This window comes from Malaya genurostris, chromosome 2, assembly GCF_030247185.1.
Source record: "Malaya genurostris strain Urasoe2022 chromosome 2, Malgen_1.1, whole genome shotgun sequence".
NCBI classification, from domain to species: Eukaryota; Metazoa; Arthropoda; class Insecta; order Diptera; family Culicidae; genus Malaya; species Malaya genurostris.
In genome coordinates, this window is record NC_080571.1 from 229,874,551 (window position 1) to 230,016,271 (window position 141,721).

Here is a 141,721-nt window from a genome sequence, read left to right on the forward strand (position 1 = left end):
ATCGAACCATGCATTAATTCCAAAAGTAGTCATAAAGGAGCAGCATCCAGAAACCAGCATGGCACGAATCGCAATCCTTATCGGACTGATATTTTGTGCTGTTGTGGCTCAAATCGAGGGAGCCGTTACTATCCGAAAACCAGGTGATAAAGGAAGCACAAGTAGAAGAACGGATCCGAATACTTTGATTGTTTCGGTTCTTCCAAGTGGCGACAAATTTCCTAGAAAACGTGATAGTCCAGATGACGTTGCTGCTGCACTACCGTCGGAAGCTGGAGAGAGTGACCGCGTTAACAAGAGGCGGAACACCTTTTCGATCAATCAACGTCGGCCCTGCACTTTCTGTAAGTTCTTCACAACCGTGACACCGGCGCCGAAGCGGAGAATGCATTTCACATTTGTTTAAACCTGTGAAGGATGTCGCAGAAACCTGAAAACTTGAACCTAATAGTGAGAAAGCAGTATTTATGTTCCTAACTTCCAGGAACTGCATTTATTAGCGTTAAGTCTTGTGTTTTTATATATACACAATTGTTAATCAACTAAATAATGATAATAAAAGCATTTTCGAATAAAACGTGGTATTTGATAAAAGTCAAAATATTTTGGTGTATGCAAATTAGATTTGGTTGCTATATGCGATTGTTCTGCTATGATTTCGATGACCCCTATTCACATAAATTATTTTGAAAGCTATAATCGAATTGGCTTCCCGATAAGCAAGCAATAACAAAGCAGAAACCAATTTTAGTAGCAAATTCTGTTGTAAATTATTTCTCGTTAGTATTTGGAATAACAAAAATTTCAATCAAATTTCTATTTCAAATTTTTTCTATTGATATTTACGATGGAGATCAAATTCAACAGTTTAGTGACCCAATTATTTGCTCACCCACCTTGTTCACCTGATTTGGCCTTCTTGAACTGCTATCTCTTCCCAAAACTCAAGACATCTCTGAGAAATGGATGTTAGTTTCGTTTTGGAATTTTCGACCGCTATTTCCGGAACCTGATACCGAAACCTGTATAGCTAAAGTAAATTTGTATGGCCATCAACTAATATGACCTACAAATTTAAAAGATGCTTTCTCGGACCACTTCTCACAATTCATCACAAGTCTTGTGGATTTTTGTGCTCTAGAAATGGATATTTAGAAGGCCTTAAACATGTGGGATTGAAATGGCATGACAGTAAACGTTAAGAAATGTAATACAATAACCTTCTCTCGGTCATAGTTACAAAATTTATTTAAATACCCAATAATGATAGCTCCAGTGTAAAAGTTTAAGGTTGAAAACGTCGGTAAATGGTGCACCGGAAATTATCTACCTAAGCAATCTTCAGTACCATTATTTTTCATTATGGGCCCCTCCCGAAACCAAATCCCGGGTACGGGCCTGATTATATGAGACCTTAAACCTTTCATTTAAGTCTAAAAAATGTAAAAAATTACTCAGCCGTCTCTGAGAAAAAGATCCGTTTTTGTGTTCTTGAACACTATTTCCATACTTCCGGAACCAGGAACTGGGAACCAGCATAGAATAATTCGTATGGCCAACAATTTACACAACTTTTAAATTAGAACAGATTTGAGTCCAATTTAGAAGAATTTTTCCCTATTTTACATTGTCGCTCTACACGACGACTGCGAAATTGAAACTCTCATCACACTGTAATTTGGGAACCGGAAGTCATATCCGGAAAACATTCAAGAATTTCGTTCAAATCTAAGTTCGAGAAAATCGGTTTAGTCATCTCGGAGAAAAGTGAGTAAATTCCGCTCTGGAACCTTACTTACCTTACCTTACCTAACAGCTATAGTCCTGGGTGTCCTTTGCTGTATCAAGTATACGTCGCCTTATCTCTACGCATTCTATTGAATTTGAAGTTTTTTCAAGTCGTAACCCTGTAATTCTGAAACCGAAAGTCAGATCCATCCGAAATTTAAAATTTTCACCCGAAATTAAGTGGCGGCAGACCAGAAGTAAGTAAATATTGTAACAAAACGGGTTCGATTTTGTATTGCGTTGAAGGATGAGAAGTAGGCACAATTCTGTATATAGTTTTGGTAATATGTATTAAATCTGTATTGACGACACGACCCAGAGATGCCAGGTCTGCAGATTTGTCTGTAAATCTGCAGATTTGGGGTATAGTGCTGCAGACATTTTTTGTTGTGCAGACTTTTGCAGACTTTTGAAATTCTCGCAGATTTTTGCAGACTTGGGAAATTCTCGCAGACTTTCGTCTATATTTACAGACTTTTGTAATTTCCGAGACCTTTTTTTTTTTTTTTTGGTCGCTCTAAGTTAGTTTTGCGTGTCATACTTTATAAAGAAATTGCGGCCAGCAAGACATACTTGCTAACTGCAGATTTTTTTTCAGATTTACAGACCCTGTCTGCAGATATTTGAAATTTTTACCTGGCATCTCTGACACGACCTGCCACTCGCTTTTAAAACTGTATCGTAAATCGAGCTACCCCTCAGTAACTGGTACTGTCAAAATGGAATCGCTTGAAAAAATGTTGGAACTGGCAACACAAGTTGGAAAATTATTGATTTTGAAAAACAGTTACCAGTAGCCTTGGTAACCACAAAAAAAAATGTAAACAAAAACAAGAGATTCTCACATAAAACGAAACCACTGAGTGTAGTTGGCCGCTGGCAGGTATTAAATTTATTCTTTCAGAGATCTGCCATAGCTGCATAATCTGCAGCTTGGCAGCTGCATAATCTTCAGCTTTGCAGCTGGCGCGTTGTATTCTCGACACTTTTCGAATATGTAATTCATAGTGGCGTACCGTACCGGCAACGCGAATTATTCACTACTAAAAATTTGATTTTGGTTTTTTAAGGCAATAAAAAACTTCTCGTGTGTTATCTTCAGGGGGAATATATTCATTTAACTAAGCAAAAAAACTAAAACTAGTCCACCAAGCCGATTGAATGTAGATTTTTTGATAACTCGCTCCAGGCGACTTGTAACTTCACTAGTAATGATACTAACCGAATAATCATAATCCATCATAATTCCTTGGTGTGAGGGCAGTTTTGAACGCCGTTAATAAGGCGTCGACTTGCACTATAAGGAATTGTATAAATGTTTCCCCAGCTTCATACGATGCCAACTCTTCCTCAGCGAGGTTGTGATTGTGATTGATATATTGGTCAACCCACGGATGCAAACGAGGTTTAAAAAAAATTTGCACGTGTCTGTTCAACATCCTTAGTTTGTAATCGCCCTTGCTGGATTGAACTTTGAAGTGCCGATTGGGTTAGATCTATGTAACCAGTAGGGTAACCAGATTTCAAAGGTGATTTCAAAGCATTTATGAAGTCTATTTCCAATCAACTAGCAGCGTTATTAACAACAGCACACACTCCGTCTAGCGATTGCGTTCCACGTTCCACGTCGAATGCACTTCCGAATAATGAAAAATACATCATCCAACATGCTGGAGCATTGCTGCCCCGTTCCAATGCTGTACATCGCTTTCAGGACGCTTTCTTCCATGAAATAACGCTCTAAAAGTAAATATGTCCCAAGAATTTCCTGCATTTGCGTACTCAATGGGGACTTTTCAATCAACTCATTTAAAGTTTTTAGCTTTGCTTCCTAAGTATTTGGTTCCAGAGAACTTTTTTCGAGATCGAACTAAAAACACAAAGCGATTAGAAATTCATTTATACGAATTAGAACATCACATTCAGTAAAAACCATTCAAGCGAAGAGGTTGTGTTTCGATTGTACTGGCTCGTGAGTTAACGGCTGCTACCGAGACAATTCTAAGCTTCAGGTAGTTAAACTGCCCATAGCAAACGCAATATTCGGGGCGTTTCCCGACTGGAAAGCTAGCAACGAAGGCCATCCCGTTCATACGCACAGAGGTGTAGAGACACAGAGGTGCGAGAGCATAGAAGTGACGAGTCACAGAGGTGCCATCGCATAAAGGTGCGAAGACGAAGGGGTGCAAAGGCACAGAGGTGCTAAAGCAACCCAGTGCTGATCTACCAGGTACCAGAATTTGTACGCTGCGTAGGATCAAAAGAGACGGCATATATCGCGAGGTGCTACACTGCAAGCATCGCATTTGATCGCCACCAAGAGCAAAAGCACTGTACCTGGGGTCAGGTACAGCAAGTGCAGTGGTGTTCACAACGACGGCAGAGCAACTGAGATAGCAGTAAACGACAGAAGACTGCCAATTGGAAACAGCAAAAGACTGCCAATTGGAAATCGTTGGAAGAGCTTCACGTCGTTCTTCACGATAAAGGAACAGAGACATCAGCTACAAGGTAGATTTAATTTAATTTATTTTTTATTTCTTATATCTGAAATTTTACTAAACATAAGTTTTTATTTTGGTATTATTAATTTACAAAAAAAATTTAATGTAATGGATGATCTCATGGAAGATCATCCGAATCCGATTCCGGATACTAGTAAAAGTTTAAATACTCCGAGGGCTAAACATTATCCACAGGGTACCACTGGGCCATGGATAGTCTATCTTCGAAAAAAAGAAAAGATTTTAAACTTGATGCAAATTACAAAGGATTTGACATCACATTTCTCTGAAGTTAAAGAAATCTGTAAGGTTAATAGAGATAAAATTCGAGTTGTAGTTAACGACTTGAAACAGGCAAACGATATTGTAACCTGTAAATTATTTGCTATTGAATATCGAGTTTACATTCCATCGAAGGAGGTAGAAATTGACGGTGTTGTGACTGAAGCAAGTCTGACAGCAGATGATTTACTTAAAAATGGAGTTGGCCGTTTTAAAAACTCCATGCTTGAGGGAGTTAAGATACTCGAGTGCAAACAATTGTACTCAGCATCTATTGTCGATGGAAAAAAGTCTTATCGTCCCTCAGATTCGTTTCGCGTAACATTTGCCGGATCTGCATTGCCTAGCCATGTCTATATCGATAAAATTCGTCTTCCTGTTCGGCTTTTCGTACCGCATGTTATGAATTGCACGAACTGTAAAAAATTCGGACATACAGCTACTTACTGTAGTAATAAGTCCAAATGTATCAAATGTCAAGGGCCTCATAAGGATAATCTTTGCGATAAAAATGTTGAAAAATGTGTTTATTGTGGGGAAAGCCCTCATGATGATCTTTCAGTGTGCGCTGCATTTAAGCTGCGTAAAGACAAAATGAAGCTTTCTTTAAAAGCACGGTCTAAGCGCACATATGCAGAAATGCTCAAAACGGTCATACATGTCTCCCCTTTGGAAACCGAAAACGGTTTTTCAAATCTTGCGGAGCCAGAGGAATCTGACTCTGACGGAAATAGTGAAGATACCTCGTTTGTCACTCCTCAAGGGTCTGTTAAGAGGAGATTAACAAACCACAAAATACCAAAAAAGACACCTAAAATTATACCTTCAAAAAAAGATCCCCGTGTTAAAGCTAAAAAGCCAAATTTAAAACCAAAAACTGTGCCTCCTGGTTTGTCAAATTCACAAACCAATCCAGGAACTAGCTCAAGAAAAGACAATAATCCAGTGGGCTCCATTTCACATTCACCAACAGGATTACTGAAATTTTCGGAAATTGTAGAATGGATTTTCGCTGCATTCAATATTTCTGAACCTCTAAAGACCATCATAACAGCATTCCTTCCAATAGCTAGAACTTTTTTGAAACAGTTATCAGCTCAATGGCCAGCTCTTACAGGTTTTGTATCATTTGATGGATAATTTATCATCCGCCGCAAATGATTCAATCACTGTCCTGCAGTGGAATTGTCGAAGCATCATGCCAAAACTTGATTCATTTAAAGTTTTGTTGCATAGTCAAAAATGTGATGTATTTGCTTTGTGCGAAACATGGCTTACATCAAACATAGCCTTAAATTTTAATGACTTTAACATTATACGTCTCGACAGAGACTCCCCGTATGGTGGAGTGCTTTTAGGAATTAAGAAATGTTATTCCTTTTATAGATTAAACATTCCTTCGACTTCTAGTATAGAAGTTGTTGCTTGTCAAATAAACATTAAAGGAAAGGACATTTGCATTGCTTCGGTATATATTCCTCCAAGAGCTCAAGTTGGACAACGACAGCTTAATGAAATTGTCGAAGCCCTTCCTGCTCCACGTTTGATTTTAGGAGATTTCAATTCGCACGGAATGATGTGGGGTTCCGTTTACAATGATAGCAGATCATCTCTAATATATAATATTTGCGACAATTTTAGCATGACGGTACTAAATATGGGTAGCATGACACGGATCCCAAGACCTCCTGCACGTCCAAGTGCATTAGATTTATCTCTTTGTTCGACTTCAATTCGACTAGATTGCACCTGGAAAGTATTTCCTGATTTACATGGTAGCGATCATTTACCAATCATCATCTCAATTAGCAGTAACAAAGGCATTGCTAATTCAGTTAATATTCCATATGATTTGACAAAAAATATTGACTGGATTAAATACCAAAGTAATATTTCAAGTGTCTTAACTTCAATGGAAGAGCTTCCCCCACTTGAAGAATATGACTTCCTCGTTTGTTCGATTCTGGAGGCCGCAGAACAAGCCCAAACCAAACGATTTCTTGGTCCATCGTCTAACAGAAGACCTCCAAATCCTTGGTGGGACAAAGAGTGCTCAGATGCTAAACACGCGAAACAAAATGCTTTCAAGACGTTTTTAAAACGAGGAGGAGGAACTCCTCAGAATTTTGAAAAATTCTTGGTTTTAGAAACCAAGTACAAGAACATACTTCGGGTTAAGAAATGCAGCTATTGGAGACATTTTGTGGAAGGTTTGTCAAGAGAAACCTCAATGAGCACTCTTTGGAATACGGCCAGACGAATGAGGAATCGTAACGTAGGAAATGAGAGTGAGGAGTACTCGAATCGATGGATATTTGATTTTGCGAGGAAAGTTTGTCCAGATTCCGTTCCTACGCATAGCATTGTTAGGGAGTCTTCTTCAAATGATGATTCCATTGATAGCCCCTTTTCAATGATGGAATTTTCCATAGCACTCATGTCTTGTAACAATAACGCTCCTGGATTGGACAGAATTAAATTCAACTTGGTGAAGAATCTGCCCGACCTCGCAAAAAGACGTTTGTTGGAATTGTTCAACAAGTTTCTTGAGCAAAATATTGTTCCACCTGACTGGAGACAAGTGAAAGTTATCGCCATTCAAAAGCCGGGGAAACCAGCTTCCAATCACAACTCATATAGACCCATTGCGATGTTGTCCTGCATCAGAAAATTGTTCGAAAAAATTATTCTACGACGTCTCGACACTTGGGTCGAGACGAACGGTTTGTTGTCAGATACTCAGTTTGGCTTCCGTAGAAATAAAGGGACGAATGATTGCCTTGCATTACTTTCGTCTGACATCCAAATTGCCTTCGCTCAAAAGCAACAAATGGCATCTGTATTTTTAGACATTAAAGGAGCATTTGATTCAGTTTCCATTGATGTTCTTTCAGACAAGCTCCACCAACATGGACTCCCAGCGGTTATAAATAATTATTTGCACAACCTTTTGTCAGAGAAACGCATGCATTTTTCACATGGCGATTTGGCAACAATCAGAATTAGCTACATGGGTCTCCCGCAAGGCTCATGCCTCAGTCCGCTCCTCTATAATTTTTACGTGAATGACATTGACAGCTGTCTAGTAACCCCATGTACACTAAGACAATTGGCAGATGATGGCGTGGTTTCAGTTACTGGATCCAAAGCTATTGATCTGCAAAAACCATTGCAAGATACCTTAGATAAATTGTCCGTTTGGGCTGTTCATCTTGGTATCGAATTCTCTGCGGAGAAAACAGAGCTGGTCGTCTTTTCAAAAAAGCATGATCCCGCGCAACTTCAGCTTCATATGATGGGAAGAATAATCGAACAGGTTTTGACTTTCAAATACCTCGGGGTGTGGTTTGATTCCAAATGCACGTGGGGAGGACACATTAGGTATCTGATAACGAAATGCCAACAAAGAGTAAATTTTCTTCGAACAATAACAGGGTCTTGGTGGGGTGCTCATCCGCAAGATCTAATAAAATTGTATCAGACAACGATACTTTCAGTGATGGAATATGGATGCGTTTGTTTTCGTTCCGCTGCAAATTCTCATATTATCAAACTTGAGCGAATTCAGTACCGTTGTTTGCGAATTGCTTTAGGCTGCATGCATTCGACACATACAATGAGTCTTGAAGTTCTGGCGGGAGTTCTTCCATTAAAAGATCGATTTTGGGAGCTTTCATCACGCCTGCTAATAAGATGTGATGTGCTGAATCCCATGGTAATTAATAATTTCGAACGACTAGTCGAGCTTCGATCTCAAACAAAATTCATGACAGTATATTTTAACCATATGTCACAGGAAATCAACCCTTCAAGATATATTCCTATCCGTGTCAGCCTCCTAAATGTACCTGACTCAACTTTATTTTTCGACACATCCATGCAGCGCGAAGTGCGTGGAATCCCGGACCACCTACGCTCTATGGAAATCCCAAAAATATTTTCAAGTAAGTTCAGGCATATTAACTCTGAGAAAATGTTTTACACGGACGGATCGCGAATGGAAGAAGCGACAGGGTTTGGTATGTTCAACAATAATGTTTCGGCCTCATTCAAGCTTCAAGAACCTGCATCTGTTTATATAGCAGAGTTAGCAGCAGTTCATTATAGCTTGAATGTAATCGTCACATTATCTCCAAACCATTATTTCCTCTTCACAGATAGTCTGAGTGCAATTGAAGCCATTCGCTCAAACGCTGCTGGCAAAAATGAACCGTTTTTCTTGGGTAAAATAAAACAGTGTCTGAACGACATATTGAATAATAATTATCTAATCACAATAGTTTGGGTTCCGGCTCATTGCTCCATTCCAGGCAATGAAAGAGCCGATATTTTAGCCAAACGTGGTGCTATTGAGGGTGAAATTTATGAGAGACCGATTGCTTTCAACGAATTCTATAGCGCGTCTCGCCAAAGAACACTTGCCAGCTGGCAAGCTTCTTGGGATAAAGATGATCTGGGTCGGTGGATGCACTCAATTATTCCTAAAATATCGACAAAGGCATGGTTCAGGGGACTGGATGTGAGTAGAGATTTCATTCGTGTGATGTCCAGACTCATGTCCAATCACTACACGTTAGATGCACATCTCCTTCGAATTGGACTTTCCGAGACTAATCATTGTGCTTGCGGCGAAGGTTACCGCGATATTGACCATGTTGTTTGGACATGCGTGGAGTTTCGTGATGTCAGATCTCAACTAATAAATTCCTTGCGTACCCAAGGTAGACTATCCAATGTCCCAGTTCGCGACATTCTTGCTTGTCGTGACCTTCCATACATGAAACTTCTTTATCATTTCATTAAATCCATTGGAGTTCCAATTTAAATTTTATTTTATGTTAAACTGTTTTCTCTTCCATGAGTTCAACCAATAGCCAACTATAGGATATTGAATATAAGTGGTGAACTGATACAAACAATCCTGAAATAGTTATAAGATCATGTACAAAATAAATGTATTTTATTTAATGTAATTTAAAATAGCAACTCGCTTGATAAAAACAGTGTTTAGATTAACTAATGAGTACCAACATACTAATATGATATTCGAAATGTATTAGGTTTAAACTACTATGTATTGTGGATGCCACGGCGAAGAAAAACTTATGTATATTGCCTATGAAATAAACGTATTTATGAAAAAAAAAAAAAAATTAGAACATCATTTACACTCACCAAGCATCGGCGTTTGACAAACTTTATATACAATTCAGCCCTCGAATGAATTATTGCTATTTTTTGTAAGATTTTTAATAACCATGAAATGTGGAATTATTCCACAACTGTTTCAAACTGTTTGTTTATTTATTCTGGTGCTCCTTGGTAACTAGTTCATAGCAACTTAAACAGTGTTGCTCGAATAGTTAGTTTTTGTCATTTTCAAGGGGTCGCTATATTTATGGTAACTGGTGGTAAATCGCTCACGAACACTTTTTATTCCCATTTTTCTTCGGAGTGTCTGGTCGTGTCGTCGTCTGTATCCTGCATGAAATTCGCATGGACGTATACAAATCAACACATTACAGGTAATTCTGTATGAATGGCAACTCTGTTGGTAAATGAAAAAATAAACACAGTCTAGATGACAGACAGGACCCAAGCAACCAGAAGTTCCACAATTACTTAAAAAGTCCACTTTCTTGCTACTTAAACGTACACGCGGAACTTTCGAGAACTTGAAAGTACAGATCAAGTTCCGCGTGAACTTTCTAGCTGCTTAAGAAAACACGTGGCAATTTTTGACAGTTCGAAGTACAGAACAAGTTCCGCGTGTTCTTTCTCGCTGCTTAAGAGTGCACGTGGTACTTTTAACAATTTGAAAGTACAGAACAAGTTCCGCGTGAACTTTTACGCTGCATAGAAGCTGAACAATGTATTCTAGAAGCAGCTTAGAATTTCGTTCCGCTGCGTCGCACGAACTTGTGAATAATTACTTAAAAATGGGCTGCTTAGAATACTATTGATTAACTTTGAGAGCTTCTTAAGCCAAATCAGTCCCTTTTATCCGAACTTTTGGTTAGTTGGGGATGATTTTGATAGGGTAACATGGCGCCATCATGCCATATGCGAGTACTGTCCAAACTAAAGGAATATTCGAAATGACCGTTAAAATGATTAAAGAATCTAATTTGAGTGTCCTGTCTGTTAGTCTGTGGTTGAAGTTCTTCGACCAGAATCAGAAAAGTGTTTTCTATAAATAGTCAACAATAATTTGTAGTTATTGTAGAGTACACAGTACAATTCTCGGTTAATTTTTCAAAAGGGCGTATCAGCAAGTGACAGTTTCTCTTTGTTTACTTTCCACGGTATCACTCAACTCTTTGCATGAACTGATACCCGAAACTTTCGACTTTCAAACTGAATAGTGATATCAGAGAAAATCTTTTTAATCACATCACTATAATCGAAAGAGAGAGTTATTAAAGAGTAACTGTCACTCGCCCTAATGAAAAATCAACCGAGAATTATATTCAACGATACCAGGTTGGATGATGCATGATTAATGAATTGATATCATTAAGATAATTAAAATAAAATACATAATTGATTGCACAGTTAGTGCCACGCCAGATTAAAAATGTACTTTAATAAAAATACCGATAAAACTGATATCACTGTAAATGAAAATTTAGCCTTGCCATGGTGACCGTTAATTTTCCAATAAACAACTATACTTCGTTGATATGGAAACTGATTTATTATGAATTCGTTGGGAAAAGGGGAAACTGAAATTAATACCTAAGAATTATGATCATTCTGTGAACTAAACTTACGTAAATACAGTTTTCTTGCCGAATTTCATATTTCGGCTAACGCAATTGTTGTTTTCGGGATAATTGTTAATAACCGATGATTTCAGCACAAGATTTTGCCAAATCTCATTGAATCTATCAAACGAATCTTGGAAAACATAATATTGATTACTGTGTCTCGGTATTTTACTTTACCGAGCTCGAGAATTGGTTTTAAGTGTGTGGAGGCGAAAGATAGCTCAGATACCGACTGAACCATTTTATTCTTTCGATTATAGTATCAATACTATTCTATATTTCGATTCTACATACTCGTTTTTGTTCAAAATTTCTCTAAAAAACTTATGTGGTTATTAAACCAGATAGATGAAGTATCCGCAATTGATGTACAAGCTACGTTACCTTACCAAATTGCAATACGAATTACATGTTTAGCGACTAAAAATCTAGGTGACAGTTTACTTCAAAGCATCCGCATGTGTTCCAAGTAAAAAATAATCAAAAACGTTTTGAGACAGTTTATGTTAGGGGGTCGGTTTCGTATCTCCCAACCGGAATACTACCGTACAGCTTGACATATTAACTGAGTTTCATCATAAAGTAAATAAATATATAAATCCAAACATTTAATGGTAATGTAACAGAGTGATCAGTGATACCAAAATATGCTCCTAAAATTTATGTATAAAGTCGCTTGCGCATTTCACATAGCCTTAATTTTTTAACTTAGATTTTCCACTGTGAGGAGACGCTGACAGCGCTATGCTTTTGTTTAGGGGTTTACGTTGAATATTTAACTGTCGCTACAAGTTCAACATGAACTGCTAACGCTTGTTTACTGCTGTTCTCGGATTAGACCAGGTTCGATCTAACATAATCATTTCATTGGAAATATAAATTACAGGGGCCACTGAACTGGTGACAGGAATCATATGGTGTTTTAATAAAATTGAATATTTCTAAATCAAATACGATGAAATATATTAAGCTCATATTGAAAATACATTTAGGTTTAACCACTAATCGCTCGATCCAGCATAGCCGACAAAGAAATCGGAGTCCAGTTGACACCGCCATCCAGGCTAACCACACAAACCGATCGATCGATGTAGCAAAATAGCTTTCCCGCTCGATAAACCTGTTTGCCCATCTCTCTTCGACCCGGCATCGGCGCAAATATGATGCCTCTTTCGGCGCACTTTTGGGAAACGAGTTCCTTGAATTCCATCGAAGGTACAGCATCTCCGGAAATATCGATAGTAGATGACTTCGTAGTGGAGGCAACTGGCGTCGTGTCCATTGGTTCGGAAGAAGAAGAAGGTGCCGACGATGATGTCGTTATTCCAATTGAACGCTGCATCAATTCCAGCGCTTTGCGGAAGTTTTCCTTGATGTTTGTCTGGCGGATTATGTCATCGGTGAACTGCGATTTCCAGCCCTGATACCAACGCGTTACTTGATCGAAATTGGGAGACTGGTTTAACCATAGCACCAGTGTTTGTATCCATTTCGGGAAGAAATATTTATCCAGGATGGATGCCATCTGAAGAGTTGAGATGAGTTCGTTCCATTCCCACACTTGATTGAAAATTTCTGAAAACATAAGTCACTGTTGAATATGTGAATTTTGAATAACTTTTTCTCTGCTTACCTAAATCTTGCTGCAGTGGATTGATCACCAGTTCTGTTAATCGTAGCTCTAACTTCGGAATAATGTTCTTTGTTAGGAACGCTTGAAGATCTTCTTCGGCCATGACTCCCTTCCACGGAGTGATCATGGCCCGGGCTGATCGATCTTCGGGATTCCATGCTTTCAATGCCTTGCTGAGTTTCTCTCGAATGGTTGGATAAATACTTTCTTCCATTTTTGATCCGAGAATGCCGGCCCACGGTTGAATCCAAATGTGAATTGGTATCGTGTCCGTCAGTGGATCCCATTCTGTTACTGCAGAAGTCAATTTATTCATCGTAATCTGCTCTAGAACGTTGTCCAAAATCCATGCCGGCAGTAGAGGAGCCCACGCATCGAGTAGTGCTATCATTGGTTGGTGTATTCGTGGGTCCCAGTTCGTGGCGGCTGATCGGATACTTGGAATTACTCCGGACCACACAAGACCAGAATACGGATCCAATAGATTGCGTCTTTCCGTGTCCGATGAACCCAAAATTGAACGCCATCGTTTGAACAGGTCTAGATGAAGTGTTGGCTCAACAAACGGATTCCATTCCTTCAAGCGAGCGGCTATCAACGGAGCAACAACGCCAGGGGCCAAGTCTGCCAGACCGAATTCTTTATATTCAGCTGGAAATTCCGTTTGCATTCGAACAAAAACTCGTTCGCAGTCTTCTAAAGAAACTGATCCACTTTCTGGTTCTACCAAAGCTTTAACCAATTCTAAAGCACCTTCCAGTGTTTGAATATAATCCTCTTCTAATTGAGTAATGCGAATGAGATTATCTTTCTCAATTTCCAGTTGCTCCTCTCGATCTTTAGACGAACATTTTTGTTTGTCAATGGCAATAATATCCTGCTCGCAAAGTTCCACAATTAAATTTAAATTGTGCATCAGTTCTGGAAGCGCAAAATTTGCCGTTTCTTTAGTAGGTTTAGCATCATACAGATCTTCATCAACCATTTTAGCTTGACCCAGAGCATGGTATCCACTTAGCACTCTGCTTTCGGGGCCCGTCATATCAATTACCTTGACATGACTTAGCTTGGAATTCTTGTCAAAAAGCGCAAAAGAACGTTTACCCTTTTCAATTACGTCTTCAACGCTCTTGTAGAAATAACGACCCTTGTGTTTTTCCTTTTTCCATTGCTGACTGATATCTTTTTCTTTAATTTCGCTCGATTCATCTTTGACTGCTTTGTGCTTCTGATCTTTTACAACCGTTTTTTTCTCGGGCCCATACGCACCAATTGCTCCGCGTCCCTTTCTTAGATGAGCCTCAATCGGAGCAGAAATACCTTGAAGATCCTTTCCCAGACCCTTTCCTGGTTGATAACCCATCTGTAGGAGCAGTTTCGCCCCAATACCTTTAGTGTGTTGTTCCCAGTTTCCAACGCCTCTGCCAACATTGGAGGTGCTTTGGGCAGTAAATTTACGAAAGCCAGCCATTGACCTGAAATCATTCGCCTTTGGAGTTGCTTCCGATTCTGATTCGGAGCTAGTTCCGCTATTAACCGTTCCAAAGCGAGGTCTTTTTTCATCTTCTTCCTCAGCATCATCGTCTTTTTTTTCTTCTTTCTTTTTACCAGCTTGCTGAATTCCGCCAGCTACGAATCCAATAGGAGCGGAGTAATCCTTCGATTTTTTACCCGCCCGAATACGTCCTCTACGAGAAGAACCTGCTTCTTCATCCGCCAATTCATTATCTGAATCCTCGTCCGCCCAAATGCCATAAATTTGTTGATGTTTGGTAGGACGCCGGCTGCGACGGTTCGGATTAAACTCATTATCCAAATCATAGTCGGTTATTTCGAAACGTTCGTACTCTTCGTCAGCCATTATGGTTCCAAAATATATCACTAAACAACCATTAAAATAGAAAGAAATAGTTAAAAACTGCGAAACGATAATGCGACAGCTGTGCTAATCCACTTTTTCTATTATTTGTTATGACAGTTACTTTCGAGCAGTTTGACATTTGAACCATATTTCGGAAATCTGACATTGAAATATTTCCCATTCCTTTTCCACACTGAGAAAAACGACCCGATGTCACGCCATCTTGATGAGGTTAAAATCAGAACCTTTAACATTCAGCAGCGAGTAGTAAATTCGATGGATTATTACTCGATTTTTTTTTATTGAAAGTTGATGTACAAATACTTACAAATACTCAATATTTCAATATAATAACATATAATTTACCTGCAGTGTGAAAATGAACTCTTACATCATGAATCGAGTTGAATGGAGACGTCTCCTATATAGATCCGCTTGACCTAGGTTTGAAAGAGTAAGAGTATCTACTACAGATTGAAGTTTACGAGTGTTAGAAGTTTCGGAATGTAAAATATCAAGTTGCTAACTGTTGGATATCAAGTAACGAAATGATTGTCACAGTCTGATCGAATTCGTTCAATAGCTTGTTAATTTTTTATTTTAGCACATATATCAATATCGATGTCAACACCCATTGTTAGGTTTCCTCTTATAGTTTTTCTCTAAGCTTCCATCCCTCTCCTACTTCGCCAACATGCTAACTTTATCATAATCAAACTCATTGTAGTTATTAGGAAACTAATAATTTCAATGAGAGAAAAACCTGTTATATCCAAATAGTGATGTATTGATGTCTTGTCATATCTCTCATATTCTCATATACAAATGTGAGGTATACTTCAAAATAATTTTCTTGGATTTTTGGAAAACAAAAAGATTTGTCCATAAACTAGTGTAACCTACAGAGTGAAACAGTACTCAGGTCGTTTAGGTCAGTTCTGAGAAAACGAAGCGAGTTCCACTATTACAGATACTTACGAAACCGAAATCCGGGAATCGGTATTATAGAAGTCGGTTCGAGTAAAATAACATGGATCCATTTTTCAGTCTATGACTCGATTTTAATAGTTTTATGGCAAGTTTAGAAATTATTTTACGTTTTTACCTATTTTTTACTTCACCACTTGTAGTGACGGTATAAATATTTTAACAATCTTCAATACCTTTCATGTGAACCGAAGTTTCTGAAAATTGGTCTCTGAGAAAAGAGAGTGAGATCCATTTGGGAAAATATGATCGCTATTTCCGGTGCCTCTGGAATTGGAAACTGTCTACTAATAATGACTACTGAATGGAGTAGTTTTGAGGCCAATTTAAAAATATTTTTTTTTGTTTCGCCCCTTCAAGTGGTGGTATAAACTTGTTAACACACTTAACAATATGATTCCGAAACCGGAACTCGGATCCAACTGAAATTGAAAAGTTTTGTATAGAACCATAAGACGATTCATTGAATCTAAATTTGTAAAAATCGGTCATGTCATTTCTGAGAAAAGTGAGTAAGTAATGTTTAATTTAAATTTTTACGCTAAGCAAATCTAACCCGCATAATTAAAAATGGCAACTGGTATAGTTCAAATTATAAACAAACATTTTCTATTGAGATTATTTCATTTGTTATGGCATGTGTTTGATTCAACGATAAACACGGTGTTGTACACAGATGATATGATTTGTTGTTACAATATAGTATATGGTTATTTATATTATGCAGAGAATAAAAATTACAGGTGCTTAAAATAATTCTAAAGAACTTTTGCTGAACCATCTGACATGAATTCACTATGGCTATTATCGTTGTAGTATGTATAATTTTATATGGCTATATTTCATAATGCTCCAACCACCTACTGTAATAAATGAACGAATTCAAAATTATTTCACATTCACATTTAGAGTAGCATTATATTTTATGGAACATAACATGGTTCGAACCAATTTAGATTCTTGGATTACAGCTACACGTTTGGTTTAATAATTGTTAGTTCGTCGAATATATACAATTAATTATAATGTTCCAACTTGGGGGACGGGTATAGCGTGATGGGATAGTCGATGCCTATCACGCAGCCCACCTGGGTTCGATTCCCAACCCCGCACATAGGATCAGAAAGATTTTCTGGTCCGAAGAGGTGAATGACCTTAAGGTGTTAAAACCTCTATAATTGAAACAAAAAAAAAAAAATGTTCCAACTCTACACCATACACGAGGATATTTTTTTACTTGTTACAAACCGAAGTTTGTAGTTTCTTTAAAGTAGCACTGATATAAAGAAGGAAAATCTATGACTTACTCAAATACAGTTATAGCTTAATTGGACAAAGCGGCAGGTCTTCTCTAGGATACAATCAAATCCATTGGATTTTCGTTCGTCGATAGAATCGGAAGCAACAAAAATAATTTATGTTTTTTTCTATCCCTTTTGACATTGTCGAAAAAACAGTTGGATGAGCACGCTCAAGTAATTTTTAACAGTATTTTGCTGAAAAAATAAAACAGAACAATACTACAAAAGGTTCGAGAGGTAATTGTAAATCAGAGTGTAAGCAAACGTGCACATATACCTACTGTGGTATAGAAACTGTGGTTTGTTTCACGGAGCAAGATTAACGCTAACATGAATTATAAGCAAACCATTTCTTTTATCGTTTTCGCTAAAAATTGTTTGAGAAAATTGCCATTTTTGTAAGATAACGTTACTTAACAGCCTTCTTAGTGCATTGAAAAATCGGGCCTGACCATAAGGGAAATAGTTAATAAGATTACCCGAAACGTCAATTGATCGCTTTCTAGACAATAGGAGAAAAGGGCACAGAACAATATTTCATCCTCGAAATACCATTCCTGTGGACGTATGAATTTCGCCTAATTTTGAAATTTCTTATTCTACTAACAATATTTCGCCTGCAGATCCTCTTCAAAGTGGTGATTTAGGGTAACAGAGGTATTTTGGCCATTTCATATATTTTGGCCCACCTAACAAACTTTATCGATTTCATCGGATTTTATCGATGATAAGTAACTCATTTTGCATCAATTTGAAGCTAATCACATTAAATTTCCTATTGCGGAAGGGGTTTTTAAAGATATTACAATATTTGGTGGATATTTTTATAAAGTGGGCCAAAATAACATCAATCCTAAAGTGGGCCAAAATACCTCTGTTACCCTATTGGCCGTTATAAAAACTCGACATTTGCCTTGTGAATGATTCCTGATATACCAATTTCTATCAGTGTACTGAAATATTTCAGATAAGTTCGGTTTGAAGAGGTCCATTGTAATGCAGAGATGCCAAAGTTTCAGAACGCGATGACTCATGAATATCAGTTATAGTTTGTCAAGTTTTTAAAATAGTATCAATATATTTTCAGATCATATTTGTCCAACGGTTATGAAACTCGTCACTGTTACTAACGAGAGCTGATACAAAAAAAGTTTTCAATTTTTTCCTATTCTTGTGAAAATTCTGAATGAATTACTGAAATCTGCACAAAATCTGTATTCTGTAATCTGTATGTGCAAGTAAAAATTTAATATGTGCATAAATCTGTATAAATGGCATCCCTGCTGTAATGTAAAATCCCGTTCATTGCTGTGTCACAAATTCGAGCACTTTTGTTATTATTTATGTTTTCCAGGTGGCAACGTGGTGAGTGTCGTGTGTTCTGTTCGTGGATTCGTTTCATACTTGTAAAGAAAGGACATCGTAATCTATTTGACTGTATAGGAAACGTTCTAGGAATGTGTATGCGTTTTAGATATATCCTTTCGAACAACGTGTGAGTATTGGTACATGTCAGTATTACATTTCGTGTATTTATATCCTATGTGCACAACACACGCCGAGATTCGCTAACATATACTCCGTAGGGGGAACAATCCGTGGCTGGTTTCGTCGGTGGTCTCAATCGTTGTGAACTTCAAGTGGAAGCTAGACGCGATTTTCCGCGATTCCTGCTGTCGCGTTATTTTTTTGTCAATTTTGTAGTCCCAGTTCGAAAGTACGTGGTTTCAACTATAGAAGAAGAAAAATACGGACCCTGGAAGTGACGACAGTTATCCTCGCGTTCTAACAACAAATATATACCGGTGGATGGATTAGGTAGAAGTGGTTGATTGTCCGAAAAAGAAACTGCCAAGTGCGCTGACCATAGATCCCGTACTAGTAAGGGGGAAAGTAAACAAAACGCAACAGAACCGGAGAATATCCGTTTGCTCTGCCACTGCGGAACGCCTGGTAGGGGAAGTGAAAATAAAGCACCGACAAGAAAATGGTACAGGTAAGTAGCAGATTGAAACCGTCTTTCAGTGTTTCATTTCGGTTCAGGCTAGCTGCGGGTTTTAACCCAATGTTATTAATTACGCGTGAGGGATTTCGTAAGCCGGCGAAATGAAGAATAAAAAAAAATATATGTACGTGTACAATGCACGTTCGCTCCGGTTGCGAAAGGTGGAAAGATGGAAGGGTGTTTCGTACTTGGTAGGAACGGGTCTCTTCGGAAAATAAGGGGACACCACAGTAAGATGTGTTCTGGTTTGGAGTTGTTCTCGTTGCTGAATGTTTTGGCAATCTTTTTGATTCAAGGAAAGCTATCTTTGCGTTGATCTCCTTGAATGTGTTCAGTTTGATTGTTTTGAAAACGGGTTCGTTAAGACATTTCAGTTTCATCAATGTCACTATAGTTTTATAGTTGTTATTTCCATTCCATAAATAAAGTTTCATAAAACGATTTAGCTCGCGAAACCCTAAGATTGTAAGCTTGTAAAGGGAAGTAGCAATTAGCATAAATCAACTGAACGGACAAAGCTTTTTAATGAAAACAACGGACTGTAGATTTCTGTCGTTATTCGCTTTTTTAAATCATACAACTGTATTCGGTTTCATAAAATTATAAATATGTATAAAGAAGTGAGTAAAACTTTCCAATCAAATCTAGGTCAGTAGGCTCTAAATCTTTACGCTACTCAAAGTATTATTGTCTATCTTACTGTCGAATTTAGTCGTCGTTTAGGAGGACGAGAAATTTGGTTCATGTTAAAGTGACGGTTTCTTTTCGAACTTGCATAATGAGATGATTTTCGAGCACAATGTACTGCGCAAACAAAGCCCTTCACGTAACAGTTCATCTTAGATGCATCCACTTTCTGAGCAATGGGTAGAAAATTGCCTGCACCGCGAAAATCCCACTTCAGAGGAACACTGCGAACGGTGCACATCCAGTACCACTATTTTTTTTAACAAGCAGAACTGTCCCCCGTTTGTGCTCGCTCCACTTGGTGCCGCCGGTGCGGTGGGTGGGACCTGATAGAATTTTTATTTAAACTCGGGAACACCCTTTCCCCAACCCCACAATTTGCATCGGTAGCGCGGGATACGTTCTGCCTTTTTTTTGTGCCTCTCCAGTTGCTGTTGCTGTTTGGATTTGTCCACCACTGCTCAGCCATCTCCCGGTCGGATATCGTGTAGCTGAACCTACCTACAGCATCAGCATCGCGGATGCGATGGAGGTGAACGCAGCGGAATCATCGAGTACACAGGCCTGCGCCCTCCCCCGTTCCCCACACCACCAGCCCATTCCAGTAGATTTTCCTTTGCAGTGGTATGTTGGTAGGATGAGAGTCGCAAAAAAAAATTGGAAATCGTCAAAGCGACTGGATCCGGCCTCTGACAAGGACACGGCACAGCACATGAGATTGACCGGGGAGAACACGGTTGGTTGCGGAATAATTCTGCTATTAGTGTGCTTTCATTGTACTGCTGGTACGAAGCGGAATTGAACATGTGTGGTGTCACTTTTTGATTATGATGTGTTTCGATTGTACACGTCGTCTAAGTATATTGTGGTTCATTTCATGCGCTCAATATTTTCCTGGTCTTAATCAAAGTATCGTCCATCACTAGTTACTACTTTTACTACATCTCAGGCAATTTGTGAATTCCATCTCGGAAAAATGTCTCGTCTTTTGAGGTGATCCATGTTTGAAACCAATTTTTGATTTTTGCGAAAGAGATAAACCGTAGATCTGCCAGATCGTGCAGCATCCGTCGAAACAACCAATAATCAGAAGGAGCAATATCAGGAGAATACGGCGGCTGTGGTGAAATGTCCCACATGAGAGTTTCCAAATATTTTTTCACGATTTTTGCGACATGAGGCCGAGCGTTGTCATGCAGGAGTATAACTCATCATATAATTTAATAACCAATCGATTCGAAAACATTTAACTCCAAGATGTATGACAACGTCGTTTCCATATTTCAGTAGCATACTATTGAAAAGTTGGTTTGAGTCGAATTTCATGCTAAGTGTCAAACAGATTATATTTTATTTTAATTTTAAAATTTCTGTGAAATATCTAATTTTTTGATTTTCTTTGGTAAATTTGAAACCATTTTTTCCTGTACATTATAGCTGGTATCAAATTCAATCGATTGGTGTACAAAAATGCTTAGCTCTATTTAGCATTCTTCGAATACTTCTAATATTCGAAAATTTCTGTTAAAATATTCCATTTTTTGAGACATTTTCAGTGAAGCTGTAATTGATTTCTTCTAAAACATATAGCTAATGTCAAATGCAATCTATTGGTATATAAAAATGCATATGTCGTCGCTTTGAACTTAAAGATATGTCGAAAATACGAAGTTTTCGATAATTTTTGCTTGGACTTTTGGTTACGTTTTTGATCATAGCTTTCATTACCAAAGTGTAATTGAATAATTTGCTGTTCTATTTATGTTGTGGTAGACGTATATGTCTAATGATAAACAAATTTTCAAAATCGGACTTCTAACAGCTGAGATATGGCCAGCCAAAGTAAGCGTTCCCAATTTTTTCAACAGACTTTAGTTGGAACTTTTTATAATAACTTTGAATGGAATATTCGGTTTTTCATCGTTTTAAATAAATTCTATTCCGAATGAATTTATCTTCATTTAGGGGTAAACCTAAGTTTGTGCTTAGGGCACATAACCGTTTTTACTTTTCTTTACGTTTCGTCTTAGACTCGTCAGTGCAGAGCAGTTCAAATTGAACTGCTTAATGCAAACTTAAGCAGTTCAACTTGAACCGCTAAGCAGACGTAAAGTTAATGCTACTTGCAAAACACTTATTAATTGGCACCGAAGTGCCATGTCTTTGCTGACGTGCCGAACGAAAACGTTATTTTCGGCTAATACTGGCCGATTCAGGTATGGTTATTTAGGGGTAAACCTAAGTTTGTGCTTAGGGCACATAACCGTTTTTACTTTTCTTTACGTTTCGTCTTAGACTCGCCAGTGCAGAGCAGTTCAAATTGAACTGCTTAATGCAAACTTAAATAGCTCACCTTGAACCGCTAAGCAGACGTAAAGTTAATGCTACTTGCAAAACACTTATTAATTGGCACCGAAGTGCCATGTCTTTGCTGACGTGCCGAACGAAAACGTTATTTTCGGCTAATACTGGCCGATTCAGGTATGGTCATTTAGGGGTAAACCGTTTCGTTTTCGTTCGGCACGTCAGCAAAGACATGGCACTTCGGTGCCAATTAATAAGTGTTTTGCAAGTAGCATTAACTTTACGTCTGCTTAGCGGTTCAAGTTGAACTGTTTAAGTTTGCATTAAGCAGTTCAATTTGAACTGCTCTGCACTGACGAGTCTAAGACGAAACGTAAAGAAAAGTGAATTTATCTTTCTAATGGTGAAAAAAGTTTTAAAATCGGTCCAAAAATGGCTAAGATATAAGTCAGTCAAAATTAGCGTTCCCACTTTTCATGGTACCCTTGGTAGTCCGCGTAACTTTTTACCCCCTTGGTATTCGGATAGTTAATCTGTGGTTGTCTTCCAACAAAACACATAGCTTGTCTGGTGAGTGGATGACAAAACTGAGTTACATCCATTCGATCGCGTTTTTGTGCTGTGTGTGGATGCCATTCTCCGTCTGATGCACACCGTGTTCGCTTGAATATATTAAATACCGATCAGCTGTTGATTCTACGGAAACTAGCAGGCCAATTCAGAACTACGGACGATAGATTTCTCGTACCTAATCTAATACGCTTGTACCTCGGAAACTGACTCGAGACCATTTCTTCAATATTGTACGCTTAAAAATGGATTGGTTTGTCGACATGCTGATGTCCATACTGGAATCTTCATTTACGAGTGAAACGGTGGCTTGTAAATGGATTCAGTTCAAAGTTGTGTTACGAAGATAATCATGGATACTTCATTTTCATTAATCGTGGTTGGCCACAATGAACTACCTTTCAGTGTAAGTTCTTAGCTACTATTATTGAACTAAATAATAATCATGTAGCCTAATTAAATGGTTAGAAATTGCTATAGTCTTACGAAGCATAATATCGGCATTAAAAATGGTTGAAATTCGTCACACCATCCACTCGACCGGTTGTCATCTGGTCGGTGTGCAGTGCGGCGCTGCACGTGTTCACTACATTGCAATTCGCTATTAATTTGGTGAGCGATGAGGTTGCAGGATACGCTGTACTTACAGAGTAGTAAATTACCATAATTTTAAACGCTTCTAACTAGGTGATTTAAAAATGACAGAATGACAGATTATTATTCAGTTTTGCAATGACTGAGCGGAAACATATATTGGAGAAGCCAATTGATTGAAAAACTAACAGAAAAGATGATTTATTGGAAAAAGATACGCTCAGAGACAGGACTCGAACCTGCGTTCTTCTGCATTCTGTGCATACGCGCTACCATTTTGCCACTCTGAATCTTGTTTTAGTCTCTCTAAAACGCCAGACAGACATAGTAGAACGTACATCGAACATGGTCTACATCCTGGCCGTCACCCGACCGATACCTTACATCCAAACATCTTCTCTGTCCATCAAACACTAGTCTTCTCGCTTTATACCTATTTCTCCGATCAAGCATTGAGTAGGAGAGTGTATTTATAATCGCTTGTCACCTTCTTTAATGGTGCCAGTCGCTGGCTGTCTTCAACGCTGAAATCTCCATTTTTAAAACGTCGAAATCATTCCCTATATGATTTACCAATTGGAACATTATCACCATAAACATCCTCCAGCATTTGATGACCTTCAGCTGCACTTTTCTTCCAATCAAAACTTCCCGTAAATGCTGTCCAGTTAACATAAAATTGCTCATTATTAACACAGTGAAAAACAAGGTTTAAAAAAAAACTTCGACCAATATGAACCGAATATTACTGACAGATGTCTAACCTCTTGAAACTATCGACATTGGCTGTTACTGGTCAATATTCATAACAAACAGAGGTGATGTATTGTCATCATGCCAAAGATTTTAGCCTGTAACAAAGAATGAACAATCTCGCCATAGGCTAGAAATTTAGTTATAAGAGCATTTGGGTTATACATTAAATGACTAAACTAACCATTGTTAGAGCATGTACTACTAATGAACAAAACGTTTCGAAAACCCACTGCGCTAAATCACTGAAAATATTCCGCATTTCCATGTGTCGGTTTTGCACGATACGCTTTGTGCGATGATTCGTTGAAATCATGCGGATGGAATTTTGTGCACCTTACTTTGGTACTGAATTTCACCTTAATGCTTGTTCTTACCAAACAGTTTAGAAAATTACTGTTCAGAGTTGTCTGTGGTTATCTCATGGAGTAAGTATGGAGTGGTATGGAGAAAAAATTATGTGGCTGTATTAAATACAACAAGAGTTATTCACGATTGAGTTCTGCCCATTCTTGTACAGAGTATATTTTGAAAACACGTCCCATAGTAAAGTAAGGAGTATCTAAAATAAACAGCATGCTGTGCGTTTGGCTGTCAGCTTTCGTTTGTTTACTTATTTGTGCGGTTGACATTCTGTGTTTTCGCGTAATGAAAAGGAAGTAAAAATTAAGGTGGCACATGGCTAAGTGAGAAGGGTATTACTATGCGAAAATTGACGAAGCGGTTTGGAATTCATCATGCCAGTGATAAAACCATCATTGATAAGTTTGGGGAACACTATTCTTTAGATGAGCTACCAGGAAGAGGCAGAAAACCTGGTTCTTCCAACTCGAAACTGAACCAGAAAGTGGTATCTCTAATCATGAAGAACAAATCAATGTCAATACGTGATTTGAACAAAAAGCAGGAACGAGTGTCGGAATGATCCAGTGTATCAAGTGGCGAAATCACCTGAAGACCTACAAGATGCAGAAAATCTCGAAACAAAGTGTAGAACAGAAAAAGCGAGCATCAACAAGGGCCCGGAAATTGGCCCGCGTCTTTTACAGTGTTCGGATGCATGCGTTTTGATGGACGATGAGACTTATGTAAAGTCATCCACCATACTTGAAACCTGCTATCTATTTCGAAGGCACTTCAGTAGCGTTTTCTCCAATGAAGTTCTTAGTAGCGAAGACGTATCAGAGGCAATCGTGAACGTCCCTCTCCGTTTTCCTGTTGGAGTTCATCCTCCTATTACCTCGACCATGAGAATTACGGCGTGCTCAAAACTAAAAAGCTCTACTAACGCAGGACCCGATGCCATTCCTTCGATAATCCTAAAAAATGCTTGAATTCACTCTTAACACCACTGACTATATTGTTCAACTATTCCCTTAATGCGGGGACTTTCCCAGACCCCTGGAAGAAATCATATATTTTTCCGGTTTTTAAGAAAGGTAACAAATCTGATATTACTAACTACCGTGGAATAGCTTCACTATGTGCTGTGTCCAAGTTATTTGAAATAATTATTCTTGATTCCATAACTCACAAATGCAAGGACTACATATCTGAAACTCAACACGGTTTCATGCCTAAGAGGTCAACATCTACAAACCTTGTAGCTTACACATCTTTTATCATCCGATCTCTACAATCGCATCTACAGGTTGATGCTATCTACACAGATTTTTCAGTGGCATTCGATAAAATAAATCATCAAATAACAATTGCTAAACTCGACAGACTGGCCTTTAGTGGCGCTTTACTGGATTGGATGCGTTCATATCTTACTACTCGCGAGATGTCGGTGAAAATAGGAAACTTCACAACAATTCCTTTTACTGTTAGTTCTGGAGTACCTCAAGGAAGCCACTTAGGACCGTTTCTAGTTTTACTCTACCTCAATGATCTCAACTTCTCCGTGAAATGTTTCAAACTATCATTTGCTGACGACTTCAAACTATATCATCGTATAAAGGAACTAGAAGATGCACGTTTTCTGCAAGCTCAGCTTGACACATTCGCCAAATGGTGCCACAATAACAGGATGGTATTAAACGCTTCCAAATGCTCCATTATATCTTTTTCCCGAAAACGCTCAATAATTACATATGACTATCATCTCTTGCAATATGTCCTCAAACGTGAAACCTCGGTTAAAGACTTAGGTGTTATTCTCGATCACAAATTGGACTGGAATCATGTCGATTAAGTAATTTCGAAAGCTTCTAAACTTTTAGGCTTCATATTTCGGATCACTAAGAACTTTACCAATATACACTGCCTGCAGACTCTTTATTGTGCGCTAGTTCGATCAACATTAGAATACGCAGCTATCGTTTGGTCGCCTCATTATCAAATCGACATTGATCGTGTCGAAAGTGTTCAACGCAAATTCGTTAGATTTGCACTCCGCAATCTACCAACCTTCCTAGTTACAAAGATCGCTGTTGGCTTATTGAGCTAGATCCGCTGTCTGTACGTAGGAACGTTTGCAAGGCTGTCTTTATTGCTGATCTAATTCAATCACGTGTTGACAGTCCTGATCTCCTACAATTGATCAATTTTGACATTCATCGTCGAAGTCTTCGTTCTCATCCTTTTATACGAATTCCTCATGCTAGAGCCAATTACGGATATAATTCCAGTATGTGCCGTTTATTCAATAGTTGCTCACAGGAATTTGATTTTCATCTCTTTTGTAATGTGATACAACGATTATTCCATGATTCTTTATTTTTGCAGTTATAATACTAATGTTAATTCTTTCCGTTCGACCACCCCTTCGTTCTCTCCACCATCTCCATTGAAAACTAATAAATTCGCTCGTTGTAACTGATCCTGTTGTATCTCCTTTTCTCCGCTCTTCATTGTTCTTCTCCTATTTTTTCGAACATTAATTAGATCTATATGTCGGTTCTAACCACGTTTGCTCGCCCTCTGTTTTTTATCCGTCTTCCATCTACATGCCGAACCTAACCCCGTTTCGTTCGCCAACTCTCATTCACCACTCCCTTCTTCTACCTCCCATTTTAAAGCATATTTCTTTTCTTCTCTAGTTTTAATGCAAAATCACCATCGTTTGTTTAGTGTCATCTAATTACTATAGAGTTAGTTAGCTAGGGTTAGTTTTAATTGATAGTATTAAGCACATACATGTATCTGTTGGATTGTTGTAATCTGTTGATATAAACGATGAAGAGGTTTTATGCCCGCTGGAGTGAGAGATTATTATTTCAGCTCCATTGGGCTTTTTCCTGCTCCAAATGAATAAATAAATAAATAAATAAAAGCAGGGCTCAAAAACTCTTCCAGGTTCACAGTGAAGTATCTGTCGTCGTTGGGGAGGATGTGAGCGATGCGGACAGGTCGATTCAAGTGGAGAAATTCGGTCGAAAATTATGGTATGGCAAGCAATATGTTCCTGTAGTTTTAAGTCAACCATTTTTTACACTACCGGAACTATAAATGCAGAAATCTATCGATCTGAGTGTCTCCAGAAGAGATTGCTGCCTTTATATAAGAAGCATAGTACACCTCCACTCTCAATTGACTTGCGGAAAAGGGTATACATTTCGTTGTGAAAAATATCAATCCACCAAATTGCCCTCAACTTCGACCCATAGAACGTTACTGGGCAAACGTAAAGAGGGTCTCCAAGAAGACTGATAAGGCAGCTGGGAACAAGCAGGAGTTCAAAAAAATTTGGGCTCAAGCGTCCAAAAAAATGCGATGCAACACTTGTCCGGAACTTGATAAAGAGCGTTCGATCAAAAATTCGAAAAGGAATAACTTAAATTTCATCTGGTTTTCATTATGCTCAAGTTTAACCTCGTACAATAAAGGTTCAATTTTTAGTTTGAATAAAATATCGTTTTTTATTATAATTTGAAAGAAATATTTGTGGATAGCTTATTTTCGATACACTCCTTAAGACGTATGCACGTCAAAAATAACACGTTTTTTTCGGTTGCGTCGCTCATACCATCATCTCTACTGAACCAGAAGTGACAGTCATTTGATCTTCGAACTTGATCACAATACTAAGATATACACACCTAGAAAAAATCGTGTAAATTGATGCTTTCTGAAACTGACATATTCGAGCATCGAAAATGGCTCATTTTTACAGTTGATCGGTCTCATGTTCAATGCATTTTGACGTATTTACGCGTTTACCTAAAATATGGGATATGTTTGATACATTTTGTCATTGTATGAAGTACGTTCCTATGTGGATTTGCGTCACCAGTTAATAAGTTTTTTCTCTTTTCTTTACATTTCGTTTTCGGCTCGTCAGTGCAGAGCAGTTCAAATTGACACAAAAACGGCTTTTAGCCAAACCCCCAAATAACCAAAGACCACAGATTTTGGTTATTTGGGGGTTTGTCAGGGGCCAGTTCAGTCGCCTATTCGTTTCCTTCGGGACGTCAGAAAAGACATTGCGCCTCGGCGCAATATAAATAAGTGTTTCGCAAATAGTGTTAACTTTACATCTGCTTAGCGGTTCAAATTGAACTGTCTAAGTTTTTGCACTAAGCTGTTCAATTTGAACTGCTCTGATCTGACGAGTCGAAGATGAAACGTAAAGAATAGTGAAATTGGCCAAAGCACAAAAACGGCTTTAATCCAAACCCCTGCCAAACCAATCTGTTTTTGCGGTTACACTTGAGATACCAAAGTCCCCCTGAATGACTGCTATATGTTTACCAACATAAAATCGTAGCTATTGTTTCGTCTAAGCCGTCATTCTAAACATTGCACTTCGGTGTAATGTGTTTACTTAACGTCTGCCTAGCGGTTTATGTTGAACGACGAGGTGGCATTAGTAGTTCAACATAACCTGCCAATGCACTCATGAGTCGAAGACGAAACTTAAAACAAATAAAGTAGAACAAACATTTTTGCCTAACCTAACTAAAAAAAGAAACGTGTTAGAATTTTGCGCAACTGGATTTTGACTGTGCCACCCTTCGGGATATTTACAAAACTCAATACCTTTCACCCGAAAACTGTGCCTCCGTTTCGAAAAACGGCCTCCCGAGAGCGAATCAAAAAGAAAAAAACAAGCGAAATTCGATGCTGAACTGATCCTCGCAGTTTGGTTGGTATATAGCGAGCGAAGGATCGAAAATATCACATCAAATGGAAAAGGATTTATTCATCCTCTGAACCATACTACCGAGTTACCAATGCGAACGAACACAAACACATACACACACACACTCACCGTCGCCGGGCATCATCCAGCGACATTTCGTGAAAGAAAAAAAAACACAACCGAAGCGATAGAGAGATGTGAGAGAGAAAGAGAGAGTGGATGATGCTGCTGTCGCTGCTCCTAGCTTTTGGTTGCAGATGATGAAGTTTTTTTTTGCTGTATTCCGCTGATACGGGATGCTACTGCCGTTGTTTTTGCACTCGAATTGAGAGTATTTTTTACTGTCCTTTTTATTCCTTGGTTTATGCTATTCAGTACCTTCCTGCACCCACGCGTTTCAGCTGGTTTTGTTAGCATGCCTACGGCGTCCACGTGGTCCGTTTCGATGCGCGCGGAATCTAGATATAGAGTGTCCCGTCGTTTCCGAAATGGACCAGCAGGATGCAGTTGTCCAGTGGTGCCAGCGATGTCTTTCGATTGATGCTACTGTGTCGGTTGAAAGAACCTCCCGCTTTTGGCACCGCTGTTTTCGTGGTTCCGTTCGATTGCACACGACGGGCGGCGGTGATACGACACTCTTCCAGCAGTACGGTTTCCAGTTTTTGGTCTTTCATACAATTCTACCCGAACTTGTGTCCGGCAACCGTAGGTCGGAAAGCATCGTAGAAGATGATTTCGATTTTATGAATGAAGTGTCTTTAAGAAGTCCCTCGGTGCTACACGGACAGGGACCGGGACCGAATGGGGGTTCGCGCGTTCATGATGAAAGCAATTACCGGTTGCGAGTGCCACGCAAAAGTCAGATCATTGTGCAAGGGTCGTGCATTCGCGAAAACCGCCACTCGCTTGGATGGATGCTGCGTTGTTTTGTTATGCGATCAATATTTATTTTTTTTTTTGCTCCGCACAGTTCACTTATTCCTCGACTGGAGCTCGTCGAATTTATTTCATTTTTGTAGCGCTGCAAACTCGATGCAAAATGGAAAATATGCATATGGCTTCTTTTTTGTTTTTCTTCGCTTGGGGTTTTGTTTTTCATTATATGCTACCGTTGCTGACGCCGATCTGCGAGTGAATGTGTGAGTGTGTCATGCACTCGTACTTTCATTCTATCATTCATCATTCGATATTAATTTATATTCCACTTGTTCCGGCTAGCGGAAATATTCGAGTAGTTCGATAATATATTTTCATGGAATGTTTCATCTCGCAAACATGCAAACAGCGGTACACATTGTTGCAGATTGCATAACGAGTTTTTCGATAGAGTGCTGACAAATTGAAACGAATTTCGATATCTTTCATCATGTATGCTTGACTAATGGAAAAGTTTCGCTTCGATAATCAGCCTCGGGTGGAATTTTTTTTGGTGTCCAACGCACTGAATTAATGGTTTTTTTTTCGACTACCGTTTTTTTACTTTGGTGTTTGCCGTCAAATAAGTATCCTAGGCTTCATTTCCAATCATTTTCATCATCAATCTGTAGCTGAACTTTACGTAGCATTCGATTTCGATTTATATGGAAATTTTGTACAACTGAAGCCTGAGTGAGTCGTTTAATATGACACACACCAAAATGTTTTTCTCTTTCAATTTTACCACGATTCGTTCGGTTTCAAAGAAGATATACTTGATGAAAGCCGCCAGTCGATATTTATATGTGGTCAACCACTTCGAAAATCTGACGTCAAGGTTAGGTTCGAAAATCACGAAGTCGTTGATTATCGGTTGGACTAAGAATCGGAAGCTGTACTTGAATGCGTTGAAAATGACGTTGAAATCAAAAGCACCTTCACCTACCCGATCAACAAGGGATAACAAAATTGTATCTGGGGTTGTTTCGTTTTTTCTATCTAAATTAGTCATAATCTTGGCCTTGTTAATAGTTAAAATAACAAAAATTATAACTCAATTTAACGTAGGTGATAACACAAACCTTGATATGTAAATATCAATATTATATCCAACTTTGCTACAAATTTAGTACGACTTATCAGTAGTTATTACTCATTTTGGGGGGGGGGGAGGCTTTATCGTGCAAATCTAAAAATAGATTTCGCGAAGTAAGATGAAATTGCATACCTTTAGGCGATTTGATTTGCGATAAAAAAACATGTACAGTTAAGCGACTGGTTTCGAACCGGGAAATTTTGAATTGCCAACATACGCTACGATTGCATCGGGGCATGAGAACCAACTGAGGTTGGGAGGATATATTGGCATCATATAATAACTAGTGTAAGTCCATATTGCTACAAAATAATCTATCGCTCTCCACCTCTTTCGTCGTTTCCTTCCAACCGGCATAGGAGTGACAAAGGGGCTATTTTAGAACTATGAGCAAGCTTTTTTTTGGTACTGAAGAATAGTTGTAAATGAACGGAAATGATTATCGTTATTCAAAACCTACTGAACCAATTTTTTCAAATTTTGCACACACTTTCTACATATAAAAAAACAGACCCCAACGTTTTCCTTTTCGTTGTTTGTTACTTTGGGGAGGTTTAACAGTTACAAAATGGCGGAATTTTTCGTGAAAAATCGTAGTTTTCACTTTGAACAACCCAAAAATTAAAAAGAACTAAAAAAAATCAAACAGAAACGTTGGGGTCTAGAAAAAGTTCTACTCTAACTATGCTGCGTTCATTTGTTCACTTATGATTAGTCTGCGCTGAGATACAGTGGACACCGCAAATCATGATTTTTAATAAGCGTTCTCGAAAATACCTCTTCACCGACTTATTTCTCATTACTTTTCCACGAAAAAATGACAAAATATTGTTCGAATGATGCTTTTTATCATGCAAAACATTTGAATTTATTTTGTTGAACGATAATTCTAGTAAAAGTTCGCAAAAATGATGATTCTTTTCATCGTCTAGACCCTACCTCCTTACCCCCCCTCAGACTAAAGTCGCTATTTTCAATCTGCAACCAAAAGACCTATAAATCGAGAAAGTATTGAGTTGACTTTAGATTTTGTTTTTGAGCTCAGTTTAGATTTTGTTTTCCGTTTATTGTAACGTCACTTTTGAAGACGTTTTGAAATTTTTAACACTTATCACTCTGTGTTTTCGGAAACAAAAATCGGCCACCGATAAAATTGAAGAATTTAAGCATTCATTCTACTCCAAGCTCGGAAACATTGCGGATTCAATGAACTGAGTCGAATGCTATATCACAATTTCCAATATTTATTAGTCGAGTTTTAGAGCTTTTGCCCTTACCTTTCTTTGTTCGTAAGAGAAGAGAAAAAGCGCAAAATAATCTTGAAAAATATTTATTTTCAATTTAAAATTAATATTTGAATAAAAACTTTACACAATTTGAGTAGGAATTACTTATGAACGTTTTCAAATTTAAAATTTAGGCTGTCATTTCAAAATCAAATATCAAATTATTGTTTTCAAAAGCATCTTCAGGTATGTGAAATAGGAAAAAATGTTTGTTACTGCTCTTTATTGAAGTATAGAATTTTTCGGGTTGAAATTTTGATAGAATCCTGTTATGCTCTGTTGATCGGGTAAGCACTCGTGAGAAAGAGAACTCTGAAATGAAGGAAACCGGTATAGCGTGATAGGTAAGTCGATGCCTTTCACGCAGTTCATTTAGGTTCGATTCTCAACGTAAAAACACCATTAGAACCGAAACAAAAATGGGACACTTAAACAAAATCTAGTGACCAAAAAATAAGCCCGAAAATTCGATAATGAGGCTCTTATGGAATACGGAGAATACATCCTCTTGAGCTGGGCGACGAAACGTTCCTGAAGATCGGTTGTGGGTAGCTTGATCGAGATGATGTCCCTGGCAAATTTAAATAAACTTTTACCGCCAAAGTCACAGAAAAACGTATGATCTATGATCTGGCAAGGTATTTGCAGCTGCGGACAAAAAACCTAAATTTTCGTGACAGACAAGACTATGGATTCGCAAATGTACAAACAGGTTTGCCTGAAAAAGTGTATTCTTCCAAATTTTAGCATTTTGGCTTGGTTTGACAAGCTGTCACTACAGCGGAGAAATGCTACCCGAGTAGAGTGTGAAATCAAATAGAAAACTCAATTTGATGTTGTGCTTTTTGTATATATCGATTACTTAATTTGCTATCGTTTTGGTCGTTTTAACGGTTAAAAGATCAAAATCGAAAGCAAACAAAATGATGTGTGACATCGATCTGAAAAGTAGTTTTGCTCTCAGTGAAAGCACATTGAAAACTTAATATGATGTAGATTTTCTCGAAATGACACGTCACGAGCATAAGCTAATAATAGACTAGCCGAAAAAGGTCCGGGACAGTATACATTTAGGCGATTTACTCGCAAGCAAAAAAAAAAGATTTTATGCAGCCCACCCACACACACCACGGAGAGAATCCGGCTTCGAACTTAGGTGATTTGGAATGCGAACTTTTTGCGATTGCTATGGACTGTAAGTGCTAGCTATGAGTAGACGGAAAATGTTCGGTTATATGACAAGCAGTGTTGTTTCACAAAGTTGTATGCAGTAAGTGCACACTCGTTGCGTCGCTTCCATCCCGCATCCACCGTGAATAGCAGTGTGGCTATTTGAGCACAGTATGAAAATGTTCTTCTTGTCCTCATATCCAAAGTTGTAGCATTCGAATATTATAACATTAAATTGAGTTATCTACTTGATCTCACACAACTCGCACCTTCAATCACTTTGAAATACGAATATAGAGGCTCTGAAGATCGAACGTTTTACAGTGAAGTCTCCTACAACACAGGGAACGTAAATTAGGAATCCGGTAAAAAGGTATCCCAGATCATTTTTAGTTTAGTAACTGTATGTTACATTGCAATGTTACTGTGCTATTGTTTTGGTGTTGGAAATACCTGAATTAGATATTACTCTGCTCATGCAGGTGACAATCTTGAATGCACATGAGCTTAGCAGGCACCTCTTGCCGATGATATCGCAAATAGAGAAACAATTTGTTGCTAATTAATAACGGTAGTTTTGAATTTGTTGCTTAATTTTTTTTTGAGTACTTCGCTAAGTTCATATGAAATTAACGAAGCACCCCTCCCAAATAAGCTTGAAAACAAGGTTTCGAGTGAATAGTTTGTTACTTATAAGTTACTAATTAGTAACGCAATTTTGAATTTGTTGCTCATTTTGAAAAAAAAATGTTTAGTGCTTCGCTAAATTCACTCGAAGTTATCGAAGAACCCCCTCCACCATCTCCTCCCCTCCCCTAATAAGCTTGAAAACAAATCGAAACCCAGTTGATATTTGTTGCTTATAAGTTGCTGATTATTTGCGGCAATTTTGGATTTGTTGCTGAATTTGTTTTATATATTTTTGAGTACTTCGCTAAGTTCACATGAAGTTAACGAAGCACCCCTCTTAAATAAGCTTGAAAAAAATTTTGCAAAAAAAATGTTGTTCCATTGTTAGTCTCGGGACTTATTGATCCATGTGTTATGTCATATAAAGTTAACAAAGTTTCCCTCAGTTTGTGCTCGCATCTCACCCGTCACAGTCGAAAATCATTTGCGGTCGAAACAACAGAAACAAAGACAATACAGTGCAGTGAACAATAGAGTGTATGGAATGGTCAAATACGATTTAACAAAGCCTGAAACTTGGCCTACAAGACCAAATTCAATTTGTATAGATTTCAAGCGTTGCAAAGTTAGACCAGCAACAAATGAAATTGAAATCTTACTTAAAGAACGAATGCATTTAGATGCTAATAATGTAAGTGAGATTCAATTCAACAAGACGTCTAACTGTGTGTACATTATGTTTAAACGTGAAAGCGATGCAATTGCATTCGCTTCGGTTAACAACAAGGTGCACAGCGTTGAGTGTGACAACATTAAATACAAAATCCCTGTGCACATGGTGGACAATGCCATTGAAGTACGCGTACATGATCTTCTTCCGCAGATCAGCGATCAGTCCTTTCGGGAAAACATGTCGCAGTACCTTGAAGCTCTTTACATCGAAAGAGAAGTATGGCAGAATTTTTTCCCCGGCATCCGGAATGGCGTGCGAGTTGTGCCTATGCAACTACGTAAGGCAATTCCATCTTACATCATTTATGATCATGTCCCACCACCCCATCCGTGTAAAACGCTGATTACCTATGAAAATTAGCTGGTTACATGTCAGTTTTGTGAAAAACCTGCACACTACGGTAAACCTTGCACTGAAACTGCGAAAAGGACATCTTCAACCAAAGACAAGGTCAACCGTTCAACAACGAAAACTAGTGAGCGTAGTACTCCTGTTTCACCATCAAACCAACCCAAAACTGCAACCACTGTACAACAAGGTGCTCAAGATTGCGAACAACAAGGAAATCGAAAAGAAAACGGAAATCAACAACAAAACCACCGATGCGGCAATGGATGATGAGACGAGCCACGAACAAAGTGCCCCTCAACCCACGCAGGAGGGAAATGGAAGCTCTTCTCCTCCTAGAAAAAGAGTGACAACGAGGTCCACTTAAAAAATTTGTTATTTAAAAAATCGGCTAACTCGGCCACGTAAAGCTTATACGCAAATAGGCCTGAATAAAAATATCTTTGAAATAAGAAAACTTTCCCTTCTTAAAAAAGCTTAAAAGTAAATTGAAACCCGACAGATAGCGTGTTTTTGCTAAGTTTTTAATTTGTTGCGGTAGTTTTGGATTTCTTGCTCAATTTATTTTAACTTTTTTGAGCACTTTGCTAAGATCATATGAAGTTAACGAAGCACCCCTACCAAATAAGCTTCAAAACAAACCGAAACCTACTGGATAATTTGTTGCATATTAGTTGCTAATTAGTTACGGTAATTTTGATTTTGTTGCTCTTTTTTTTAATGCTGTGCTAAATTTATATAAAGTTCACGATGCACCTCTCCTAAATAAACTTGAAAGTAAATCGAAACCGAACGGATAGTTTGTTGCTAGTTAGTTATGGTAATTTCGTATTTGCCGCTCATATTTTTCAATTATCTTTTAGTAATGGGTGCTTCGTTAATTTTAAATGAAATTAGCGAAGTACAAAAAGAAAAATGAACAAAAATTGAGCAACAAATTCAAAATTACCGAAACTAATTGGAAAAAAATTAATCATCTATTAGCTAAACCATCCTAAAGAAAGAAATGATAGTTCCTTTGGATTCCAGTATGAACCGTTGCTCACAAAATGATAGAAAAAGTTAAAAAATCAGCTTTTATATCGCTGGAGCAGCACATATTTTATTCTCTGCCTCAGAACGCTGAAATGGATCAAATCAGACAGGTTTTTCAATAGTGTACTATGGAAAAACTTCAATGTTGTTGCAATATACGTCCAATGTGAAAAATTTCAAATCTATTAGTAGTTAGATTAAACAAATCCTTCCACAGATCACTGAGCTATGAGCTTTCAAAATACGAGAAAGGCAGACAAACGTCATGTGTTTTCCTCTTTGATACTCGTTGATACCAAATATTTCAGAAAAGTTTAATTTTGAATTATACGAGATTATGTCACACAATTGAAAATTTTATCATAAAATTGTGATCATATTTCCGATGGCATGTAGCAAAAATTATGTTGATACGTTAGATACAACAAGAGATATTCACGATCAAAAACTCATCATTCTCTCGCAGGGGGTAAATTTTGAAAAGGCGACAAAAAATACAAAATTTTTTTTGGCGACAAAAACATACAGAATTTTGATGTAGATTATATCATTTCGGATTTGCATATTCCAGTAAAAGAAACTATCGAAATACTGTGCGGGACTCATTTCTGGCATTTAAAAGGACCAAATTGTGGAATTCTTTACGATATTAAACACTGTTCGGAGTATTGTATTTGAACGTGAAGCAATCAATTGGCTTTATTTGCACTCGTTTGGTGCGAATTTCGCACTGCGAAAAGTTTACAAAGCTAATCAGTTTATTCTAGATTTGCATTAAACTGATGATTTCTATCTCTGAATTGCAAAGAAGCAATCTTTATAGTTCTTTAGATAACATTTGAAGCCAGTAGAAGAGCTGATTTACCATAATGTTTCCCATCGTTGTCCACTTTTCGTTGTATTTTGCTCCAATGCAAACGACCAGCAGCAGGATGACGTCTTTCTTTGCGAACGTCCCACAATTGATTCAATACTGAACTGAATTCTTGATACTGGAACTGGAACTGAGCTCTGGGAATGCTGCAGTCGCTTTACTTCTTTTTCAGCCAACAGCGCAGACAGGAATGAATGAAATATATCAAGTGTTAACGAGAAAGATGTCATGAGTTTTCTTCTTTGATAATCGTTGATACCAAACATTTAAGAAAACTTCAATTTTGAATTATTTGTGGTTATGTCATACAACTAAACAATTGATGATCAATCGACAAAAACCGACAACTTTTCCTTCTGTTTCTGAATTAATTTGTGGTTAAATGATTGAATTCCAGTTGTTTACCGACATTAAGACGCAGCGCTTCGCATTAGCGGTGTCTTGTTCGATTACTACGATTTTATGTTTTAACTAAAATAGTTTACGGAATGGAAATACGATCAGCCCAAGTTTTGCCTATTCAATTCAGAAAACGAATGCAAATCTTTACTAAATTAACTTCAGTATAGCAGTAGCAGTAGCACTAGTAAAGTGCTATATTTACTTTACCTCCTATGCTGCCCGTAAAATTCGCGGACATTGTCAACCATCAGCATCAGCTTGAGATCTAACGGTGGGACCGTTGGAGTGAGAATACATTGGGTCTCCTCGGCGGGTTTGGTCGGTTCACCCTCATCCTACCTGTGTGGGCTTGTGTTTTTTTGTACTTCTTTCTTCTATGCGCGGAAACGCGAAACCATTCTAGCATTTCATTTTTCTCATTCTCCGGTTGCGAACCATGTGACAGAACATCCCAGCCGTCTGTGGTGTTTCAATGGACAGCCGGTGACAAGTGGTAGGAGTTCTTCGGGGAGACCAGGGAACACGGGAAGGCTTGAAATCGCGACTATAGTGGTGGAACATCGCGGACGATCGTTGTCATTCGCGCGTTCGACGACGCTAGAATCCATCAGCGAAAAGCATTTAATTCACCTCTCCAAACTGGGGGGACAGGAAATGGGTGGCATTGACGGTGGAGAAGGTATTCCGGTTCACTCTCCAGCGCGCCACTAGTTGAGGGGTCCGGGAATGCTAGGTGTTTTGGATGACTGCTCCGCTCTACTCTCGTTTCGGGAGTAGGATGAGTAGGAATTCCATGTCCTGAACTCGCGAAACTGACTGACGGATGGTGAATTTCGCTAGTCGTTGGCACTTTGGCCACGTATGTGGGTGTGTACTGGAACCAGCTCTTCCCGATATGGCCTCGCTGTTGTGTTCTGTATTTCACGTCCACGGGGGTGAGCAAAAAGGGTTGCTCTAAATCAATAACATGATTGGACGGTTCGAATGGTAACTTTGAACTCTCGTCCGTTCAGCTATTCGGCCATACACTCGCAAACATAAACACACACACATACACAAAAGGAACACACGTCACCATCAGAATCGGCTCAACCGTCGGGATCGGCACTCGGCCAGGTAACTACAGCAGAGTACAGCCAGCATTTGCGATAGTTGGGCTCATGTACGCCGCGGAGAGAAAAGTTCTGGCATAAATACTGCGAGCTTGAAACGCTGTTCGGTTGTTCGAGTGCTTTTTTGTCGTTGGTTTCATTTCCGTATCGATCAACATTTACTTTGTTAAGGCAAAATTCGATTCTGAAAAGCTTTCAAGCTTTCAACCAATTACCAATGTAATATAATGATGACTTTCTGGGGGCCTTCCAAACCATTGCATTGATTAATTGAAGCGGTTTCTGCTTTCCTACGGCGCACGTTTTACGTGTTCAATGATTCAAGTAAAAATACCATTAATTATGGCTACCTATTCTCCCATTAGAAACGGAAACGCATCCGAAGATTGTTTGCTTAATTCTTTTGTCCACTTTGCATTTGCGGAGCAGGATCTAATATACTGTTGATTTCCGAGATATTCGATTTAAGGCCGAGGTCGGATTTTATTCACTCTAATACCGTATGCTCCCTTCTCGATTTTACATTTTAGATGAGGAAGAGTTTATATGTTAATTCAACCGGAGTGATTACCCTTGTCCTTTCTCTATAGAAAGATAATAGAATTGCTGAAAAAATACTTTGGAACGGAGCCTCGGATACCCATAGTGTTATATAAATATATAGTGAATTCAAGAAACTTAGGCTCGTTTGAAAGCTATTAAAGGGCAATTGATTCAGTTACTATATCAAATGGCTGTCTCTTTTGGTTCCGGAGATATAATGGTATAAGTGACGTAACCAATAATATGCGGTGGTTTCAGGCCGCTTAATTTTTTGAGTGATGGCTGAACCGATTTTATCAAACTTAGGCTCGTTTGGAAACTACTATTGGTTCATTAAACAGGTTTGAAGTTCAAATGCCTGTCATTTACGGTTCCGGTGATATATTGGCATAAGTGACGTAAACGTCAAAGCTCTTTACCGCTCAATTTTCTTGTACATGCATAGAATCACGTACGCTTTGGAATTCAAGTTTAGAATTCAGCTAAGAACTGAATTCGGAACCTGGATTCTGGATGAGTTCAGTTCCATAATTCTAGAACTAAATGAACAAAAATAAAATTATGACCTGATTGCTTGATCTGGTATCCTAAGCTGAGTTTCGCAAATCAATTCCAATCACGATATGAAGACTATTGAAGAATTCGGCGAAACGGCTTTTGGCAAAATGACATTCGGCGAAATTATATTCGGCGAAATCACTCTTTCGGCGAAATGACTGTAAGCGGAAATGACCCTTTCGACGAAATAACCCTTTCGAGAAATGAACTCTGCGGAGAAACGATATTCTGCGAAATGGCATTCGGTGAAACGGTATTCGTTGAAATGGCATTCGGCGAAATGGCATTCGGCGAAATGGCATTCGGCGAAATGGCATTCGGAGAAACGACTTTCGGCGAAATGGCTTTCGACGAAATGATTCGCTTTCATTATAAACCTGTTTCAGATTTCGAACTTAGTTCATGAATCCAGTTCCAGAATACAAAAATTAAATTAAATGATGACTAAAACGATTCAACAACTTAGAAAATTGGATAAATAAAGCGAATCGTTTCATTTTGGAACCATTCAAATATTCCCGAAGTATTATGAGAAGTTTACATCTACTATCTAAATCAACAAAAAATACTACTTGTTTCGTGTTATTTAATTGTTTGGTAGAACATGTTTGTCGTCAATAAGTATAGATGTCGTATTAGTATAGATGCACCGTAACAATTCTGAAATCGAAGCAATAAAAGTAGTTCAAACAATCTACTAATACAAACGATTATCTATATTCGAAAGTGTGAAAGAAGCATATCAGTTTAATTCGTATTCACGTCCTCTACTAATGTCTCAACTCTGTTATAGCGGTCTTCGACTTCTTGGGCTATTTTGTAGAACATATCTTGTGGAGAATGTCGAACCAGTATGTATTTTTTTCTTCCTAATGTATTTTTTATGTTCCTAAATGATTTTTTCTTGTTAAATAACAATAAGTTATCCACAAAAATTAGTTAGATGATTTTCCTAACTATTTTTAAAAATATAACGTAGGACTACTTTTTGCCTTTCTCATATAGAAAGGTTATGCAATCACTGTGAAAACCGACTTTTGAACCGAGACCCGGAGGGCCGAGTGTCATATACCGTTCGACTCAGTTCGTCGAGTACGCAAAATGTCTGTGTGTGTATGTGTGTATGTAACGTTCTCTTGCACTAACTTTTCTCAGAGATAGCTGAACCGATTCCCACAAACTTAGATTCAAATGAAACGTCTTGTGGTCCCATACAAAATTCCTAAATATTTTTTGGATCCGACTTCCGGTTCCGGAATTATGGGGTAAAATGTGCAAAAAATGTGAAAATAAATGCACTAACTTTTCTCATAGATGGCGCGACCGATTTTCACAAACTTAGATTCAAATGAAACGTCTTGTGGTCCCATAGAAAATTCCTTAATATTATTTGGGTCGGACTTCCGGTTCCGGAATTATGGGGTAAAATGTGCAAAAAAAGAAAATATGTGTTCTAACTTTTCTCAGAGATGGCTGAACCGATTTTCACAAACTTAGGTTCAAATGAAAGGTTCTGAGGTCCCATACGTAATTCCTGAATTTCTTGCGGATCCGACTTCTGGATCCGGAAATATAGGGTAAAGTGGGTTAAAAATTGTTTACCATCACTGAAAATTGGGAAAAACCTTCAAAAATTTTCTAAATCGACCTCAAATCTTTCCCAATTGATAGTTCTATCAGTAGACGGTCAAACAAACCGATTTCGGTTATTTTTTAAAGAAAGAAAATTATTTTGAAGAATACCACAGTATTATATATGATAGTATGATTGATATGAGAAAGGCATCATTACACCACTAGGTGGATTAAAACAGGTTTTCTAGTATTTATTACTGTAAGTAGTTTAAATGAAAATAATTATGAAATTACTTTCAACTTGAAAATGATGCCATCATCTTGTTTACATGTTATATTCGAACGATTATGTTGCCAAAAACGAACCGTGCTAAAATCGGTCCGAAGCAAAATAAAAAAAAATCATTACTTTCTATACAGTTGGTTTAAGGAATGTTTCCGAACATGTGAGGTAAGCGCTGGTGCATACTTTTGTTATCTGCCCGAATAAATCTGAATAAATTTATTGTAAAAATAAGTCCGAATTCGTGTTTGAAACTATCTTAATAAAAGAAATGTTTTAATGAGTGAGTGAATGACAATACATAGGCATTATCACACCACTGGGTGTGATATTTAAGAATATTTATTTGAATGCACATTTTACCCCTTCACTCCATAACCGGAATTTTTGTTGGAGAATATCGGTTCTGCGGTCTCTGAGAAAATCGAATATATTTTTTTTAAAACACATTTTACTTCATTTTTTTATAACTGGAAGTTGGAAACAAATAAAATTCAATAACAAGGTATATGACTATAACAGCATTCATTTAAGTCTAAGTTTATGAAGATTGATTCAGAAAAAATAGGACTCATGAAACAGGATCAGATACAAATGATCCGTTATTGATTTCCCAGGCATCCAGTTTTAGTTCTGAATTTCCGACCGGTTTGCTTTATCAAACGACAGGTTTTTTTTGGTTCAAACTCTTTACGTACTCGGTCTGTCATCATACACTCACGGCTGTCCTTGCGATTACCACTTCCTCGGTCCGCTTGTTGAATATGGATTACACTAGATCTATTCATATACATATTATTAACCGGATTTTTTTTGTTTCATAAAAAAAAAGTAGGCCCTTTCCTTCTGCTCCCCGGCCACTCATCGGAACGGTAACAAAGGATAAAATTGGCGAGTTACTTTTTGTTTGTTGAGTTTTCTCATTCATCTTATCGGTTTCAGGAAACATGCAAACATAAATCGATTCTGTTGCATTCCTGCAGTAATCAGCCAAAATCTGATTTATAGAAACCATCTGCGACTTAGCTGCCAACAGGTTTTTTTTGTTTCTGTCACACTGTGCGTAATGCCTTTTAACTTTTGTGTTATGCCCGACCGTTGAAGAGTTTTCAGGTTAACGACATTGGCAGCCGAAAAGTGGGTCTTCGTTGCAGGGAGGATTTTTTTTTGTTGCTTTTATTCTCGGTTGCTTGTAGTAAGCACGGATCTGCGTTCTTCTTCTCCCGGCTTGACTCATGTACGAACTTTCGTCCCCAATTTTGTTTATCGGCTGTGTTGGGAGACTAGTGTACAGCTTCATTCTTTCGACGTGACTTGAATAGACGTTTGAAGAACACAAGTTCGCCCTGACATGAGGGTAGCATCTACTAGTGGACGTAACCATGACCTTCAGAAACGTTGGAAAAACCTCTTAGCTCCTGAAGAACGTCAAGCAAAATTTTCTTCTCGTGCATGTCAATTTCACTACCGCCACGCCAGCAGACGCGCGCCGGTGTCGTTGGTCAGTTGCAACATGGGTGGGTTGACAGCGTACTAACCGTCCTCGGGGACCCCTTCGTAACCGTTTCATCAACATGCGTACCAACTCTTCGCAAGCGCTCAGGTATGCGGACATGCATGTGTATGAAGGCTGCCTATGCGACCGGCAACCAGGGAAAAATTTTCCTACATACATGCTCTGATGGGGTGTGTTGCGTTGCTTTTCGGCCGACAGCCGAACGAATAGACGGAGAGAGAGCAAGCTACCATCTGCGTACTCGCAGTTCCCGTACCGTTCGTCATTTGCCATCACCTAAATCCATGGCCGGACTCGTTGGGCAGTCTGTCAATACATGATGTGCGGCGTTATGTGTTTATGCATCCTTTCACGCGTGCACTTACTTTTTGTTTGCTTTTATGTATGTAGAGCACCGAACAGCTCGAAGGTTACAGAAACACTAGATGCAACGGGGGGACAGCGGTTACCCAAATCGGAAACGATTTTTCAACATTGGAAAAATCTGGTGCAACATTCCTCGATGGTGAAATTCATGTTTTGTTTGCATCACGAACAACAGTTTCCAGTTTGGAACTTAGAAAGCGGACTTCACTTACTTAAATTTCGATAAAACTTTGCACACGTCTTCAGTATGGCAAACCATTTGTTGTGCTCGGATGGGGAGATTTTTAAACCTGTTTTAATCCACCTAGTGGTGCAATGATGCCTTTCTTGTATTACTCATAACATCATATATATTACTGAGGAATTCGCTAAAACAACTGTTCATTGAATAGAAATAGGAAAGTTTGTTAAAACCTAATCTAACAAACTCTACAAATCCTTTTTACCCTGTAGTTCCAAAACTGGAAGAAGTGTCCACAAGAAATTTAGGAAATCCGTATAAAACTGTAAGATTTTTCCTTTGAACCTATAACTTTATGAAAATCGATTTGGCCATCTTGAAGGAAAGCGAGTTAGATCTTTTTTTGCAGTTTTCAATCACCATTTTCAATTCTTCCGATATCGGAACTGGAACGGTATTACTGCACTACCGGCTGTGAAAATAGCATATTTTTTCAAATAAATTTGAATTCAATGACATTCGTTTACTCTTTCGATCGCACTTACCATAGAATAGTTAAAATTTTTATCAACCGCAGCACCGTCTTTTACCAATATCACACACCAGTAGCAGACATCGTAACCGTTTCTTCATAGCGTGTACGAAATAGAACAAAGCACGCATCATTCGTTTTGTGTTTTCTTTTACTTTCTATGTTGCACATATTTTCAATCTATATGGCGATCCGGATGAGATTTCACATTAGCTTCAAAGATAATATGAGCTTCGATTCAAATCAAGATTTGTGAAAATCGGTTCAAGCATCGCAGAGAAATCGAAGTGAGTTCTATTTTTGGAGTTTTTTTTCACCACTTTCGGTGCTCCCGGTACAGAAAAAGGGGGACCAGTAGTGCCGAATTGAGTATTTATGCCCACAAACTAACAAGCTCTGCAAACTAGAAGAATTTATCAGACAGTTTTATGGGATTTGTACCTGTTTTTGACCATCGTTCGTCGAAAAATACTAATGACATTGGTAAGTTTACACTTATCACGCTTTAGTTCCGGAACCGGAAGTCGGAACCGGATAAAACGTTATAGAAGGAAACTAGACCTTTCATTTGAATCTTAGTTTGTGAAAATCGGTTGCGCCGTCTTAGAGAAAATTGAGTGTACACTTTTTCTCTAATTTTCACATATTACCATGTAACTCCAGAACAGGAAGTTGGATCTAAATGAAATTCAATAGCAGGCTATGGTACCATTGGGCCTTTCATTTGAATCTATGTTTGTGAAAATCGGTTCAGACATCTCTGATAAAAGTGAATGCATATTTTTTCTAGTTTTTTGGTGCATATCATCCTATATTTCCGGAACTGGAAGTCCGATCAGAATAAAATTTAATAGCAGGCTATGGGACCATGAGCCCTTTCATTTGAATCTTAGTTTGTGAAAATCGATTCAGCCATCTCCAAGAAAAATGAGTGCATATTTTTGTTACATACACACACAGACATTTGCTCAGTTCGTCGAGCTGAGTCGAATGGTATATGACATTCGGCCCTCCGGGCCTCGGTTAAAATGTCGGTTTTCACAGTGATTGCATAGCCTTTCTATATGAGAAAGGCAGAAAGAAGTGTGTTGTAACTCGAAAACTATCAATTGTTGAAAAATTGTAGAAAATCGATCAGACTAAAATAAAATAATAATAATCTCAATAATGATAAAAAAACGAAACAGGGGACGGGTATAGCGTGATGGGTTAGTCGATGTCTCACGCAGCCCACCTGAGTTCGATTCCCAAACTCGTATATAGGGTCAGAAAATTTTTCTGGCCCGAAGAGGCGAATGACTTTAAGGTTGAAACCTCGAACATAAAAACTAGGCGAATAAATAAAATAGGAAAAATACGCAGATAGGAAATATTGCTAAATTAATTTACTGGCCTTTGCCAAATTTCAAATTCTCAATCTAAATTACATTTAAACACTCGAATGTCTCTTAAAAATAGTCGACCTCGGGATATTGAGAGGCGAAATTACAAGAATACTGATTTTTCTTGAATTGTGTATATTGAAAACCTTCTTCAGTCCACCTAGTGGTGCAATGGTGTCTTTCTCATATTACTCATACCATACATATTACTATCAAATTCTAAAAACAACTGTTCATTGAATAGAAACAGGAAAGTTTGTTCGAACGTAATCTAGAAAAATCTTCGAATCAAAACACAGTATAGTTCCGGAACTGAAAGTATTATCCCACTACGAATTCGAGGATTCTTTATGAAACCGTAAGTCTTTTCCTTTGAATATCTAAGCTTGTGAAAATCGATTTGGCCATCTAGAAGAAATGTAAGGTAGACCCTTTTTGCAGTTTTTGACCACTATTTCCAATACTTCCGAAACCTAATTTCGAGGACCGGAATAGCCGAAGTTGGTTCGTATCACTAGCAACAAATATTGGAACAGTTTTGAACCTAATAGAAAATAATTTTTCCCTCTTTTGCTTCGTCGCTTTAGGTGGCGGTATAAAACTTTTAACGCCGCACTTAGTAGTTCCGGAATCGGAAGTCGGATCCAGATGAAAATCAGAAATTTTATTTGAAATGCCTTCTACTTAAACCTAAGTTCACGAAAATCGGTCAAACCACGTTTGAGAAAATAGTCTGAGTTTCAGGAGTATTTAAAAATTATTTTTGATGCTTCTGGAATCGGAATTAGTTTGATAGGCCGTCTACTAACAATGACTTCAGCATAGAATTTATCAGTCAGTTTAATTGGGATCATTTATGAATAAAAAACATATGAAATTAAAAACTTATCGTACTCTAGTTCCGAAAAAAAAATTTTTTTTTCAAGAACTTTCGTTTGAATCTCAGTTTGTGAAAGTCGGTCAAGCCATTTTCGAGAATATCGAGTGTATTTTTTATACTTAATTTTCATTTATTACCCTATAACTCCGGAACCAGAAGTCGGATCCAAATGAAATTTAATAGCAAGCTATGGGACTATAGTACCTTTTATTTCAACCATCTAGCATATATTTTCCATATTTTTGTTGCATATCATCCTGTATCTCCGGAACCGGAAGTCGTATCCGCAGGAAATTTGGTAGGATTATATGGGGTTGTAAGACCCTTCGCTTGTGAAAGTTCAACATTTTTAACATTTTACCCCGAACCGAGAGTCGGATCCAGATGAAATTCAAAAGTAATTTATGAGACCATAAACCCTTTAATTTGAATCTTTGTTGAAGAGAACCGGTTGAGGGTTCTCTGAAAAAATCGAGTGCACTTTATCTTAATTTTTTGCATATTTCGTTTCATATACATGCACACACATACAAACACACACACTTACACAAACATATATAGACACATACAGACATTTGTTCAGTTCGTCGAGCTGAGTCGAATGGTATATGACATTCGGCCCACCGAGCCTCGGTTAAAAAGTCGGTTTTCACGGTGATTGCTGCATAGCCTTTTTTCTGAGAAGGGAAAAATCAATATTACCAAAAAAATAAAATTGAAATACGTGTCTAATTGTCATGAAACGTTTTCAGTTCAACACTGTTATCAAAACCAGTATTATATTGTGATTGATGCCTTTTCAAAATTGAAGAAGTAAAAGATTAAGCAATTCAAAGGTAGCGCAATTAATCAAAAACTCGAGTTATTCGAGGAATTTAATTATGACTAAATTTATTTCTTTTGCATCCGCAATGGTTTTAATATCATTTTCAATGCAAAAAGCATAAAAACAAATAGTTCAATAGTGATAGTTTTGTTTTTTTTTCGGTTTTTATTTTCAGTGTATGTAATTGAGAGCGTGTAATCGGTTTCCTGCCATTTTTTCTTGCGAACCATTTTTGTGTACAATTTACAGTTGTCTAGATCTGTTTCACCGGAAATGACTTTATTATTAAATTTAAATTTTGTGTTTTTCGATTAGGCTCAAATTTTGCGTATGCGTTCCTCATGACTAAAAAGGATAACCATCAGTTGGCAATTTTAACTTTAGTCTTATTTTTGGGAACGACTTAAGCAAAAATCCGTAAGAAATTTTCATTTTGTATCTCAAAACTGGTTGCTCCGATTGATTTTGTACCTTCAGTAACGTTTTAAGTAATTACTGTGGCTATATGGAACAATAAGTCCCGAGACTAACAATGGAAACAACATTTTTTTTGCAAATTTTTTTTTATTCATCAACATAATCACTTTTTAGGGTGATACAATGGTTCCAACGTTTTTCCAATTTTTCAATACCATGTTTATAAAAAAAAATATCTTTCGCTTCAAAATAAGCTTCAGTTTCAGCGATGACCTCTTTATTTGAGCCAAATCTTTTTTCCCTGGAGCATTTTTTAAGATCAGTAAAGAGCCAGTAGTCGCTGGGGGCTAAATCTGGCGAGTATGGGGCGTGGGGAAGCAGACCATTGTTTTCATCGACTTATGGCAGAGTGCATTTTTTTCCATCGAAAGCAATCGCGGCACCCACTTGGAAAAAACCTTTTTCATGCTCAATTTTTCATGAAGGATAGTAAATACACTTCCATATGATATCTGTGTCATCTCAGCAATCTCACGGAGCTTCACTTTACGATCTTTCATTATAATTTTTGTCACTTCACTCACATTTTCCGTTGTAACGGCTTCCACAGGTCTACCCGAGCGTTCCGCGTCATTTTTGTCGGTACGGCCACGTTTAAACTCGGCGAACCACCGACAAATCGTTGCTTTTGATGGACAAGAGTCCGGATAACATTTTTCAATCCATTGTTTCGCTTGCACGGTGTTTTTACCCATTAAAAAACAATGTTTTATCAAAACACGAAACTCGGTTTTTTTTTTCATTTTTTAAACAAACTACAAAACGACTTTACTCCAATAACTCAGCTGTTTCTGGTCGGATCGACTTAAAATTTTGACCCGTTTCAAGGAAAGGTTAGTACTCTAGAAAGGCGTGGTTACTGGTTTACTACGAGCGCCATCTCTGCTTTAGTCTCGGGACTTATTGATCCATGTGTTATATACTGTAAAAAGTGAGTGGGTAATAAAAGAGACACAACTGGATGACGTGCATACGATCGAAACTAACACATTGCTTCACGCTTCTGAATATATAAAATCGTTTTCAAAAGTTGATAGATTGTGTGAATTGTGCCAGGTTTCGTTTTTTACCTCCAAACATTTTAACGGTGCACCTTAGTATAGGTGTAGTACTACGAATTAACGATACTTTTTATAACACATATATTAATGAGACAGGAGAGAAAAAAAATATTCGCCTCAAGAAGTACACACGGTACGAATTACAATAATTTCAATGGAAGGCGCAAAAATGCAACGTTGCTCACTGCACCGAAACTGTCGTCCGAGCACGAGAAAGACAAACAAAAGTCATGAGTTTTTCTCTTTGACACTCGTTGATACCAAACATTTTAGAAAACTAATCAGGAACTATAATAAATTTCAAATTGTCAAGATGGTGAAAAAATGGACAGAAATAGATAGTTACAGCCTTGAAAAATAGGTTGATTTTTGGAAATTTTTGAACATATTTTTGTTAAGTAATTTTTGACCAAATTTCATGAAAGTACACAAAATCTATAATTTACTGAAAACTTTGATCATTTAGACTTTGGTACTTCATGGATACTGGTTTGTGCCACAGTGCGCATAGACGTATTTAACTAGAGGCTGGGGTCCACTAGGAGATTGATAGTACCTATTTGCTCTCTCCGGACTGTACCATCCTAGATGCCGTGTGGAATCCGGCGGAAAAAAATGAACCAAGAATAGATCCACTGGGTTCCTGTTTCCATGTCGCAAAAGGCGACAATTGCAGCAGTTTTTTTTCCTTTCAGTTATGAGATATTTTCAATGTTTCACTTCTGATTACTCTGTTTCACTAAATTATCTCTTTATTCAACCTATCAATTTCCGTCTAGCTTCGGAGAAAAGTTTTATTAGGATTGATTTCTTCTTCCATGTAATTGATTGTCTTTCAGGATTATAAAATGAATGATAAAAATCAACCATTGCGCAAATGCGTTTATATTACAAATTTAATAACAGAGATAACATATATCGGTATATTGAATACATAGTAAAAAACACTTGATATTAATATTTCAAACAGAAAATAATATTTTTCTCGGTAGCCGGCTGCCCAGATCAACCAATATAACCAATTGATAATTTTAATAAATAATTAAAATAATAAAGCGGAAATAATAAAGAATCAAGACGCGTGTGAAATCTGTTGACCTTTGTTTGGTGATTTAAAATGATTTTATAATAACTGTTTAGAATATTTCAATGCAATGAATCAACTTTTTTGTCTAAATCCTATTCGCTCGTTTATTTTGTATCACGTAGTTTCATTCATAAAAAATAGGGAAGTTTTTATTCTTTACGCGATAGAATTGCAAATTTTTCTTCAGTTTCCTCGTATAAGAGCTGTGAATCAAGACTTTCCGGGACTTCAATATAGGATATTGTTGAAACGTTCACTCGGGAAGTCAGTGAGTTTAGTGGTGCATCCGACCATCTTGAAACCGGAACATACTGAGTCGCGCGCGAATAATACCAATACTAAAATTTTTACTAACAAATATCCTTCTCCCGTGACACTTGTGGAGTGCGCAGTAGTATATACGACCTCTAGAAACAACAAGTGTTGGACTAACATCCCTTCCCATTCCTTAGACGATCTACGTTCGGGCCTGGCCGGCGCCGGTACTGATCAATGATTTCCGGGATTACCAGAAGATGTACATTGAAGGATGATTTACCTGTCCCAGGTCGGATCATCTAAAAACTCCCTGTACAATTTCAGCTAATTCCGATCAGTAACGGAGTAGCAACCAGGGGTGGTCGCTCAAGCTCAAGCTCAGTGCACGTAGTTGTATTTAACTGTTTTATATTCCTCCTTCGGGTGATCAGTATGTCAACTGGTTATGTTGGACTGCTAATGCCACCTCGTGGGTCAACATAATCAGTCAAGCAGACGTCGAATCATTGCTGTTTGCATCGCAGTGTGTTCGTAGCCACAAAGTCGTAAATTTGTTTACGTCTGGGACATCAGGATCAGAGACGCTTGGTCTGCAGATTTGTCTGTAAATATGCAGATTTGTTAAATAAGCTGCATAAATGTGTTAGTTGCAGATTTTTTAAGATCATTTGTCAAAATTGATAGACTTTTTAAATCGCAACGGTCTTTTTTTTTGCTCACAAAACCAATTCCATGCATCATTCTGTATAGAGAACTTGTAGTCCACATACATTTTCAACTCTGCCTGAAGATATTTGAAATTTTAACCTGACATCTCTGGTCAGAATAGACATTGCACTTCGGTGCAGAATGAGTGCGTTGGAAATAGCGATGACTTTACATCTGCTTGAAAATATATTGATCAGCTAGGTGACATTAGCAGTCAAACATAATCTGCTAATGTACTGATTGAACCAAGGGCGAAACGTTAAGCAATTGAAAACTTATTTTTTTGGTCGATTCCGGGTGCTTTTGAGTTTATTGTATTTAAATTCATTTGTAATATGAGCATTTAAAACTAAATATTCTCACACATTTCAGACCATGTAATATGAATATTCAAGACTAAATCTTTCTCACACCCCAGACCACACGCACTAGACAAAATCCCGTAAAAGCACCATTCCACGAAAACCTAGAAACCTACATAAAATAAATACATTACCTACATGAAGGCAACTAAAATATCAACACTTGCACTTTACGGTGACCCAAAGAAAGAAACAACGTAGACATAAAATTCGACTGCAGAAACAAGGAAGCATCAAGTTTCAAATCGTTATGTCATCAGAACAGAACACACAAAATAAACATAACCGACTGTGTCACTTTCCCCTTCTTGACGCCCCTCATGTCCACAATTGAATACCAACCAGCACGACCTAGAATAACAGTAACTCAAGAGCACACACTAACTCAAACCGATACTCACGAGAATAACCCAACATGCTATCGCCCTCTTCTCTCCGTATCACACCCGCTCACTCTCACCAAGAAGCTTATTTCCTCTCTTACTCACAAAGTATACAATGGCCGACTCGATACAACTAGTCCCATTGGTTAAACCCGACTTACACTGCGCGTTCTAACTCCCCCCCCCCCCCCCCCCCCAAATTCTCACCAATTGTAAAAACTAATTAGCTAGACTAGGAGAGGACAGGATATATAAGTTAACGAACTGATAAAAATAAAGTATTCTTAATCACAACTTAAATCTGCGAAGTTATCATTTTAAACATTTTTCTAGAAGAACTTAAAATTATTATGCAATGAATTGAATTGATTGAATTTGTGACTGAATTTTATCTTTTACCGACTTCCGGTTCCGGAATTATATGTGCAAATCTATGAAAAAATGCGCGCCCCATTTTTATTGGAAATTTCTCAACCGATTTTTACAAACTAAGATGCAAATGAAAGGTCTTGAAATTCTTTAAAAAGGCGAAACGAGGTGCAAATTTTTATAAAATTTATTGGTAAGTTCATCTTGTTGGCAGACCTTGTTAGTTAGTGGATATATAAATCTACTTTGGAACTGCTAGTCCTCAGTTTCCGTTTCCGAGCGCATCGGTAGTAGTGAAGAAAATTCACAAACCATGTTTCAAATTGAAGCTTTCAGCGTTTTGAAAGATACTGTGCAATTTCATCCAGATCCGACTTCCGGTTCCGAAAATATAGGACAATGAGTATTAAAACTTTCAAACTATCATACAAAATGATGCAAAATTGGTACGCAACGGTACGAAAAGGAAAACGCCACCGCCTAGCACACAGCGTGCTTTGTTGAATTTTGTATAGCGTGCAGGGTTGCCACATTTAAAATTATATTAACTTGACATAACTGTTTACAAATTGAAAAGGTGATAATAGTTTATACCAAAGAAAGTTTTTGATTTTATTCAAGTTTGAAAAAAAAAATCTTGACAGAATATTCCGAAAAAAATTTTTACTTTTAACGAAAAAATCGACACTTGCGCACTCACCGACTACTGAGGCTCAACTGAGTGGACGGGAATGTTGAATGAGCATGAGCCAATTGTAGCTAATGCTCGAGCTCACGTACAGATGGTTTTGTCGATAGGATGTGACATTTAGTATTCGAATTATTGCGAGTAACCGTTTTCACCCCGCGGCCATTTTCGCCCCGGTCTTCCTTATCATAAAATGAAATAATTCAAAAATACTTCTTTTATGTCAATTGATTCTTAAGTTTCATTTTCGAAATAGAATTGAAATACAACAGTAACAATGATTTGAAGAAAGTGCATGTAAAGATACATCCGCATTAAAAAATCGCTTTCAATTTCTAATAGACTTGATCTCTCCATCCATGCGAAACAAATGGTTTGGCACGGTTAAAATATGTTTAAAGTTCGTCGAAATCGGAGTCTGATGACTTGCTAGACATTTCTGGAATTGCTCTACTGTTACTATTTCTTTATCACCTGTTATTAATGTCTGACGAAATTTCAGTATAATTTCTAGTTTTCAAGCTGTGAATTCCATCACGTACTCGTTACAAGCGAAAGCAAATTAAAGCAACTTTTTAACAAGTGTTCCTAAGCCGAGAGGCGAGAATGGCCATAAGGTGATTGAAAAAATGTCTTTCAACAATCGTTGATCTAAATTAGACCGTATCTCATGCCGGGAGTGTTTACATGTCAAATGCCAAAATGTGAAACCCTCGAACCAGCAGTGCATGAAATCTCTCTCGTGGAAAATCGTAGTTCGCGAAAGTATGCTATTCATGGTGGATGTTTGGCTGCATACGTTTTTATTACAATTTATTCAAAATGAATTATTTGAGAGAAAAAAAACAATTTATTTTAAATATCCTACCATAAAGCTCATATTATATTCCGGCTCTTGGGAGATATAAAAATCATGATAATTACGTTAGATACTTCCCATTGAGTAACACCACAACCCCCCTCGGTGGTCTCCTTTCTCCACTGCTAGCACCTTATCAAATCACCAACTATAGCACCCGTGCAACGAGCGAATCCGGTTGCCCTGCTTAGGGCTTCGGTCACCATAGAGAGTCATCACCAATTACCATGCGTGCACAGGGCCTCGATCCGTCGTTGCATTCCGATCGATCTCTGGCCAGGCCAGGCAGGTCCGGTCGGTTTTTCGCCCGGTCGAGTTTTATTGCAAACACACATTGTTCAACTTCCGCTCTGCTTCACCGGGCCTTGTTCACGATTCACGAATCAAACGGGAATGCAGATCCCATTCGTTTGCCAGTGGCCTTTGCGGCTGTAGCTACCTAGCAGACACACGCAGATTGGCCGCTACGGTGCGGCATCGAAAGAAAAAAAAACACATAGGCATAGTCCGAAGCCGCATCATCATTGCATCGAATCTGTTCCCACTTTGTGCCACCGCGCTCGCTCCGGCATGACCTGAACCGACACGGCTGCTGTGCCTCTTGATGCCGCTTCCCTTTGGACTACTCGCCCGCACGTAAATCGGCGAAATGGAATTGAGTGAGTTTGCTTTCGCGCTAACAAGGAGCCTTTTTTTTTCTTCCTATATTGGTCCTTACGCTCACGCTGCTGTCAAGGACTGCCTCTCTATGGTGCCGGTACCGATGGGTGGGTTGTTGTATCGTGGAAGGATGAGACATCCGCACATCGCCGGGTCATTGGTGGACGAACTCCCGATAGGCAATGTTGGCTACTCTCGGTGGATTATAGGGGGTAGCTCACGGGTTCGACTTCCTCGCGATGAGCGCGACAGTTTCTTAATTCCTCGCTATATCTTATTTTCTCTAACCCCTCTCTCTCTCTCTCTTACTCTTACCATCTAATCAGCAATGATGAGGTGATTGTTTGATGAATGTAATGCAACAGAACCACCCTATTGATCGCATCGATGGATCCCTTCGAACACCGGAAGAGTTTGGTTGGTCGGTCGGTCGGTCGGTCGGTTGGTGGCCAAGTGAGTGGTGCAAACTGTTGTTGTTCTGCTACGCCATGCCAGTACTGACTGTGATGCTGATGTTTTGTGTTTGTAGATATGTGCACGCTTCTAGCGGGAATACGAGGAACAGTACCTCTGGGAAAAAAATGTGTGCGCGCGCGAGGGAATGCGAGCCAGGGTATGATGCAGGCAGTAGCTCAACGAGAACGTGAAGAAAAAAAACGAAAAATACTAAATGAATGGAAATAAATCAATAAGGCTGGAAATGCGAACTGATTGGCAGAGGGAAAGGGTGGAGGGTTCAGTGTGCGGAAGCGGGTGGGATCAGGACTTTTTTTTTTGGGAGTTCAATTTATATTTTAAAATTGGAATCGTAATATTTTTACTGCCGTTATTTTTTGTTTTGTGTGTGCGGCACTAGCGAGATGAGAGGATTTTAAAGTTTTTGTTTTATTTTGGCATTTTGTGGAGTGGTAGGTTTTATTTTGCCGCCGATGCTTTTCAACCTGATCCAGTACATTCGACAGCTATATGATTGGGTAAGGTTCACTGAATGTGGTTGCCTTTCGCGGAATGATTCGGAATTCGAAATGTGGGCGATTGGTTCGTTGATTTTTCAACCGGAAGAAGAAGTGAGGAGAAGAGTCTCTGCCGATATGTATATGTATATTGTTATTCATGGAAAAACAAAAAAAAAAACTTCAAGTGTTCTGCGAGCGGTAGTTTTTGTTCAACTTGATGAAGAAATATGAAAGTAATCGGATAAATAATTCAAACCTCTCTATCCACCATGCAGTGGTAGTTTAAAATATTTTTATGTACCTTAGAACAGTTATCTTCAATTTGTATCGAAAGTGTTTTTAATTTCTATTTCAAAATATCATCAGTTTCCAGATTTTGTTCTAACAAACCCGATTGCGTAGTTTATCAAAACATCGAAATAGTTTCGATCCAAATTTAAAAGATTTTCTTTTACGTTTAATGCATCGTCGCTCTAAATTATGGTTTTAAATTGTTCGATTCCAGAACTAGATGTCGGATCGAAAAAGACGGGTGGGACCTTTTCTCTACAGTGGGCTAATACTAAAGCTTGCTTCAGATAGAATTGGAACAAAGACAATTGCCTGTATTTCAGTTATTTATTATTGAATTCAAGTTCTTTTTACCTTTTTTTTATAAATATAAAATATAGGTATAGAATTCGCTCAAACTTTAGAAAAATTTTCCGAGGCCCGGAGGGCCGAATGTCATATACCAATCGATTCAGCTCGACGAACTGAGCAAATGTCCGTGTGTGTATGTGTGTGTGTGTCTGTACGTGTGTTGTCAACTAAGAGGTCGAGATCTCAGAGATGGCTGGACCGATTTGGAGATCGGATGTTTACTTTTTGAGTTATACGAAGTTTTATGTCAAAATTTTCAGTTTTTTGACAGTATCTATCCTTAATTTACCTTAAAAACAGAATATATATTCAGACTTAGAATCCCCACGGTAATACCTATCCAACAAGCCATAGATTGTTAAAATCCATCCATTTTAACGGAGATATCGAAATTTTTGTGTAAGCGACTTTTTCCTCTATTCCAGCAGTAGAAGTTTTGAGCGCTGTTTGGCAAAGAAATGCTTGGGAGCAACATAAAACACGATTTTTTATACTGTTACATTTGTTTCTAAGTACCCAAAAGACTGTGTACAGCATGATATTTTGCCTAGGACCGATTTTAGCACGGTTCGTTTTTGGCAACATAATCGTTCGAATGTGACATATGTAAACCAGATGATGGCAGAATTTTCGAGTTGAAAGCAATTCCATAATTATATTGATTTAATCTATTTACAGCAATAAATGCTGGAAGAGCATAACTGCCATATACCATTCGAATCTGTTCGTCGAGATCAGCAAATGCGTGTGTGACAAATAATTTCACTCAATTTTTTTTGGAGATGACTTAACCGTTTTCTACAAACTCAGATTCATATGAAAAGTTGTATACTCCCAAACAAAGTTCCTGAATTATGTTTGGTTCCGACTTCTGGTTGCGGAAATACAGGATGATATGTGAAACGAAATTAAGACTGTGTAACTCATTTTTCTCGTGGATGACTGCACCGATATAAGATTCAAATGAAATCTAAGAATCATCTAAGATTCAAATGAAAAGTTTTAAGATTCTATAAAACATCTTGTTTTTCAGTCAAATCCAACTTCCGGTTTATAAGATACAGGGTAATTAGTATAAAAATGTCTGTTTCATATAAATTTATCAGGTTAGCAGATTTGGATAGTCGATAACCAAATAAACTTATTTCATTTTTGGTTGTATTCAGGTTTCGTTTCGGAAGGCACCCAAAAATTTAATTCGCACTACGATTCCTCAAAGATATCTACATTGATTTTCAAACATTTTGAAACAAATGTAAACTATACAGCTACTCAGGTGAATTTATCTGACTTCGGCCATACCGATTTTAGAATTCCGGTTCCAGTATCAAATCGTTTCTCAAAGCTCCGTCGTTTTCTCAAAAAAACCTAATCGAATTTCAGAAACAAGAGTTCAAATTAAAATAAATCCAATTTTATCCAATTCTGACTTCCGATTCTCGAATTGTAGGATGATGAATTTTTAAAATTTAAAGCGATATAGAAGATGACAATCCCGAAAAGCTTCAAAGTTGGACTCAAAACTATAGCAATTTATTCGTCATATGGCCATACGAATCGGTTTTGGTTGTGCTGATTCCTGAATATGGGCTCTGGAAGTACCTTAAATTATCCTAAACTCTAAATTGGAAATTACTTCGACATATCATGGAATGTTTAATCGATTGTTACACTTTTAGATTCAAATTCGATCCGATTTGCAGTTTCGACATTACAGAGTTAAATCTCAAATTGCCACTTAAAACGACTGACATTAGAATAATGTCATGAAAACTGAAACACCGAAAAATATTCATGCAAAAAACACATGCGGATGGATAAAAAAAAGGTATCATCTCACCGCTAGGTGGATTAAGCACGTTTTTTATACAAATGTAGCGTTTTCTTCATACTTTTAAGAAAAAATACGGATAAAATTATTCGTCACTGTTTCGAAGGAATTCTCGAATTTTTCCTGTAACACGGCTTATTAGGCGGCGCACACCTTCTTCGTCCATCGTTTTAGCTATCTTATTCCACCAGGTCGTCATCTGATTGATGTCTTTGGCAACCTTTCCCTTTGCCTTGAGTCTCCTCTTCATGATTGCCCAGTATTTCTCAATGGGGCGGAACTGGGGGCAGTTGGGTGGGTTAAGGTTTTTCGGAACAAACTGGACCCCTTTCTCTGCATACCATTCTTGAACGACTTTGCTGTAATGACAGCTTGTCAAATCTGGCCAAAATATTACGGGATGGTCGTGGGATCGAATGAACGTCAAAATTCGTTTTTGGAGACACTCTTTTTGGTATAGTTCCGATGTCATTAGCTTATTTGTAACGAAAATTTTCGTTTTTTTAGCCAAAGTTGCAAATGCCCTGCCAAATCAAAAATTTTCTTGCAAATTTGTCGGTAAAAACAAATTTAAATTTGGCTAGAACGATCCCCCGAACCGTTGCCAAGTAAAATTTTTGACCTCGGATTTGCCCGAAGTCAACCTTGACATTGGTTTCATCGTCCATCAGAAGACACCCGTCGAACTTGGTCAGCACCTGGTCATATGGTTTCCGAGCACGAATTTTGACCACACTATTCTGTTTTATGGTCCGATTTGGCTGTTTGCTAGTTCGATACGACTTGATTCCTTCCCGGAGTCGAGTTCTCCTCACGGTACTATGGGCAGCACCGAATTTTCTGGCCAAATCACGGTCCGACAGATTAGGATTCCTCTTAATCGTCTTCAAAATCTTACCACGCAGTTTCCAGTCGATAGTTCCACTCCGACGATTGGCTTGAGGCTTCCGAATAGTCGTCAATGTTTCCTTATACAGTTTGATAACGCGCCATACGGTATTTCTGGCAATTTCAGCTGTTTAGCTAGCCTAGATGCAGACCACAATGGATTTTCCAGATAACTGTGCACAATTTTTCCCCTTCTTTCGGCTTACATGTTGATTGTTTACAAAGTACAGTCGATTTGCGGAATGTCAAAAATCAATTTCAATGTCAAAAATCAGTTTCAATGAGGTGTCACTCGTGCAACTGAGCAATGACACAATCCCAGCAAAGTTACCTGTATGCGTGAAAACAAAAAAAGTCTCAGTTGTTTTAACCAATTATTCAGTTTTTTGAACTTGAAACGCCTATTGCAATAAATATTTTTTACTGCTAGTCTCTTAGTCTAGCTACTTATAGCTTTATCACGAAACTCACATACGATATAAAAATTCAACAAAAGAATAAAATTCCCAAGAGAGAACTGATTAGCAAAATGCGCACAAGGCATTAGGAAATTTTTCCTCCACTTGCAGAATGGCTTGCTGAAAGAGCTAAATGCTACAGATACACTTTCAAGATAATGCAAATAGTACCACTTCACTTTAGCAGCAAATTTTTAAGCGGTAAGCGTTTTCAATTACATTTACTTGAACTGCCCGAAAATACATTACTCGCAGATGAAATGAAAGCGTTTATACTGTAGGAATACCTAATTAATACATAGAAAACTTGTTTTACAATTAATTCTTATATTCTTCTGCATACTTTCACTTACATGAAACGGCCACTATGTAATTGATATAAATGACGTTCAGTTCCCTCTGAAAATGTTCAATATGAAACGTATCTGGTCAAATGAAAAGGATTTTTGTTCAGCTTTCTGCTGTCTTCGTTCTCCGCCAAGTGACAGCATTTCAATACTGACATTTTTTTTGTTTCGATTATAGAGGTTTTAACCTTTAGGTCATTCGCCTCTTCGAGTCAGAAAAACTTTCTGACGCTATGTGCGGGGGTTGGGAATGGAACCCAGGCAGGCTGCGTGATAGGCATCGACTTACCCATCACGCTATACCCGTCTCCCAAGAATACTGAAATTTCGTTTACCTAAATGTTTATGACAAAATCAACAGATACACACTTAAAACCGATTCTCGAGCTCGGCATAATGAAATGCCGAATTATATCGGCAACACTTAATTTTACTGACTATTCAGTAATTAACATGCTCTCTTCCGAAAATCGTTAAAGTTCTATGCTGATATCTCGGTAAAGCGAGTTCTTTTGCTGTAGTTTGGCAAAATATTATACTGAACGTGTCAGTAAACAACAAATATACCGAGATCAGCAAAACCGTTTGCCGAGATTTCGAACAGCGACTTTGCTTTTACTGAAACTCGGTTAGACACTTGTCATTTAATGTTTCCTTTAGATTTTACAAGCACCACGTCGCCATTGCTCGTGGAACTGGAAAACATCTAAACTGGATGAAGGAAGAAGATTTGTATATTTTATTAGAAGATAAGTAAAATCGAAAACTATCTAATTTGCATATATATTTATATCCGCTTATTTACAGGTGAGGTGAGGAGCACTGGAAACAATTGTCTTTAGCCGTGATGTTTTCGTTTGGTGTTTGCGCTTTTGTGGTTTGCTGAATTGAAATGAACATCAATAAAATATTCCTTTCACCAACATTAGCTTTTGCTGTTATTAATTTCATGCAAAAATAAAAAAATATCCTTCCTTTTTTCGATTACTGATGACTCGGCAATTCATGATTCCTTCCTGATAACTTTTGCCGAGCAGACAGCAAAACTTCTGCTGACAAGTTCGGCAATAATTGACAGTTGACAAATTTTGGATTGCCGAGATTCTCAGTAATTATACATTTTGCCGAGACGATAACCGAGCACTCGGCTGTGCAAATCTCGGCATTTTTTTGCCGAGATTCAGCAAGAAATTTTAAGTGTGTAGGTTAGTGAAATCAACAACATTTTAGTTAAAACAACCAGGATGTGAAACAACAATTGCAATATTGTAATTTTGTGATCTGCGGGCTCTCCGTGCACGATTGCACAAATCGACACGACATTGCACAGTACGTCGCATGACGATTTTCTATTGTCGGATTTTTCACAGCATCGATTTTTTCTGGCAAAACACCTGATTTTGGACGAATTTCTTTGAACTCATCGGCAAGCGAACTAGGACCATGATTGAATTCGTTATACCAGCATAGTATGGTGCTACACTGCCAAAAGTCGAACTAAGTTGATTGGTAATTGCACGAAAATGTTTGCGATTTAATTTCATTTTTGTTGCTGAGCTAAAATTTTCAAATCACTGTAAACAAAAGAAATTGCACTCCAATGACAGAATGTTCCGAAGTTGGTAATGGTGTAAAATGTCTACCTTCTTGATGGAAATGTCAAATCCTTAGTGTTGCCAAGGCTACATACATAAGTAAAAACCTACGTATTCGCTATAGATGTTTTTCCTTTCTTAGGATAGTCGATGAAAATAAACCATGTGCGTCCTAAAGTACTAAAGTCACTTTTATTCCGGAGTGAAGTAATGGATCCATGTTTCATCCAATGTCACGTATTGATGCAAATGTCTGATTTATTACGTGTAAACATGGCCAAACACGTGTTTTTTTTTATTTATAACAATTTTTATTCAGGCCAATTTGCGTATAGCTTTACGTGGCCGATTTACTCATGTTTTTGTTACACAATATAATTTTTTTATTGTTGGATCTCGTTGTCACCCTTCTTCTAGGGGGAGAGGAGCTTCCATTTCCTTCTAGCGAAGATTGGAGGTCATTTTGTCCGTTGCTCATATCATCCATTGCTACATCGTTGGAATTGTGAGTGGTTTCCGTTTCCTTGTTTTCATTGTTGATCGCAGTCTTGGGTTCATTTGCAGTTGCTGTAGATGCGCTTTGTACATTGATTGCAGTTGATAGTTGGTTAGATGGTGAAGGTGCTTTTAAAACAGGAGCACTGCATTCACTAGTCTCCGTTGTTGGGTGGTTGTCCTTGTTTTTGTTTGTTTTGTTTGTTTTCGTAGTTTCAGTGCAAGGTTTGCCGTAGTGTGCAGGTTGTTCACAAAACTGACATGTAACCAATTGATTTTCATATGTAATCAACGTTTTACACGGATGTATCCCGTCTTGATCACAAATGATGTAAGATGGAATTGCTTTACGTAGTTGCATACGTACCACTCGCACGCCATTCCGGATGCCCGGGAAAAAATTCCGCCATACTTCCTTTTCGATGGAAAGAACTTCACCGTACTGCGACATACATTCCCGAACATACCCCTCGCTGGTCTGCGGGGGAAGGTCATGCACGCGTACTTCTATGGCATTGTCCACCATGTACACAGGGATTTTATATTTAACATTGTCATGATCAATACTGTGCACCCCGTTATTAACCGAAGCAAATGCTATTGCATCTTTTTCACGTTTAAACATAATATACACACAGTTCGACGCCTTGTTGAATTGAATCTCACTTACATCATTAACGTTTAGATGCATTCGTTCCTTAAGCAAGATTTCAATTTCGGTTGCTGCTGGTCTAACTTTGCAGCGCTTGAAATCAATACAAATTGAATTTGGCCTTGTAGGCCAAGTTTCAGGCTTTGTTAAATCGTATTTGCTTATTTCGTACACTCTATTGTTAACTGCACTGTATTGTCTTTGTTTCTGTAAACACGTGTTTGATCGACTGTGAGTAAATGTATCACCCTATTTGAGAAGAGCTATCTCATGGTCAAATATTCATGCATAATGGTAAACGAACTGCCTTCTGATATCTTCACGACCTCAGCTAGCTCACGCAATTTCCATTTACAATTAGATAGAACCAATTTGTGATCCTTTTTAGATGTTTTCTGGAGTAACCATCTTAATTGGACTACCAGAACGTTTACCATTATCGGTGTCTGTACGACTACGTTTAAATTCAGCTAACCAATAACAAGTGCTTGTTGTCGATGGAGTAGAGTCCGGATTACATTTTCCGAAGCCTTTACTGAGCTTGTACTGTAATTTTCCATCGAGAAGCAATGATAAATTAACACACGAAATTGTTTTGTGTCCATTGTTATTAAAAATGATTGCCACTTTTTGGAAGTGTCATGAAATTTCAAACAAAGTCTTTTAAAAGTTAGTAGTTCATAAACGACATATGGATTTGACAATGATAGCACCATCTGTGTGTCAGTCACTCGACTAATTGAGTGATGTGTTATATCATCACTAAAACCTACATTGTACAGGGCCTTAACGAATAATGAAAGTGCAGGCATTGAAATTATCTTCTGTACGATGGATTGCAAATCGTTAAAAACCATAAGCACATGGTCAAATTATTTCGCGCATGAGTGTATTTGTATCAACGATAACATACGCTTTTCAGAGCCACAATGATTACTCAATTGAATTAAGTTTGAAATTATGTCCATAATAAGACAATTGTTTTTTTTTGTTTCGATTATAGAGGTCATTCGCGACTTCCGGTTTATTGATATATCTTGAAATCCATTACGCATATTGCGTAATTTCGGAACAGATTTGATGAATAGCTGCCGGAAAACAATGTTTAGGGTCGTCTCAAAATGCAAGATGGATTCAAAACCATCTTCGAATACAGAACAACCTCAAACATCAGTTTTCCGACATCTACTCATAAAATCCGTTTCGAAAATACCCATATTGTAGGGGTTTTCTAGGAATATCAATAAACAGGATGTCACCATCTTGGATTTTGAAACGACGACCAAACACGATTTTTTTTCAGGATTATCGTTCAACAAAATAAATTTAAATGTTTTGCATGATACAAAGCTTCATTCGAACAACATTTTGTGATTTTTTCGTAGAAAAATATTGAGAAATAAGTCGATGAAGAGGTATTTTTGAGAACACTTCTTAAAAATCATGATTTGCGTTCTCCACTGTATCTCAGCGCAGACTAATCAGAATTGGACAAAACAAATCAGCATAGTTAGAGAAGAAGTTTTCTAGACCCCAACGTTTCTGTTTTATTAATTATGAATTTTTTGAATTTTTGGTGGTTGATCAAAGAACTTTAAAGAAGGCTCGTGAAAATTACGAAAAGGAAAACGTTGGGGTCTGGTTTTTTATATGTAGAAAGTGTGGGCAAAATTTGAAAAAAAAAATGGTGCAGTAGTTTTTGAATGACGATGGACACGGACTTTCAAATCCAGCCTTCGAGAATAACGCGTTTAAAGTTTTTTGTCTATACATTAAATCAGAACAATTTATTACTCAAAGAAGCCCGTAGGGTCTAATATTTTCAAAAAATCATATATTTTCTTTTATAATTTGTTATAATGGAATATTTCAAGAATGTTTTGTCATGTTTTTAAGTCAATCGAAGCAGAAGTCTTGGGCCTGTGTGCCGAGCTCTTACTTCTTCGCAGTATGAGATAAGCAAAAGTAAAGGCCCATAGCTTCCAGAGTTTTGTTCCGATAGACTTCAAAATTTCATAGAATATTTTTGAAATGGTTTACTATAAGAATATACAAAGAAAATAATAAATGATCGTTCAAAAGTGTTAGACCCTAGCCGCCCCTTAAAAGAGTATTTCTCCTTAGCCTCTCGTTGCAAATGCAATTTCGCCTTAACCTCTCGATACAAATCTCTTCCCAACAAGCTGTTCTGAGAACCGAAATAGTCACTGGGGGCTAAATCTACGAATATGGTGGATGTGGTTACAATTCGAATTTCAATTTAGATCTTTTGAGATGATTTTCAGAACAACAGCCTTATTTGGACCACCAGATTGTAGTGCATCATCGATTTTGGGGTTGAAATCGAACACCAAATGTCGCAAAATTGTCGTAAAGAGTGGCCATCTATTTCAAGCGGAGCCCCAACTTCTCCATCCAAGATTTCGCAAGCAAACTGGGAATGCTTTCCATAACCGTGCATCGAATAAAAAAAAAGCTGGACTGTAAACTTACAATAATTTTTTTTTAAAAGGTTTATTGGTTAACCATTTCAAAACCGAGTTACATTAAAATACATAAATTAGTGATATAATGAGAGAGGGATTTTAAAATTTTTGTGAAACCTCCGATGTGTGTTCCTATCTGGGCTTCAATGCCGTGATGTTACAGTTGTATTTTAGCATTACTCAGAAAATTTTGTATCGCTATCATTGCCGGAATGTTCATAGTACTTACAATAATTTGATAACTCCACATCGTGCAAATCAATCGGGTGTGGCGTGCCATCTGTTCCAATGACGTGATGGGCAACATTCAAATCACGACCGGAATCATCAACCAAACAAATTTTGTGCCGGAAGCGACAGACTGTTGTCCGCGAGATGCAGTTCGAAGAAAACTGATAAGGTGCAGTTCTTCTGATAAGAAAAGTTACAAAGGATGCAGTACAAAACCTGATGAAAAGTAACAAACTAAAGACCCGGATAATCGTATTTGATAAGAAGAAAACATGAGTTAATATTTGTTCTATAAAACAATGTATGAATTGAACTTGAAACATAGACATGATTCGAATATAGTTTGATCAACTTTCGATCATGAAACGCCATTATTTTTTAAATACTCACGTTTATTGTCTTTCTTATAAATCTCACGAGAATTGAATGATTCACTATTAACATCGTAATTGCATCTAATACGCTGGTTTGATCCGGGATGGGATTTAGCAATGATTTCTTAAAAATTTTACTACACGTCGATGTAAACTAACTCTTTTTACGAAGTCTGATGTGCTACATAACTAATTGAGATTATTAATTTTCTTTAAACTTTCATTCTGAGGATTCAGGATCTTTCTATGAAGCTTAGTAGTCTAGCTTTTGTTGGAAGAACATTTGTACTAAGACTAGAAATGTTCCATTGTGGAAAACGATCATACCAAAGAAATTTCATTGAGTTTGGTAAGGAGTGTTCCACAAATTTTTCTTTTTTTTTTTATTTTGTGCTTTCCACAAATTTTTCTTTCAAATTATGATAAAAAACGATATTTTATTCAAACTAAAAATTGATCCTTTATTGTACGAGGTTAAACTTAAGCATAATGAAAACCGGATGAAATTTAAGTTATTTCTTCACGAATTTTCGAACTATTGATTGAACACTTTTCATCAAGTTCCGGACAAGTGTTGCATCGCATTTTTTTGGTCGTTTGAGCCCAAATTTTTTTGAACTCCTGCATGTTTGCTGCCTTACCAGTCTTCTTGAAGATCCTCTTACGATAGCTCAGTAACGTTCGATGGGTCGGAGCTGAGGGCAATTTGGTGGATTGATATATTTCTCAACGAAATTTATACCCTTTTGCGCAAGCCAATTGAGAGTGGTTTTAGCATAGTGAGCCGACGCTAAATTCGACCAAAATAGTGGAGGTGTACTATGCTTCTTATATAAAGGCAGCAATCTCTTCTGAAGAAATTATTTCAAACCACAGGAGCATATTGCTTGCCATACCAGTACCTTTTGACCGAATTTCTCCACTTGAATCGACCTGTCCGCATCGCTCACATCCTCCCCAACGACAACAGTAAAGTATTGTAGACCTGGAAGGGTTTTGAGCCCTCCTTTACATAAGTCTCATCGTCTATAAAAACGCATGCATCCGGACACTGCAAAAGACGCGAATACAATTTCCGGGCCCTTGTTGCTGCTCGCTTCTTCTGTTCTACACTTTGTTTCGAGATTTTCTGCTTCTTTTAGGTCTTCAGGTGATTTCGCCTCTTGATACGCTGGATCATTCCGACACTCGTTCCTGCTTTTTTGGCCAAATCACGTATTCACATTGATTTGTTCTTCATGATTAGAAGAAAGTTGGAAGAACCGGGTTTTCTGCCTCTTCCTGGTAGCTCCCTAAACTTATTAATGATGGTTTTAACACTGGCATGATGAATTCGAAACCGCTTCGCCAATTTCCGCATAGTAATACCCTTCTCACTTAGCCATGTGTCCAAAACCTTAATTTTCATTTCCTTTTCAATACGCGACATTTTGAAAACGCAGAATTTCAACCGCACAACTAAGTAAACAAACGAAAGCTGACAGCCAAACGCACAGCCACACTCCTTCTTAGTTGTGAATAATTGTGATACTTCGATGGTGATTTTATGTACCTACATATATCCATTTTAATTATATAACTTAGATCTATTTTTTTGTTAAATTTACATTAAACTCGAACATTTTCCCGAAATCACCACATCACCAATTCGCTAGATTGGGAAAATAGGATTTCCAATCAATCCTAACTATGTTTTTTGTTCTTTCAGTCCTGAAAAAATGCCTAATAACGATTTGGCAATACCTAATTGCATAGCACTCGAGTTGATGTTCCCAAATCATGCATGAGCCAATCATTTATTCCACACTAATCAGACATGAATCAATCTCTTAGTGACCGAAATAATGATACCTTAGCCCATAGTCGAGACCAAAGCAGTGGCCTTTCGTTCGTTCGTTTATTCGTTTTTTTCCCCTCGTTGATGGTAGGTGCATTTCATTATATTTTCATCCCGGTCCGCGAGCAATTTTTCGCCGCGTCTGCATATTGGTCATTTTTCACGTGGCCTGCCCACGACTGTTGCTCCCCTCCATCAAACCATCGCAATAGGATTCGGTATGTGCACCTATATGCAAGGAAACCTAGCTATAGCTACTTCGGGAAAAACTGTTTGATTGATATTGATATTAATATCGAGGCTCTCCATGCGACCGTTACAGCGGAACGGATGTTTTTTTTCTGTGCCGTTCGTCCACTACTCTGATTTCAGCTAGACCGAAATCCCGGGCATTGTTTCCGTGAGCTGCCTATCGGGGAACGCGAAACGGATTTCATCATTTATGAGATGCACTTTATAAATACGAACCTTTTGCCAAAATCTGTCAGGGTTTGACGAGCGGATGGCAATAAAATAGAGAGTACTTTTTTCCACATATAGATTGAAAATGTTTTGTTTTCTTCCTGTCCATTTTTTCCGATAGGCAATCGATGAATACGATATTCAACCGGATCTTCCGCAGGCCCTCCGGTTGTTGGATGAGATGAATAATAATTTCAAGCAGGTTTCCGATCATGTTGGGACTATGCTGCAGCGCGTTAAGACAGGCGAACTATCCACCGAGTATGGCCTAAACTTCCTCGAGATCAAATATCACATGTTGCTCAACTATCTGATAAACCTGACATACGTGGTTCTTCGGAAGTGCTCTGGTATGTATGCTTCGACTGAGTATTTGAACTAAGCCTCTGACTCAACAAGTATTTTAGGACACAAAATCGAGAAAGATCCCTCCATCGATCGGTTGATAGAAATACGCACCGTGCTTGAGAAGATTCGTCCAATCGATTACAAACTGCGCTATCAGATCGATAAGCTAGTTAAAACGGCAGTCACCGGGACCAGCGCTGCCAATGATCCGATATCATTCAAAGCTAATCCCGCGAATCTGATGTCACAGATACCGGAAACGGCAGAAGGCGCTGATTCCGGTGATGATTCGGATGATTCGGCAAAAATAATGCAAAAACTTCGGAAAGCAAAGGCCTCCAAGTCTGGTGCTAGTGCGGAATACGGCGGCAGTAATGACGTATATGTACCTCCGAAACACATGGCCGTCCCGTACGAGGACGATTCCAAAACGGAACGTGAGCGAAAGCAGATGGCACGGGCACGAAAACGGGTTCTGGGATCTTCTCTGATACAGGAACTGAAGGAAGAATTTCTGGACACTCCACTGGAGGTGTCGTCCAGCTCCAGAGCGCTACGAGTGTTGTCCCGTAAAGAGCGTGAGAGGGAAGAATACGAGGAAAAGTATCTCACCCGACTGCCTATGACCAAGGCGGATAAGCACAGGAGCCGGAAGTTAACCACGCTGGGTGAGTAGAATTAGAGATTCAATTTTTGGTTTAACTTCGAAAAATCTGCCGTCTTTTGAAAGTTTTGCTCCTTCGGAAACATTACAGTCATTTAGATACGCATTCTACGAACATTTTCTAAAAGCTACGGCTCATACTTGAAAAAAATATCGTTTTCGATAGTTGGCAGACATAACAACAAATAAGAAAACTATTTTTTTACGATCATTACCAACAGTAGATTTTGGATCTCAATTTAGACTCACTATGAGTTGATAACATTTTGAGTATTCTACCAAAGTTTGAACGATCTATAGGAGGCAATATCAAATTTAAACAAACTTTTTGTTCTTCTCCATACGTGAAAAGTATCTCTTGTGGAGAAACTTATTAGCGTATAAGTATACAAAGTTACTCATGTTAATACGAACTGTTGCTTGCTCGTTGATGATCGAGATCGTTGTAAGGAAACTTCAGAAGTTGCTGATATACAAATGTCATTCGAACGGCAACGAGAAGCTAAGATTGTAAGAACGTAAACAAATTAAAGTGTAGTGTTGAGGTTAGAAGAATTTCGTCGAACACATTAATATTAAAAACAGGCGGGTGAGTAATGTCAGAGACATAACTGGATGACGTGAATACGAATAAAACTGACAAGCTTTTCCACACTTTGGAAGATTTTTCTATACCTAGTTATAGTAAAAAACCTGTTTTAATCCACCTAGTGGTGTAATGATACCTTTCTCTTATATAATACTGTGGTACTCTATTCAAACTGTGTCTCCATTTTTTTCTGGTTGGAGCCGTATTCTAAGTCCCAAATCACCATCAACTTTCGACCGTGTCTTGACTCTCGATAAATTGATCTAATCCCGGTGGAGGATGTCAGTAGCGATTTTATACGAAGAAACTACGATTTCTTTAAAAAGGTTTTCTTCTAAGATCTTTATTTGCAGAGAATCTCCACTCGATTCAACGAGAAACTTGCATCAGCAATTTTCTTTAAGAATATACATCTTTAATATACAATTTTCCGGTTCTTAGCATTTTGTTCAATTTTACAACTTCCTTTTATGTACAAACTTCTTAGCATCTTGCTCAATTTTATAAAAAAAAAAACATCTCGATTTGAACCTTTGATTTAAAGAATACCCGAATACTCTTACATTTCAATTATGATTGCATATTGGATTTTAAGAGCAGAGGTTCGATCGTAAATCTTTGAATTCTGTTTAGACAGATGATTTTTAAGCTCAATTTATTAGTTCTGCGAGATACTTGAAATAATATCATTATTTTAAACAGTATGCTATTGTACGAAATTATTGGAATGCAATGTCATCTAGCGTATTAATGCGATTTTTTTTTGGTTTTTCTCACTCACTCTCTTCGTGCTCAGTAACTTGCGAAGTATTCTTACATATATTGGAAGAATTAGTTGTACACCTCAGAGACAATAACGAAGCATTTTAAATAAACGCATTTGGAAAAGAAAAGAGTCATCGTTCTTGACTGACCGGGAGATCTAAACATGTTGATAAGCGCGAGTTTAAAACCATTTTATGATCGTTGGAGGTAAAAACAATATTTTAGAGAAATATTGATTTTTCCGTATGGGTTTAATAATATGGTCAGGGTGTGTAGTGCACGGAACCACTCGCGATCGTGAAACAACCAACATATTAGTACCAGAAGGCCTCCCAACCACTGGTGGGACAAAGAGTGCTCAGAGGCTAAACTCGCAAAACAAAATGCTTGCAAGACGTTTCTAAAACGGGGAGGAGGAACTCCTCAGAATTTTGAAAAACTTATGGTTTTAGAAACCAAGTACAAGAGCATACTTCGAGCCAAAAAATGTAGCTATTGGAGACATTTTGTCGAAGGTTTGTCAAGAGAAACCTCAATGAGCACTCTTTGGAATACGGCCAGACGAATGAGGAATCGTAACGTGGGCAATGAGAGTGATGAATACTCGAACCGATGGATATTTGACTTTGCTAGGAAAGTTTGCCCAGATTCTGTTCCTACGCAGAGCATTATACGGGAATCTCCTCCAAATAATGGTTTTATTAATAACCCATTTTCAATGATGGAATTTTCTATAGCACTCTTGTCTTGTAACAATAACGCCCCTGGGTTGGACAGAATTAAATTCAACTTGGTGAAGAATCTGCCCGACCTCGCAAAAAGACGTTTGTTGGAATTGTTCAACAAGTTTCTTGAGCAAAATATTGTTCCACCTGACTGGAGACAAGTGAAAGTTATCGCCATTCAAAAGCCGGGGAAACCAGCTTCCAATCACAACTCATATAGACCCATTGCGATGTTGTCCTGCATCAGAAAATTGTTCGAAAAAATTATTCTACGACGTCTCGACACTTGGGTCGAGACGAACGGTTTGTTGTCAGTTACTCAGTTTGGCTTCCGTAGAAATAAAGGGACGAATGATTGCCTTGCATTACTTTCGTCTGACATCCAAATTGCCTTCGCTCAAAAGCAACAAATGGCATCTGTATTTTTAGACATTAAAGGAGCATTTGATTCAGTTTCCATTGATGTTCTTTCAGACAAGCTCCACCAACATGGACTTCCAGCGGTTATAAATAATTATTTGCACAACCTTTTGTCAGAGAAGTGCATGTATTTTTCACATGGCGATTTGGCAACATTCAGAATTAGCTACATGGGTCTCCCGCAAGGCTCATGCCTCAGTCCGCTCCTCTATAATTTTTACGTGAATGACATTGACAGCTGTCTTGTAACCCCATGTACACTAAGACAATTGGCAGATGATGGCGTGGTTTCAGTTACTGGGCCCAAAGCTATTGATCTGCATAAACCATTGCAAGATACCTTAGATAACTTGTCCGTTTGGGCTGTTCATCTTGGTATCGAATTCTCTGCGGAGAAAACAGAGTTAGTCGTCTTTTCAAGAAAACATGATCCCGCGCAGCTTCAGCTCCATATGATGGGAAGAATGATCCAACAGGTTTTAACTTTTAAATACCTCGGGGTGTGGTTCGATTCCAAATGCACGTGGGGAGGACACATTAGGTATCTGATAACGAAATGCCAACAAAGAGTAAATTTTCTTCGAACAATAACAGGATCTTGGTGGGGTTCTCATCCGCAAGATCTAATAAAATTGTATCAAACAACGATACTTTCAGTGATGGAATATGGATGCGTTTGTTTTCGTTCCGCTGCAAAGTCTCATATTATCAAACTTGAGCGAATTCAGTACCGTTGTTTGCGAATTGCCTTAGGCTGCATGCATTCGACACATACAATGAGTCTTGAAGTTCTGGCGGGAGTTCTTCCATTAAAAGATCGATTTTGGGAGCTTTCATCACGCCTGCTAATAAGATGTGAGGTGCTGAATCCCATGGTAATTAATAACTTCGAACGACTAGTCGAGCTTCGATCTCAAACAAAATTTATGACAGTATATTTTAACCATATGTCACAGGAAATCAACCCTTCAAGATATATTCCTATCCGTGTCAGCATCCTAAGTGCCCCTGACTCAACTTTATTTTTCGATACATCCATGCAGCGTGAAGTGCGTGGAATCCCGGATCATCTACGCTCGACGGAAATCCCAAAAATATTTTCAAGTAAGTTCAGGCATATTGACTCTGAGAAAATGTTTTATACGGACGGATCGCGAATTGAAGAAGCGACAGGGTTTGGTATGTTCAACAATAATGTTTCGGCCTCCTTTAGACTTCAAGAACCTGCATCTGTTTATATAGCAGAGCTAGCAGCAGTTCATTATAGTTTGAGTGTAATCGTCACATTATCTCCAAACCATTATTTCCTCTTCACAGATAGTCTGAGTGCAATTGAAGCCATTCGCTCAAACGCTGCTGGCAAAAATGAACCGTTTTTCCTGGGCAAAATAAAACAGTGCCTAAACGACATATTGAACAATAATTATCTAATCACTATAGTCTGGGTCCCGGCTCATTGCTCCATTCCTGGCAATGAAAGAGCCGATATGTTAGCCAAACGTGGTGCTATTGAGGGTGAAATTTATGAGCGACCGATTGCTTTCAACGAATTCTATAGCTCGTCTCGCCAAAGAACACTTGCCAGCTGGCAAGCATCTTGGGATAGAGATGATCTGGGTCGGTGGATGCACTCAATTTTTCCGAAAATATCGACAAAGGCATGGTTCAGGGGACTGGATGTGAGTAGGGATTTCATTCGTGTGATGTCCAGACTCATGTCCAATCACTACACGTTAGATGCACATCTCCTTCGAATTGGGCTCTCCCATACTAATCATTGTGCTTGCGGAGAAGGTTATCGGGATATTGATCATGTCGTTTGGACATGCGTGGAGTATCGTGATGTCAGATCTCAACTAATAAATTCTTTGCGTACCCAAAGTAGACTATCCAATGTCCCAGTTCGAGACATTCTTGCTTGTCGTGACCTTTCGTACATGAAACTTATTTATCATTTTATAAAGAAAATTGGAGTTTCAATTTAATTCCCTTTTAAGACTTAGTTTTGATTCCAGCTGCGTCCATGAGTTCAACCAATAGCTAAATTAGAATAAAAATTATGTAATGATACAAACAAACTCGAAACAGTTTATGAAATTATCAACAAAATGTCTGAAAATATCAGCTTATTTTATAATTTATAGAAGTTAATCGTTTGGTTCAAATAATATTTCCGAGTAGATTTCATAATTAATGACGAGTTACCTAAGATGATATTTAAGCTATAAGAGAATATGTTTTAATAAATTCAAAACGTTGTGACTATATTAGAATTAAATTAGGATAAGAATATTATGTAAAAGTGATGCTACGGCGAAGAAAAACTTATGTAAACTGCCTTAAGAAATAAACGTATTTATGGAAAAAAAAAAAACATATTAGTTGTTTTTCTGAATTTGATTGGTTAAAATTTGGTACACCTAATCGATTGTTGTTTTTTCTAAACTGTCATTTTTGTTTTTCGATCAACAGAAACGATGGTTGAAATAACAAAATTTTTGGTTTAAAAAAAAAGATGCTGTCAGTTAGTCAAGACACACACCTTTCAATTTCAATAAAGAATTTAGTTACAACAACCGACCTTGTTTTTGATTTAACAGTTATGTGAGTTGAAAAACAAATCGGTTTTAGTTGTTTTAGATATTACTATTAGTTATTTCAACTTAAGCAAAATTATTGATTTTGAATGACAAAAAATATTCCTTATTGATATACGTTCTGATTTTTTAAATGAAAATTCGGTATGTTAAGATATATAAAAAATATGTAATATTTCATATAAATAATATATTATATTATGACGTTATAAATAAAAGTTAATGTTGTTGTAGTTCTGCGCGTAGTGCTTCTACGCACTGAAACCGGCGGTCATGTACAGAAGTAACGCATCAAATTAATTGATTTCTATGATTGGTACCTGATTTGCGAAAAAACTAGTATATCAATTCAAAGTCTAATGAGATCCTATGTTCCTAAAATTTATTTTTAATTTTTAGTTTTCGGTAAAGGATCACACTCATATCCTATCAAGCCAAGTATTATTTTTAATGAAGCTGAAAAATGATATTACTATTCATCTATCGGTATGATAAAACCTTTCTCAGCCCTTTTTTTATATTTAATGAATTATTCACTGAAACCATTTTTATTTTTGTTTTTAATATACTGTCTTTTAGTAGTGCTGGTGTCAACGAAATTTTCTAATTGTGACCACTACTATATTACTTACGAACAAAAAGTCGAACCGAATGCACTGATTTTTATTTTTTGAGCCATTGCAACTTAGAGTTTGAACAGATGATATGAATAAATTTTTTTTAACGATATCAAACTAACTAGAGATTATAAGAGGAGAAAGAATATGAAATCATAGAGCCATAGTACTCAAGGAAGAGCAAGGATGTGAAGAATAAAGTGCGGAAAAGTGAGACGTGACAAGGGTCATTTAAGTAAGCAGAAGGCTTCTCGTATCTAAACTTTTACCTTCTACCAGAGGAGTCGAACTTAGGCACTTTTCCGCACTTTATTCTTCACATCCTTGCTCTTCCTTGAGTACTATGGCTCTATGATTTCATATTCTTTCTCCTTTTATAATCTCTAGTTAGTTTGATATCGTTAAAAAAAAACCGAAAAAAGTAAAAATTACTGACTGACCAGAAATCATAAATAAAAAAGATATGAATAAATAATAAACATTTTCAATTTAATCACTTTGTTCATACAATTTTTGTACATGACTTGTAGATAACATGATGCTTATTAATTAACACCAACCAAAATTAAGTAAGACCAAAATTCAAACGCATACAATTCACTGAGTTCTAGTTTTGGTTAAACACGTTTTGTTAATTGCAATGTCTCTAACGGCTATCAATTCTGTGCAAAGCACTTTTATATCAATCGTTTCTTCTTGTAACACCAGAGCAGTAAAGATGTAGATAATTTATCATCACATGAATATTCTGACAACTAGTGTTATGATAAACATTCATTTACTATCATTCAAAAGTTACTCTTCACGAGTTTTACAAACGTATAATAAGCGAATTTCGTTTGCATGAAAATGTTTAAGAAACGCGTTTGAATTTCAACTAAAGTAATAGTTGATTTTCCATTGCGATTTTTGTTTTGCTTTGTGCTGTTTTTGACATAAGATAGCATTAAAAACAACATATTTTTCAACTACCTCAATATGTGCAAATCAAATAGCAAATTGGTTGAATCAATTAATTATTAGATAAAACAACAACTGCAAAAATCAAAAATTGCGAGATCGTAATTTTTTTATTGGAGGGTTTTCCGTGTGTGATTTATCATATTTTAGACATTCTTATTGCCAACTTTCATTATATCAATGAAATAATGAGATTTGAAATTCGACTGATTCTCCCTGCAGACGTTATTTTGGTTTTGACTTGCCGTAGAGGAACGAGTGACATTGGCATTGATACTCTCCTTTGTTGCAGTGAGAGACGAACATGTTTCGTCTCTCTTCGTTTGTTTTCGATGCGATCATTTACGAATGAGACAGTCATTTTTGGTTATGATCTGAAGAATTTTTTTCATATTTTTTGTTACAATTGTAAAGATTTGAGCCTTATGGTCAATCGCTTCTCGGATCAGAATATTGTTCATCTACACGACTGGGAATTGAACGCCGGTACAGTGCGTGAGTGCGTCATTTTTCGTTGACACCGCTAAATATGATATAATTGACTGTTCTCCACATATGCAACTTATCGTTTTTAGTAAACCAACTGCCGAAGCTGTGGTTGGAGTGAACCTACGAAGGTAAATAAGAATTCCGAGACCGGAACTCGTATCCGGATAAAATGCAATGGGGTTCATTTGAACCTTAGCTTGTGAAAATTAGTCGAGCGTTCTCGGAATTGAGTGCACTTTTTAATATTTTTTTCTATATTACTTCGTGACAAATCTCAATAGCAGGCTGTGGAACTATAGGACCTTTCATTTGAATCTAAGTTTGCGAGTGTGTATTTTTGTTACATACAAACATATACATTTATCTTATCTCGATGAACGGAGTCTAATGGTACATGACACTAAACCCCAGTTTCAGCGATAACCTCTTCATTCGTGCGAGATTTCTTACCGGCGAGAATTTTTTCAGGTCTGCGAACAGTCAGTAGTCGTGGGGAGCCAAAACTGGAGAATACGGTGGATGTGGGAGAAATTCGAAGTTCAATTCATGTTTGTTTTGTCATTGTTTTGATTAACTTGTGACACGGTTCGTTGTCTTGAAACAAAAAAATTTTTTTTTTGCCATATGTGGTCGTTTCTTTGCAGGCCTTCAAACGCTCAAATAACGCTATATTATATTCACTGTTAATGGTATTTCCTTTCTAAAGATAGTCGATAAATATTACACCACGCTAGGGATGGTACTCGGAAGGCAAGTATCGATACCTAGGGTATCGGGATACCGAAATTTTGAGAATCGATATAAGGTATCAAAAGGCAATAAAGTATCGATACCTGTAAGTATCATTTGATACTTACACAGCAATGATTTCAAAATAAAATAAATGAATGAATTCGTGATTTTTGGTCCATGTCAAAGATTATCCGCACGCCACTTTGTGTTGGAGCCAGGATGATTTCACATTTCACATGTTTTCTCAAAAATTTTCATGTCATAACTTTTATGTTGATACATGAATAGTGCACTAAAAGCCAATTCCTTTTGCCATTACGACGGTATCGAGGACGAACTGAACGGAAGCACCAGGCTCGCGCATGTATTGTTATGACGTGGACTAGCCGTAGTTGAAATTCGTTCTCGACAATCTCGCGTCGTCCCACAGGCGCACTGAAAGAGAGTGCAACTAGGGATGTCGCGTTTTTTGAAATACTCGATTAGTAAATAATCGAATACAACTTTTCAAACTAATCGATTTGCTTGATTAATCGTACAGAATTACTCGATTAATCGATTAGCTTGCGATTAAGCATGACTAAATTTGATGGGCGATCTAACGTTGTGTTTCACTGCTAGATGCGTACGTGTGCGAGGATAATGATTGCAATATTAGCTGTCAAAATACAAGGGAAAACCGAATTTTCACTTGTAAAATCCTTTATAACTTACATACAACGTCATTTTTTCAAGCGAAAAGTTAATTTTAGTGTGAGAAAAATCAATTTCTACCTATGTTATTGTAGCAGCACCCAAGATTCTGTTTTAAACCAGGCATATTTTCAGATCTGATCTTAGCATGCGAGAAAAGGTTATGTTGATAACTTGGAATGATTTTATTCGTTGCGTACATTATAAAATATTACTTGAAAGACCGCACAGATGCGCAAACCTAAGCGAATATGCGATATTATGATGAGGAATAGTTTTTTACTAAGAACTAATTCCGGATCTCGATATTGATCAACATATCATCTTATAAAAACAAAAATGATTACACGAAACGAAAGAAAATAAATTTTCTTACATTTTAAAATAAACAGTTCTTATAACAAGTTCTAGAATTCTACAAAATAATTGAAATTATATAAGAAAAAATCAATCTTAAGAAAGGTTCAAATAATGAAACATAGATGGCGGGTCAGGTGAAATTAGTTCTACGTTCGATTGTCAATTTTGTTTAAGTCGATTTGTTGTTTCAAGTGGTGACAGATTGTTTTCGAAACAACTTACTTATTTCACGCACAAAAATTAAACAAATGTCTAGTAATTAGAATGAATAGATATTCTAATTTGAATCAAATATTGGTCTCGTTTTTATAAACACCATTAAGTCACATGGCAAAATTTTCTTTGAAGAAATGCAGGCGAATTATTCAAAATAGAGCATATTTTTAACAACCAAAAAAAATTTTCTTCTTCGATTACTGTTATGATATACACTCAGCCAGTACATAACAGATCTTCAAGTAAGTGTCAGGGTGCTTAGTGACTTTAAAACAAACACGACATATTTTTGTAATAATCACAATTTGTTTGGAGCCACCATGAAGTAATAACATTCGAGTTTGAATCTATTGATTTGATGTTTGATGAGCAACTAACCGTTTCATCGTTTTCATTATACTGTTTTTTCTGAATGAAGTTTAAATTACTTAATTAAGCTCTCGGTCCTCGCACACTAAGATTACTAGAAATCAATAAATCAATTTGAGGTATATAAACTCAAAAACTAGTAATATAAACTAGTAAATATGTGTATAATAGCTTTTAATCAAAATATGTCTCTTTCAAACAAGAACAAACTAAGAAAAACAAAAAATCACGCGAAACAATATACATTTGTTTGTTTGTTGCGAATGATATCCTATGTAGCAAACCTAATTTACTATTCTCATCGTTTGAATAGTAAAATACTGTTGAAATCATAGTAACGCAAAGGTTTATGTGACAAATCATAGCCTTCGAAAAGGTGAATGTGAGAGCATGGAACTAAAGCTTTCAGAATGTCAATTCAGGAAACTTGAATTATCTCAGGTTTAAAATTTTTAAGCAGACGATTTATAGGTAAAAGATTCAAAACAATTTTGGTTTAATTTTATTAAAAATATTGTGCGATTAGTAATATAAATAAAGAAATGTCAATATTTTTGATAGAAAAGCAGTGTAAATATTTTGATGAACCAGAGATTATCTATTAGAATAAAAAAAAGGCGGGTGGGTAATGTCAGCGACATAACTGGATGTCGTGAATACGAGAACAACTGACATGTTCCTTAACACTTCCGAATATCAATTGTATGAATTATGCAAGTATTCCCCTTTTTCAAATTTTTCGCAAAAACAAAGAAGGCTTTACTTGATCTCGATTACTGTGAATTTCACACAGCGAAAAGTGCACAAATCTAACCAAATTGTTCTTGATTTGCACTAAACTGAGGATAATTACCTTCGATTTGCGAAAAACAAATCCTAATAGTTCTTTAGAAAACTTTTAGAGCCATTAGAACGGCTGATATTGTGTAATGCTCTCCACCGTTGTTTTTTTCCAATGCTAATGATTGGCAGCTGTGACGTAATCGCTCTTGTCGAAAGCGAAACTAGCTGTGCAGACGACAAAAAATACATCTGCTCGCAGTGGCGATAGAAACCAAACTGATTCAAATTTTGTTAAGAGATTCCCTTTTTTGTTATTTCGTTTGTAGCTTTTTCAATAATGGGCGGTCCTAACGGCTATAAAAATAGCCGCATACAGAATTTTAATGTCGATTATTTCATTTTGGATTTGCATAATTTATTGAAAGAAACTATCAATATGCTGTAGGGATTCGTTTCTAGCATTCAGAAGGACCAAATTGAGGAACTCACTACGATATTCACAACTTTTTGGAACCTTTTTTTAGAACGATTTGTTGTACAGCAGCAGATATTTTGTTCTCTTCCTCAGAACGCGTTCTGATTGGCTGGTGTTGACATGGGTCAAATGAGATAGGTTTTTCAATAGTGTACTATTGAAATACTTCAATGCTTTTGCTATACACGTTTAAGTTGAAAAATTTCGATTCTATTGGTAGTTAGATTATATAAATCCTTCCATAGATCACTGAGCTATGAGCTTTCAAAATACGAGAAAGGCAAACGCGCCTTATGAATTATCCTCTTTGATACTCGTTTATACCAAACATTATGCCACACAACTGAAAATTTTATCATAAAATTGTGATTATATTTCCGATGGCATGTAGCAAAAATTATGTTGATTCGTTAGATACAACAAGAGATATTCACGATCAAAAACTTATCACTCTCTCAGAGGGTAAATATTGAAAAGGCACCCCATAGTAAAGTAAGTCGTATTCACGACAAAATCAACAGAATTTTGTGCAGTTTTTGATAACATTGAAACTTCTCAACTCATTGACAAAATGAAACGAAACCAAATTTGAGGAATACAATTGAGAAGATTATAATGAACATAAGTGAAACTGGAGTCATTTCTTTCATTTTATTGTATTGTAATTTTCACTGGTGGTAAGATTACTGTCTGAAAAAACTTCGAAAACCTCTAAAAAGTCTGCAAAACTGCATAGTTTGCTAAAAAAGAAAATTCATCAAATTCACATAAAATCTGCAACTTGGTATCTGTGATTCTGACGCTCATTATTTCGCAATTCTGCGACGATTCCGTCGCATTCTATGCTAAGCTGAAATTCGCAATACTAATCGAACCAATAATCGTAGGAAATTATTCGATTACTGCGATTATCTGAAAGAATTCAATCGATTAAATTTCATTCGATTAACTGTGCCTTTACTCGATTATTCGATTAATCGATCGATATTACGACATCTCTAAGTGCAACGAGTGTGAAAAATTGAAATGATTGAATCCTCAGTGGGTATGATCTTTATGTGCGTGTTTTCACTTATTGCTGCTATTCTCTTTCATTGCACCAGTGTGTCGAGAACGAATTTCAACGACGGCTAGTCCATGTCATACCAATACATGCGCGAGCCTGGCGCTTAATCGAAGTCGAAGAATAAAAATAGAGGTGGGTTATGTCAGTAACATAACCGGATGGCATGAATACGAATAAAATAAATTTTAACCCTAAATTCTGAAACTCAATTTTGATGCAGACTCTGGAACTGAATTCTGAAACTAAGTCCAAGAATTGAATTCTGAATCTAGGTTTGTTGAACTGATCACTGAAGCTGAGATCCGTAACCGAATTCGAGACCAGGATTCTCCGATAGTCCGATCCAAATTTCGAAATCGGATCCAGAATTTAGCTTCGAAACTGAGTTGTATAATCCAGATCCGGAATATTGTTATGAAATCTTCAGTCTTCTAGTCTCTGATTTCAGTTACACTTCTAGTATTGTAGAAGTCAGTTTTGAATCTTAATTCTAGACCAGCATTTTCTAACTGAAACCTAGTTCTGGAAAGCATTTTAAAAAAGAATTCTGGAAATAAAGCTGAGTTTTAGATCTGAATTTGATCCAGATTTTCGGGCTGCAGTTCCAAAACTTGAGGTTCAGAATTCAATTTCCGAATTCTGAACTTGAATTATAAGTCTGAATTCTGGATAGGAGCTTTGCAATTATATTCTGGTCTGAATCTCAAATTCAAATCCAGAATTCTATTTCAAAATTCATATACAATTCCAAAAATTTCTTTTTTCAAATCTTAGCTCCAGAGTCTAGGTCTAGAACCAAGATCCTGATCTATTTTCCAGATTTCGGGTCCATAAACCAGGCTTAGAATAAAATTCTTAAATTTGATAGAAGTTCCAGAGTTCTGGCTTTCAATTCTGGCCCTGGATTCCGGACTAGGAACTGAATATTAGATCTGGATTATGAAAATGAAAAATAAAAACTGGTCTTGGATTTTGAAACCAAATTTCAGAACTGAACTCTAGAATCGGATTCTTGACCTGGATTCCGATCTGAACTGAATGAAAAACTACGCAGGCTAGAATAAAAGAAGCATCAAATTTTTACCTTTTTCACTTACCAAATATGAAATTTTAATTTCGAATTATTTGTGGTTATAGTACTGAAAATTTCATCACAAATTGCTGATCATATTTCCGATGACGTGTAAAAAAATTATGATGATACGTTGAATAAAACGAGAAATATTCACGATAAAAACTACTCTTCCAGAGGGTAAATTTAAGTAAGACGTATTCACTTCAAAAAATGTTCCATCGGTGACGGATATAGCGTGATGGGTTAGTCGATGCCTTGTACTCAGCCCACCTGGGTTCGATTATCAACCCCGCACATAGGGTTAGAATAATGTATAATTGAAACAATAAAAAATTCCGTAGTAATGGGAATTGACTTCAATCTGTTGCGATACTGTAAGCATCGAGACCTAAAGTATCGATACTAACAGTATCGCTCTGATGTAATATCGATACCAAAAATGATGGTGACATCGTACCTAACTCATGCAACTTCACTTTTCGATCACTCAAAACGATTTTGTCAATTTTTTTTATGTTTCCTGGCGTTACCGCCTCATTTGGACGTCCACTGTTTTTTGCATCATCGATGTCTCTACAACCACATTTGAAGTCAGCAAACCATCGTTTTATTGTTGTTTCTGTTTGAGCGGAATCTCCATAACACTTTTCAAGCCATTGCTTCGCTTGAACGGTACTTTTCCCATCAAGAAGCAGTGTAAAATTAAAACACGAAATTGTTTTTGATCCATTGTTCTGAAAATAACAAAAGTAGCGTCACTCTTTGCACAATATTTTACAAATTAATTAATAGAATATCATGAAATTTTAACAACTGTCTTTTTAAGCTTAGTATTAACTGAAAACGGTGACTGCAATAAAACTAGCGCCATCTATGGGTTAGACTTGGGACTTTTCAGTCCATGTGCTAGCATACAAAATCATTCCAAGGCTAGCACTACGATCCCTCTGAAACTTGGAATCCTTCCAGGTCGGGATTCGAACATACGACAACTGGCTTGTAAGACCAGCGCCTTATGAAACCTGAGCAGCAAAAATTGAAAAAATATTAACATTAGGTTGGGTTTGGAGTATCATTAGGAAATATGGGGCATTCCAGCTCGGATTTACATCGGAAAACTATTTATTTATAAAATTGCCCGACGCGTTTCGGCCGATTATGATGACCTTTTTCTAAAGAAATTTTTTTCTAACAGACACCAATTAGATTTCATTTCTCTTGAAAAAGTACATTAAAAACGCCTGGAACTTCGGGCAATTCTAGTAAAAAAAAACCGTTCCCCTATGTGAAAACCTGAGAAACCCGTATTTTTCTCTAAAAAAAAATATTTTAACGATTCATTTATATTTAGCAGTTTGACGTAGTAAATAAGTTATTAGCAGTGGCGTCTCGTCCTCATGTGCACCTCGTGCACTGCACAACCGGTCGAATTGAAGGAATGAGCTGCTTCCCCAACCTCACCCAAATGCAATTATTTTTTTTGGAATCTATTGGATGAAAGCAGGTTGGATCGTACCGAAATTGCGTGTATTTACACGCATCTCATATATATCAGACATAAAATTTCTAGTATCTGTTGTCACTGTGGTAGTCACCCTTATTCTGAATAACGACATAATTAATTTTCCGATCGAATCCTAGCTACCTTTGAAATACGATCGTAAAATCGATACGACGTTATTCAGAATAAGGGCGAGTGTCTTTTCCGTGCACATGAGTTACTGCACAGATTCAAGTAAAAAAAGAATTACTCAGCTCAGCTCTGAGATTTGTTTGTTTAGTGAAAAATCACTTCCGAAAGTATATCGTTTTCTCATTGTATTGAATCTCCATTCCTCAATCTTTTGTTTTTACTTACAACGAACTGTTACATCTGCTATCATACCACATAAGCAGTGCACAACTAGTCAAATTTGTCACGAGACGCTACTGGTTATTAGCAATGCTCAAGCGGAAAAGCAGGTCAAAAAACACCTGTTGAAAGTCAAAGATTAAGCAGTTTTCCACGTGGTTTTGTACTTTTCAACACAAAATATAAACGTCAACACTAGAGTCAAAATTTTCCGTAATGGACTCCTGAAGTCGATATCCAAAAAGGTTCAAGAGCAGATCGGAAGCTTCAAAGTGACCTCAAAAACCGCTGGTGTCAGGCAGTGGCATAGAAAAAGGAAATTAAAGTCACGGCAATGGACTGATCTTCACAAGCTGAAAATGTATAGGAGTTGCAGTTGTTAGACAGAAATCATAAATCTTACTCGAAAGTACGACCAGAAGATTTGAGGCTATTATCAAGTACGGTGGCGATGACGCAACCTATTTGTGACACTGACTGTACTTAGACTACCGATTCTGTTTAATCTGTCAATTTGCACTTGTATTTTAATTTGAAGTGCTATGCACTAAAAGAGTCGAAGACGAAATAGTTCTAATATAAAGTAATTAAGGTCATGTAGTATAATGGAATATGGACGGTATTATTCAGAATTGTGGAATTGGGAATTAATTTTGTATTATTCAGAATCATTAATGAATGGTTTTTATCCAAGCAATTTACTTAAATTAATCATATTTTGTATCAAGTTGATTTGTCGAATAACTGACAACATTCGAAACATTCGTGGTGTTAAATCAAACAACAAGGAACCGCCATCAGCCACTCCTTTGTGGAGACGCCTTAGGTTTTGTATTAAAGTGGAACGAAACGCTCGCCCAATCCGACAATGATAACGCAGCGGAACTTTCGGTGCAAACTTTTGAAATATTTCAGCTTCAAGCTTTCGATCCAAGTTCACATTTTATCTATCCTTTTGTTTGCAGGTACTCTTGGTGAAGAACTGACCAGCTTCGGTGATATGAGCGCACTGGACGACGAACTGCCGTCATCGTCGACGGGTGGTAAAAAGCGTAAAGCTTCCAAGGGCGGCAAAAAGCACGGTAAGAAGCGACGTTTCCGCTAGAGCGGACCATGTGAGCACCAACAAAATGGAAAGCTTTACCATGTTTGAAGCGACCAATATTTTCTTGTGAACTTATTACCTAGATATTTCTTTTCCGTTGCTATATGATTACTATATCGAAAAATAATTTTGAAATGAGTTAATTAAGTTTGAAATTCGTTTGTTTTCTGCATTTGTTTCAATTATTCAAGTTCTTCTTTCTAAATTTTTTGAACCATGGTTTTGTTTCACGTATATTGCTAAAAATGGTTATCATTGATATTTAATTGAAAAGATTGAGTGCAGATAGGATTATACCTAGGTACATACATGAAAAAAAATAGTAGGAAGATAAGAATAAACTTACAACAAGTTACTGTTGCTGAAATATGAAATATTATTTTTTAAAACAAATACACTCACCAAGAGCCTTTATAATATATTTATACGAAAATATTTTCAAGTTTCTTCTGAATAATAACGAAAACTGGAGCCAATCGTTGGAGCATCCCCGCAGCAGTCGGCTGCCTCGTTCCGCTACAAACTAATACAGAGATATATAACAAATAGTGATTAAGTAAAACCAAAGTTACAAATGTATCAAGCAGAAGCACAGAAATAGATGACAAGAGTGCCGAAAACAGTTGTTGCCTTTTATGAATAGAATATTTAATATGAATGATTTGATTTTACTGATAGCAAACAATAATATTGATTTGACCAGTTTTATGTTAAAAATAATGAATACAAATATGGACAAGTAACCTCAAACAAACGGAAAACGGGCGGTTCTCTGACTGCTGCCGGGAGGCTCTCTCCACAACTTTTGCACATCGATGTAAGCTGGCCCAGCTGACACACGAACGCCTATACGAAACAGCATTATTTTGTACAACCATTCAACAGCAGTTGTATTGAAAAACGGATTTATAAACAGAATACATTTTTACGACAAAACAAGCACAGCACTTTATCATTATTCCTATCAGAGTTACTAAGCTAGAAACAACAAACAAACCGAATTACTCGTCCAATCTAGTTTAAAGAATGTCAAACAAACACATAAATATAAAGTACAGCAATCAGAATTACGACACACTGAACAAAAGGTCCAATTTTAATTGATTGAGGATCACGCGATTGGCTAAAAAGTCTAACATAGTTTATGATAATATAATTAAGTTTTTATTTGGAATATTAACATGTCAGAAATGGGGTCGGTTATCAGTTGAATATTGTTTAATTTCATTCTACAAATTGATCCAATTAAGTTTGCCTTTAAATAAACGTTTCCGTTGACAGTTGTCACATTATTTTTTTCCCCTTACTCTTCGGTACCTATTCTGATAATATCATTTACCTTATATTTCGTTTGATCAATCGTTTCCGATTTATTTTTTACCAGCTACTCCTGCATTAATTTATGTTCAAATCTGAATGAATAATTGACACAAACACGATATCCATGGTGTGCAAGGTTGGCTACCACCTGGAGCCGGCTAGCGTAACGGGTTTGTCGCCCCAACCGTTCCGATGCTCCACTGCCAATGCAGCAAAACGATTTTTTTTCGACTTTTCTGTGCGGTTTTTCTTCAACAGTAATTGTTGCAGTGTCAGCAAGTAGTCGGCGAGAGGGCGGAGTGTTCGCGCGGTTTACATTCAATATATGCCGGTCCGCCTACTGCATGCAGATTCGATGGGAACGTAATTCGATATTGATTTATGGTGTAACTAAATGATCGGTTGCGTGGTTTGCACCTGGCGTTTTGCTTCGAATGGTTAATGTGTTTTAATGATAGGCCTACCAAACGATGGTTAGGTTTGAGTTTGCATTTGAAGCTTTCTCCTTTTTTTGGTTGCAAATTAATGGAGCTACGTTTTAAATTGAAATAGGAAGTGGAGTCTCGCTGGAACAGGAATACTGGCGGAATGGTCTATATGATGTTTTATCTAAATCTGTGTTCCTTTCCCACTATCGGTCTATTGTTGTCTGTGTGTTTGTTTTATTAGCAATTTATGCTTCACCATTGTAGAGGTAAACAGTATCAAAACATCAATAAAATTAGGGAAAGATAGAAAAGTTAGGAGAAGGAAAAGTTGCCGGGTCGTATCCGGAGAATATGTTGGGTGCGGAAGCAATTCGAAGCACAATTCATGCAATTTCACCATAGTAGAAAGTGACTTGTGACAGAGCGCATTGTCTTGGCGAAAGAACCCTTTTTTCTTCTTCATTTCAAGTCGATTCTCATCGATTTCGCCCTTCAAACGCATCAGTCGGCTAATATAACGTTTACTATCGATAGTCTTGTCTTTGTCACGGTAGTCGATGAACAAAATTTTATGAGCATAAAAATATGAAGGCCATAACTTTACCGGCCCTCATTTGCGATTTGGGCGCTTAGGACGGTTCTCACCGACTGCCGTCCACTCAGCTGTCGATTGCTTCGACACCTCAGTTTAGTGATGGATTCAGGTTTCGTCCATTGTCACATACCGGCGCGAAAAGTCTGGTTTATTTTAGTGAAACAGCTTTAAACAGTTCTGGGAATCAACCACACGTTATTGTTTTTGATCCACGCGGTACTCATCCTTACAACAGATTCCTCATTGACAAGTGTTCATACAGAATAGTGTACACACTACCATATGATATCTTTAGGATGTCACTTGTTTCACGGTTTGGTGAACTTTTATCACGGTCTCCTGTGTAATATCCTCATTTGGCCGAAATTTTGACAGGTATCTTTTTAAGGTTGGAAAATGTATATGGCAAATTTGTTGACAACGCCATCTATATACCAATATTCACGTGTTAAATAGTTACAAAATCAATCATGACTGGACACGGTGGATTGATTGGGTTTCGAAGTTAAAAGTCTTTTAAAAGTTAGGAAATAGTTATAAGACTAACTAAACTCTTACCAGCCGCTACCTATTTTCGTGTCGAAATCTACCCAATATCAATCAACTAAGGTGCATCTCCACATTTTTAGGTAACAAGGGCTGACCTCAATATTTAGGTTAATGTAAGATTGCCTAAAGTGTTATCATGGAAACTTTTTCAATGTTCGCTACCTATGGTTCACGATCAAGTCAAAGTTTGAGTAGACAACGACTTAAATTTGGGTTGCGCATAGAAGAGCTCGACAATGAACGATTCCTTCTCAAAAAATAAGTAAACTCGATTTTCAGTGTAGAAATAGACCTTAAAAAATGCTGCCGGGCTGCCGGAGTTAAAACTTCTAATCATATAATATCATCTAATTCTGTATGACGTTAAGTCATTAAAATAACCCATCTATTAATTCTCATGCAACGAAATATAGAATAGAAAACGCTTTTTCAATTCTTGCGACTTTTAACTATCCTGGGATGTGCCTAAATACATCTCAGAAGGTTACCCGTTTAAACAAAGCGTAGTTATCTTTTGTACGTTCGATGGATGATCTTGCACTGGTATGTGACAAGCGTACATTCACTAGTTATGTCAAGTAATCGATATATTTTCTTTCTATCGTTCACCCGATAAAGATATTTCACACTATCAAACTTGTTTTTTTTCCTATGATATTTTGTATTCGTATGTTGTGTTCCAACAAAATTTTTGGTAACTATAAACCGAATGCCTTCTAATCCCGCTTAAAACTGTTATTCTAACTTTTTTTCTATTGGGAATGGCACAGTCATGGCATTACATTCCTTTTGTGGAATTTGGCCTTTCTGTTTCGATTGGCAGCCAATTCTTAGCGTACAGAATCATTGAACTACGATCTTTCTTACACTAAGAATCCGAGCCCCAGGTCGGGGCTCGAACATACGACAACTGGTTTGTTAGATCAGCGCCGTATGCATTGAACTGTGCAACCGGGCAAAAAATATGAATTTTGGTAAATGGATGAGAGGGAAGACTTTTTCAATTTTATTCAAATGATTTTCCAGCATTTTTTCTTTATTTAACGATATATTTAATAAGACACACTGCACTAGCCCTAAGATGCCGAGGTCATTTCTGAACAGTACTTAAGACTAGGATAATTTCTCGTTGTTCTATTTGGCTCACATTGCCGCATGCTGATCACCGCAAATCTGGAGGATCCAGTCTCCAGTTGGTGGTCGGCAGTGGCTGGTGGGTTGGATTTTACGTGGGCATGGTTCAGATGACGCAGGTACTTCGATGGTGGCCGTATCCTGTTGTTCCAGAGAGATCCGCGGGAAACAACCCCAGGCTACGACGACCCGATGGGTGGTCTGCATGTTGGTCATTGACTGGAGCGGCTTTCCTTTGGCGGTGATGGTGATGTTACGGAAGAGCATAAAAGAAACATAAAGAAGTTATTACTCCGCAGGGTCGATGATTTCCTCGCACGATGTGATTTTCTATTTGGTGAGCCATTCTTGTGGTTTGAGAACAGACAATAGTCCGAGGAAGCCAAATCAGGCGAACTAGGTGGATTGGGAAGCCCTAAATAATTGACTTTTTTGCGGCAACTCAGGAAAAGACTCGAGAATAAATAACGTTTGATACAATAGAAAACTTATCCTTGAGGAAATATTACAGTTCGAAATAATGCATTCCAACTGTAGAAGGCATGATTTCTTTAACATCGCCAAAGCACGGATGAAAATCCTTTCTTTCTCGCGAAATACTCAAATTTTCACCGCACTAACACGATACAACGTGTTCACTCGTTGCGGGTTTTACCGGAAGTCCATTCTTAAAATCAAAAATCATTGAAGTTAAGAAGCAAAAAAATCTTTAGATGCCGGGATATGGAAACTATAGACATCAATGGTACCATGTCAGAGTAAAAGTAAGAGGTCTGCTTGTCTCGATTCTGCTTTTACTTTGGCATTCTTTTGCTGTAAGCAGTTCATATTCTGACTGTCAACAACTCTCGTACAACGTAGATTCGGGTTTGTCGGTATTCGTTGTTGCCGGATTTGTTATTGCCGGAAAACCGCGATAAACGGGAGCCAGACCATATAATAGGATTTCAAGTGATTGGGGCTGTGAACGGTTATCTCGCTTCGTTCGACAGATAGAGCCACACAATCTTCGGCAAACTAATTGTAGATACTTAGATCAACAATCTAGTGTAGTTTGACAGACAATTAGTTAAGAACTGCTCCGCCAGGAGAGCTTTGAAAAATTCATGATATAAATTTTTCGCAGACAAGACAAGTTGAGCTTTGAGTAAATCGCAAATTATAGTATTTTGAAGAATTCGTTAATTCAAAGTTAATCAAACAGCAAATGTTTCAACTTGGAATCACTCTATCAGATATAATTAGTTTGCTTGAATGCACATTTTCATTAAAACTAGTTGAGAACTGTCTCACCAGAACCGCATTGAAAAAAGCATGAAATTAAATTAAATTCCATTTGATACCATAAAGTTGGATTACGCGTAATGATTTTGATTATTTGGAAAGGTGGTGGTCCTGAACCAGTTTTTGTGCAAAACATATATTAGGCGCAAAACATGAATGTATTTAAAAATAATCACTCTACCAGGTGGAGCTTGTGTACCGTAATGTTTACAGAAAATTACGATATATCTTAAATGTGTGATAATTTAGGAGCAATATATTGTGAATTGATTCGTGCCATTCTTGAAAATGGTGCTGTCGTTTGGACTCCATATTGTTTACCCCCGTAAACTTCTCCGGTTCACTCTTTGTAGTTTCCTTTGGTCGTCTTATAAACCAGTTGTCGTATGTTCGAGCACCGGATTCGTACTGTCAGTAGGATCGTGGCACCAGCCATGCAATGCAGGCCCGTACCCAGGATTTCGTTTCGGGAGGGGCCCAAGGTAAAAAAATAATGTTACTAAAGACTGCTTATGTACCTAATTTCTGGTGTGCCTCTTACGGGTGTTTTCAACAGACACTTTAAACTTTTCCACTGGATCTATTATTGTATTACATTTGTTTACGTTTACTGGCTTGTTATTTCTGCAACACATGCCTCAGGCCTTCTTAATAATTATATATCTGTTTTTGATTTCGGGAGGGGCCCGGGCCCCTCGGGCCCCCCCTTCTGGGTACGTGACTGATGCAATGGTTGTGTACACTCTGAATCGACTGCGAAGTCTGTTGAAATATAAAGACAAATACCACTACAGGAATGAATGTAATACCAAGTTTCCTGCGGAGGGATCCCTACAATTTTTCCAGCCATCAGAAGCGTTATAAATTTATCGATTTGCACTTTTTATCCGTTCGCTTAATTGTCTCTTAGGCTGTTTGCGTACCCGATTTTTTTTACAATCTCGAGCTGATTATCCTGACTTGTTACAAAAACTGAATTTAGACATTCACTCTCGTTATATTCAATCTCATCCAATTCTGAAAATTCAATCTGCATTATCTGATTACAGCTTTTTTTAAATGTAGCGTCTATTTATTCACCTGGAAGGATTCTTAGTGTCAGTAGGATCCATAGCACTAGCCATGCAATGATTCTGTACACTAAGAATCGGCTGCGAAGTCTGTTGAAACAGAAAGGCCAAATTCCACGAAAGGAATGTAATGCCAAGACTTTGCTTTGCTTTGCTTGTCTATTTATTCATTGTTCCCAATTATTTTCAAACAGCCTTTCTAGTTTTTAAGTGGTAGGCTCAGTTATAGGAGCTATCGTAATCAGTTGTAGCTATCGTAATTCGTTGATATGAAAGATGAAGAGATTTGTTGCCTGATGATGAGCGAGACTATGAAAATTTCGCTTCATTCGGTTTTCCCAGTTCAAGAAAAAATAAAAATTTCAAATTAATTGAATAAAAAAAGCAATTTTTTAACTTAACATTATATCTAACAATGTAAATAGTCAAAACATCAGATTTCAGATGTCGATATTCATCCTTATACTTTAGTAGCTTACTAGCGCCGTCTAGTAAAACAGTTTTCAATTTGTCTATACTTTACCAACTTATTGAAAAACTTATTGATAACTAGATTATGTAGATATAATAAAATCTCATTCATTTAATGGTTATCGAAACCCTAAAACACCCTCTCGAAGAAATCATTTTAATAAGTCAACATGATCTTGAGTTGCAGTAATGTTCAACCCTGGATTGCACACTAGGGTTACCAATGAGATTGTGATCCCACTAGCGCCACTGGGTGGTTGAGTTTCTAACTAATATGATTTTCATAATGTAGACCGCTACATTGCGAACATTTTTTGCAGAAGACAAAGTCGCTCTAAATCTCTAAAGTTTTCGCACTAGAGCACAATTCTGACATTGAAATTTGTACCATAGCAAGCAAACTAATTCCATTTGATGGAGTGAATCTTAATTAAACTTTAAACTTGTAAATAAACTAAGTTGTTTGAAGATTCCTGATGCTTAAATGTTCGCAATATTTTGTTTTTCTATTGTAAACATATGAATTATTTCATGCTATTTTCAAAGCGCCTCTGGCGGAGCAATTCTCAACTAATTGTCTGTCAAATTACACAAAATTGTTGGTCCGAAGATCGTATAGCTCTATCTGTCGACCGAAGTGAGATAACCGTTCACAGCCCCTATCAGCCGAAATTCCATATGGTCTGGGTCCCGTTTATCGCGGATTCGTTTTTCACGCCCCCGATGAACCGCGATATACGAGACCCATCTGTATTAACACACAACAATTCAATCTGCTGTACTGTACAGGAATTATCCTCCGTGCTGTACAATTACACTCTTATCATCGCCAATTGCGACTTGATGCTCCCATATTCTAGATGCATAAAAAATATTATTCGAACAGTTTGACATTTGAATTGTAAACATGTTGGTGGGAGCTCAGCAGCGCTACTAGTTTAGCATCAAAGTTGCCAGTTTAACGGAGGACCGTGATTGGCGCCAAAAAAACTTCGTTAGTGTCTAGTCTATATATTTGTTTGTGGTTATACGCAGCAATAGTCGCTGTTCTTGTTTTTACCTCTTTTCAAAATAGTTTGCAGAAAGTATGTCATGACAATAATGAAAAAAAGGTGGCGCTATGATCTGTCTCATTCAAGTGTACATTTTTTTATTGAACTTGACGGAAATTCCAAACTAAGAATATAGGCGAAATATCTTTGTAATTTTCTTTCCTTTCAAGAAATTTGCTGACCGGAATTTGACTGCAGTCCTAATATTAAGAAACATTGCTAGTAGATCATTAGAAAGCATCAGTATCCGTCACATTGAACAATGCATAAAACATGGCTTCGTTGAAACTGTCGATTACGGCGAAAAAATCACTTTGAAATTACACGCAGCAGTGCAGTGCATTAATTTTCCAATTTGTAACCAGTAATCAGAACGTATTTAGCAGCTGAAAGCTAATTAATGAGTATTTTTACGCCTACTCGATTTTTTAATCCTACGGTTATCGGTGTGGCAAAACCGTTGAATTAAAAGCAAATTAAAAGATTTTATCATTCATCGCCCGCCGCTTCGAAATCTCCTCCTGTTCCATCGTTGCTTGCATCGTTGCATCATCGAATGTCTGCACTACCATCGATGCATCGACGTTGTGCGGAATGCATGTTCGGTGCTAGTGGCGACACATCATCCGTTGGTTGGCTCAATCTGGTAGCAATTAATATCACACCATGGACTATCGTGTTATTTCCTTTTTTTGAGTTTCTGTCCTGTTTCTCTGTCCCGTTCCCATTCCGGAAAAGTCCGTTATGACTAGATCATTGTCAACTGATTAACTTTAATCGCAAACCACGATTGAATTATTTAAATCAGCTTTGTAATTGTATATTTAATTGCGGTGCCCCTGGGAGTCACCATTATGAATATATTGAGGCTAAACAGTATTTTACAGTAATAATCATTGATTTATTAAATCATTACATTAGCCTAATCGTAGCTTTAGGAAGTGACTATTTTAACATAATAATTTACAGTAGTACTTAAGCGGACCAAAATTTGCCTCACCGTATTTGAGATCCAAAATTCGAACCATAATTTCGCTACCGGTTGTTTCATAGTTTGCAATAGTATCAATAATCGAAGGGGAAATAACATTCAACCTGGAACGATCAATAGTTTACAGCGCAAAGGTTCTAAACCGATTCCAAGGTTGGTTTAGGATTATTAGCTTCAAATGAGCAGCTTAAAAAGTATTAACATAGACAAAAAAAACGTTTGGGTTTGTTGAAAATATCTCAAAGCAGTCCTATTTTATTGATGGTGTTTTAGAATCGGCTTAGTAAATTATATTACATCCGAAACTCGTGAAACGAGAACGAAATTATTGATAATTGCCATTAGTATTAGTATTTTTGTTTGTTTTCGATCAATTATGTAGACGTGCCCTTCGGTAGCTGGTTAAACTGAAGTTCTGCGATTATCGGATTGTCAGTACTGCTCTTTAAAACGAGATGAATTATTGATAGGTTGGATACAATCAAATTGCGGAGATTATTACGAAAGTCTCAATCTCCAACTCCGAATAAATCTAATGAGTCGTCGTCCTTCCGTTAAGTAGATAAAGTACAGTGTCAGTGATCAGTAGTTGTCATACTATTCGATTGCTCTTCGAATTGTCAGTGCGACTGATTTCGTAGAACAAATTAGCTGTTTAAATTCTTTTGGTCGCATTAACTCAACCGAAACTCTTCTGCCGGAATGAGATGATTTTCTGCAGAAATGGGATGAATCTATCTTAAGACAAGTGTCAATGGCGGAAATCACAAAAAGAAATTTTCTCCGTAACCAGTAAGTGAATCTGTATCAAAAATCATTATTGTATCAACAAAAATGTACCAACTGAACTGATATTTTTATGCAGTTTCACTATATTTTTTTGAAGAAGAGTGGTTCTGCGTTTAGATGTGAACACATTTTAACATTTCGTGAAGAATCATGTATTGAAAATTGGATTTCAATAGAAAAAATGTTTTATTTTCAATTATAGGAAGTTGAGATTTTAATCATAGTAAGATGTGTCTTATTTTACATCCTAAAAAACTAAGACGCTGTCAAGCGGGTTTTTTCCTATCAGACACTGTAGTAAAGAGGCAAAAGTGATATTTCTGTTGAACGATTCTGCTCTGACTTGCCGCTCAGAGCTAAAACGAAATTGTGAAAGTGCGCGAATTTATCTAAATATGAGTGTGATGCTTGCTAACACTTCAGTCTCACATGCTACACGTCAGAGTAAGTGAAACATTATTTTTGAATGGAAAAGTGAAAAAAAAATGTCAAAGTATCGACCATTGCTTTCTACACATCTTGACCATTTTACTGGCAATTTATGGAAGAAATGTTCGTTTTTTGATACCAAATTTTAGAGTTCTTCGTATGAATCGAAGTGCTGCCCATCGTAGTAAAAAAATGGTTGTCGAAAAGGGTCAAGTCTGGTGAATCCAGCGTGTGGGGTGCTTAGCCAAATGCTTATACTGTATCCTATACTGGTTTTGATTTATGTGCAGGTGCTTTGTTGTTAAAAAAAATACTTTGCCATGTCTCTCCTACCCATTCTTATTGTTTTTCGGAGAATTTATGCTTCGAATTGATCATATGTTAACTGTATCGATTAGAGACTCCTTTCTGATCTCATAAAACACAGGACATTCACGAATCGATGGTTGCATAGTTTTGCAGTCGATGTTTATTGTTGTTTCGGATTAACTCATGACTTTTTCCGTTTAGGATTTTTAAAATAAATCAATTTTTTGTCGGCAGCAACAATTTGATTCAAACCTGATTTTTCATAATATTTCTTTTCTGTTTTTCATTCAATTTGGGTGCACTCATTTTACATACTTTTGGTCTTTTTTCATAGCTTTTAAACGGTCAGAAAATGTTTGTTGTGCAACATATAAATTTGGCTCCTTTCGTTTTTGAGTAGCAGTATCATCTTCATCCAATATTGTTTGCGATTTGGCGTCTTTAAACTATTTTGATGGATTTTCACGTTCTTCATTTCTCACATATAAGTGAAGCTTGACAATGGCAATTTATTTGCCAGAAAAAAAACATTAAAACTGTTCAAAATGCTTAGATTTCTTCGGATTTTAGACTTGATTAGCATATAGAAAACAATTTCGTATTGAATGCATGATAATTTGTTATTGAAATGTCATCAATTAGGTTCCAAATAACATAATAAGGATGACTTATCCCACGAAAAGAAAGTAACCAAATGAAACAGTCACTTACTAATATGTGCTTTTGAAAATATCACCGGGAATTAAAATTAATATATTTACTGTCAAGAACCTCTAAAGCTCAATGTCAAATTAAACCACACACCAAAAAAATTTGAATTTTACTGGTGACTTAATCCCTCATACGATGTAATTCATAAAGACCTAGTTTGTCAGATGACGGAAAATCTCATTTGTAATGACTTAATGTTAGATGAGCTTGAATTTTTCTGGTTTCGACTGTAACTTGAGTTCTGCTGGCAGGTGCGACTGTATGAATTTAAATGCACCTTTTACCAGCCAAGTAGATGCATGCTTCTGTGGCTCAGTCGATTAACAGACATACTTGCGATTCAATGATTCTCGGTTCAAGTCGCGACAGTTGCTCTCAGTATTCTTTTTTTTATTTCAATGAATTTCATGTATGTAGTTTTAGATACAATATTAAATGTTCTTCCACGTAAATTTGCGTGAGCTTCGACGCTCCATTTATGCGCATCTAATAAGATGTAAAATCGCAGGGTTTTTAAGTGTGCAGTAGCAATCAGCTGCACGAAAATTCTTGCGGCCATTTTGTTCGAGACTTCTTATTTATATGTTTTTATATGTTTCACACTTAATATTGCGGCAATTGTCAGATAATTCGAAGGTTATTGAGTGTACATATAAACATCAATACGGCGACACTTCAAGCTGACATGTTATGACATTGATCTATGTCATAAAGTTATATATTCAAGTCTTATGTTCCAAGCAATCGATACCAACATGTTCACACTTAAGATTCAAATGTGATGACACTCGCACATGTCATATGACGACACACTTTACATTTATACGCCAAATAGTTGAAAGTTGGAGCGAAATTGAAACGTGAAATTTATGTAGAGAAACACTTTTAAAACAAAGTGTTGATTTTTAGCAGTGTAAGCATGTGAATATACAGCTTTTCAAGTTCAAAGAGAAGTGCTATCGAACTAGAATGCCACAGTCTTTTCCCAACCAAATCGCATTCACCTAATTGAACGAATCATCGTACAAATGAAGGCTATATTGATTTTTTTCGGAGATGACTGTAAAAAATCTTACAGGTTGAAGTCATTTGTAGTTGGTAACCATAGAGCCTCCAAACATTACAAAAGTTTTAACTCTTTATTGCCACCGTATTTGTCCAATGAAAAAAAAGGTTATGTTACGTTGTAGCACAAATGTTTAATGCAGATGATTGAATCCATGGTGAAAAAAGTAATTGATTGGGTTGCAGTGTAAACTCGCCTCATCAATATTTCATGGAATCAAACGAGCCGTTGTGTCGGGGAAAATGAATGTTTCGTCGACGATTCAGCATTCGTTACAGTTCCCATACGGAAATAAAATTTATAGATTTGAACCTCAATTTATAACGCCGCTTTGTGAACCACTGAAGGGCGATGAAAATATCTGAACAGCGTGATTGTTTTTACGCAGAACCATTCAGGAGAGTTAGTTTCCCAAATTTATTCAAATCAGGATTAACTAAATCCCTTAACCGGTGAATCAAACGTGTACTGCGCATACAAATATCGCTACGGAAATCTTTGTTTGTGTTAAACATCGCTTATCGCTAGCGCAGATATGGGATTAGTTTCGAAATAATTTCGCTTGAGGGGAAAACGCTAATGCCCCGTTTACACTTCTGCTGGCTGCCAGCATGCTGGTGCCAGTGTACTGGCCTCTTAGGAAAAAGCGTTCAACTGTGGTCCAATGATCCAACGTATTGGACCAACGAAAGACCACCGTTGAACGTTTTTATCCTAAGAGGGCAGTACACTGGCACCAGCATGCTGGCAACCAGCAATAGTGTAAACGCTACACGGAAAGACCGATATCAGCATTTTGGCGAAAAAATTAGTTGATTTTCTGATTTTAGTTAGTTATTTTTTGAGACAACTAAAAAAATCTTACTTTTGCTAATTTAGATTTTTTAATTCTAATTTCCTTGATAATAATAAAATATTTATTGAAATGGCTATTTTTTTAGTTGAATTCACCAATTGTCATTTCTTAGCTAAGGCACACTTCATATCCATTCAACTAATTTTTTAGTTGAATTAGAGAAATAAAACGTTGTTTTCAACCAACATAAATGGTTGAATTGGTTTCTGCAATTTGCAGCTATATGGCGCTCTGTCGCCGAAATAACGCACCGTAATGACTACTAGCCACTAGATGGCACACTACTACCGAAAAAAATTTCAGTCGCGGTTGTCTTTTCTATATTGGCAGGTATAAATACGATGTTGTATTGGAGAAAAACACATAAGCGAAACATAAACTTCTTTTTGAACATTTTTCTTCTTAATCGCTGTTTTCTTCATTCGACTTCGCGAAATCGACTCTCTCACTGAAAACTTTGAGCACTCGGAAAATAAAAACCGAATACAAGTAGTGAATCGAACGGCGTGGCCCGGAAGGTTGGAAGATACAAAAAACATCATTTGACATGTACAATTAGAGTGCAACATTCGAAACTCAATTCACTGTTCCGCGTAAAAACATTATTACGCACAATCGCTACAAATGCGCACAAATTCTGAATAAATACACTTTCCACTAACAGTTTACGTCATTTTTACATACCGGTTTAGAAATTTATATATGGATATATCGTAACACATGCGTAAAACATCTAAACAATTTGCAAGCAGTTTCAACAAGACTGTCCCTTTTAGCTTTTTATTGGATTGTTTTGTTTTGACACTTCTCATGAATTTTGTGGCTAATAAACTGGTGATAGATAAATAGAAACAAATTTTCTGATTTCAAAAACAAAATTAGTTGTCAATGAGAATTTCGTGTTGGATTGAGATATTGCTGGTTTGTGTCCAGAATATTCGCCAACTAAGCACATTCTCTAAAAATAAGAGTTTTTTTCAGCAAATAAATTCTCAATTTTAACTAATTTTATAGTTGTTTAGGAAATTTTGTTGTTAAAATCAACTAATTCAAAAACAGTAATACGAATTAGGCGCAGAGCTAATTTCGGTCGTTCCGTGTACATAACACTTTCCCCCCATTGATATCCTATTAATCTATGGCTCTTCGTGTTGAAATGTGGGATTGGCAAAGAATAGAAAAATGGTTCTAGGCAAGGCTATCGATACTTATGTCACGTAACAAATGGGCTGCCTCCATGCAATGTTTCCCGAACTAATAATGTTCTACTGCGATGCGTTGGATGTGTTCGAGAGAGACTACGAAGAGTGTTCTGATTTATAAATGATATTATATCGGTTAAAATGATGCTGGAATAAATTCAACCTGATGAGGTATGGATGGCTATTATTCAGTGCCAAGGTTGCGAGGTCCTTCCCAGATAGCACACCCCGCAACATTTCCGGAACGGATTTGATGATAAGCTGCCGGAATACGATGTTTGAGATTGTTCCGAAATTCAGGATGGCGACTTTCGGTTTAACAATATTATATGAAAATCCTTACAATTTGGATATTGCAGCTGTTTTAATGAATAGATACCGAGAAACGATGTTTGGGATCGTTTCAAAATCGTAAATTTTGACTTCTGGCTTATCGGCACATTTTCGAAAGGGATTTCACAAATAAGCAACGCTACTTTACTTAAGATTAGTTTTACTGATTCAAATCATTTCAAGAACATCCATATTTAAATTAACTTTAAATAATATCCCATAGATCAGAAATATCCGTTGTGGGTTTTGAAACTGAAATTTTCAATATAATCGTCTCTGAGTGATTGAAAGATTAAATACAGAACTCATTACCATAGTATTTCGATTTGGCTTTAGAACGGTTTCTTTTTGGCAACATAATTGTTCGACTATGACGTGTTAAACCTTATATTGGTAATTCCGCGTCATTCTCGAATTCAATGTGATAACCCAAACATTTTAATAGCTGCATTGATTGTAATTTTCTTCAAATACAACCACCGAAAAACTGTATTTTCATATCACTCAAATAGAAATAGAAAATATTGTCCTGTTTATTTTAATACATATTGTGTCGTTACTTATACAATCATATCTCCGAAAGTGACAATCAATTGATCTTCGAACTTGATTTACAGCTCAAACGTTGCTTCCAAATGAGCCTAAGTTTGTTAAAATCGGTTCGGCAATTTCCGGGAAATTTAAGCAGAGAGAAAAATGTTTGAAAGGACAGACATTTTCCGATCTCTTCGAGCTGTGGCGAATGGTATATAACACTAGGGTCCATCTTTTCTATTAGTTTATACTTTTAGGGTTTTTCCCCATTAATTCTATTAGCTTTATATGGGGAAAGACAAAACTATGGAAGAGAGGAAATTGTTCGTCTATTTAACAGGAGGACGACGATTTATCAGATATTCCGGTAGGCGCTAAAGAGTTGATAATTTGGATGGGTACAAGGTTGAATGATTGAGACATAATGGGAGCGAGTCATTTCGCCGAGAGCTGTTTCGACGAATGGGTCATTTCAATTTATAGCTTGTGTTCAGTTAACGAAAAAGTGTGGCAAAAATTTCCCTGCTAGTTACACCAAAGCTTTTTTGCTTTCAGATGAATAAAATTACCTAGTTTTACTGGAAGTTCTATCAAGAGACCACTATTTCTTGAAAAAGGTTATATTTAGGATGCAAGGTCTTTGAAAATTTGTCAAAATTCGGTTTTTGGAAAAAAAAAATAGTACGAAAAAGTTAATGGATTGATGCGGAGAAATAACCTTTTCGATGAAATGGCTCCATCGGTGAAATGGCTTTCAACAAAATTGGTTTTCAACGAGATGACCCTGAACCAGCTGGGATTACCATTTATCTGGTGTTTTTAAGCTTCGACCGGACGGTAACTTGAAAAAAACACAAATGTATCGATTTTTACTATCGGTACTTAGCGTGAAAACAGACTGATGAAGAATGATAGATGAATGGAACAACGAAATTTCATATCTGCAAATAAATTATTACAGGGATCTCAAGTAGCAATTAGAACTTGTTAAAATCGGCATGTTTCACAATTGCTACAGAACGGTTATTTTTGTTGAATATGCTATACAAGTGATTTCATGTGTTTTTGTAACAAATGTGAAAATCATTCATATTGCTGCTTGTGAAACCAACTCAAAAACCAGAAAGGATTATGTTCCAGATCGGTTTTATTAGCTGACTGTACAATATGTTCATTTGAACAGTTTCATATCCAGTTCTCTCTTAACAAATATTACTGCTGTGAAACATATCAAACAAGAAACTTGTTGCACATCATACAAGCAAAGTACGCTTTCCCAATCACACGATACTTGCGGTAATAGTTAAGAAATACAATACAAGAACAATATTTGCTACTTGGGACAGAACTTGAACTCACAACATTTTAGTATCGTTTAATCGTTAGCAAAATTGATCGACGGCTTTAAATCAATGTAATGGAGGTTTGTGATGTAAAGTTTGTTGTTGAAAGTGAAGCAAGTCTCACCTTTACTAATACACATCAGTTGATGATGAACTTGGTGATCTCAAGCGCGCGACACAGTAAAATCTCACATGGTTGATAGCAGCGAAAACTGGATTAGTGATTGTATAGTTTTTAACGGTTCTATTTGCAGGCTAATAAGGCGAGACTGACATCAGAATTACAGTCTGGACATATATGGAGGTCTGTTGGAACGGGTTGCCCTGTTTATCTAAAGTATAGCCCAGTTCAATTGTTGAAAAAATGAGAAAATCTTTACACTACTTTATAAAATCTTTTTCTCATGGTTAAATGAAGAGCAACATAAATTTACTTTTATGGATATGTTTATTTAATTCTACCTGACATTATACGATGTGGCCAGCAAGGATGGCTTTTTCGTATCAAAGAACGCTCTCTACCAATTCTTCACACGACTCAATCAGTGCCATCAAAGTGAGACGGATATCATCACAGCAACAAAAAAACCGGCATGGTTCATTCAACATAGAATGGACACCAGTGCGAGAACAAAAACTGAACCTTTATGAATATGGTTGATAAGTGGATCAATAGTGGTGATGTGTTCGAAATTTATTCAGCAATACCGTGGTGGTGTAATATCACCATTAAACACAGCAAGTGCCTGCTGTGTGTTAGAGGAACGCAAAATGTTGCTCTCCTGTTACTTCTATAAATCAGATTCATGCTAAATAGGGTTTAATCTAAATAGTGTAGTATAATCAACCAACTGGAATCGAAACAGCCTTTCGTCGCTATAATCACTATTTGGAATGTGGGAAAAATTCTGATGTTCATATTTACCACCCTACGAGCAACGAAAATGTCGCTATCATTAATTCTCATTTGCGATTCAGTTACGAATTTATTAAGTTGAGATTTTATTAATGATGAACGAGACTTTCGATTATCTCTTTGGCGATATTTCTGTGGGTGAAAATTCGTCATCAAGTTTCGCTGATACAAAAAATCACTTTTGAACTTCAAGATGGTTTTAACACTGGCGTGATGAATTCCAAACCGCTTCGCCAATTTTCGCATAGTAATACCCTTCTAACTTAGCCATGTGTCTAGAACCTTAATTTTCATTTCCTGTTCAATACGCGACATTTTGAAAACGCAGAATTTCAACCGCACAAACAAGTAAACAAACGATAGCTGGCAGCCAAACGCGCAGCATGCTGTGATTTGAGCATAAAAAACCATCACAAATACATGCGTACAACACAAATGTATGTGGGTAGCTTATTTTCGATACACTCCTTAAACTTTAGAATCCAGTTCGAGTTTTTTGATGGGCCTTACTGTACAGTGTTTTACATTTAGAGTATTTTAATTAATGGAACAACTATCCCGGATTGGAGATAGTAGCGGATTTGATTTATATCTTTAGGATAGTTTCGTCGCAAGTTTTCATTTTCGCTATTTCATTCTTCAATCATTTCCTAGAGTGGCTTTCATTGAGCACTGATAAGAATTATGGTAAATTAAGGATATTTGTCCAAAGTATCATTTCAAAATCGATTGAAATAGGAAGTCAAATTTTGCATAGAAATGCTATTTTATCATACAAACGTTGGTAGGCAATTTGCAGATTTGATTGATGCGGAACTCCTGTTTTGATTAATTACCTTGACTACACAATGAACCTCATACATCATCTGAAACGTACCGATTCGTCAATGTTTAATGTTTTCTAGTAGCCTTGATTTATTTTGTTGCGTCGGTAAGCCTCGCTTTGAAGAGCAGTGACGGCGATGGTCCGGTTATCCTATGCCGACGGTTGTTCCAGCTTCGGAGGGCAGTCATTACCTAGGAGTACCTACGAACGCATCGAACGCGATTACAAAAAGAAATTAACCACCTGCCCACGGGGTTAGCATGCGATGGCGTCGCTCCATTGGACATTTATTTAAACTTTAATTATATTATTACCTGCGATGCATGTTTTATCATTGCCATTATTACCAGTCGCGTGGGACCGTTCGCGGGCAGTCAGTCCTGTTTCAATTGTGGAAAAAAAGTACACACACAGTCCCAGGACCGAATGATTTCTCTCTGCACGGACGTTGTTCGGCGATCTCGTTATGCGCGGTTTATATTATCATCTAATTAAAATGATAAAATATGCAACTAAATTTATGTGTAGTACGTTTAATGATTAAAATTGTATCAGATGACGATAATGATAATGAAAGGGTGAGGATTGAGTGCGTCCTGGAAAATGGCTGATCGATCGAAATTGTTCGTCTGGCTGATTTGGGAATGTGGAGAGGGAGATAGTGGGTGGGGCGCGAACGGGGGTGTTAGTCAATGGATGATTGTGATATGCTAGATTTTATACATTGACGCACTTCTGACTGTAATTAAATTCAGTCGGAGTGCTTTTGTATGCCAGTCAAGTGACTCAGTTATTAGCTGCGATTGATTCTATTCGGTCGGGTCGGCTGGTAAATGAAAATGTTTCACAATCTGACAGATTAAATCATGATTTAGATCGAAGTTATGGGTTAATATTTAAACAAAATCCTTTCCTTGCTAAGCCTAATGAAATGATATTATTGGTATGGAAGTAGAGTGTGTGGTTTGTGAGAGTAGGCGCGGAATTTCACAAAAAAATGAAACCTAAAAGTAATGCGTAGAATTCACTAAATCAAATCAGAAGTGGTGGATTCGTAAGAGATTATGGAAAAAAAAATTCTGGTGGGAAGTGTCGCAATAAAATTATTTTTTGAAAAGGATAGAGGCACAGAAAGGTGTAAACAACAGAGAAGCAGAGCAGTGGTAAAAAATTCAAAATTTTTTGTTCAGGTGTCAACACCTTTTGGCATATTAGTCTTGTAAAAACCTTTTGGAACTAGAGTTTAGATATAATCAACAGAATACAAAAATAACATAAAATAATCAAAACCAATCTAAAATTATTGTGCTCACAACGGATAACGTTTTTCATAAAGTTTTTGGCGTTCTCGTTTGGCAGACATTTTGGCTGTAGTGACGTTTGGAAAAATCATAAAATCTAATGAATCAAAAGTATTGTATAATAAACTGATGCTGAAATTAGCATATAAAAATTCAAAATTTCTTTTTATCACTGTAATAGAAGAGTAGCTACAGAGACAAGCTAAGAGGAATGAGCTTCAATAAATACAAAATATATACTGTAAAAATAACCAATGCCGAAAGAAACTGGGCACCAGATTGTTTTTTTTTTAAATAATTTTCCTCTGACGTATCCATAATAATTAGTTTTCTTTGAACAACTTTGTTCTTACCGTTTTCTAAAATTTACCTCCAAGACCTTCCTTGCCAGTGCCACTCAGTTTCCTTGCATTATTTTAACAACTTTGTGTCGAAATCGTTTCATCGGACCATTGTTTTATTGTATTAAAATACAACAAGCACTTACCATTTCCTAGACCATTACACAAACGTTAATAAAGTAACAATAAAGTGTATTGTGTAAACTAAATGAGAGATGATAATTACCTAAATATTGCCTTCAATTATACAACATTATTGATGAAATAATTAAATAAATTTTTCGTGCAGTGGAAAGAAGATAAACATGCAGAAAACTACTAAAAAATATACGGAATTATGAAATTTTAATCTTAATTCGCAATAGAACATACTGCGCACATTCGGTTATCCATTCGTCTGCTCTCGATTGTAAATACATCCAGAAGATTGTTTAACTTTTTTATATATGAGCAAAATAAAACCCGATCTATTTTCATCGATTCCAAAAACAACAAAAAGCAGAGCGAGAGCACGAACTCAATATATAGTACGCAGAACAACAATATACTTGATTCCATCGAAAACAATAGACTGGACAATTTTATTTACACAACAAACGAAAACCAACCAGATTACAGCAGGAGAAGTAGACGGATGATGTTTGTACAGAAGAAAACAGAAGAAAAAGAATTCACTAAACTTCGAGCTTGCGGAACTTAAAGGTGTTAATGGGAATATAAGAAAATAAATTAACCCTCTGTAGAAATCATCTAAAATATCAAAATTGTATAAAACCACTTTCGGCAAAATAACTAGACCGTTCAAAGTCAGATAAAGTTAATCAAATGTTTGGCGTATCTTAAAACAAAATGCATAAACCATGGCTAGAGGTTTGCTACCTTGTAGTATCGTAGCGGTTTGACAAAGCGAACAAAAAAAAATTCAATACATTCTCATTTCAGTACAGTATTTCGGTATACCTTCTTCCTAGCAGTCCATCCTAAATCACAAATTGTACGGTCAATTTTTGGGCGAAAAAGTCTGATACTTGTATTAGAAAAAATAAAACAAGTCAAATAATTTGAACTTCCATTTATGATTCATAGCCGGCGTATTATCAAGATCAGCGGGTTAAACATACCCTTTTTTCTTCATTGTTCTTCTTTCGATGGTCAATAATATATTTTCCTTGTAAGAAAAGCAGAAAAATGGAACGTGACTTTACGAACTTTCTGGATTGTTTGGTGAGTATTTGGTAATATCACATCCCGTTGATTCGGTAACAGAAGGAAATAAAAATCGGTTCAACTATCGATAATAAAGGGTGATTTTTCAAGAGGTATAGGATTTGATTTTCAAAATAAAAACACAAAAAGTTTGGTAGAACGTTGCATATAATTCAATGTTTGAAGATGATTTCGGCTTCGCTTTAGTTAGCCCATGCGCAAGATCCAATTTGGCACATTCTCTCTCTAATATATCGACCGGTATTTCACGAATAATGCCAACGGCCCATAATCCTCACCAAACAGTGACTTTTTTCAGATGCATTGGTAGCTCTTGCAATGTTTCTGGCAAGCCTTCATACCAGCGAAAAGCGAATCTTCCTCTAACTTTGCCAGCGGACATTCACTATTAAATTGTAGACCAAACGACGATTCATGATTAAATTTTTTACCAAACAGAACAAGCTTATCAAGGACACAAGACACGATTCACGCGTTATCTGTCAAAATCCAGAAAGTTGCCAGAAAGATACCAGCAAAAAACCACCCTTTATGTATAATAATTAATAAATCGAATTACAACACCAAACAAATTGAGTAGATTTTAAATGAAATACTAAATGCATACATTGCATAGTTTGGAAAACTCGCTTGAATGCAAAATCAGATGAAAACACTGAATGAAAAAATTGCACTTGCAAAAGCCTTTTAAAAACATTTTTTACAAGATACGAACAAAGAAAAAACGTTGAGTTCAAAAATTGGGGAAAAAATTATCAGGTTTTTCTAAATGGTTTCTTCCGGATTTTTTGCATTGGTAGTTTTTGACGACGGACTACGTCTTTCTTTTTTTCCACTGACTTGAATATCATTTCGCAAATATCACATATCGAAAGTGTTTCAAAATTACTCCAGATTTGATTTCTCTATTTCTTTTTTGTACGACCGTACGATATTATTGTTTTGCTAATTGTTGTGAATCATAAGCATCATATTGGAACAATAGATTCCACTTTGGACGAAGAATTGACAGCTAATCTATTATGATAAAAGTTCATTTCAACGTTTTTCCCTTGGGGTGCTGTCAGAGTGAGCGCGTAACGCGAAGCATTGCGAGCTAGTTCCATTTGATCAAAGCAAACCTGTCAGAGTCAGTGCGTAAAATTTCCTTTTCGATCGAATGATAGATGAAAATGAAATTTATGGCCACTGACTGTCAGTATATCGATACAAATTCATATGACTTTTGCTGCCATTTTCAAGTGAAGCTTCTAGAATTCATCGTCAGTTCAATCATTGTTCCTAGTTATTTGTAGTTTTGCTTGCTCAGTTTCAAATGCCAAGTAGTCTAGCTGCTTCATTGTTTTCGCTGTTGGTAGTGAGCAATGAATAGATTTATAAATGGAGTAAAGTATTAAAAATGAAAACTGAAGGAGGAAACTATTAATTTATGTGTATTCTGTAATGGATATTTTAGCTATTTGATTTGTTTTTCATCTATTATCTTCAACCAATTCGAGTGTGAACATAAACCTCATTTGATGGCCGCTCTCATACTATTGAAAGAGATCTTTTGTTATTTCAAGAGATCAACTGACGGTGGTTAAACTGAGTTTTGATTTCAAGAGAATAGATTGAAGAACTGAAAGCTGCCAATTCAGTACGTCGGCGAACGTTGTGTGTGCCTGAGCGTGAAGTTTACTGCAGTGAAGAGATCGTCAGTGTGTTTCACATTGGGTTTCAATTGAATTGAATGAAGTTTTACTGCACTGGTCCGATGCGAAAACAGCACATCGCATTGAATCGCTTCGCTTCGGTCCGCGCTCACTCTGACATCAACCTTAGGAGATGGGAAAGCGATGTCTTCTACAAAGTTTTAGAGCAGGGGTTCCCAAACTATTATGGGTCATGGTCCCCTTTACTAAAATAACTTAGGCCTCAGACCCCCATCAACAAATTCCTCTGAAATTTCAATTTCTTGCTTTTTTAATATTGATGTAAAAACTTACCAATTTCTGCAGATGGTCCAATAAACACAACTTTTTAGCGTAAATATTTCAAATAACAACTTATATCACGTTTACGTCGACCCCCGCAAATTGGACAACGACCCCAAGGGGTCTATATCGTTCACTTTGGGAACCCCTGGCTTAGAGCTTCTAACGAGAAAAAACTTTGACCAGGAAGCTATAGGTCTAACGCAAGAAGTTTCGGTTATATAAGGCATTTTCGTTTGAAACCACTTAATATCATTTTTCGGTATATAGCTCAAAAAAGTTTAAAAAGTACTCTATATTTCGTTGACTTATTTACACAATTTTAAAGGACCGCGTTACGCACGTCTTAACTTAATATTACTTGATTTAAGCTTTCCAAAAATTGGACTGGTCTGTGATCCGGCCTTCTTTAAGTAATTGAAGTTTATGTATATACAAGTTAAAATGTTAAATAATTTTTTATAGAAAACTTCTAAAATTAAATTAAATAACGTTTTTTTGGAAAACATTTTTCTTTTTCTAGTCACCCGAAAGATCTGGTCTCTTCTGCAATATTTGCTTCTCTTTCGCGTCCTTCTGGTGGTTGCTGAGATCCGTTTTTGTTCCACTCCGAGTCTTCCTGGCTATTGTCAAATGTGTATCGAAAAATTTAAAAACCACAAGTGGTAACTTTTCAGCCCTATTATATACATAATTGGGTTATTACCATGAGGACATCAGTCGGTGTTGAACAGTCGTTCGCACCGCACGCGTATAGCTCTTGGCTCCTGGAATTTTTTTCTGGCTACCTAGAGTTTCATTGATTCAAGGCTTCAGTCTTTTTCAAGGCTACCTGAATCACTAACTAAGTGACTAAGTGATACAAAGAGTGATATTAGAGTAACTAAGTGATACAAAGAGTGATATTAGAGTGACTAAGAAATTAATCAGCCTTTTTTAAGGCTAGCTAGGAGTCTAATCGAAGACGAATTTAGCCTAGTTAATTTAATTTAAAATTTCATTAATTTCAAAAATGCCTGCGTCCAACCGGAAAGGCAACAAGCCTAAGGCTAAAAATAATTCAATACGGAATAAATCACAATCCGTTATTCAACATTTTTCTAATAACATTCACGATCTTATAGAATCTGAATGTAAAAATAAAAGACAACGGACGGATTTCCCTTCCGTTGATCCTATGCCGTCTAACAATATTTACGAGATTCTTCCTGAATCCGATTGTAGCGACATAGAAGAAAATTCTTCAAAAATTCCCAAAATGGACGCTTGTCGTTCTGGGAAGAAACATCAATCTATGCCACCAGTGACGGTGATGATTTCCGACTTCAAAGCATTCCGTACTGAGCTTTCTACTTTTCTCCCGGAAGTAAAAGTCTCATTTCAAATCGGACGAAGAGGTGAATGTCGAGTCTTGGTGGATGGATTGGAAGATTACGAACGTCTTATTCGATATTTGTCCGAAAAACTTCATAAATTTTATTCATATGATATAAAATCAGACAGACCCTTCAAGGCTGTCTTGAAAGGATTATCAAATGATCAAAGTATTGATGAAATTAAAAATGAAATAAAAGAATTGCTTGGTTTTGCCCCTTCCCAAGTAATACTTATGAAAAAAGAGCGAATGGTACTTCTAAACCACGCTCTGGAATTTCCCATGAACTTTACCTAATACACTTCAATCGAAGTGATGTAAACAATTTGAAAACTTTAGAAAAAGTACGTTTCATTTCCCACATTAAAATTCATTGGGAACATTATAAACGGCATAATCGTATTGCAAACTTAACGCAATGTCGTCGTTGCCAAGGCTTCGGCCATGGAACCAAAAATTGTCATATGGATATACGGTGTTTGAATTGTGGTAAATCGCATTCGAAAGACGTTTGTCCAATGAATGAAACCACTGATAAATTTTCATGTTCAAATTGCAATGGAAATCATAAATCCAATTATTTGAAATGTCCTGTCAGAGAAAAAAATTTTAAACGCTCGTTCGCTTAGACAACAAGTCAAATCAACGACCTTAAATTTACAGAACATACCTGAAAATTCTTCTAAGGCACCTGCCAATTCGTCTTCTAACGAAAACAATTTATTGACAGGTAGATCGACCTCGTCATCATCTTCTTCTAATGTCAGTTATGCTGGTATATTAGGTAGAAATCTATCTCCTATTTCTTCTAATGTAAATAATCAAAACACAGGACCGCCTTGCAGTTCTTCTTCTAACGAAAACAATTCATTAATAGGTAGACCGGCCAAATCATCTTCTTCTAATGGCAGTCTACCTACAAATATTCCTTCAATGCCATTCGCTTCTTTAAATGAAGTCGATTTAGGCGATATAACTGAAAATAAAATGATCTACCTACAAGATCAACTTTTTCAAATGATCATCCAAATGAATTCGACTTCATCACTTTTTGAAGCATTTCAAATCGGATGGAAATTTGCAAATAATATTATAATGAATTTAAAATTTAACAGTGATGTTAAATAATTATTTGAATATTTTAAATTGGAATGCTCGATCTTTGAAATCGAGTGAAGATGAATTTTATAATTTTCTCAAAGTTCACAAAATTCATATTGCCATTGTGACAGAAACTTTTCTTAAACCAAATGTAAAATTGAAAAGTAATCCACATTATGTGGTTCATCGATTTGACAGGTTTACTGGAATTGGTGGTGGAGTTGCCATTTTTGTCCAACGGCAAATTAAACATCGAATTTTACCTTCTTTCAATACTAAAGTTATTGAAAGCTTGGGAATCGAAGTTGAAACCATTCATGGAATTTATTTCATCGCTGGAGCATATTTGCCATTCCAATGCACCGGCGAACAATTAAATTTCTTTAAAGGCGATTTGCAAAAACTTACAAGATATCGATCGAAATTTTTCGTAATAGGGGACTTAAATGCTAAGCATGTCCAGTGGAATTGTAGGCAAAATAACAGTAATGGTAAAATACTTCATAATCAACTCTCAGCTGGTTACTTTACAGTTCTTCATCCCAGTAATCCTACTTGTTTCTCTTCCGTGAAAAACCCGTCTACAATTGATCTGGTTCTAACAGATCAAAGTCACATTTGTAGTGAACCGATTACTCATGCTGATTTTGACTCAGATCATCTTCCTGTAACATTCAGACTTTCCAACGAAGCTATAATTAATCCAATTAGTTCTATTTTCAACTATCATAGAGCTAATTGGTTGGATTACAGATCTCACATTGAAAATCATGTGGATCATGAAACTATTTTAGAAAATTCTGCGGACATCGACACAGCAATTGATAATTTGAATCATTATATTATCGAAGCTAGAAATCTTTCAGTTCCCAAAGCTCAAACTAAATTAAATTCTCCTATCATCGATGACAATCTTCAACTGCTCATTCGGTTGAAGAATGTTCGTCGACGACAATATCAACGTTCTCGTGATCCTGCTATGAAAAACATAGTTAAGGATTTACAAAAAGAAATTAAACATAGATTTACTCTTTTGCGAAATGAAAATTTCGCTAAAGAAGTTGAACAAATTAAACCATATTCTAAACCTTTCTGGAAACTTTCTAAGGTTCTTAAGAAACCTCAGAAACCAATTCCTGCTCTCAAGGAAGGAAATCAAATACTTCTTACAAATGGTGAAAAAGCTCAAAAGCTAGCTCAGCAGTTCGAGAGTGTCCACAATTTTAATTTAAACGTTGTGAGTCCTATTGAAAATGAAGTCTCACTGAAGTATGATCATATTTCAACCCAAGTGTTATCACACGATGACATTATTGAGACGAATTTTGATGAAATTAAATCAATTATTAGGAAACTCAAAAACATGAAGGCTCCTGGTAATGATGGAATTTTTAATATTCTTATTAAAAATCTTCCCGATGTTGCCTTGAGACTCCTGGTTAAAATTTTCAACAAGTGTTTTTCATTAGCTTACTTCCCAAAAAGATGGAAAAACGCTAAAGTAATTCCTATCCTAAAACCTGATAAAAACCCAGCAGAAACATCAAGTTATCGCCCAATTAGCTTACTTTCTTCTATCAGTAAACTTTTTGAAAAAATTATCTTGTTAAGAATGATGACTCATATAAATGAGAATTCAATTTTTTTACCAGAGCAGTTTGGATTTCGTCATGAACATTCAACTACTCATCAACTTGTCAGAGTAACGAACATGATAAAATCAAATAAATCTTCTGGGTTATCCACTGGAGTTGCTCTTCTAGACATAGAAAAAGCATTCGACAGTGTTTGGCACAAAGGTTTAATAGCAAAAATGTCTGATTTCCAGTTTCCTATTTATTTGATGAAAATGATTCAAAATTATTTAACTGATCGTACTCTTCAGGTTAGCTATCAGAATTGTAAATCTGAATTGCTACCCGTACGAGCCGGTGTTCCGCAGGGTTCGAGTGTAGCTCCAATCTTGTATAATATTTTCACTTCTGATCTTCCAAATCTACCCGTTGGTTGTCAGAAATCGCTATTCTGTGACGACACAAGTCTGTTAGCCACAGGTAGAAATCTAAGAGTGATCTGCAGTCGCCTACAAAGAAGTTTAAATATTTTCAGTGATTATCTGTCAAAATGGAAAATTAAACCAAATGCAGCAAAAACGCAATTAATTATCTTTCCTCACAAGCCAAGAGCTTCTTTTCTTAAACCAAACAATAATCACATTCTCAAATTGAATGGCTTGGAATTGACATGGTCTGATCAAGCTAAATACTTAGGTTTAACGTATGACAAAAAACTCACTTTCAAGAATCACATTGAAGGAATCCAGGCAAAGTGTAATAAATATATTAAATGTTTATATCCTCTTATAAACAGAAATTCTAAGCTCTGTCTAAAAAACAAATTGTTAATTTATAAACAAATTTTCAGACCAGCCATGCTTTATGCGGTACCAATTTGGTCAAGCTGTTGTTCCACCAGGAAGAAAACGCTTCAAAGGATTCAGAATAAAATTCTGAAAATGATTCTGAAGCGTCCTCCCTGGTTTAGTACAAATGAGTTACACAGACTCACAAATATAGAACCATTAGATGTAATGTCACATAATATTATAAGCAAATTCCGACAAAAATCGATGCAATCTTCAATTGAATCGATTCGCTCTCTGTATTAGTTAGTAAGTTAGTATATAAGTTCCTTTTCCCCATTACACAATACAAGTAGGTTTAGAATTTTCCCTACACAAAAATCTCAGAATTGCGGAAGCAAATGATGTCTTCATGGTAATAACCAAATCATATATATATAACAGGGCTGAAAAGTCACCACTTGTGGCTGAACACCCAATTTAAATCTTAATAATTTAATTTTAACTCATATTCCAATAAATAGTTATTTAAAAAAAAAAAATCATAAAATTGTGATCATATTTCCCGACCATGAGGACATCATTTGCTTCCGCAATTCTGTGATATTTGTGTAGGGAAAATGGGAAAACTTCTTGTATTGTGCAATGGGGAAAAGGAACTTATATACTAACTTACTAACTAATACAGAGAGCGAATCGATTCAATTGAAGATTACATCGATTTTTGTCGGAATTTGCTTATAATATTACGTGACATAACATCTAATGGTTCTATATTTGTGAGTCTGTGTACTAAACCAGGGAGGACGCTTCAAAACCATTTTCAGAATTTTATTCTGAATCCTTTGAAGCGTTTTCTTCCTGGTGGAACAACAACTTGACCAAATCGGTACTGCATAAAGCATGGCTGGTCTGAAAATTTGTTTATAAATTAACAATTTGTTTTTTTGGACAGAGCTTAGAATTTCTGTTTATAAGAGAATATAAACATTTAATATATTTATTACACTTTGCCTGGATTCCTTCAATGTGATCCTAGAAAGTGAGTTTTTTTTGTCATACATTAAACCTAAGTATTTAGCTTGATCAGACCATGTCAATTCCAAGCCATTCAATTTGATAACGTGATTATTGTTTGGTTTAATAAAAGGAGCTCTTGGCTTATGAGGAAAGATGATTAATTGCGTTTTTGCTGCATTTGGTTTAATTTTCCATTTTGACAGATAATCACTGAAAATATTTAAACTTTTTTGTAGGCGACTGCAGATCACTCTTAGATTTCAACCTGTGGCTAACAGACTTGTGTCGTCACAGAATAGCGATTTCTTACAACCAACGGGTAGATTTGGAAGATCAGAAGTGAAAATATTATACAAGATTGGAGCTAAGCTCGAAGCCTGCGGAACACCGGCTCGTACGGGTAGCAATTCAGATTTACAATTCTGATAGCTAACCTGAAAAGTACGATCAGTTAAACAATTTTGAATCATTTGATCAAATAAATAGGAAACTGGAAATCAGACATTTTTGCTATTAAACCGTTTTTGCCACATACTGTCGAATGCTTTTTCTATGTCTAGAAGAGCAACTCCAGTGGATAACCCAAAAGATTTATTTGCTTTTATCATGTTCGTAACTCTTACAAGTTGATGAGTAGTTGAATGTTCATGACGAAATCCAAACTGCTCGGGTAAAAAATTGAATTCTCATTTATATGAGACATCATTCTCAACAAGATAATTTTTTCAAAAAGTTTACTGATAGAAGAAAGTAAGCTAATTGGTCGATAACTTGATGTTTCTGCTGGGTTTTTTTTTATCAGGATTGATGTTTTTAAGTTTCCTAATGATTGATCTAATTTCATCAAAATTCGTCTCAATAATGTCATCTTGTGATAACACTTCGATTGAAATATGATCATATTTCAGTGAGACTTCATTTCCAATAGGACTCACAACGTTCAAATTAAAATTGTGGACACTCTCGAACTGCTGAGCAAGTTTTTGAGCTTTTTCGCCATTTGTAAGAAGTATTTGATTTCCTTCCTTGAGAGCAGGAATTGGTTTCTGAGGTTTCTTAAGAACCTTAGAAAGTTTCCAGAAAGGTTTAGAATATGGTTTAATTGGTTCATCTTCTTTAGCGAAATTTTCATTTCGCAAAAGAGTAAATCTATGTTTAATTTCTTTTTGGAAATCCTTAACTATGTTTTTCATAGCAGGATCACGAGAGCGTTGATATTGTAGTCGATGAACATTCTTCAGCCGAATGAGCAGTTGAAGATTGTCATCGATGATAGGAGAATTTAATTTAGTTTGAGCTTTAGGAACTGAAAGATTTCTAGCTTCGATAATGTAATGATTCAAATTATCAATTGCTGTGTTGATGTCAGCAGAATTTTCTGAAATAGTTTCATGATCCACATGATTTTCAATGTGAGATCTGTAATCCAACCAATTGGATTAATTATAGCTTCGTTGGAAAGTCTGAATGTTACAGGAAGATGATCTGAGTCAAAGTCAGCATGTGCAATTGGTTCACTACAAATGTGACTTTGAACTGTTAGAACCAGAGCAATTGTTGAGGGAGTTGTCACGAAAGAGAAACAAGTCGGATTACTGGAATGAAGAACAATGAAGTAATCAGCTGAGAGTTGATTATGAAGTATTTTACCACTACGGTTATTTTGCCTACAATTCTACTGGACATCGCTTTGCATTTAAGTCCAATATTACGAAAAATTTCGAGCATTTCAATTTAAAATATTCAAATAACTTTTTAACATTAGTGTTAAATTTTAAATTCATCATAATATTATTTGCAAATTGCCATCCGATTTGATGAAGTCGAATTCATTCGGATGTTCATTTGAAAAAGTTGATCTTGTAGGTAGATCATTTTATTTTCCGTTATATCGCCTAAAATGATTTTGTTTAAAGCAGCGAATTAATATTGGTAGATAGATGTCTACCTGTTACACTAGTGGAACTGCCATTGGAAGAAGATGATTTGGCCGATCTACCTATTAATAAATTGTGTTCGTTAGAAGATGAATTGGAAGGCGTTCCTGTGTTTTGATTATTTACATTAGAAGAATTAAGAGGTATTTGTCTACCTGTTACCAAAGCGTAACTGTCATTAGAAGAAGATGATGACGAGTCCGATATACATGTCAATAAATTGCTTTCGTTAGAAGACGAACTGGAAGGCGTACCTGTTTTTTGTTTTAAATTCGAATAAATAAGTGCATTAGAAGAATGTTCTGTAAATTTAAGGTCGTTGATTTGACTTGTTTTTTTTTTTTTTTTTTTTTTTTTTTTTAATTCAATAGTAACATATTTGAAGGCACACTGCTTAAGCTCTTAGATGCCAAGGGCATTTTCGTATTTTAAATTAAAACTAACTTAAAACTAGGGTATTATCATTAGGGTAGGATTTGACTTGTTGTCTAAGCGAACGAGCGTTTAAATTTTTTTCCCTGACAGGACATTTCAAATAATTGGTTTTATAATTTCCATCGCAATGTGAACATGAAAATTTATCAGTGGTTTCATTCATTCGACAAACGTCTTTCGAATGCGATTTAGCACAATTCAAACACCGTATATCCATATGGCAATTTTTGGTTCCATGGCCGAAGCCTTGGCAACGACGACATTGCGTTAAGTTTGCAATACCATTATGCTGTTTATAATGTTCCCAATGAATTTTTATGTGGGGAATGAAACGTACTTTTTCTAAAGTTTTCAAATTGTTTACATCACTTCGATTGAAGTGTATTAGGTAAAGTTTATGGGAAATTCCAGAGCGTGGTTTAGAAGTACCATCATAAGTATTACTTGGGAAGGGGCAAAACCAAACAATTCTGTTAGTTCATTTTTAATTTCATCAGTACTTTGATCATTTGATAAGCCTTTCAAGACAGCCTTGAAGGGTCTGTTTGATTTTATATCATATGAATAAAATTTACGAAGTATATCGGACAAATATCGGATAAAGGACTATTCACACATTTCAGTTCCGTGACGGTTCAGTGAAAGTGCCTTCAGTGCGCCGTCAGTGTTTTTTTTTTATCGGAACCCTTCCGTTCCGTTTCCGTGCTGCTTCCGTTCCGGCACAGCCAATGGAATGACACACCGACTTCAGTGAAAATTAAAAAATATCGGTGACAACGAATTTGAGTTTGCCGGACGGACGCTACACTGACGGCGAGCTGCACTGAAACGGCACGGTGCCGGATAGGTGTGAATGCTTGAATAGAAAACGAATGAAATAATATCAGTATCCGTGCACGGTGTCGTGCCGGCACTGAACCGGACCGGATATGTGTGAATAGTCCTTAAGACGTTCATAATCTTCCAATCCATCAACCAAGACTCGACATTCTCCTCTTCGTCCGATTTGAAATGAGACTTTCACTTCCGGGAGAAAAGTAGAAAGCTCAGGATTGTGATTTCTTCCGTATTGAATTATTTTTAGCCTTAGGCTTGTTTCCTTTTTGGTTGGACGCAGGCATTTTCGAAATGAATGAAATTTGAAATTAAATTAACTAGGCTAAATTAGTCTTCGATTAAACTCCTCATTTGGAAAAGTCTTCATAAAGACTGATTACTTCGAAGAATAGTTCTTTGAATAGCAAGCCTTAAAAAAGGCTGATTAATTTCTTAGTCTTGAAAAAGACTGATTATATTAAAATATCACTCTTTGTATAGCCTTGAGAAAGGCTGACTAATTGTTAGTCTTTAAAAAGACTGTTAGTGATTCAGGTAGCCTTGAAGACTAAAGCCTCGAATCAATAAAACTCTAGGTAGCCAGAAAAAAATTCCAGGAGCTATACGCGTGCGGTGCGAACGACTGTTCAACACCGACTGACACTGTCAACAGTTAATGAGCAAGTTACAGTAGTACAAGATAACCATAAATACCTCATAAATGAAATTTTCTAAATCTTTTGAAATCAACGAGCATCAAGATTTAGAGGTAGTCAGATATATATCTGTCCCACTGTTCAATCCGACCAGCCATAATTTCTTAACAAGTATTGGTATTCACCCTCATTCTTGTTTACGTCCGTATCGACCATACGGCGTACTAATACTTTCGAACGAATACGAATAAGCCATTTTTGTTTTCACTCGAATGAATTCGAACGCGACTCGTTTGCCACAAAATATTCAAATATCAGTAAACTTCTTCAAATAAATGCTAAGCCTTGATGAAATTAGTCCAATTCTTGTGATTAACCATATACGAAACGCTAGAATGTATGCCAGTTCAGCTTCAAACGATACGTGTATTCAAACATCATTCGTACGAACAAAAAGTCCCATTCTCGTTTACGGACGAATAGACGATATGCCATGGTTTCGATTCGTCAGTTTAATTTTGCGAATCAACCATTCGAACACATTGGAAAAAGTTTAACCGATTTCCAACAAATTTATTTTCGAATCTAATACTATGTTCACACTATGAGTTAAAACAAGTTTTAACTCTGATTTCATGTTTTAAGCGAAATAACATGTTTTACTTTTGCGTTATTTCATATTCAGAAATGTCACATTAAAACATGTTTTCCCGAAATAACATGATATAATTGTTCGTAAAGCACAACCCTGCTAGCATTTTCCGTCACTTTACGACTATGTCAATTGACAAGCTGTTCAACAACAGCAGTTTTCCATCAAAGTAGCCATATAATCATAATAAAACAAAACTGGAAACTGGTACCAACGTTGCCAGGTATACCGATTTCTCGGTATTTATACAGATTTTTGCCGTTTATACCGCAATACAGATATGTACTCCCAAAATACCGATAACTCACGAATCATACAGTACCGATTTGGTTTTTAGCTTGAATAGAAATGAAAAAAAGATTGTCGTGGGACCTTGTTTTTGCTCACCTCTTGATGACATTTTCTACTACTTATGTAGAAGAGACTCTGATACCGATATGGTACATATAGATATTTGCGCCAAATACAGATTTTTGGAAAAACGACCCGGCAACGCAGACTGGTACAACCACATTTGTTTTTGAATTAAAAGATGACTTTTTTGGTCATTTGCTGCTCAAAAACATTCGAAACGTTGACAGTAAGAGTGAAACGATAATATCCTTCATAGCTAGGAGAAGTGCCTGGCTTATTTCTTATTTTTCGGATGTTGTCAAAATACTTTTTTTTTCCTATCTGCGACGTAGGCATTTTTGCAGTTTGTTATAAACAAACTCAATACCAAGTGATATGTCATGCGTATAACATAATATTAGTGTGAACAGTGCGGTTTTAACTTTATATTACTATCGTTAAAACATGTTATTTTCTGTAGGTGTGAACATAGTATAAAGGTGATTTGCAATCAAATCATAAATTTGTGTTTTGCATAAAACATTTAGAAAGCATAGCAGTCATAGTAAAATGCTGTTTATTGTCTGGCGAGCCTTCAAATATGTTCGCGGTTCTAAGTTTTTACGCATCAAATTTCACATCTATTAGGTACTTTATGGAAAATACGCCATGGGTAAACAGGCTTTAGTTTATGTATATTAAATGCATGATTTTACCAATGTAATAAATATGTAGACTATCAAAAACATGGCAAAATTGCAAAAAAAATGCCAAATATTTTTCGCCGATACTACTGATCGGACTGCTATTTTAAATGCTTTTTTACTTTGCATGAAGTTTAATTTGCAATTTTCATTCACCGACATGAATAAAACTGGTCCTGAGTACGGTATTTATTCTTTATGTAGCATTCGTCACTTTCGAGTGAAAACAAGAATGGCTTGTTCGAATTAGTTCGAAAGCATGTGTTCGTCGAATAGTCGATACGGACGTGAAGAAGCATGATGATACAAAATCAGCGAAAAAAACAAGTCAAATAACAAATGATATCAAGGATTTTTAATTACAGCACAAAACTGTACCAGAACTGATAGTTTAAAGTTGGATGGACGTTGTTTTTATGCATGTACGATGTTTAAAAGTATGATTGATTCGAACGTAAACGGGAATACGAATTTGATATACTTTCGAACGTATCGCATACAAGAATGAGGGTGATTAACTAGCAATTACATTATTGTATACTTGCGATTACGGTCTTTGGTAACAAACGGTATGATTCTCACATTGATAGTAGGATTTCGAAACATTATTATTGACATTATCATCGAAGATATATCACTTAACAAGTTCCAACAAGCCTATAAGGTTTATTTAACACCGGTTTCGTTCAATACACACAATATAACAAAACATCCACACACCAAATCCCTTGATAGCATGAGCAAAAACCTGTTGTTGTCGCACTTCCACGATTCCACTGGCGATGTTCGAAACCAAGTCTGGTTACGTATGAAGAACAGGACTTGGAAATCACAACTAAATGAACGACCGTGTGTTGGCCTCGTACGGTCAAAGCTGGCTTGTACGGACTTTTCAAATCATACATAAATGCATAATACCTCAATCTTATGGCCTTCGGTGTGTATCTTTCCGGTGGTTTCAAGCCTGCCTAATGGCACTCATCATCATCATCCTCGTAATAATCTTTCTAGCTCGAGTGTTTGATTCCTGCACTAGCTTGTAGCCAAGCGAATTCCACAATCCGGCGTAGCATGTTGTTATGGGAGCTATGCTTTCGCAAATAAATTTCATTAAATTTAAAATATTTATCCCGTAAGTACGTACACAGAACACTTCTGCCGTACGGTTTTGTGCTCCGGTATAAACCTAGCATAACCCGTTGGACCATGACATTCATCCTCGGAACTATACGTGATATCCAGCTTCAGTGGTACTCACCATGAGCGAAACCGAACGACTCTTTGTTTTTCATAACTGCGTTCAAGCAGCTGGACTGGAGTCACTAATGCAAAAGGATGCTCCTTTCACCCATATCAAACAGCATAAATATTTCATGACGAAATTTATGCATGCAGGTATAAATACAGGCTTAATGTATGAATGAGATGTGGAAGAAAAGTAATTTGCCCGGCAATCGATTAGTGTTGCCAACAGCTTAGGCCGAGAACCAATTCGTGAGCTGTTTTAAATTTAATATTAAATTCGGAATGATTGGTAATTGAATTTATTTATTATATTTACTTTGAATGACAGTGTAGAAACTGGGTTCAAGGCAGCTTCTTGTGCCTTAGCGAAAAAGTCAAAGTAAATACAATAATATCGATATTTCCATTAACAGTGAATTGAGTTTAACAACCTATACCTTGTTGGATGAGTTTCACCAAAACCAATATAAGTAGCAGTAAATATTTCGATTTCTTGATCCATTTAAAGAGATAATGTCAAAACAAAAAAAAATTATGGCAATAAATTTTATATAACTCAAAAACTAAACATCTAACCTCGAAACCGATCATTAGTGAAAAGGAGACCCGTCATTCGAGAATAGTTTGGTGTTTGTTGTGTAAACACTCAAACACATACAAAAGATTAGATGGTTTTATGCCTGCTGGAGAAGGAGAACAAACATCTCAGCTCCAGCGGGCTTTTCCCTTGCTCATAAATAAATAAATAAGTGCCCTGTGCATTGAACCGCCAAACCGGGACAAAACCAATATAAGTACCAGGAAATATTTCGATTTCTTGATCCATTTAAAGAGATATTGTCAAAACAAAAGAAAATTATGGCATTGAATATTATTTAACTCAAAAACTAAACGGACTGAACAAGAGACCGTTCATTCGAGAATAGTTTGGTGTTTGTTGTGTGAACACTCAAACGGACATTTTCTCGCTTCGTCTTTGGAAAATTCGTCCAAACTTAGACCAAATTCCATACTATTTTTAAAGTTAAAAACAAGATAAAAGATATATCCTAAAAGCTGTTTTCGTCGCGGACTCAATCCAATCTCGAATTGGTTATGCAGATATAAAAAAGTCATTATCATTAAAACCCGTCATCTCCGAATCTAGTTCCCGCATAGTTTTATTAATATAATATTAGTTGATATGAATAGTTTTTAGTTAGCTTTGTAGTTTAAATAAGGCTAATTTAAGATTTGGTTATGTATCATTTGGACAAAAGTTATCTGTTAATACAAAAGATGAGAAGGTGTTATGCCTGCTGGAGAAGGAGAACAAAATTCTCAGCTCCAGCGGGCTTTTCCCTTGCTCCTAAATAAATAAATAAGTGAAAATTTGTTTTAGTTTTAGTTCTCATCATGAAATTATTGTGTATGTGTGCGGTATGTGTGTTTAACCTAACCAGGTGTCGAGAACCTTTTGAGCCGAAAGAGCCAAAAACGCTTTTTACTAAATTTCTAACTTTTTAATGATCCACAAAATATTTTCTGAGCAATAATAAATAGTTTATGAAAAAATCCAAATGATTCAAAGTGGATGTCGTTACTATCTATGTTAATAGGATTCACTATAAAGTTTAGAGTGGTTTTTTGACTTTAAATTGTTGTAACCTGTCGTCAAATCAATTCTATCATATTGCTGAAATAATTCGTGTCAACGGATGCGCTGGTTTTTTCGCAGTATTGCTTTAGAAATTGAAAATAATATATTTTTCGCTCGAAATCCTTCTTTAAAATAATTGAGTGTTTTTCGAAGCAAACATATTTTTGTTTCAAATCGTAGGATGGGTTTTCTATCTCAACAGTTTTATTACATTTTTGCTTGAAGCAAAACCCATCCCAGTTCTGAGTGGATCTGCTGTTAAATGTATGGAACGAATCTCCAAGTAACCCAAGGGGAACGTGCGAATTGAGCCAATTTGTTTTGATTCCACCTGAGGTTTCAGTTAGTTTCAGTTATCTTCAAGCGAAAGCGATATTTGATTCAAACCATCAAATTTAGCCTGGTAAACTTTTATTTAATTTCGTTGTTCGGTAATTTATAATGAATACTTCGGAAACTGATTTTTGTTTACTGTTTTACAGAAATTTTCACAGACCGATCAGTTGATCATACTTTGCTCTAAGGGAGTAAGGGATAATTTGAATCAAAAAACGAGTTATTTCTCCACCCTCCGTCGTTCTCAAGTTATTATTTTGATTTTTCAACAGTTCGTGGCATATTTAAGGAAAAAACGCGACTCACAGTAATGAAAATAAAAAAATTTCAAAAACGTTGGGGGGAGGCATTTTATACAAAGAAAGTATGTTCCAAGTTTGAAAACAATCGTTTGAGTAGATTTAGTATCGTGTTCACGAACTTCTAAAAATTGGTTTTTAGAAAAACGCGTTTAAATTTTTTTGTCAAAAATTTAGAAAAAATATTTTTGGTAACTTACACTGAATCAATCAATTCAGCTGAAATTTTGACACAATATTTCTGAAGTGTTAAACTACAAGAAAATGTAAAAAAATGATTTTCCGAATCTGTTTCTTCCTTTCCCCACATACCCCCATCCATAAAGAAGTTTTTGAATGCGCGGTAAAAATGAACATAAAACATAAAATCAAATTACAATTATCGAACTTCAGTAAATTTGAAAATCAATGACAATTAACTCTTTATTTTTGGGTTGCCACTTCTGTCGTTGATATTCTTTAAAAATTTCAGCTAGATACCTGAACATTTGTAAAAGTTACATTACATCTACGATTATGCGTGTCCTCGATTTTGTACAATTTTCAAAATGGAATAGAATTTGCAACAATGAGTTTGTATTAAATTTTGCGTGCAAAACGGTTTCAATGGTGCGACGATATTGCAAATGTTAGAAGAGTGTGTCGGCAACGATACTCTGAAGAAAACAGTCGTTTAACAGTGGCACGAACGTTTCAAAAATGGCCGTGAGTCTGTGAGTGATGATGAGAAAAACGGTAGGCCATCGACATCTAAAACCGGTGTAGTGAATCATGAATTCCACAATATCAGACCGTCAACAAGGGTAATATTTGAGCGTTATGAGACGTTTGCGTGATGCAATTTGCCGAATAAGACCAGATTTGTGGGCACACAACTCTTGGATCTTGCACCACGATAACGCACCGTCACACATTATCATCGTTATTCGTGAAAATTTGGCTAAAAACGAAACGAGTACCATTTAGCAACCACCGAATTCACCTGATTTGGCTCCCTGTGACTTTTTCCTATTCGGTCGACTCAAGAAACTCCTTTCGTGAAACGCTTTTCAGCACCCGAGATGAGATGATGGAAAAATCACAGATGGCTCTGATGGCCATACCGTGAACTGAATATAAAAAATGTTTTGAGGATTGGATCAAGCGCTGGCATAAGTGTGTTGCAGTCGATGGGGAGTACTTTGAAGGGGACAATATCGATTTTGATAAATAATGTTGTTATTTTAATTCTCTGAATAATTTCTGGGATCTTTTTGATCAAGGTAGTATTTTCTCACACTTCGAATTTTGGTACCACTCTAGATTTTTAGTAGTAGATAAATAATTTTTGATGTTGTGTTGTTACTTGCCAAAATGTTTCGATTTAATTTTTTTTAATTTGGACTATTCATTTCTTCTTAAAAAAAAAAAACAAACAACCATGCGTTTCCATTGAAGCTCTATTAGAACGAAACGCTTGGTGATTAGCTCTAGTAGTTATGCACCATGCGTTTACTACTAATAGAACTTTAATGGAGACGCATGGTTGATTGTTAATTTAGTTTTAGAAAACACAAATAGGGAGCTTTAACACACTTCTGAAAAATATGAAACCGAAGCACTTCAAAGTGTCCGAAAATTATTCATTTATTACAAAGAAATTCCGAGTGGTAACAAAATCGTGTACGAAAATATGTTTCCAAATTCTCAAGTATTTTTTTAATGCAAGAAATACATCTTCAAGAACATTGTAAACCTTTATGACAATGCCTATACGTGTCTGATTTTGTCTAATTTTTCGATAGAGCTGTTGCTTCAAACATCAAATAAAATGAAAATCAATAGAACAAGCTCCGTCAATATGGCAGATAAAGGATTGAAATGTTGAGAAATGTGTCTTCAATCCAAGTTATCAAATATGGTACAACGATATGAATTTTTTTTCGTTGGCAGATTTCATATGCTTATCCGACTAGGACCTTTGAAAAGGGTGAAATTTTTGAGAACCAGTTTAAAAGTCTTTAATATCAGAAGCATATTCGTGGTGTGTATCCGGATTTCATTTACAATTTTCGTTATTTCACATATTTTTTTATTGCAATTTTTCGCACTGAAGTGGGGAAAGTGAGGCGGCATGTATAAAACGAACGGTCACTATTTGTAATGTTCGATCAAATGAAAGGACATTAAATTCACCAAAGCATCTGTTAGAGCTTATCGCGTGTACAGAACCACAAGGTAGATTTTGACAAATCGACGAAAATTTTATCACTATACGCTCTATAATCAATTCAACTAAAAAACTAATGAACGAACGGTAAACTGTAAGTAAGTAAAATATTTGCAACCATTCGTCATTCTATCATTTAGAGTTGTTAATACATTTTTCATTGAGAAATGTATTTATTTCATTCAAGCACAGAGCAAAACGTCTAAACACCACACTTTTGGAAAGTCACTGTATCCTACTGTGAAAGAGGAGCTCGGAAAATTTAATTTCCATTTCTTTTATAAATTATACAGAAAGGTGCGATGGCCTTCATTTTTTCGACCGGAAATGACGACATTTGATTTGACATATGATCAGTATCTAACGGGGAAGCAGATTATAAAATTGACATGCGAATGCAATTATGTAATGAAAACCGCGAAAATGGTATCTTTAAATTTGTGTTCTTAAAACTTTTTCATTCCGTTCTTGCACGGAAAATAAAAACTACCTAATATTTGATTTCTGTTTTACTTAATTTTGAGTTCATTTAAATCTTTTCTTTCATTCGCTCCTTCCATTGTTGTCAAAATATAAAGAGCAAAACTACCCAATAGCGAGAGCTTCGTTCAGTAAGCTAAAATTAAGTAAACCGTATCAACCTGAAATTGAGTCATTACGACTCAACTGTAGAGTAAATATAACTCATCTTTAACTATTTTTTGCATGTGCAAAACAGTACAGAAACTACCTAGAACCACTTTACCTAAAATTAGGTTACTGAACGGAGCCCCCAAATTGGGTGGAATGTACTTAAAATTAGGTTGTTTTTCGGTTCCGTGTACCACTTCCATATACAGATTTTCAATACAGATTTTTGATCTCCTGATACAGATTTACATTTTTTTTGAGCAAATGTCTGTGTGTGTGACAAATATTGTCACTCACTTTTCTCGTAGATGGCTAAACCGATTCTCTCAAACTTAGACTCTAATGAAAGGATTCATGGTCACGGTTCCATACAAAGTTCCTGAATTCATTTGGATCCGACTTCCGGTACCGGAATTACAGGGTGATATGCACCAAAAATGTCCCGGGTAGGCGGTTCAATGCATAGGGCGCTGGTCTTACAAGTCAGTTGTCGTATGTTCGAGCCTCGACCTGGAAGGATTCGTAGTGTCAGTAGAATCGTAGCACCAGCCATGCACTGGTTCTGTACAATCTGAATCGGCTGCGAAGTCTGTTGAAACAGAAGGTCAAATTCCACTACAGGAATGTAATACCAAGGCTGTTTTTGCACCAAAAATGTGAAAATAATGTCACTCGTTTTTTAGATTAGCATCACTTTTCTCATACGAATAGGCAACGCAAATGTAAGCACTAGTTTGGAAAAATGATGCTGACTGTGTGACATAAACACTGAAGCATGCTTTTGTGAACTATTCTAATCAATCTGAATCAATTGGTGTCAAAATTAGTATCCGAAATAATTTAATAAGATTATGAAATATATTTTCATGAGACTGTTATGAAAGAAGAGAAAGGCATTATCACACCACTAGGTGGATTAAGAAGGGTTTTTATAAATGAAATTACGTGATACAAAATAAACGAGTGAATATGATTTAGACAAAATAGTTGATTCATTGCATTGACATATTCTAAACAGTTGTTATAAAATCATTTTAAATAAACAAAGGTCAACAGATTTCACGCGCGTCTTGATTCTTTATTATTTCCGCTTTATTATTTTAATTATTTATTAAAATTATTAATTGGTTATAATGGTTGATCTGGGCAGCCGGCTACAGAGAAAAATATTAATTTATTGTTTGAAATATTAATATCAAGTGTTTTTTACTATGTATTCAATATACCGATATATGTTATCTCTGTTATTAACTTTGTAATGTATATTAAAAAAAATGCTTAATTTTGCCTTCCACATGCATTGAAAAATGAAGAACTGTTAAGCAACTTTACATTCAATTGCCTGCTTCAAATATTATGTAAATTTACAAAATATTTTTGTCTGTGCAGTTTTGTGCTACAATAGGTGGTAATAACCCATTACACACACAGAAATAAATAGATGTAAAACTAAATTACATTGCATTGATTTTTCACTGAAGAGAACTGTATCTTTCAATTTACGCTTAGTTTTGCGTATAAATTATATTAAAACGTATAGAATTGTAACGTAACTTTATGTTTAATTACCTCCTCCAAATATGTGCATGTAAATAGATGTAATTTCACAAAATATTTTTATCTGTTTATCAATGCAGCCTACAATTGTGTACAAAGCTCTAATCATACTACATAGTAAGAAAATTTCTGATCAAATTTCAACTCGATTTTTCCAATAACGTTTGTCTCTGCGGTAGCTGATTTCATAGTTTTTCATTTCATGCAGTGTAAAAATATCTAAAAATTGAATGTAACTGAATTTCTATGCTGGCTTCAATAGCGAAGAAGGAAATCTATATAAAGTATCTATATACGAGGTCTGTTCAAAAAGTTCCCGGAATTTTTTAATTGCGCGCGTCTGGAGAGTCCGGTGGTCAAAATTTTTTTTTATTGTGTTGGTACATATGTCCCTAATGTAATTTTCAGCTGTATTCATCCGGTCGACCCAACACGTCAATAGTCGATGAAAATGTGGGAAAAGTGGAAAAAATAATTATGGATGATCGCCGAATTACTATTAGAGAAGTTGCTGATGAAGTTGGCATATCAGTTGGCTCATGCCATCATATTTTTTCAAATGTTTTGAGCATGAATCGAGTGGCAGCAAAATTCTTTCCATTCATCGTTGCTTATTCGTGATTTTTTGGCTAAAAACAAGACTTTAATCATGCCTTAAACTCCTTATTCACCAGATATCGCTCCGTGTGATTTTTTCCTGTTCCCAAAGTTGAAGAGACCCATGAAAGGACAGCGTTTTTCATCGATTGAAGAGATAAAGGCAGAATCGCTGAGAGTGCTACAGAGCATTACAAAAAGTGACTATCAGGGGTGTTTCGAAGACTGGAAAAAACGCTGGCATAAGTGTATTATATAGAGGGGATTACTTTGAAGGGGCCCATATAGATGTAGACGAATAAATAAATATTTTTTTAGAAAAATGAGAATTCCGGGTACTTTTTGAACAGACCTCGTAATATCGCCAATTTTGAATTTTCGTGTGCTACATATGTTCGATTTCTAACCTAATCCTAATGACTATTCCGACTATTTTGAATGTCTAGTCAGTTTTTGACAACTATTGTGCGTGGACGTGTGAAGATTCAAACTGTTTTGAACAAACCTCGTATGTAACATAAATACCCGAATATTTATTCACATAACAATATTAGGTTTGTTTCCAATCAATTTTCTATGCAGCATCAAGTTTAGAATTTTTAAAAACGCATTTTTCGGTGTATCAACACTATTTCTCGTCATGACCAATTGATTTTCACAGGCTTCTCAAGTGATTTTCACTTTCCGGTTTTACACGGCTAGCTACTGTGATTGTATGAGTTTATGTGCACCATTTACCTCACTAGAATAATATTTAATCAGTGTATCAGGTTTTAAGTTTATTAACTTAGCTTTAAGTTTAAGAATTGAATGGTGTTAAAATATTGTTCTAGTGAAATTATTTTACTAAACGCTTAAGTGGCAAATTAGTGACCGGCCAAGCAGACTTAATCGATACACGGACGCTCTTTGTGATTCTCAGTTCGAGTCCCAGCCATTTATAGTATTTTTGTTTTATATTTCATTGATTTTCTGGCTTTGTATTTTTCAATTCGCTCTGTTATATATTGTGGATATATTTTGTTACTGCTGATTTAATGGAATTCACAATTGAATTTATGATTGATGAGTTCGTCAGTTTTTTCTCCCGAAATCAAGTCTGTGTGTTGGACCACCCACCGTATTCATCTAATTTGTCGCCGTGTGACTTCTCCTTGTTTCTAAAGTTGATGTTGAAGTTAAAAGGATGCTTTTTTGAAGATGCTTCGACACGAGCATTGGAGGCTGTTCCACAAAATGAGCTGGAGCACGTATTTGAAGCATTGTTGAACCACTGTAAGAAATGTATTCAATCGAAGGGAGAAAACTTTTAATAAACAATTAGAAAAACTCAAGAAATCTTGTTTATTTTGCGACTTATGAAATCAGTCTCGAAACTAAATGGACGCATCGTTGCTCTTTTCATTCCCATTGCAATTGATTATAAATTAAAAAACGTTGCTGTTATAATAAACACGATAAAAAACAACTTTTTGGTTTGGCATAATTTGCTCCGACCGAAAACAAAACCATCACTGAAAACCATCTCCGCAACCGAACACTGAAATTATCGGCTGGGTGATGAATGACTGCGAGCAAAAATTTTCCCATTCGATGAAAGCAGAGAGTGGTTCCGCTTTCGAGCCGTGTACAAAGTTTTGCTGAGTAGCAAAAAATAAAAAACAGATAGACTCAACGTCGGCTTGGGAATGGAAATAAATAGGTTAAAACTGCTGACACTTGTGCGCTTCATGCCGGCGCCCGCATGTGGACGTGATTCGACAGCAGCGCTTGGTTCGGACGAGGGCTTCTCTACTCTCCGTTTGAAGGGACAGTTTTTTTTGTCGCACAATACATCATCAATCGAATCCCCGGATACGGGACACTGGACATCCATACAGGTTCAATGTAGAAGATAGAAAGGAGACAAAAAAAACTCTCCTAAAAGCACATCTAGGGCGCATACAAAGATGCCTTCGGGAGAATATTGAAAAATAACCGACTTACTTACCCGATTAGGTACTGCGAACACTAGGAGAAGTTTTCTTCCCTAAAACGGTGGGCTGGAACCGGGCGGAAAAAACTTTCCTGATGAGGAAAGCAAAGGTTCTGCTTATTTCATATATCAATTCCGATGACGTGGTCAATAATGTGTTTTTATGCTGACATAAATCCTGGGACATATCGTGGACAGTTTTATGATTTGATGAATTCGCTTTTGATCGACGAATCATTTTCCTGTGAAGAAAAAAAAATGCTTTGAAATTTATGATTGATCGAGTGGAATAAATGACACGCGATAGATCCAGGATGGGTTCTTTTCCGTAAACAACTCTGTTGAGTATGTGTTTGTGTAAGATGTATGGTTATTTATTTACCTATTTGGTTGATTTAATGATTGTCTGATAATGTAAGGGCTTCGACGAAGTCGGAATAATTGATTGAAATCTAGATAGAGCTATCTAGACAACAGACCTAAGAAACGTTGATGATTGAATTTTAGTTAATTTGAAGTAATTTGGATAATCTTTCCTTTTTTCCAAAATTTGAAATTTTAGTACGAAGAAGGAATGGAAGTTTGATGACAATATTTGGGGAACAATAGGGGCAGCAGTGATTTTTAAGAGTTATGACTTATATTAGAATTTTGAAATTGATTTTTCCTAACAATCCGAAATTTAAGAAATGTGCATCTCTGTAAACTTCAATATCAACTTGGAAACTAGAACAGCATGATGGGTTAGTCGATGCCTTTCCTGTGGCCCACCTGGGTTCGATTCCCAACTCCACACATAGGGTCAGAAAAAACCTTTATATTCGAAAAAAAAAATCAAATTCTGGAAGTATTTTATTCTGCTGAACGTCTCAAACGTTCGACGCTGAAAGCCGTCCTATCGAATTAGGTTGTTAAGATCGCAAAATGTTTGTGTGTTTATGACAAAACTAAGCTCTCAATTTTATCAGAGATGTCTGAGCAAATTTTTATTAACTTAGATTTTATTGATTTGACCATTAGACTGTATATAATTTTTGTTAAACAGCCAAAATGAACTTTTGACTTTTGAATCGAGGCCCGGAGTGTCATACACCATTCAACTCAGTTCGTCGAGTACGCAAAATATCTGTGTGTGTATGTATGTGTGTGTACTCGATTTTCTCGGAGATGGCTGGACCGATTTCCTCAAACTAAGACTCAAATGAAAGATCTTTTGGTCCCATAGACTGCTACTGAAATTAACCCGCTTCGGACTTCCAATTCGGAAGTAACGGGATATAATGCGCAAAAAATGAAGAAAATGTGCACTCAATTTTCTCAGACACCACTCAACTGATTTTCTTCTATTTAGATTAAAATAAAAGGCCCATAGTATGCTATTGAATTTCATTTAGATCGGACTTCCGATTTCGAAGCTAAGGGTAAAATGTGCAAAATGAACTAAAAACGTGATTAATCCACCTAGCAGTGAGAGGTTACTTTTTTTATTAATCCGCATGTGTTTTTTGCATGGATATTCTTAGGTGTTTTAGTTCTCATGACATTATTTTAATTATCGCCGCTTTAAACGGCAAATTGAGATTTTAATCACTCATTACCCTGTAATGTCGAAACTACGAATCGTATTGAATTTCAATCTTAACGTGTGATAATCGATTGAACATTCCATGAGATGTCGAAGTAAGTTCCACTTCAGAGTTTTTCGTTATTATTTATGGTACTTCCAGAGCCGGTATTCAGGAACTAGCATAACCCAAAATGATTCGAATGGCCATAAATTAATACGCCAAACAATTTACATCTTCTATATCGGTATAAATTTTAAAAACTCATCATCTGTAATTCCAGAATCGGATAAAATTCACCAATTTTGTATGGGACCATAAGTCCTTTAATTTGAATTTTTGTTTTTGAAGTTCGATTTGGCCTTTTTGAGAAAATCAATGAGCTTGGAGAAACAATTCGATACTGGAACCGGAACTCTAAAATCGGTGTAGCCGAAATCAGTTGAATTCACCTGGGGAATGTGTAGATATCTTTGAGAAATTGTAGTGCGAATTTAAATTTGGGGGTACATTCCGAATCCAAAAACGAATACCGCTTAAACTGAGTAAATTTATTTGGTAATCGACTATCCAAATCTGCAAACCAGATTAATTTATGTGAAATGGACATTTTTATACTAATCACCCTGTATCTCCTAAACCAGAAGTCGGATCTGACTAAAAAGTAAGATGTTTTATAGGATTTTAAGACCTCTCATTTGAATCAATTCTTAGATTTCATTTGAATCTTAGATCGGTTCAGTCATCTACGAGAAGAATTAATTGCATTATTTTAATTTCGTTTCACATATCATCCTGTGGTTCCGCAATCAGAAGTCGGATCCAACCGTAATTCAGGAACCTTGTTTGGGAGTATACTACTTTTCATATGAATCTGAGTTTGTAGAAAACGGTTTAGCCATCTCCGAGAAAATTGAGTGAAATTATTTGTCACACACGCATTTGCTGATATCGACGAACTGAGTCGTATGGTATATGGAAGTGATGTTCTTACAGCATTTATTGCTGTAAGTAGTTTAAATCAATATAATTATGGAATTACTTCCAACTCGAAAATGCTGATATCATCTGGTTTACATATGCCATATTCGAATGATTATGTTGCCAAAAACGAACCGTGCTAAAATCGGTCCGAGGCAAATTGTCATGATGCTGTACACAGTCTTTTTGGTACTTAGAAACAATTGTATGTAACAGTAAAAAAATTGTGTTTCACGTTGCTCCCAAGCATTGCTTTGCCAGACTGCCCTCAAAACTCCTTCTGCTGGAATAGGGGGAAAAGTCGCTTACATAAAAATGTCGATATCTCCGTTGAAAATGAACGGATTTTAACAATCTATGGCTTGTTGGATAGCTATTACAGTGTGGAATCTAAGTTTAGAAACATATTTTGTTTTCAAGGTCAAGTGTGACAGATACTGTCAAAAAACTGAAAATTTTGTCAATAAACTTCGTATAACTCAAAAAGTAAACATCCGATCTCAAAACCATTCCATAGCGTTCTGGGTGACGGGGAGACCTTTCATTTGCGACTTGTTTGATCAAAATCGGTCCAGCCATCTCTGAGATCTTGACCTCGCAGTTGACAACACACATACAGACTCACACACATTCACACACGGACATTCGTTCAGTTCGTCGTGCTGAATCGATTGGTATATGACACTCGGACCTCCGGGCCTCGGAAAATTTTTCTAAAGTTTGAGCGAATTCTATGGGATGTTCACGTTCCTTAGAAAGACTTGCCCTTTTAACCATGCGTTTTATTGTTAGTCCCTTACCATGCGATGTTGCGAAAAAATGTCATTCAACATCTATAGCATCAGGAATCAGAACAAATTGGAGATTTGTGCCTTGCCATCAATTTGTTTTTAGCATCATTTTCCCGATATATAAGAGGGAAGGATTGAAAGGAAATGGTAAGGGTTGGACTAGGAGGATGGGAAAAATTGACGACACAAAAACACATAAAAGCAGAAGTAAATTCTGCACCCCTAAGGGATGCTGAACAATCTGCTGAGGATCACATTTAGTGGAAGCAGAAGTAAATTCGGAACCTCTACGAGGTCCCGAACAGTCTGCTATTAATAAAACCTCCAACCCCCGAGAGGATTTAGAGATCTTACAAAAGCGACACCATTCTGCACTCCCGGAAGAATGCAGAACGATTCGCAGTATGTACGAGCAGAAGTAAATTCGGTACCCCCTAAAGGATGCCAAACAATCTGCTAAACCCTATTTAAGGTGGATACAGAAGGGATTCATTCACTCCAGGAAGAACGATGAACCCTTCCGACTATAGCTCCTTACCACATTGGGTGAGAAACGAGAGAATATCCTTCAATTTTAGCTCCGCATACACAGACTCAACCATATATGGAGAACCAAAAACCCGGATACGTTGCTGCGTCAATGCGGGACAGTTACATATCAGATGATATGAAGTACCATAATCGCATTCACACAAATCACACGAATAATACTCAGCACGTTGAATAGTAGCCATGTGATAATTGAGTTTGCAATGTCCAGTCAGAGCTCTTACCAGAATACTGCAATGATGCTTGGAGAAATGCAGTAGACACTTTGACATTTTCAGATTTAAATCTGGTAGAAATGCTTTTGTCTGAGCGCAAGTTTGCAAGCTGTGCCAGTAGCTGGCATGTTTGGATGCAGCCCAAGAACGAATCTTGTGCTTTATCCAACTAGTTGAAAGTGGTAAAGCTGGTTCTCAGGACCAACGAAATCATTCGTTGCACCAGCTCTAGCCAACTCATCAGCCCATTCATTTCCAGTAATACCAGAATGGCCGGGTACCCATAAGAAGTAAACAGCATTTGAAATGCTGAGGTCTTCAATTTGAGTTCGACATGCGATCACTAGATTCGACCGTGAGTCATTCGAACTGAGTGCTTTTAAGGCTGCCTGACTGTCGGAACAAAAATAAATTCGTTTATCACAGATCCTCTTGGAACACAGTATAGTATCTACCAAGTGAATGGGACTGTTCCAGCCTCATTTCACGACAGTAGACACCAGCACCAGCACGACCATTCAACAGAGAACCGTCCGTATAACAAACTATGTGTTATTGGAGATGATTTAGCTTTGACTGAACTGTCGCGACTTCTCCTTTCTGCCACCATACAAGACATCCATATGCTAAAATTGGTCTAACAATAGTTGTGTAGATCCAATGAATATATCTGGGTTTGAGTCCCCATGATTTTCCAAAACCTCGTCTGCATTGGCCGAAAGCCATGCAAGCTCTTTTAATCCTGAAATTAATGTGAGCAGACCAGAGCAGAGCAGAGTCAAGAATAACCCCGACGTATTTAACTTGATCGACCACAGTAACCTCTGAACCGAAGAACTGTAACGGACGAGCTCCTGTGATTATCCTACGATGAGTGAAAAGCACCATTGATGTTTCGCCCGGATTTACAGATAATCCAACCTGAAAACACCATTGTTCAACAGATCGCAGGGCTTGTTGCATTAAATCAAAGAGAGTGTTAATGCTTATACCGGTCATCAATATATGATAATCGTCGGCAAAACCATAAGTCGGAAATCCAAGGTTATTAAGTTTCCTTAACAAACCATCAGCGACTAGGTTCCATAAAAGTGGGGATAGTACACCACCTTGAGGACACCCACAGACACTTAGCTTTCTAATCTCTGCTTGCCGAAGCGATGAACAAAGAAGTCGATTTCTAAGCATTGCGTGTATCCAATTTGTGATACTTGAAGGTATGCCATGACCACGGGCTGCTTCCAGAATTGAATTGAAAGACACGTTATCAAAGGCACCTTCAATATCTAGGAAAACTCCCAAGCAAGATTGCTTTAGTGAGAAAGCTTTTTCAATGTTGTACACAACATCATGTAACAGGGTTGTAGTGGACTTTCCACTCTGGTAAGCATGTTGCATTCCATGTAGCGGATGCACGTCCAGACTAACATTTCTGATATAGTGATCTACTTTGCGTTCCACTGTTTTAAGAAGAAATGAGTTGAGACTGATAGGCCTGAAACTCTACGCTTCCTCATAAGTTTCGCGACCGCCTTTGGGAATAAATTTGACAATTATTTCCTGCCAGGCTCTTGGAATATATCCTGTCGCAAGACTAAAAGTAAGTATTTTCTTCAAAACATGTTTGAAATGTTCATACCCTTTCTGCAGTAACACTGGGAAAACTCTATCCTTTCCAGGAGACTTGTACGGAGCAAAACTCTCAACTGCCCATTTGACCGATTCAATCGTCACAACGCTTCGAGGAAGGGCCCAAGAATCGTAACTACCTGAAAAAGTCTCGGGAAGAGCTGTCGGTGATGGATCCATACATCCTGGATAGTGAGTGTTAAAAAGATAGTGAAGTACATCACCTTCATCAGACAAGTGTTCACCATCTGAAGTTTTTAAGAAACTGACATTAAAGTCCTTAGACTTCGAAAGTAACTTATTTAATCTGCTAGCCTCGTTGAGACTAGAGACATTTGTGCAGAGGCTTTTCCAACCACTTCGCTCAGACGATCGAAGAGCATTTTTGTAAGCCCTTCGAGCCGACACGAATGCCCCCGACCCATCTCTGCGTCGGTGGTTCCAAGCTCTTCTGCATAGTTTCCTTAGTCTAGCAAGTTCAGCATTCCACCAAGAAGTTCCTCTAGTAGCTCGCACAATCCGAAGTGGACAAGCCTCTTCATATGCTGCAACTATGAGTGAATTTGTCTCGTCGACAACATTTTCCAAATCAATTGGGGTTTCAATTGTTGGTTGGTACCCGTAAAATCTAGTCGCCAAGCCCTCTTCATAGAGGTCCTAGTTTGTAGATTTGGGATTACGATATGTGATAATATCAAATTTAACGTTTGAATGATCAAAGAATATGTACTTATGATCAGACAACGAAGGTTCGAGCTCATCGGAGACGAGCCAATTCACCAACTCATGCGCAATTCTATCAGAGCAGAAAGTTACGTCCAGAACCTCTTCTCTTCCAGATCTCGCAAAAGTTGGACGGTTTCCTGCATTGACTATGTGCAGGTTTGTACTGCTCACAAATTCCATCATATCAGAGCCTCTCGAATTTATATCTGTGCTGCCCCAAATGATATGGTGAGCATTTATGTCACTGCCGATTACAAGCGGTAAACCACTTTTGCAACAGTATGATACAACCTTTTTGAAGTCATCGCTTGGCGAAGGTTGGTTATGGGGCAAATATGCCGAACAATAGACATATTTTCTGTCTATGCCATCAATAGTCATACCAACTGTGACAGCACAAATATCCCGAGTTGTGATCTCCGATATGAGAGAAACATCGAGAGCACTATTTGCAAGTATGCATGCACGAGGCATTTCACGTGGATTAGTCATACCGTTCTTGTTGAAGGCAACGAAGACTGGGTTTAACAACTTTCCAACGTTGAAGTTTCCCTTTTGGAAATATAGTTCTTGAACCAAAGCTATAGGAGCTTTACCTTCTTGCAGAAGTCTGGATAGATTTATAGTTGCTGTACGTTTGTGCTGGAGATTGATTTGTGCCACTCTAACCATTTTCAATTAGAGTAACGAACATTTCACCTCCAGCACCAACCGTACAACAACTAGAAGAAACCGAATATATAGGCTTATAATCGCCTATAGCGAACCATGTAAGGATTTTTTAAATGTTTTAATCATTTAAATCCCACGAGTTGCGAAGAAAGAAGTCGTCCACTGTGCCAGAGCTTCGCCCCAAGATATTCCGTTCACGACTGCATTGTTTAACCTCCTGCAGCCATTCAGCCATCGGCACGGAAATACACCTTGACTTAGGAGTTCCTATTTTTGTGGCCTTTTACGACATGGAACAGGAAACCAGTGGATCAATTCTTGGTAAAAAAAAAAATTCCGCCGGATGCCACACGGCTTACCTGTTTGGTGGACTTATACCACCGGTACAGATGGACCGTAGCGTTATTCTCAGCCAGTTGGGAAACCGCTACCGACACTACACGGCTATCTAGGCTGCTCAGAGAGGGAAGTTGACATTGATGGTCAACTTCCATGGATGGCTGAGCAGTAATCAAAACTTTCAAACATTCGTTTTATTGGCAAATACTGGAAAAGTTCTTTCTATTTTTATATTGTAATGCAGCTCTATCGGACATGGAATAAATTACATGTAACTGATTTTCTTTTTATATGAAATCAATCAGATTTTAGATAAATAATAGAATTGAATATAGAATAGTGACGAGAACGCATGAATACCCGATCCGATGGTAATAACAGAATTATAACAACTGTAGTAATTTATTTTAGAAATATTTTGTAACAAATTTTGAAATATTTTTGGCTGGTAAACTGTTAAAATAACAATAATCACAACAAAAAAGACTTCAGCGGGAAAAAAATCGTAACATATTATGAAACCATTGTATCATAATTATTATTGAATTTGGAATAACTACAGAAGTCCGAAAGCAGAAATTTATAATAATAGTTGTAAAAAATTAGAAAGCAAATTTAACACAGAAAAACTATATCCCAGCTAACTTTTAGCATCGATTCATTCCAAAATTGTTGAATGATTTTTTTTTAATAAATGAATAATTTATTTAGTGTTCTGGTTTCTTCTTTTAGTTTTTTGAAATTCTGATCATTATATCTCGATATAAAGCAACGGAAGAACTCATTTTTTTCAATTAATGAGTTTTATTATAAGTCTTGGAAATGAAAATAAAACATCGGAACTGATTTTGTTATTATATTGATATGTTAAGATTTAATTGTCATCTGTTTTCCTTTGTTAAAATTTTTCAAAATAACACAAATTGTTATACATAAAAAAAAGCAAAGTCTTGGCATTACATTCCTTTTGTGGAATTTGGCCTTTCTGTTTCAACAGACTTCGCAGCCGATTCTTAGTGTACAGAATCATTGCATGGCTAGTACTATGGATCCTACTGACACTAAGAACCCTTCCAGGTCGGGGCTCGAACATACGACAACTGGCTTAAATTGTTATACATATCAACTGTTAATATACTCGTGTTATGGTTTGTTATGTGCATCTGATTCCTGGCTTTCTGTGCATTCCAGTGGTGACTTTAAACTTCATCTAGCAGTACAAAGGTGTGTTTTTCTAAAAAACTCTCATATAGCAAAAAATTCTCTTTCCTGCAATATATTTTTCGTATTTTTCAAAAACAGTAGACTGCTTTCTTTTAATTAAATTATGTGGTATCCATTTTCCTTACTTATGAATAAAATAGGAAACAAACTCTTTCTTCTGTTTTTCCAACATTTCTATATTGCAACTGTCAGTTGTGATTCATTGTTCAAAAGTATGGATATGATTCACATTTTTGTGAAAGGTACATATACACACACGTTGTGAGTCCCTGTGAGGCGTTAATAGTTTGTAGTTCTTAGGCCGGAATTGAGCGGAGTTTCAGTGCTCAATTCCTTAAATCGGTTGTAGGTTTCCCGCAATGTAGTGGTCAATAGACTTTTTCGAATAGCTGGGCGTTGACCAGGCATTGGTTGGATGGTTTCATCATCCTCGTAAAATTGCGAAACGGTGTCCTTAATATTTTCATCTAGTGCCCTCGATCCAATAGTAGAATGCCCACCGCTCTCATTCAGTAATCTTTTTGCTTCCGTTGCATAAAAATTTCATCGTATTAAATATTTTCTTTATTTTCTCTGACTTAGGCTAGACAGTTAAGAGTTGAAATTATTCCGCCCTTGTCGTATCTTCAGTGGGAAACTATTCTTCGAGCTGCTCAATTATTTCATACCACTCGTTGAATCTTCCTCCATCCTTCATATATGTCTTCTCGTGATATTGCTCCATAATATGTTTATTAGAACTAATTTTTAGTTTATTAATTGGGGCTACGGCAATACTCGAGATTGATTCATTGAAAATATCAATATTACCTTTTTGGCTCTTGTCTGGAACGTTTGAGTCCGTTGTCTCTATTGACGTCACTTCTAATGTCTCCTGACTGAGAACAATCATGTTGGAATTTGTTGACTCTATTGGTGTTTCTGTTGTTGCTTGTATTGTTTCCTGACTCTGAACATCCGTACAAGCATCTTCCTCTTCACTACTCGGGAATCTGGGATTCAAAAATCTGATCGATTCGTTCCTAACATAAAAATTTGTTAACTGCCATGGCGAAGCGATAAAAACTTCAATGGTGAATCTGGCAAACGTTCCGAATTTTGGTCCAACAATAAAGATCACGTCGGATTGATTTTTTTTCACCCTGCGATTTTTTTTAGCTGTTTTCCTCGTCTTGTCTATGTATGAAATTTATTCTGAATGCAATATTTTTAACAGGGTTTACTTAGTTTTGTAACAACTATCAAGAAGGCAATTCAAATATAACCATTTTTATGTTAAATAAAATGCAACTTCAGATCGAAAAGGCTACTCGAACAAAAATGTACCGTGAAAATTTTTGCTCTGGGAAGTTTAACGCAAAAGATATTAGCAGAAAGGTACATTTAGTGGTTGTGTTCTCAGTGTGAAATTTTTCCTAAACACAATCGATTAGGCCGCCGTTTGTGTACTCACGTTTAGCAGCTGTCGGTTTTGCTCACTTTCGGCGCGAACGGCAGGCAAACATTGGCCTGTGCTCGCTCATGATAAATGTTATTTTCAATTAATCCGTTTCCCGGCGAAATCACATTATACCTCCAAAGTTTGCAGCACACCATCCGGCTTCGGCTTATGATGGCCTGTTATGCGTAAACTGAATAACCGGATTAAATAATAATAATAGCGTAATGGCGACCGCGAGTTTGGCCGTACGCTGGCCGCTCGAGATCAGTGGGAAATGTCAATTTTGCGAATTGGATTGTGGTCAATGAATTTCAATTTGATGCAAGTATCTGGTGCCGAAATAATAGAAACGACAATGTGATGAATAATAAGGATCTGCCAATTAATTTGATTGCATTGCGTTCTCTCTATCTCTCGAAAATGTACCGGGAATTGAAACGACCATGGAATGTTTTATTCGCGAAATTTGGTTTTGCCGAAACCGAATATTTTTGCATATAGATATTTGATGCTTTTGAATTAAATATCTGATTAATGCGAATGAATGTAATGAGCTTGTGAACCACTGAATTTTTTATTCAAAAGAGTAAACTCATTTATCACTCTTCCGACTAGCCGCAGGTGGGTTGAAAATATGAAACAATGTTGGAAAATACTATTACATTTGCCAAAACACACTTGAATTGAATTAATCACGGAGCAGAACTCGAATGAGAAGCCATCCGTCTAGAACAAATCTACCCGGCTGTGGCATCCACTTCTGGAAACCCTACAAAATTATATCATCAGCATCGATTATCAGATTCATCACAAGACGGAGATGAAAGTTTGGCCTTAGTAACAAATGACCATCAGTAACACACTGTTCGCTAGGAAAAGCCTTCGTTCGAGTTGGGCTTTCTGGTTTCCCCTTCCACTCCGATGGGATGGGGGAAGTGAAGTTGGAAGAAGGAACGCCAACAAACATCGAACACGAACCGGCCAACAACTAAATCATGGCTCTCCGGGGAGCATTCTTTTACTGTTATTGTGTGCAATTCATTCAGCCCAGAGAGGCTCGGATCAGAATTATTGCTAATCAAATGAACGGTTTGGAAGGCCGGCCAGGGATGATTCCAAGGAAACCATGTTCGTCGATTCGAAATCGGTACCCATGTGAGTTCGGACAACATTTTCGATACTGTAGAAACATGGTATTTGTAAATGTAAATCATGATAGGTTTGTGCTTTGAATTTCAACTAATCGACTGTGCTATAATGGAAGACGTAAGCGGAGGTGCACTCTGTTCAGATTTATTTTTGGTATTTTGGCACATCAAACCATCCATTTATTTATTTTGCTGTAGCTTAGTTGACCGCCCGTGAGTTTCTCGTGATTGATCACAAACCGGTTGAAATCGCATTTTGAACCAAATGCCTGATACTTGGGAGATCGTAGATGACCACGCCCTTGCTGGTCACTGTGGGAAGGGAAGGAATGTTATGTCGTTTTCGCTAACCTAACCCAGTTTCCACCCTAACTGCTGTCAAACCGTTTGTTTGAAGCTAGTTTCGAACCTAGTTTCAACGTTGTTGAACTGAAAATCAAGTCAATTTTGAACGTGGTTTTTATATCAGGTTTGCTCAAACCCCCGTTGCTAAGTGCGAAACTTCCCTGGGTCAGTTTCAGTTTTCTCAAGCGAAAAACGACATTAGTTTAACACTTGGTGCTGCTTTAAATCTAGGACAGACTTCTTTTTCCGAAAAGAAAAACATTTTAGTATTTCGGATCTCTATTATAATCTACTGAAATCTCTCGACCTGTGTTGCCAGAACTGTTTTGTGTTCGATTCGTACGTATATAAAGATTGAATATGTATTTAATTACAATTCATGTGAACTTTTTTTCACTCTGATTATCGGTAGATTAGTATGCTTGATGAAATGGGTCTATTATGCTGTATTACTGCTACGGTTTCTTTCCCATAACAGATGGTTAGGATTTGTTTTGTTTAAACGAAATTGTATCACCATCATCTTTATTCTGAATTCCTCACAGTGCACAGTGGTCCAGGAAGCAAAATTAGCAGGAAACAATTGTTTACGCTTCTATTATTGGCTTTAGAGATTTGAAGTCTTCGGTAAATTAGTTGCACTTAATTAACTGCGTTTTTCGGCCATAGTGGTTTTAGGGTGGTACTAAAACAAACCATGAATTGAAAAATTATTTCCAAATGTGGATGAA

General features: G+C 36.8%; 2 protein-coding genes and 1 long non-coding RNA gene across 4 annotated transcripts; 1 reads left to right on the forward strand and 2 right to left on the reverse strand.

Annotated features, from left to right (window-relative positions):
- Positions 1-2,876: 2,876 nt before the first annotated feature.
- LOC131427984 (uncharacterized) lies at positions 2,877-9,987 on the reverse strand. Its single transcript, XR_009229329.1, has 2 exons — positions 9,750-9,987; positions 2,877-3,658 (listed from the first exon to the last, which is right to left on the reverse strand). It is a non-coding gene; the product is annotated as an uncharacterized LOC131427984 (long non-coding RNA).
- A 2,321-nt stretch (positions 9,988-12,308) lies between these two features.
- On the reverse strand, positions 12,309-14,940 carry LOC131427985 (septin-interacting protein 1). The gene is made up of 2 exons (XM_058591602.1): positions 12,978-14,940; positions 12,309-12,919 (listed from the first exon to the last, which is right to left on the reverse strand). The coding sequence occupies exons 1-2, from the start codon at positions 14,836-14,838 to the stop codon at positions 12,339-12,341; spliced, it is 2,442 nt and encodes an 813-aa protein (XP_058447585.1). The 5' UTR covers positions 14,839-14,940; the 3' UTR covers positions 12,309-12,338.
- A 3,551-nt stretch (positions 14,941-18,491) lies between these two features.
- LOC131427986 (neuroguidin) lies at positions 18,492-105,492 on the forward strand. Of its 2 annotated transcripts, none has more exons than XM_058591604.1 (5): positions 18,492-18,637; positions 18,713-19,122; positions 67,656-67,884; positions 67,942-68,550; positions 84,295-105,492. In XM_058591604.1, exons 2-5 carry the CDS (start codon positions 19,114-19,116, stop codon positions 84,432-84,434), a joined length of 987 nt encoding a protein of 328 aa, XP_058447587.1. In that variant the 5' UTR covers positions 18,492-18,637; positions 18,713-19,113; the 3' UTR covers positions 84,435-105,492. The 2 variants fall into 2 exon arrangements, with proteins under 2 accessions (XP_058447587.1, XP_058447586.1); XM_058591603.1 differs by having other exon boundaries at positions 18,492-18,621.
- The last annotated feature ends 36,229 nt before the right edge of the window (positions 105,493-141,721 follow it).

Bases quoted from the DNA above. Each gene is read 5' to 3' on its own strand.
- LOC131427985 (XM_058591602.1), bottom strand. From the start codon at position 14,838: ATGGCTGACGAAGAGTACGAACGTTTCGAAATAACCGACTATGATTTG. The intron at 12,920-12,977 runs GTAAGCAGAGAA...TTATGTTTTCAG, and splicing joins TCCACTGCAGCAAGATTTAG to AAATTTTCAATCAAGTGTGG.
- LOC131427986 (XM_058591604.1), top strand. The intron at 67,885-67,941 runs GTATGTATGCTT...CAAGTATTTTAG, and splicing joins GGTTCTTCGGAAGTGCTCTG to GACACAAAATCGAGAAAGAT. The intron at 68,551-84,294 runs GTGAGTAGAATT...TTTTGTTTGCAG, and splicing joins CCGGAAGTTAACCACGCTGG to GTACTCTTGGTGAAGAACTG.